At 41.6% G+C, this 144,179-nt stretch overlaps 3 protein-coding genes across 12 annotated transcripts in view; 2 read left to right on the top strand and 1 right to left on the bottom strand.

Moving 5' to 3' along the window:
- dip2ba (disco-interacting protein 2 homolog Ba) overlaps nt 1-31,204 on the top strand; it is a 45,955-nt gene extending 14,751 nt beyond the window's left edge. Inside the window, exons 2-39 of one of the 2 annotated variants that reach the window (XM_034209034.1) lie at nt 9,708-9,779; nt 11,058-11,213; nt 11,373-11,498; nt 11,956-12,312; nt 12,409-12,537; nt 12,969-12,980; nt 13,358-13,477; nt 14,039-14,236; nt 14,495-14,586; nt 14,664-14,774; nt 15,444-15,567; nt 15,852-15,961; nt 16,187-16,289; nt 16,407-16,471; nt 16,547-16,640; nt 17,046-17,165; nt 17,278-17,392; nt 18,490-18,629; nt 18,738-18,874; nt 19,661-19,741; nt 19,831-19,958; nt 20,137-20,251; nt 20,579-20,780; nt 20,888-21,000; nt 23,154-23,234; nt 23,366-23,489; nt 23,804-23,925; nt 24,098-24,209; nt 24,413-24,522; nt 24,930-25,060; nt 25,162-25,330; nt 25,774-25,944; nt 26,168-26,229; nt 26,343-26,400; nt 26,524-26,598; nt 27,101-27,275; nt 27,383-27,506; nt 28,119-31,204. In XM_034209034.1, coding sequence (XP_034064925.1) covers nt 9,708-9,779; nt 11,058-11,213; nt 11,373-11,498; nt 11,956-12,312; nt 12,409-12,537; nt 12,969-12,980; nt 13,358-13,477; nt 14,039-14,236; nt 14,495-14,586; nt 14,664-14,774; nt 15,444-15,567; nt 15,852-15,961; nt 16,187-16,289; nt 16,407-16,471; nt 16,547-16,640; nt 17,046-17,165; nt 17,278-17,392; nt 18,490-18,629; nt 18,738-18,874; nt 19,661-19,741; nt 19,831-19,958; nt 20,137-20,251; nt 20,579-20,780; nt 20,888-21,000; nt 23,154-23,234; nt 23,366-23,489; nt 23,804-23,925; nt 24,098-24,209; nt 24,413-24,522; nt 24,930-25,060; nt 25,162-25,330; nt 25,774-25,944; nt 26,168-26,229; nt 26,343-26,400; nt 26,524-26,598; nt 27,101-27,275; nt 27,383-27,506; nt 28,119-28,371 — 4,787 coding nt within the window. In that variant the 3' untranslated portion in view covers nt 28,372-31,204. The remainder of the gene's footprint in view (nt 1-9,707; nt 9,780-11,057; nt 11,214-11,372; nt 11,499-11,955; nt 12,313-12,408; nt 12,538-12,968; nt 12,981-13,357; nt 13,478-14,038; nt 14,237-14,494; nt 14,587-14,663; nt 14,775-15,443; nt 15,568-15,851; nt 15,962-16,186; nt 16,290-16,406; nt 16,472-16,546; nt 16,641-17,045; nt 17,166-17,277; nt 17,393-18,489; nt 18,630-18,737; nt 18,875-19,660; nt 19,742-19,830; nt 19,959-20,136; nt 20,252-20,578; nt 20,781-20,887; nt 21,001-23,153; nt 23,235-23,365; nt 23,490-23,803; nt 23,926-24,097; nt 24,210-24,412; nt 24,523-24,929; nt 25,061-25,161; nt 25,331-25,773; nt 25,945-26,167; nt 26,230-26,342; nt 26,401-26,523; nt 26,599-27,100; nt 27,276-27,382; nt 27,507-28,118) is intronic. The other variant, XM_034209035.1, reaches the window with a different exon arrangement.
- Nucleotides 31,205-35,490: 4,286 nt separating this feature from the next.
- On the bottom strand, nt 35,491-39,807 carry LOC117542059 (transmembrane protease serine 11D). The gene is made up of 5 exons (XM_034209532.1): nt 39,732-39,807; nt 38,086-38,269; nt 36,534-36,811; nt 35,867-36,009; nt 35,491-35,784 (listed from the first exon to the last, which is right to left on the bottom strand). Exons 1-5 carry the CDS (start codon nt 39,805-39,807, stop codon nt 35,548-35,550), a joined length of 918 nt encoding a protein of 305 aa, XP_034065423.1. The 3' UTR covers nt 35,491-35,547.
- A 1,056-nt stretch (nt 39,808-40,863) lies between these two features.
- scn8aa (sodium channel, voltage gated, type VIII, alpha subunit a) lies at nt 40,864-87,865 on the top strand. 9 transcript variants are annotated; one of them, XM_034209158.1, is made up of 27 exons: nt 40,864-41,031; nt 44,584-44,917; nt 50,466-50,584; nt 51,405-51,494; nt 51,894-52,022; nt 53,090-53,181; nt 56,202-56,399; nt 56,662-56,725; nt 57,769-57,910; nt 59,455-59,661; nt 59,750-60,031; nt 61,816-62,130; nt 63,683-63,818; nt 64,054-64,292; nt 65,662-65,835; nt 66,030-66,386; nt 66,941-67,414; nt 68,097-68,214; nt 68,825-68,979; nt 69,913-70,086; nt 76,296-76,418; nt 80,981-81,265; nt 81,601-81,654; nt 81,811-81,948; nt 82,046-82,150; nt 82,271-82,541; nt 82,639-83,798. In XM_034209158.1, exons 2-27 carry the CDS (start codon nt 44,639-44,641, stop codon nt 83,796-83,798), a joined length of 5,880 nt encoding a protein of 1,959 aa, XP_034065049.1. In that variant the 5' UTR covers nt 40,864-41,031; nt 44,584-44,638. The 9 variants fall into 9 exon arrangements, with proteins under 9 accessions (XP_034065049.1, XP_034065047.1, XP_034065048.1 ...); XM_034209156.1 differs by lacking the exon at nt 40,864-41,031 and adding an exon at nt 41,246-41,502; XM_034209157.1 differs by lacking the exon at nt 40,864-41,031 and adding an exon at nt 41,535-41,661.
- Nucleotides 87,866-144,179: the final 56,314 nt, after the last annotated feature.

The following is a 144,179-nucleotide window of genomic DNA, read 5'->3' as shown; positions in this document are numbered from 1 at the left end:
ATCTGAAGAAATGATTTAGGTCTTTGAGTCAGGGAGGAGGGAATATAAAACCGGTTGTTGTTTTTTTACAACTATGAAGGTCCTTGAATGTGAGGATAAAGCCCTTTTCCTCAGCTTACATGACCTAACATGACACGATGTGTATAATGTACACTGTGCGTTGCTTCGTTTGAAAATGTTTCGCTCTAGTTTCCTATAAACCCCACGTGCTGCGGTCGTACCGACGCCACATGGTTTCATTTTCAGTTTTTAATAATGGTCACACCTTTTCAACATCCTCTGTGCTGTTCACTCCCTAAAGTCATTACCTTCTGTTATTAGAAAACACAGGTGTTACACCTCTTTCATCGACTTAAGACAAAACTAGATTTGTACCGATCTCTGCTAACACGCATATCTCAGTGTGCTTATTCTTCTCTTTTGAATTATTGAGCTTTTCTACAAGAATGTGCCTCAAAAGGAGCTGCCACACCAACCTAGAGAAGAAACATAGACATGATTCAGAATGCCAAATAATTACTCATCGTTACTACTAATGATTAAATACCACAAACAACCTTCTGATATCAGCACATGTCATAGTTTCTGATACGAAAGAGAATAACTAGTTGTCTCTTTCCTGAAGTACTGTGAACTGTACTGAATGGTAATGTGGAATCAACCGGGACCGTCACTTTATCAGGTTTTCTTCAGGAAAATGACTTGTACTTCTTTTTGATAACCTCCTGATCCCTAATATTCATAGTGCCCCCTTTGAATCTATAATCTTTTAGCTTCAACATTTTAATTAAACATACTCCATACTAGCTTAATCAAGCACTTTAATTTTGTGACTGGAATAATTGAAAAACCTTATGTGTCTGGTTTTGCGTACATTTTTCCACCATTAAAGAACTATTTAAGTGATGAAGGATAACTAACCTTACTTTACCTTGTCATGATCTACAGTTCAGTTAACTGTCAACACCTGCTGGCTCCACACTTTAACAACCAAGCACAAAACGTATCTCGGTCTCAATGGAGATTCTGTCGGGAGAGATGACACCCACCCCTTTTTTCTCAGCTGGCCGGCAGATTTCCTCGTCCATCCAGTGATCACTTCATCCCCCCCGTCTGCCGGAAAGGCCCACGCGTCCCACAGGGATCGTAGGCCTGCTTCTTTTGGAGTGGAAAACATTGGTCCTGGAGTTAAGAGGCCTTTGTTAAAATGTTACAATGTTTTCCCAGACGTGAACCAAAAACCCAGCGAGAGAGCAGTACTGCTCATTTCAGCTAACTATGATTCAGATGCTGACACTGAGAAAAAAGTACCCGCAGAATGTCCCATAGTCCTAAGGGTGTGCATGCTTATTCAGTTTTCTGGGGATTGTTGTTCTACCTTAACCAACCTAAAACAGATAAGTCCTAATATGTTCCACAAGGAATTAATGACTTAATTAAGTTAAGTTAAGTCTATAGATTCTCTGTATTTTTTTTGATACTGTAAGGAGACAATTTACCTACATTTTCTTTTTTAATTAATTGGATTGTTATTATTATCTCTAATATTGAATAAAATAATCCATAATTGTTTGGTCTATAGCATGTAAAAAAATCAAATTGTAGTTTACTTTATCTCGATGCTTGCTTGAATAAGACTCAAAAACCTTTAAGATATGTATTTGCTTTCACATAGGACAGCGGTTCCCAACCTGTGGGTCGCGGCCCCTTAGTGGTCCGCAAAGGCATTGCAAGTGGGCCCCCAAATAATTTAAATGTTTAATCTTTTAGTTTAAAGCCACCCCTTGATTTGTTGTGGCAATAATTTTTTACAAAATAAATTGTATTTTTAGTCTACTCTTCAAACACCTTAAATTAAGATTACTCCTTGATTGACTTTTAAAAATATGTATTTTAGCCAGAAGAATATTTGTATTTATTAATAGTGTGCGGTCTTCATCTAAAAGCCCAAATAAAATATTAAAGGGTGTAAATGTAAATTCGATATTTGTCGCCAAATAATTTGCAAAACATTATGATGTGTGGAAACATTTTCATTATTAAGATTTTTTTTTATTTTAACCTCTTTTCCTTTCTCTTTCTTGATTCTCCTTAGCAACGGTCATTACAGTCCTTGACAGCGGTCTGTTCTACTGGATTTACAACGTGTCGCATGTTCTGAATGGACCAATCAGAACTTTATTTAGCCTCCGTATTGTTTATGATTGAATGTGGGCCGCAAAACCTTTTGTGATTCTTCAGTGGGCCATGAGTTGAAAAAGGTTGGGAACCGTTGACATAGGACATTGATAAGCAGCATATTTAAATAACCTAAATGATGATCAGAATCGTTGCCATTTCTTTTTCCGGGCTTGAATAATATTTAAATGACTAATTGTTTCAGCTTGAATATTAAAATGAAAGTACGAGTCATGTATGGGAATGAAAATCCAGACTGTCAATTTACTACATTTCTTCTTGCCTAACTGCTTTGGTTATAGAGCATGAGCTATGCAAATAAGCTTCTTACATCTCCTTTAACTAACGACCAGGTGCCAATAAATGGTCTTAGTGTCAGGCTCATCATTTGCATTTCCTGCCGAGTGCTATTTACCCATGTTCTCGACACAATCCACCTGTTGTTTTTGGGTTTTCCTCTATAAATAAGATCCTGTGGGTGACGTGAGGTCCTCTCTCAGCCCCTGTGTTTATGTCTGTATTTACATGTTAATGTGCAATACTGTGGCTGTTTGTGTGAGTATTTCTGTTTGTGGTTGTGCTCTGTGTGTCACCGTCCTCGCTGTCATCTGCTCACCAAGACCCTATGGGAGACTAGCTTTCTTTTGTTTTCTATTTCTCGTGAGCTTGAGTTATAACAGTGTTGCATGTTTGCCTCTCTTTTCAAACAAACCACTGATAAACAAAGAGGTCTCTCTGCAGATCAAACCAGTATTGCCGGCTTTGAGCCCAAAAATGACCTCACCTACGGATTTGGATTTTTCATCTATCCTTTTAACAGGTCCACACAAATGTCCAGACAGAGCTATGTAATCTGTTCGGTTAGATGTAATCTCAGATTACAGATTAGGGTAGAGCCAAAAATGTTGACGCTGGATAACTCTCACACTGTAAAAGGAAGGTTTTATTCACCACATTCGGTGTAATGTAGGTAGTTTACCTCCGTGTGTGTTTCTAAACAGTCATGTGTTTGTCAGTAACCTGTGTGTGCATGCAGAGAGGAACTGATACTGTGAGGCAAGAGGAAATTGTGGGTGAAAGAAACTTACATGTTGCTTCCTCCGAGCTGGATGTCACCAGGCTAATCTGCCCACAGTAATTACAGAGCTCTAACAGTGGGGGGGATAAATACGTGTGTGTGTGTGAGGGGGTGGCAGTGGCCTGTACAAAAAGTATTGATGTGTTTACAGCATCAACAGAAAAACGACACAAACCATATTTAATGAGGATATCACTGTTGTCACATCCTCCATAGAGAAGTGACTCAATGTCTTTTGTCCATACACGATCTTAGTGCTGCGTGTGGATGGGTTGGTTCGGAGGTTAATCAGCTGATTTCTAGCCATGACCTGCCAACCCCCATCACATGGACGTAACACAAGTGTCGTACCTCTGCATAGTACTGACTTTGATCTGATTGTTCCTGTGTATGTTGACCACAGCCCGATTCGTCTGGCTGCTCGCTTCCACTATTAGCTCATCATTCTGACTAAAGCGTGGTTAGTGCTCGCCGCAGTGTCCCCGGCGCGAGGGTGCGCAAGGAAAAAGTGACGTCATAACGTATTGTGTGTAAAGAGCAAGGCCCTGCAAGCTTTTGAGGCGCTTGGTGACGCACCGCTGAAAGTTAGGTTAAGGTTTACTCTGCTCGCTTTTCAGAAATGACTGCCACAATAACTTACTGCTGAAAGCCAAGTACTTGAATTTAGAAGTGAAATGAACTTTCACTATTTAATACGTCTCAGGAAAAAACTGCCAATTAGTTTTTAATGCTTCAGAAAGGGGCGATCTTAAAATCTACATTTAAGTAAAAATGTTGTCAGCCGAATCAAATTGTTAACGGGGTATTCAACCTTTCAACCCTAATTTCATTACAAAACATTTTTCTAAAATGTGCCTTATATATAATGTAAACATTGCGGTAGCACTAATTGACTTCTTGCTTCTTCACAAAATGTTTTCTTTGTACGCCACCTGCCTTTTCGGAGAGAACTGCAATGGACAACGCCTTGACCTTAAATTCCTTTTCTATACTCCTGGCTTGTAAACAAGGTTCGTTCATCAGAGGAAACATTAGCCCCGACTGTTTTCATCATCTGGGCCCTGGGTAGCTGGCAGAAACATGTTTTCATACTGCCATATTCATCTACTACCCAGGATGCTTTCTCTAAACTTCAAATACAACTGAAGGCACTTTCATTCTTTGTCAAACTGCCAGAGGGTTTTTCATTAAGGAGAAGTGATCTGACCACAAAACAGATGGAAAACGTTGGCACTAAAAGAGCTTCACTGGGCCTTTCAGGAAGAGGAGCATTTTGTAAATTGAAAATTGTTTCCACTAGCCAAGTAATATCAGTTAAGTAAAAGGTGCGTCGCTGTGTAAAAGTAGCAGCAGCAGGTTCTCTGAAGGAATTGCCGCAGAGCACACCGGCTTTGTTGTTGGAGTTTTATGTAGACGTCTAAGCAAAGGGCTGTTTGCCGATAGTGGCAGCTTGAATTCAACTCTTTCTAACTCTCATAACGTTACCCATTGAATGACCTGCAGTCTTGCATAATGCTTAAGGTGCTTCAGGTGAGGATTTGTCCCAGTTTATCTGAGTTCATTGTATTGTCCCCCCCCCACACAGCATGTGCTTATAATCACACCCTTAGCATTTCATTCCCAGTGCTCTCTGACTGTGCGGTGTTTATTACTCATCAGTTATTCACCATTGATGTGGTATTAGTGCTACTCTTAACGTTTGTTTGAGGAGGCCAATTATTAAGTCTATTGTTAATAATGACCCCGAAAAACATATTTCAAGTGATTCAGATGCAGTTAGTCAATCAGATGATTCAACATATCAGCAGCTTGGAAAGAGCCCATGGAAAGGACTATCACGATATTAAGTGCCCTTTAAGTACTCCTGCATCTGGTCTGCTCATATCTTTCTTGGATTCATTTCACATAAGCCACAATTGTGAGTGTAATTCACGACTAATACTACAGATCAATCACAATGGAGGGAAAACAGAATGAACTTAAAGCACCGGTTTACTCAATCCATCTTTCAAAGGCAAAGTTTGCTCTTTTTAGAACAAACATCAAGCTGCATATAAACTTAAATCACACCATGACGAGGATAGCTGTAATTAATCTTACATTCGAACCAGAGTTTGTCATTTGAAGAAACATTATGATATATATGTGATGGCTTTAACCATAATGCAGTGCACACTGTTGCACAAACTAGGGATGTCCCGATCACCTTTTTTTGCTTCCGATTCTGATCATTTGATTTTGACAATCTGCTGATACCGATTTTTCCCGATCCGACCTTTATGCAATGCATTAAGAGAAAACAAAGGTGTTCTTTCCACCACGCGGAACCTCCGCCTTGCAAACATTGCATCTGGCTGTTACACTGCCTTCGCTTTCAATTTTATAATACTTCCAAACTCCTGACATTTGCTCCGTCCCGACTCCCGAGTCACCAGCTGAACGTAGCCTCTCGCTAGCTTACTGCTACTATTAGACACTGCGCCCTCTCTGTTGCCAGATTTGAGAGAAAAAGCAACCAGGTCTGAAAACAAGCCCAAAAGAAGCAACACATACATGATGTTGTGTCATTTTAAACCAAAACGAAGGCCTCAGGATGACTTTAAGACGTGAACATGGTAATTTTTGTTTTGTAACATTAAATTAAAAAAATTAAAAAAAATTCCCGATCCCCAATCTTTTTCTCTCGATTCCGATCTTTTGAAAATCACGTGATCGGCTTCGATCCCCGATCACGTGATCGGATCGGGACATCTCTAGCACAAACGCAAAAGGCTCTTATGTGCCAGTGCAGATTACAAACTAAAGTGATTCACTAATGCACAACTTCTACAGTAAAATCCCGTCATGTCAGAACGTGGCTCGCTGTTATTATTGGTTTAACTTGGAATGCTGTTTATGTGTGTGTGTATCCCCTCTGTGACCCTGTGTGTCAGCTGTGAGAGGATCAGCCCTCCGTCTGACTCGACCTGAGGTCAGAGGTCAACAGCAGCAGTTTAAAGGAAAAGTCATCAGGTCACTGTCAACTTCACTTGAATGAGCTCTTCAGCATTGGCCTGTTTGCACACAGACAAACTGTAAAACCCCTAGATGACAGGAGGGAGGATTATGACAGTCGCTTAAAGATGACCTCAGTCACTGGATCATTCATACGTCTAAAGCCCTATTGGCACTAACCACGTCTCTGATCTTAATCCTATGCACATGGCCCAGTACCTCAATTACCTACCGTATTTCACTGACGCAGGAATTATTTGATTATTTTAGTCCCGTGTGAATCAGCATCTCAGGGATTTGTGGTTGAATGTGTAATATTTTTGCAAGGTGTTTTGTTTTCTCGCCTTTCCAAATTCTGGAGGCTCATCTCTCTACACAGCATGAAAACCTGTCTCTACTGTAACTATGATGAATATGTCAATGATATGCATGGCCAACAACACACATCCTGGTTTGACACACTGACACACATCTCACAGAGAAGGCCTGTGATACAGCTCTGCTCCTGTCAGCATTCGTTCCTCTGTGTACTGTAGCACCCCTTAACCTGCACCAGCTGTGCACACACACCAATACATTCGCTTCCTGCACCTCAGGGGAGCTTTTGGCCAATGGGCTCGCTCTCCTGGCCAGTTGGCTCTCGCCGTTAGCACCGTGTTCTCCAATCAGCACATTCCTCTTTCTCTAGACAGCACAGGGAGACGATTTTTTGGCAGCGCACACAGGGTGGGGTAACGCTCATATCCTGTCCCCTGACCTCAGATTACACGCACGCACACAGTCACTCACAGTCACTGTACTGTTTTGCTCATGCTCGCACTCAAAACACCACATTCTTGCTCTCAAAACACACAGCTTTCCCTCTGTCTTAAAGCAGCTGCTCTCTTTCAGTGCAGACCCTCGCTGTCTCTACCCACTGACAGCCACAGAGCCGCTGTGGTCGTGTCAGTCTTCGCCCGTTGTTATGCCTTCACCCTAATACAGACTCTGCTCTGTCTGTGTTAATGACCCTCCATCTTTCCATGCCTCCCTTCCTCCCTGCGGGCACCACTTGGACACCAGCACTGGGCTGGACAGAACCCAGTCTCCAACAACAATGACGTTCCAGTCCACGACAATCAATTTGCTGCCGATTGCTGCGCTTGCACGTCTGTCTGAGTGTTTATCTCCACATTAACAAGCCTGTAGCGTCCAGACGTGGAAGAAGCACTCGGATCTTTCGCTTAAGACGAAGTGACCATACAAAAAGTGTAGAAATACTCTGTTACAAGTAAAAGTCCGGCACTCAAAAATCTTGAATCAATCCCAATTAAAAATGCAACATTTTAAGCATGAAAATATATTTACATTTCCAAAAGTGTAGGCCACTTCATTATGTAAACGGCTCATTTCGAGATAATGATGAATTCATGTGTTTACCAATTTCATTTAGCAGCTGGTAAAAGTGGGGCTAATGACAATGACTTACATACTGCTGGGTTGCTTGACTTGTATCATTAAGTAACATCATAAATGATTCGTCTTCGATTTATATTTTGAATCTGCAAAGTAACTTATACCTTAAATTGGAAGATAAATGTGTTGAAGCAAAAAGGACACAATTGGCTTACAAAATCGAGTCGCGTAGAAGTATATTGATGCATAAAATACTCAAGTAAAGTAAATATACTTGGTTGTATTCATCACTGCCAAAACAAAAAGAGAAAACGACTAACACATTACTGCTCTGTCTTTCATCACAAGTCCATTTCAGGTCAGTGTGTGTGTACCCAGGCATGAAGTCACTGCTGTCCCCCCCCCCCATTCAAATCTTTCTTACGCCGCAGAGAAGGACAAAGCACTCCACACTCAATCACACACTCACTCCCTCTTAAACTCCGACTTTGTTCTGCTGTTCTCTGTCCCTGCACTCCCTCTACTCCCTCTTTCTCCCCCTGTTCCTTGTGATTTCTCAGTGTTGTGAAACCTCACTTCCCTGCATGGGAAAGGATCAGGAATACAAGTATACAAATCTACAAACTCAACCCTTTGGGGAGCTTTCTTCTTAATTCAGTGGTTTTTCTGTGTGAAAGCTTAAAGACACACAGAAACTGAGTCACACTCGGGACTCCCCACCCTGTGTCGGCTTATCCAGCCCACCTCCCTCCAATCTGCTGCTGAACTCTGTCTCTCCTGATCTCTCTCTCTCCTCATTTTCTCTCTACACACACACACACACACACACACACACACACACACACACACACACACACACACACACACACACACACACACACACACACACACACCGGCCTATGTTCCCACTCAAATCTGCCAGTGCCTCCTGCCAGGTGTTTATCACCTCACCCCATACAACCCTGCCTGTTATCTGTGATTTTCTCCATGTCCTCCCCCTGTCAGTCGGCTGGACGAGGGTTTCCGAGTTGTCACAGTGTGGAGGAGGGATTGAGGCTAAGCAGTCTGTTGGCACTATTGCACTTGACATAGCATTCGGTGTTATCACTGGACACGGCGGGAGGGGAATAACAGAGAGTTTGCAGTACTGGGATTGTTTGTGTGTACAAGGGAAGTGTGTATGTATGTAAGTGAACTGTAAAGGGTGTGCCCTGCATGCTTGTTTGCTGCACAAGCACACTGTGTGTTTTGGGGGTCCCAGTTAAATTGACTTTGCCTCTGTTGCTCTCCGACAAACTTTGTTAGCGGTGTGTGAGAGTCCGGCCAGTCCAAGGCCAAATGAGGAAGGGCTGGGTGTACAGTGGGGAAAAAGAGGGGGGACGGGGGTGGGGGAGATAAACTGTTGAGTCCCATGTGAAACCCACTGAAATGGCTTCCTTTTTTGCTCTGCTAACTATCCCTTCTTCCCGATAGCCTTCAGTGTTGCCATTGTTCCTGCCACGCTCGGTTATCTGCTAGTTGCTGTAATCATATTTGGGTTTCGTAGCCTGGAGGAGGCTTTTGTACACTCATCATGTTTATTCGCCGGGGCTAATGTAAGGCCAAACAATTGTGCTATCTCCTTGCCTCGTTGTAAATGGACTGAGCCGTCGACATCAGTAGATTTGTTTTAAAGAGGATTATTATTATGAGTGTGTGTGTGTGTGTGGCCTAGCATTACTATACTTGTGGGGACCTAAATCTGTTTACACAGTCACGTGTGGGGACTCGCCTCCCTTATGGGGACAAATTGGAGGTCCCCATGAGGGGAATCATTAATTTTAGGGTGAAGACTTGGTTAGGTTAAGGGTTAGGGTTAGGCATGTGTTGGTTATGGTTAAGGTTAGGATAAGTCTCCAGGAAATGCATGTAAGTCAATGTAATGTCCCCTGAAGTGATGTATACATGGTATGTGTGTGTGTGTGTGTCACAGGAGTGTTGTCTGTACTACATCTGGCTCATCTGTGTTTGTGTGGTAATTATGACTAACCTAACGGTGTGGTGTCGCTGTCCTCTCTCCTAGGCGACATCACACAGAAGGGATATGAGAAGAAGAAATCCAAGCTGATGGCCTCCTACATCCCACACATGCCAAGTAAGACAAACTCTTCTTCTGCTCTTTGCTTTTCCTTATTTCACTTCTTACCTTTCTCGATTTCTTTCTTTCTTTACTTGAGTTGTTACCTCCTCTTCCAGCATTGTTGGTGCTAGTCACTCTGGCATGGGGAAACTAAGTAATTTCTTCAAAAATATCTCTTCAAATCTTGACTTAAGTATGCATGATGTTTCATCTACGCAAAGATTCTTCTTCACCATCTGTACAGGGAAATAACAAGAAAAAAAAATATATATTTTCTTCAGCTCAATAAAAAGTAGCTTCACTGAGTATACAGTGTGATTGTAATTCTCTTTGTCCAAGTTGTCAAATAGAATTTCTGGCTTTCTGTGGCCCTCTAGTGGCCAACATGGGAATGACACAATGATAACAAAGCATACAGTAACAATTTCTCTTATATCTGCACAGCCGTAGAACATCTCCAGAATAAAGTCACAGAATGAGTTAAGCTTTCAACACACTTTGCTTCACACTTTACTATCAGAAGTAGGGGAGTACCAGAGTTTCACTGTACTACAGTCACCTCTGTTCTCGCTGGTAAGATGATCTGTTCACTTCTCTCGGTCAGCTGACTCACATGAGGGTGTGGTGTTTCCTCAGGAAGAATTGCACCACATTAGCATCGGCATGAAGAAATCCTTCTCGAGGAGTCACTGTAAACTCATTTTAAAAAGAGAGGAACATTTCACTTCCTTTCAACCTAGTTTAACCTTGGCCTGTTTGGGCTTGCGCTACCACATGACACATGTGACGTGATTACGCACACAGAGAATTGAAAAGCACTGCAGGAATCTAAATCTCATATGGATCATTTCTATATTTAGTACTTGAATTACATTCCCATGGTTGTTAGAGGGTCCTGCTTTGTAATGGGCAGCTTGCTCTGAATGTCAAAGCTGGTTTGAAACTCCAGAGGTCACCGCCTGCTCCGGCACTCGTCCCATTGGGCCTCCTTATCCCTCTGAACCATCATCTGCACCGGGACTCTGGGAGGAGTTTGCTAAAAATATATTTAGTTTGAATCTAGCCTAGTTTTATGTACTGCGTAACAGTACAAGTCACATCAGTCAAGTACATGTCCCTAATTCACTTCATGCTCAGAGGCTCTGTAGTCAGGCTACATTTAGAGAGCATAATATAATATTAATGCCTACATGTAAGTGTAATGGCATTATGTAAAGCAAGAAGTCTCATGTTTGTTTGTTGTTAATTAATGTTGCCCTACATGTGTTTGACTTACCCGCTTCTGTCCTGTAGATGTGGATCTGTCTCTGCCAGATGTACAGCTTACCCCAGGCCACAGTGCTGACCCCAGCCCCAGCCCCGAGGCCCCGGGCCCCTCCACATCTTCAGCCGCCAGACACCACCGTGCACACCGCAGTGGAGGGGCCAGGGACGACCGCTACAGATCAGGTACACAGCGTACACAGCATACACACAGAGATACTTTAAAGAGTCATTAAACACAAGAATTAAGCAGCCTTAACAAGCGTGGCAACCCTCTATGTTTTATTCCTCTAATTCTGAATATTTCACTTGTTTCTCTCTCTGTTATCTTGGCTGTTTATGTAGACATCCACACGGAGGCTGTGCAGGCAGCCCTGGCCAAACACAAGGAGGAGAAGATGGCGCTACCGATGCCTACAAAGAGACGCTCAGCCTTTGTCCAGTCTCCCATAGAGAACTGCACACCTCCAGGTAAAAACTAGATCCACACACTGAATAGTAGTCTCTGGATCAAGACACTGTGGCTACATCCACACTGATAGGATTTAAACAAATAAATAAACACAACATTTAAAACGTTTTTGCCTAGTGTTGACACTACTCTGGGGATTTTAAGCTGTTCAATTCATTGAATCAATCTACTCCTTCCTTCATGTGCAGGATGTCATATTTTATTTGAGCAATGTGTGTTTTGTTTTTATGCGTGTTAATATTAACAGAGATTATTTATGAAATGGTGCTTAGTGCTTGTTTGCACGGTGATCCTTTGTGTTTAGTGTGGCTTTAGCCTGTATCCCAGCCTGTGCTTCTCCGTAGCTGACTCCACCTTTTTGAAGAAAGATGTCAAGCCACATTATAGCTGTATCATTTGGGGTAAAATACTTTAAAGACAACCATCTAAATATTCAAGATTTTCTCTTTCCATCAGACACATCCTCTGCATCAGAGGATGATGGCTCACTGCGCAGAAAGGCAGCTCTCAGTGCAGTGCTCGCCCAGAGCCTGCAGAGCCCCGATTACTGGATCAACCGCTCCGTACAAAGCTCCTCCACGTCCTCGTCTGCGTCCTCCACCCTCTCCCATGGAGAGCCCAAGGCCCAGCCCCAACCCCAGCCCCAGCCCCAACCCCAACCCCAACCCCAGCCCCAGTCCCAGTCCCAGTCCCAGCCCCAGTCCCAGCCCCAACCCCAGCCCCAGTCCCAGTCCCAGCCCCAGTCCCAGTCCCAACCCCAAGCCCAACTTGTTGCTTCCGTGTTGGCCGATGTGCTGGCCCACACTCGCATAGGTACACATAATTAATAAACCTTTAATGTAACAAGATACATAGCAGTGACGGCTAGCTGTTGTTTCCATGTATGACCTCCTCCTTTTGTCTCTCTAGAAAACAGCGTCCCCCCAGATGTGACATCCTCGACTCCCCAGGAGAGAGGGTCCAGGGTGGACCTGCCTCCAGCCGTCAGAGGCATGAGTCGCGGACAGAGCCGCTCCAGCATGATGGATACTGCCGACGGTAGACTCACACAAGAAAAATATGTTTATAAATACCTATATGTGGTTTGAATGTTTTAACAAGGGTTAGCATTTCCTCTAATTTGCATAGAAAATATCACAGTAGTTTTCTATTCCCTGAAATGTGTTGAATTTGATATCTGTCATCTGATGATGGATCTTGAGATTGGGAGGTCAAACCATTTGCATGTGCTAATCATGGCAGCTGAGTGACGTTCTCTGTTTTGCATTGACCCTATGGTTCACAGCATTGCAGTGACGAAGCTGATTCGAGTGCCTTCAAATCAATAAACCATCAGGCCATGTTCACCCAGAATCATCTTCAACATATCCTCATTCCACTGTGTGGTGAACGCCGCTAATCCCAGATATCTGTGTTCTTTCTTTTGGGTCCATTAATCCTGTCCCTGTCTTGACTTTCATTTAAAAAAGAAAAAAGAAAAGGTAATATAAACGAAATCGGGGGAAAGGGTGGGATGCTGAAGAGCCCCAGCTTGCTTTCCAGCCTGGTGTCTTTCTCTCTGTCTCTATGTTTGTCTCGTGTCCTAGGCTTAGACATAGAGAACCTCCTTGTATATAGTTGATTTTCCTAAAGAGTGTCCAATCTGTGTCCTACCAATTTCCCTCGACTCCTTCCTGCTGCTGATTCTGATCCTGCCTGCGTGCTAGTGCCATTGGTTCTGCCTGTGTGAGAGTGTGCGATACATGACATTAGCATTTGTGTTACAATAGAATTGCATGTGTGGGTGTGTGCTTGTGTTATTTTGGTTGATTGTTTTCATGTGTTTGTGACAGTGGCTGTTGTCTTGGTGTTTGTGCAGGCGTGCCTGTCAACAGCAGAGTGTCCACTAAGATCCAGCAGCTGTTGAACACACTCAAACGGCCGAAGAGACCACCACTCAGCGAATTCTTCCTCGATGACTCTGAGGAAATTGTAGAAGGTGAGATAACAAGGGTGCATTCATTTTGTCAGCAACAAATGGGTTGAACTGAAATCACCCGAGGAACAAGCCCTCACTTTTCATACATATGTGCACATTAGTGTGCATTTCCCCCTTCTTCCCTTTCAAATTCAACATACCAACTGGATTTTGTGTGCTTAACTCTTATACAAAGAGGCATTCCCCCTAGCGTTACTTCCTCTAGCTTTTAAGTTGGACTTTGAATAGTTTGCAAGCCTAAGGTTTTAATCTTCATGTGACTTCATGTGACAGGTTTAAGTAAAGTTTATACATCGTATTTATTAACATATTTATTATTAACATATAGGCATCTGACTAAACCTTTCTAAGAAACCTGCTGACTTCAAGATGAGGAAGTGCTTTAGGACTGATTCCCGCAGCACTTCATTTATGCATTATTAATGGAAATGAGAAAGAATTGGCTAAAGCAATTATACAATTATTATAAATATAAAAACATTAATAAACTGTTAAGGAATAAATGTCACATGCTCTCGGCTTCTCCTAATCATCTCCTGCCTCTGCTCTCCTCTGGTCCAGTGCCCCAGCCGGACCCCAACACCCCGAAGCCAGAGGGACGCCAAATCATCCCGGTGAAAGGGGAGCCCCTCGGAGTCGTCAGTAACTGGCCCCCCGCCCTGCAGGCTGCCCTGGCTCGCTGGGGGGCCACGCAGGCCAAGAGCCCCGCTCTCACTGCTCTGGACGTCACCGGCAAACCGCTCTACACTGTCACATACGGTCAGCAGCACTCACAGAAACATCTGTATAGCCCAGAGTTAACATTTATGTCATTGTGTCTGCTAAATGTAAATGTGAGATTTATTTCTTGCATATGAGCAATCATTTCTGGCTTGAGCAGATAACACCTACATGTATGTGTCCTACTGGAGCTGCAGTGGGTTGTGGAGTTGAGCTATCCTTGATCTGTTATACAACACAGATAAGAAACAACAAACAGGACGAGTTAAAACCATCAATTGCTCTTTTCATCCACAGGAAAACTATGGAGTCGCAGTCTGAAGCTGGCCTATACACTGCTGAATAAACTGGGCACCAAGACAGAACCTGTCCTACAACCTGGAGATCGGGTAAGAGTCTGTCAGTCTCCTCTCAGTTTGTTAAACGATAAAGGAACACGGAGTAATAACCTTTTTCTGATCCTCAGGTAGCCCTGGTGTATCCCAACAGCGACCCTGGTATGTTCTGGGTGGCTTTCTATGGCTGCTTGTTAGCCGAGGTCATCCCTGTGCCCATTGAGGTCCCACTGTCACGACAGGTAACAACATCACTGTTGTCAAGTGAATTCCTCTGGTTATCACAGAGAAATACAAAATCTGATTTTATTATTGATTATCTTAAAGAGCAGAACCTACTGTATGCACACCTGTAGATCAACACAGAGGACGAAAAGGCAGAACGTTTGTAGTTGGCTGCATTTAAAATAAAATGTTGCTTCAAGTCATAATAAAGACAAGTTCTAATCAATCACGTATCTTATATAACACCATCATGACATCATAGGCCAAGCATTTAATCCCTAAGAAATGTATAACATCATATTTTTAAAAGGTGTGTTACATTGTAGTTGAAAGTGAACAATAATAAAGAAAAGCTTTTATACCAGGATAAATGTTTCAAAATATGGGATTTAAGTTTGAGTGTAGAATATGACGATGAAGATAATTAGTTGCCTTGATTGTTTGGCACTAAAACTAGGTCAATTGTAACTGAGTAGCTATTTTTTTACAAGACTACAATTCCTGATACATTTATTTGTTTCTTCTTGGTATATATAATGCCTCGTTGCTCATATCACCTTAAATACATATTTATTTATAGACCAATGTTTTGACAGCTACAGTACACCGCATGTGTGTTTTTCAACTGTCACAGTATTACACAGTATGTGTGTTGTGAGTCTCATGACCCTTCCCTCTGTCCACAGGACGCAGGCAGCCAGCAGATCGGCTTCCTGCTGGGCAGCTGTGGGGTCAGTCTGGCTCTGACCAGCGAGGTGTGCCTCAAAGGGCTGCCCAAGTCTCCAAACGGAGAGATCATCCAGTTCAAAGGTCAGTCTGCGCAAATACACTACTTTTAATGCTGCCTCAGTCTGTATCAGTCTTTTTGGGAGCCAGGAATATACAATGTGATATCAAATGTAGGGCCATATTGTGTAAACGGATATATCTGTAATCACTCTGCTTGTTAAGTCTGTTCACCTTTGGCCTTAAAACCAGCAGTTTGCAAAGTGAACACTGTTCATTTTGTCAGGCTTCAATTGTACAAACTTTGTTTTTCCTTTGTGTTAGCTAAAACAATTCTGTGTTTTATATATTTGTTTTGTGTTCACCAGGATGGCCAAGGATGAAATGGGTAGTGACGGACACAAAGTATCTGACCAAACCATCCAAAGACTGGCAGCCTCACATCCCCACTGCCAACACCGACACTGCCTACATAGAGGTAACCACAAAACAATTTGGTGATATAAAAAACAAAAATGGTTACATTGCTATCACCTCACAAATGCAACTCAAATATTACCTGCCAATTTTACGGCTCTTTCAGACATAAAAATCTATCTATATTTAAAAAAGAATAGAGACAAATAGACAACCTGACAATAAAGGGCAGGTTTTCTCATGTTCAAGTTCAAATGCTCTTTGTTTGTGTGTATGTCTCTTCCAGTACAAAGCAAGTAAGGAGGGGACAGTGATGGGAGTTGCTGTGTCTAAGATCTCCATGCTGACCCACTGTCAGGCTCTGACGCAGGCCTGTAACTACTGTGAAGGTCAGAGACTGTTACTTCTCTTACACTCACTAAACATAAACAAATGGTGAATCTTTTACCAAGTTAGCAAGTGATTTCCAAATCCTCACTTGTGTGTCTTTATGTTTTTTGTCTTAGGGGAGACACTGGTCAATGTGTTGGACTGTAAGAAGGATATGGGCATGTGGCATGGCGTCTTAACGGTAAGATTTAGTGAACATTTTGTTCTGTCTGTACTGTGCACAATGTTACAATGACACTATGTATTTGTTTTTCAGAGTGTCATGAACAGAATCCACACCATCACAGTGCCATATGCTGTCATGAAAGCATGTCCCATGTCCTGGGTGCAGAGGGTCCACCTTCACAAAGGTTCAGCCAATGTCTCTTTTATATTATTATACATTTGTAAAGTTTACATCTTATATTGCCGATGAAGGGTCTTTCTTCAAACTGGCACTGGCACAGACCTACAACAAGGTCAAAACCCCAATTGTGCAGGAAACTAAAGAATAATATGTGTGTCTGCTCTTTGCTTTGTTCCACTCCAAAATATGAAATCCAATAAACAAATAGACATAAACAAAAACGTGACCCCCTTGGCCGATGTTAAAGTAGAAACCTAATCATGGAGATGACCTACAAGACTACTAAATTGAATAGAATTGGAAAACTTGCAGCTAAAGCCATGGAAACAGTAATGCAAAATGTGCACATAATTAATAAAACAAATACAGCTTGTAAGTGCCCTATATATGACCTCTTCCTCTCTGATAGCACGTATTGCCTTGGTGAAATGCCGTGACCTCCACTGGGCCATGATGGCCCACAAGGACCAGAGGGACACCAACCTGTCCTCCATACGTATGCTTATTGTGGCTGATGGAGCGAACCCATGTGAGTCTCAACCATGGTGTCTTTGTAATGTAGAACTACTATGTTATGAACAACATGTATGACTATTTCTATCCTGTTTTGGTCATTTTATTATCCCATTATTTGTCACCAGGGTCCGTGTCGTCGTGTGACGCCTTCCTGAATGTGTTCCAGTCTCATGGTCTGAAGCCAGAGGCAATCTGTCCATGTGCCACGTCTCCTGAGGCCCTGACGGTGGCCATCCGCAGGTAACGCATCTGATACAGGGAGTTCAATGCGACTGCCTAACTAGTTTTGCCTTTAAAGAAATACAGTTACTTTTGTCCACGAACTTACATTTATTTTAAATAAGCACATTTAGTGATTTTCGAATGTGTTTGTTTTATATTGAAATTACGCACTTTTCTTAGTTAAAATATGTCTAGTTCAAGAATTGTAACATTATTTTTTTATAATAATAACAACTTTAATTGATATAGCGCCTTTCATCAACAATCCAAGGTCGCTTAACAAAGAAACATATAAGGACAAGACATGAAACAAGGGGCGGAAATGGAAGTGTTACATTGCAGGGGGGAAGAGTGAGTTAATGTTAGAAGGCTTTGTTGAACAGATGAGTTTTCAGGGTTGATGTTTAGATGTTCAGAGAAGGGGCGTTACGGATTTCAGCAGGGAGGGAGTTCCAGAGGGTGGGAGAAGCGACACTGAAGGCACGGTCCCCGAAGGTGCGGAGGCGTGAATGGGGAATGGAGAGCAGGCCGGAGTCTGAGGATCGAAGGGTGCGGGACGGGATGTATGGGTGGAGGAGATCTGTGAGGTACTGAGGGGAGAGGGTATGGAGGGACTTGTAGGTGACGAGGAGGAGTTTGTAGGTGATGCGGGACTTGACCGGGAGCCAGTGGAAGTTGAAGAGAGTGGGGGTGATGTGCTGCCAGGGCTTGGTGCGTGTGAGAACCCTGGCAGCTGAGTTCTGGATGTACTGGAGCCTGTCCAGGGTTTTGCTGGGAACCCCGGACAGGAGTCCGTTGCAATAGTCCAGGCGGGAGCTAATGAAACAGTGAATGAGCTTCTCTGCAACAGAGTCGGAGAGTGATGGCCGGAGTCTGGATATGTTTCTGAGGTGGAAGAAGGCCAAGGAGTACATTCACTTAAAGCTCAAACTAAACCCAAGCATGTGGTATTCCTCACTTCTGCATAGTTCAAGATAAACAATGAAACCACTTCACCTTGAGGCTGAGGCTTGTTTTGTGCTTGATCGGAACTCAACAATGTGTTTCTGCTGCCTCGCTGTCTGAGCTGTTATGATTACCTCACACCGTCCCCTCTCTTTGTGTCTCCCCTGCAGGCCCGGTGCGCGAGGCGCTCCGCTGCCAGCCAGGGCCATCCTGTCCATGGGCGGGCTGAGCCACGGGGTGATCAGAGTGAACACAGAGGACAAGAACTCGGCTCTCACTGTGCAGGATGTGGGACACATCATGCCTGGAGGTTAGCCACTAGAGTTGGTTTTAATTGGCTCTGCAGCTGCACCACTTACTTCTTCCTTTATCTTTCAGGTAAACATATGTAATCTTGTGACTTGTGTGTGTGTTTCAGCTCTGATGTGCATTGTGAAACCGGACGGACCTCCTCAGCTGTGCAAGACAGATGAAATAGGAGAAATCGTGATCAACTCTCGGGCCGGAGGCACCATGTACTACGGTCTGCCTGGGGTCACCAAGAACACATTCGAGGTCCGTCGAAGTTTACAATGAGTGTTTAAAACACTGCCTAAATGACTCATTCCACATCTGGTCTAGTGACGTGCTGTAAATAAACCTTTGGCCTGAGACAAGAAATAACCTCTTTAAAAAGTCATGTTAACACTTGAGAGTTAACTTCCTGGCTACTTGTACGGGGTGTCCCCTTCCTCTTGTTAAGTGTGTGATAGTAAGCATAAGTGAAATAAGCTGGTTTAGAAATGGATGGATGGGAAAGAATCACAGGTTAATATGATCCACTAGATGGAGCCACAGTCATCTTGAAACTTGCATTGCATTTATTCCCATATACTGTACTCCTGAAGTGTGTTCTTGTCCAGTTTTATATTTATTTAAATATTTAAAAGCAACAAACCACCTCTCAACTATACATTTACCTGCTTTCACAATGATGTTGGAATATATTTGTAATATAATGCCAGGGTGAGATGTAAACTGTTTTTCTCATATGATCTTTGCCACAATACCAGGATAATCACTTCTGCCCATTGTCCGCAGTATCCTTTCACACATGTAGCAAATAACAGGAGATCTGTCTGAGTAAGAAGAATTACTCCACAACAGAATCGTTTTCAAAACGCGGAAGAAAAGCAGCTTTATTCAAACACAGGATGTAAAGTTCAAATGGCGTTTACATTATTACACACATCTCCTCTGGGTAATGCTAGGCTATTTACAGGGTTGCAATGCATATGATGAAGAGGATTTAGTGTGTGTGTGCACTGAACTCCAACTTATTATTCCTCTGTAAATCTGCAGGTGATCCCCGTCAACCAAGCCGGAGCACCCATAGGAGAAATACCTTTCACTCGGACCGGTCTGCTTGGATTTGTTGGACCTGTAAGGCAGAAACATCCAACTTCACTATAATACTTTATAATAATTTCACTGAAAATGTTCTTTACTGAGTGAAACCGTTTGCTCCACAGGGCAGTCTGGTGTTTGTTGTGGGGAAGTTTGAGGGGCTGCTGATGGTGAGCGGGCGACGCCACAACGCCGACGACCTGGTGGCCACCGCGCTGGCAGTGGAGCCGGTCAAAACTGTTTACAGGGGGAGGTGAGACACTGACCGCTTCTGTGAGCCAGTGCGCTGTGTGTTTGTTATATTTCTACAGGGTGCATGGATTCTCATTTCTATATCTACCCTGTATAACCCCCCAAACGGGTTCATCTCTTTAATATTCTGCAGCCTCTCCATGTGTGCGAGTGCTCATTTCTTTTTCCCATTCATGCAGGATCGCTGTGTTCTCTGTGACCGTGTTCTATGATGAGAGGATAGTGATTGTGGCAGAGCAGAGGCCGGACGCTAGTGAGGAAGACAGCTTCCAGTGGATGAGTCGAGTCCTGCAGGTAAAATCACATCTGTCATGTCCCCTAGAGTATATTTTCAGATGATCTTTTATGATAGTATTTATGTGATTTAACTTTTTTCAGTGACAGATTCTTCTTTTTATACTTTTAGTTATGTGTATTTCAAAGTCATGATGGGTACATTTAGAGTACAGCTTTTTGAGGGAAGGAAAAGGGTTTGAACAAAGTCTTTAAAGTTTGGAAAACATTTGGTTTTCTCTTACACCAGGCATATAGCAAAGTAGAGCAAGCAATAACGAATATCAAAACATACAATCAAAGTCAATATGAACAGCTGATTAAATTGAACATGTCATTTTCTCCCAGGCCATCGACAGCATCCACCAGGTGGGCCTGTACTGCCTGGCGCTCGTCCCGGCCAACACCCTCCCAAAGACGCCCCTCGGAGGCATCCACATCTGTGAAACCAAGCAGAACTTCCTGGAGGGAAACCTGCACCCCTGCAACATCCTGCTGTGCCCTCACACCTGCGTGACCAACATGCCCAAGCCCCGGCAGAAACAGCCAGGTAGACCGCCGTAGACCACAGCCACTGATGCGTAATACAGAACGTAAGACAAACACTCATTTAGTGTTGGAAGCGTTACTTAACACACTCTGATTGACTCTGTTCAGTGGACGTCGGCCCGGCTTCCATGCTGGTCGGTAACTTGGTGGCAGGGAAGCGGATCGCCCAGGCAACCGGCAGAGAGCTGGGCGTGGTGGAGGACCAGGACCTGATCCGAAAGGTACTGTTCACCACACAGACCCAGAACCACACTTTAACCACACTGACACCTGAATATTTATCAGATGATTAATAATGGATTTGGTCAGGATAAATGTACAACTTAACAGTTTATATTTCCCGACATGTTTACATCAAGTTATATCAATCTACTGTATATCTAAGACTCCAACATTGACACCTGGATGATGAGACAGAAATGTATACTTAAAGACTTTATACTGTTGCTATGCTCAGTCAATGTTTATAACATAAGATTAGAGCTTAGTATGTGTTTGTATTAGTCTTAACATAATTGAATATCAACTAAGAAAAACATCAGCGTATGCATTTATAAATTTCAGCCTTAGACAATATATGAAACACACTTATTTTCTAATGGGACTGATGTATCAACTGTGAAGGCTCTGAATGTGTTAACCAAGTTAAACCCTGTCACATTTAGGGGAGGATTGATTCTCCTGTCTGATCCTAAATCTATCTTGTTCTGCCTTTAACTTTGCTTGGGTTGGGCTTTAGCTCTGTATGTGGCCCGTCATGATGGTAAGGCTCTGGCCTTCCCCCCCAACCGTCTTTGCTTCTGCTGCTTCTGTCGGTCAGATGTGCTTTGCAGCCTCGACGGCCTCTCAGCCTCCAGCAGCAGCTTTTGCCCGACGCAGAAATAAGACTGTCCAGGCTGGTTCCTTAGCCAGCAGCGGTCCACACACCTCATGTAAAATACAGAATAAAACAGACCCTCTGCAATCACCTTTTAAACTAGAGTTTCCAGCAGCCTACTAGTTCCCCCAAACCAAAAGCTCATCAATAAGTTGAGGTGTTATTAGACATCTTTAAAATGTTCTTCCCTATTATTTTCAATTGGTGTTTCCACTGTAATAGACGACAGCATCGCTTCCAGTTTTCCTCAGAACATACCACTAGCTACAAATGTAGCATCTTATTCCGAACATCATGGGGAATAGCAAGATATATTCAAACGTAATTCATTCCCAATAATGCTCAAAGTAATCGTGTCCAGAGTCTTTTCCTCTTGCACCATATGCAGTAGGTCTCTCCACTCTGCGACTAAACTTAGTGCAAACAAAAACGCAATGACTACTTTAATTGTTAAATAGGCAGCAGTAACACATCTAAAAGTACATTGTCTCATGTCTATGAAGAACTGGCAACCTGGCAATCAACATCTACTTCATAATGATAAAGTAAAATGGAGACTTTGAGGAGGTAACAATAAACAGTCTCTTAACATTTGTGACCTTTAAAGATGATGTAATTAAAATATCTTTTAATCACCCCCTAAAATAAAACTGTCAGTGTGCACCTCTGCTGGCAGTGTTCACTGTGATGCTCCCATGTGTAGCATAGCCTGATGGACAGGCAGCCGGTCTGCATGATGTGACTCCTGATCAGTGTTGACCTGTTGTCTGACTGAGAGAGAGAGAGAGAGAGAGTGGCACAAAGGATGACTTTGGCCAGAGATTTAAACATGACAACGCTGACGCTTATATCTGTTCGTCCAGTGAGTCAATGTGTGAACTTTATTTGTTACCTTACATGTTGCCTGATGGTCACTTGCCGTCTGCCTTAACGACCTTTCTTTGCTTTCACGTCGTGTCTTGTTTGATCCCGTGCTCTGGCCAGTTCCTCAGTTTATTGACACTATTTGGTCTTATAATATCAGTGTTTGTTTAAAAAAAAAAAGTGACTGGATTGTTACTTTGCTTGAGAAACAGTACACTTTAAAAAAAAAAAATGCTTTTTAAAGTTGGTGTAACCCTGTGTTTAAAAGGCCCATAGCTTGTTAGTGGCTGCAGGTGCAGATGGTCTCAGCATGACCCCGCACCGGGCAGAAAAAAGGAAATGCTCCTGTTGTGCGCTTGTTTTTCCCTCTGTGTGAGAGGTTCAAATCCTCACAGAATATGTTTTCTCCTCTCAAAGTCTGTTGAGCAAATGTATCTGTTGTCCCTGAGAGCCGTTCTATTTTTGGCTGTTGGTTGGATGATATATGTGGACAAGCTTTTGTTGGTATCTATCTGTTGAACCATGTTTTAAATGGGTTATTATTTGCCATGGATGCAGCTTTTAAGTGTGCAATTTTATGAATGAAGTCAATCCATCATTAATGTTTTTGTGATGACACTCTTTCTTTACCAGCACCAGTTCCTGTCTGATGCTCTGCAATGGAGGGCTCAAACCGACCCAGACCATGTCCTGTATGTGCTGCTCAATGCAAAGGTAGATAAAACACACACTCGAAGTCGATAGTAACACATACAGGGCATACTTTTCTTTATTTTGTACTGGTAGAATTGGATTTGCATGTTGTTGGGTGTAAGCTAGCTGTACTTCCTCTCTTTCCTCTGTAGGGGGTGGCGGTGTGCACAGCCACTTGTGCTCAGCTGCACAAGAGAGCAGAGAAAATAACAGCTACCCTAATGGAGAGAGGCGGCCTCAACACAGGAGACAATGTGGTGCTGCTTTATCCCCCAGGTACGCACGCACGCACGCACGCACACACACACACACACACACACACACACACACACACACACACACACACACACACACACACACACACACACACACACACACACACACACACACACACACCACTCAGCATTGTAGACAGCCAACCTCCTTGTATTTTTATTAAAAGGCCAAATATGTTACATCTCCACCTTAAAATGTCTTAAAACTAGATACCTTTGTTATATTACTTTTCTGAGTTATGTACTTGCATTATTCCAAATGTTTCCGCCCACTTTCAAACCTAAAGATGTCTTGTCTGTCTCTTCTTTCTGCAGGTATTGACCTGATAGCTGCCTTCTACGGCTGCCTCTATGCGGGGGTCATCCCTGTGACGGTGAGGCCGCCTCACCCACAGAACCTGGCTGCTACCCTCCCCACTGTGCGCATGATCATCGACGTGAGTGTACACCACTGATATTTCGAATTAAAAGCGTACATTTTAACACAATGTTTTTCAATCAAACATTACCAGAGCATTATAGAGTAATCTCCTTGAATGGAGGATTTATACCAGAGGTCCATGTTGCAGCAATGAAGAAACGTCTTTGTGTGTGTGTTTGGTGCAACAGGTGAGCAAAGCAGCCTGCATCCTCACCACTCAGCCTCTCATGAGGATCCTCAGGTCCAGGGAGGCTGCTGCCAGCGTCAACGTCAAGACGTGGCCCACTATCATCGATACAGGTGCTGGAGATCTATATGTTCAAATGATAACAGCTAAGAGGCATTAGGCATTGTGAACTTTACTACCCTAAGGATACAACTCTAGGAGTGCATGGAGAGAAAAGTGCTCTCCATTTGGCCACAAGGTTTCCTGTTTGCTCCACAATAGCAAACAATAACAGTTACAGTACAAATAACTACAATTATGTTCCTTCTTCTCTCAGATGATCTCCCCAGAAAGCGGCCTCCACACATTTATAAACCCCCCACAGCCGAGATGCTGGCCTACCTGGACTTCAGTGTGTCCACCACAGGCATGTTGACTGGAGTCAAGGTAAAATACTCACAGCGTTGATGTATAACAGTATATTTTGTATTTTATTTATTACATTTTCATTCTTTAATTTATTTTTTATATTTCCTTTTTTTAGTATCAGTATTGTTCTCTTTATGATTACTACTGTTTATCTAACACAATATTTTCTAATTAATATTTATTGTCATTATTTCTATCGCTCAATGGGTAGCGGGATCTACTTATTCATTAACAGTCATTTGCATTGATATAACATTTTTTGAATTGATTAGATTTGTATGCCCTCAAAAAAAATGATTTTATATATATATTCATATTTATATATGATGACATGAAGGGACAAATCAATTGATTTGCTCCTACTTTGTCGTTTTTGTTAACAGCATAGAGCATTTTTTTAATGGTTCATGTCTATTTCCTGTCAGATGTCTCACGCTGCAGTCAGCACTCTGTGTCGCTCCATCAAGCTGCAGTGTGAGCTCTACTCCTCACGCCAAATAGCCATCTGCCTCGACCCGTACTGTGGCCTGGGCTTCGTCCTGTGGTGCCTCTCCAGGTAACACACACACACACACACACACGCTGAATATCATATTCTATATAACATGCTGTTCCTGTAAAAGTTGTTGCTGTAGCGAGTGTGTGTTTTTTGCCCAGTGTTTACTCAGGTCACCAGTCCATCCTTATCCCCCCCCTGGAGCTGGAGAGCTCGCTGCCTCTGTGGCTGAGCACGCTGAGTCAGTACAAGATCAGAGACACGTTCTGCTCCTACTCCGTCATGGAGCTCTGCACCAAAGGCCTGGGCACGCAGACAGAGATGCTGAAGGTCAGAATCACACACATACACACCCAATGATGTGGTACCCCACCCTGTCTCTACTCTAACAATAACAACACTGTTACAAATTGGTTGCAGACGATCATATCTGCTCTCAAGGCAACCAATTAACACCTGTCTGATTTAATCAATAAAAAACAATATATAGGCCCTTTTTAAGCCTATTAGTTAGTATGAGTAAATTCTACTACATTGTCAAAACTTTCAGACCATTCAAACTAAACCATATATATTGCTTACCTATTAAATGATCTGTAAGTTAACATCTATTTTCCTTAGAGTCATAAATCTGGTTATTGTGGTTCAGTGTCGCTCAATATCTAAAAGCACTTTGGATTAAAACGTCCACTAATGCTGAGTTCATGTTGGTGCCAGGCTCAGTCTTCACTTTGCTGTTCAAAGTGTGATAACCTCTTCCTGTGTGTCTCCAGGCGCGGGGTCTGAATCTGTCGTGCGTGCGGAGCTGTGTGGTGATCGCAGAGGAGCGTCCTCGCCTTGCTCTCACGCAGTCCTTCTCCAAGCTCTTCAAAGATCTCGGCCTGTCGCCGCGCGCCGTCAGCACCGCCTTCGGCTCCAGGGTCAACCTCGCCATCTGCCTGCAGGTTGGAGTCACACGGACACACACTGAATTGTTGTTATACGTATACATTTTCCCTAGTTAAACTCATTTTTGTGTTGTAGTGTTTCATCTTGAACAATTTAAGTCATTCACTGTTTACCCTCCATTCAAATGTGTTACATTTTCACTTAAACGGGCCAAAAGGCTTCATGTTCAGATGGATTTCTTTGATGTTAGAGTATTTATTTTCCTCTCTGCATCCTCAGGGCACTGCTGGACCAGACCCCTCCACCGTGTATGTGGACATGAAGTCTCTGCGCCACGACAGGTAAGACTGGAAACCCCTAACTGTCCCATGATCCTCTGGTGAAAACAAACATTGCTTGTTGTTCAGATCAAACAGAATGATTGACAGGTCCATCTTTTGTTTGTGTCACTCAGGGTGAGGCTGGTGGAGCGAGGAGCGCCACAGAGTCTTCCTCTCATGGAGTCAGGCACTGTAAGTATTGATTGTTGTTAAAACCCTGATGAGTGTGAGGCTCTCACTGGCCACAGACCCACAGGAAGTAGAGGAGCTGGTTTTATCTGTGAAGCTAAAGTCCCACTTTGTGTTTCCTCTTAGATGCTTCCAGGAGTGAGGGTCATCATAGTGAACCCGGAGACCAGAGGCCCGCTGGGAGATTCACATCTCGGAGAGGTGAGTGAACAGAGAGGATCATGGGATGCTGATGTTTACGCCATTTCACCTTTGTTTTAATATTCCTCTTATGATTCTGCAACAAAGTGGTTCCACCCACACAGAGCTAAGTGAGCAAAGCTATTTCAACAGAATCATTCATTTGAATTGGAGCTGCAATGATAATCTGCATCTATTACGTTCATTGATTCATCGTTAACATAATTGATCATACTAAACAAAGGCACTATGCTGTTTTCTAGCCTCTCAAATATTGAGATTCTCTGTTTTATAACACATTCAAGTGAATATCTTTGTTTTGAGCGGACAAAACAAGACACTTACAGACTTCCCTTTGGACTTTACGGATCTCGGATCGACATTTTCACAATTTGATGACAGTTTATAAACCAAATGATTGATTTGTCTGAAACTTGATTGTAAGATTATTCATAATGAAATTAAGCCCTTTTTTATTTCTCATTATTGTTAAAAATGACGTCATTCACCTTTTGTGTGTCAGATCTGGGTGAGCAGCACTCACAGTGCCAGTGGCTACTACACCATCTACGGGGAGGAGAGCCTGCAGGCGGATCACTTCAACACCAAACTCACCTTCGGGGAGCCCCACACCCTGTGGGCCAGGACGGGGTACCTGGGCTTCATCAAGAGGACGGAGCTGCTGGACGCCAGCGGAGGTGAGAGGACATTTACAAACAGCTGACCTCATTCACTGCCTTTTTGCCTATCACGATATCAACATATCCTTTTGTTGCAAAGCTTCTGAAACTCTTCTCTGCTGCAGATCGTCATGATGCCTTGTTCGTGGTGGGCTCTCTTGATGAAACGCTGGAGTTGAGGGGGCTGCGCTATCACCCGATCGACATCGAGACGTCTGTCTCACGAGCCCACCGCTGCATCGCAGAAAGGTGAGGCTCTTTATTGGAGATATATTTAGAATGATATATTTGTTCTTTACATCTCACAAAGAAAGACAGCATAACAATGACACAATTGGGCCATTGTAGGTGTAAAAATAAAAGCACGAAGCCGGAGGATGATGTAATATTTAATAAAAACGTTGATATACTTTAAGATTAAAGTGGTAAATGAAGTATAAATTAGGATTTAGCAATAAGAAAATACTTGTGATCTTTGCCCCAAATCCCCATATTAACATCAGCACTCAAGGAGCTTTTCATACCTATTTAGAAAAAAAAACACATTTGAATTTCCAATGATGTGATAGCTTTTGTAAATTAGGACTCTCAAAAGAATCGACAGATGCAATACATGTTCTGTATTTCCTTATTTAAGAGATAATTCCCATTAACTCTTTCTATCTCAGAAAATATCAAAAGGTTTGTATCGTAAATGTATGACTTGAATCTTAGAAAATATATATTTTCTCTTCTGATAATACCCTCTTCTCACAACATTGTTTTTATTAGATTTTGTATCTATAATATTTCTTACACACCGCTGTGCGATAGCCTGTAGTTCACACACTAACAGAGATCACATGACCCCTCTCCCCTCAGCGCTGTGTTTACGTGGACCAACCTGCTGGTGGTGGTGGCGGAGCTGAGCGGCTCGGAGCAGGAGGCCTTGGACCTGGTGCCCCTGGTCACCAACGTGGTCCTGGAGGAGCACCACCTCATCGTGGGTGTGGTGGTCATCGTGGACCCCGGGGTGATCCCCATCAACTCCAGGGGGGAGAAGCAGAGGATGCACCTGCGAGACTCCTTCCTGGCCGACCAACTGGACCCTATCTACGTGGCCTACAACATGTGATTCACCAACCGATGGAAATGTAGAAAAACTGAGCCGGGCTCTGAGAACAGACGTGAGGGAGGAGGACTGGGGGGGTGCGTTCAGTAGCAGCCCCCATTTTAAAGCTCACACACACATTCAAAACACCAAACAATGTGGGAATGCAAATACAGCTCGAGTACTGTCAGCAGAACGTGCTTCCCTCTCAGAAACTGAAATTGATCTTCATCCCACTTCACGCAAAATCATGTTTTTTAAAGACATTTTAATTACACGCTTTCATCCAAGAGGCAAATCCTCCCCTCCTTCCATTCCTTGGTTTTTATCCTGATCCATTTATCATCGTGTGCTTCTCTTGTTTTTTTTAACCCCTCGATTCTTGAGGGCAGGAACTGCTGAGAGGAGCTGGAACTTTCCCCCTCTTGCACTTTAAGTCCTCGCGCCTCTGAGTCCACTTCCTGTCTCACCTGCCTCAAGAGACACCTCCCCCCCATGTTTTCTGCTTTCATGAGAGCAAATCCGCATCAGTATTAAAAAGTACCACCAGATGCCCCGTGGCTCTCACCGCCCATCACATACTGGGTTTTTTAGCAGACATGCTGCCGGCATTCACACGTTACAAAATGTCCTAAAAAAATACACTTGAATTGTTTGTTGGTGTGGGAAAAGAAAGACGTTCTTCTTAGACGTACAAACCTCGATATTAGGGGCAATCTTCGACGGGCAGAAAACAAAAGGATTCACTTTTGGTGCAAGTCGGTCCGTTCGATAGTTCTGATGATTGTGAAGTGCTTATGCATTTTTTTTTAAAGCAACACTTTTCTAAAGAAGAGCTTAAGTGTGCATGCTTATTTGAAATGCAATCAATGTTAACATGCAGGTTAACAAAACAACTGTTAGCTGTGGACTCTGTTGGTCAGTCCTCATTAGAGTGTAATATAATAGAAAGCTCCAGAACAAAGTGGACCTTAAGTAGAGATTTTCTTCCGGTCAACAGGATAACAGCAGTTTGCGGGCCATAATAGAGCCGCTAGCTTGCAGTCGGTGTGTAGTTTCCCATGATAGAGCAAGGAGCATCCTTCACCACATGTTAGCGTTACAGCCGGTTACACTCATGTAGATCTTCAGAAGGCAAGTCAGTGCCTTTTACTGCACCATGGTGATATTCACAGTATGATTACAAACAGTCTAAAAAAGAAAATATCAGAACTTTGCCTTACTAAACCTGTGGAACTTCAGTACTTTTTTATGTTGAATCCCTCATTTCTAGCAGTGCTATTAGTGTATTTAAAGGACTATTCCAACTTTTTCACATGTGGAATCTGATGGCAGTTTATAACTCATATCATTTTTCTTTTTAGAGGAAGGGGGAGGGGCGGTTTCTTGTTCTTTTTGCTAAGACGTTTGCGGTCATGCCTTTCTCATTTCATATCATGATCATTGAAACCAATTCTGAATGTCTGTAACACTGAACAAAACGAATTAGGAATGAACAACAATCAGTAAGCAAACCGTGATTTAAAAAAAGAAAAAAATGGCAGAACCCTCCTTTATAAAAAAAATTCCAAATGGAGGCAATAAATGAGGGTAAGGATGTTGTCTGTATACTGTATTTTAGAGGTCAAATATTACTGGTGTTAATGTGTACATGGATATGAACGTTGTCGAAAATACTTGACTGATCTTTCATACTTGACAGCATTTTTCTGCATTGTTAATTTAAAGGTTTCACATTGCAAGAGAAGAAAAGGTTTCAGATTACTTTGGCAGGAACAATGTGCACTTTCCCATTATCATTTGAATGTGTGTGTGCGTGCATGAGAGAATGTGTGTGTGTGTGTGTTTCCGGCTTACTCAGTGATATTTGGCTTATCTGGTGCAACAAGTTTTGTTTTTTGTAACAAGAATATTGAACATTTCCTTTTTCTTTTCTTTTACGTCGCCACCACTGTATTGTTTTTCTTTCCAATCAAGATTGGAATCGGATATAGTTTTTAGCAGTTTCTTCAATATTTTACTGATTTTTTATTTTTTACTCTCTCTAATACTTTAAAACGGCACATCTTCTGCAAACAGCTGGTTTGATTTTGAAGCAGCTTGGCATTCAGCACAAAACATGAACCACTTTTCATTCAGTGACGGACACTGAGGACTTGTATGTGTGGCACGTTAGAATAACTCATAAATAACAAAGTGAAGCTTCTGAGCTGCTGTGTGAAAATTGCTTTGTTGCTACTGTTTAACTCCGACAAGTTTTAATAAAGTTTTATAATGTCATGTTGGCCTTCAAGCCTTTTCAATAGACATTGGTGCTATTCAATAAGGGAAGGTTGACAGGCTTCTGTCCTCCAATGTCGTAACAAACAAGGTCTCTTCCTGGATGCCCTTTATGTGTGAAAATCAGTCATTCTTTTTCCATGCCAACATCTCACTCTATTGTTCATCATCACCAGTTTTCGTTGAGATCTGATGAAAATGTTCTCAACAGGCAACAACTCAACACGAACAATGCAACCTGACATATCCACCGTTTCCATTTTAATATTTATTTCAGTTTTCAAGGTGTCGTGTTGTGAAGAATAGCGTTTCATTTCAAACCTCCAAAGTTATTCTAAGCACAAATGTACATGTGAGGTAATGAAATTAGAATCTTTCACACAAAAGAAAACTCAAGGGCCCACAATGTATACCTCAGCGACTGTCTGTTCACTATGCATCGTCGAGCTGCAGCAGAGACATTCTCAACTAGTCAATGGTGCGATAACTTCTAACAACATGTCTTACTTGACAAAAAACACTGTCACACTGTCATTGGATGTGTTTCATGTCAAATAAAAAAAATCCTTTGTCAGAACTTTCTGGTGCTTTCTTCTTTTTCACATCTTCTGGAAGTTTCACGAAGCAGCTGCTGTATTAAAGTGAAATAGCATCTTCCTTCCACCAGGGGGCAGGCTAATTGCTCACTTTCTGATATGCCATGCAGGCTGCTGTTGTACAGTTGCAAGAAAAAGTGAACCCTTTGGAATGACCTGGATGTCTGCATAAGTTGGTCATAAAATGTGTTCTGATCTTCATCTAAGTCACAACAATAGACACACACAGTCTGCTTAAACTAATACCACACAAACAATATGTTTCCATGTTTTTATGAACACACCATGTGAACATTCACAGTGCAGGGTGAACCCCTAGGCTAAAGACTTCTTCAAGAGCTAATTGGAGTCAGGAGTCAGCCAACCTGGAGTCCAATCAATGAGACGAGATTGGAGGTGTTGGTTAAAGCTGCCCTGCCCTATAAAAAAACACACCAGTTTTGAATGTGCTATTCTTAAGAAGCATTGCCAGATGTGAACCATGCCTCGCACAAAAGAGCTCTCAGAAGACCTACGATTAAGAATTGTTGACTTGCATAAAGCTGGAAAGGGTTACAAAAGTATCTCTAAAAGCCTTGATGTTCATCAGTCCACGGTAAAAAATCGCGCTGAGCCGTGGATGCACTCCGGCATACTGACCGCCATGAAAACCAGAGACAAAAAGTGCTCTGAGTTTCATAAAAGTCAGTCAATGCTTTCCAAAAGCACGAGCAGTGAACTCCAGGCCCACGTGACTGAACTCAAAATTGAAAGAAACAGACTAAGAAATGACGTAAGCTCCATGATCAAAACTGCCAAAAAGAATTTCATCAATGTCAAAACTGAGGAAAACAAAAATAAACCCCGTGAACTTTGGAAATTACTCAATAACCAGCTTGGCTGCAGTAAAAACTCAAAACGAGATTTTCTAACTTAAACATAAAGACAGATAACAGGCTCATCACAGACAAACTGGATGTGGCCAAGTACTTGAACATTTTTTTCACAAACATAGCCACAACTCTTGTAAATAAATTACCCTCCCACTCAGGGCTTTTTGGAGTAGATCACATCATGACCTACTACAAAAACCTAGGGGTACGCAAAGATGATTTCAGTCTAGCAAGGGTAACAACAGCAGAGGTACTCATTAAACTGAGCGCCCTCCAACCTAACAAGGCCACTGGCCACGACAATATCCCCTCCAAATTCCTCAGAGACACAGCAACCGCCATCTCACCAGTCATAGCTCACATAATTAACCTCTCCATAAAACAGGGGAAAGTACCCAAAGACTTCAAAATTGCAAGAGTAACCCCCCTGCACAAAAAGGGCAGCAAATTGGACCCAGGCAACTACCGCCCTGTTTCTATACTTACCTCCATCTCGAAAGTCAGGGAAAAAATAGTATATGAACAGGTCGAAAAGTACCTCGCGGAAAAGAAACTAATCTATGAATTTCAATCTGGCTTTAGAACATCCCACTCCACTGACACATGCCTTCTTTATTTGAGCGACCACATCAAACAAGAGGTGGACGAGGGCAAGTACTGCGGCATGGTGATGCTGGACCTACAAAAGGCCTTCAACACTGTCAATCACCCCATTCTGATTGACAAGCTAAAAGCAATTGGTTTTGATAAACTATCGGTGAGCTGGATGCAATCCTACCTGGAGGGGAGAGAACAGATGGTGGAGGTAAACGGTACTCTGTCCCCCCCCCCCCCTCCCAGTGAGCTGTGGTGTTCCACAAGGAAGCATATTAGGTCCGTTACTGTTCCTAATTTATGTAAATGACATGTCATCAGCATGTGACTGCAACTTGTTCCTGTTCGCGGACGACTCAGCCCTGCTGGTCTCTGACAGGAGCAGATTGCAGGTTGAAAAAAACCCTCAGCTCCGAGCTCGGCAGAATCTGCACCTGGCTCGCCGATAATAAATTATCATTACACCTGGGTAAAACAGAGTCCATTCTCTTCGGTTCGAAACATAATCTCAGCAAATCCGACGACTTCTCAGTTGCAGTGGGCGACATTATTGTCACAAGTAAGAAGGAAATTACATACCTAGGATCTATTCTTGAGGCAAACCTCTCCTGTGACAAAATGGCATCCAATGTAATAAAAAAAGTCAATCAAAGAACTAGATTCCTATACCGGATCTCCTCTCTGGTAAACAAAAACACCCTGAAAACTCTGGCAGGAGCACTCATTCAAGGGTACTATGACTATGCTTGCACGTCATGGTACCATAGCACCTCCAAGGCGCTAAAAATAAAACTTCAAACATCGCAAAATAAACTGGTCAGACTACTGCTTGACCTTTCATCTAGAACCCACCTCACCTCTGCCCACTTTGACAACCTAGGATGGCTTAGAGTAGACGACAGAGTACAGCTACTTGCAATGGGCCTGGTCTACAAGATCCACTACACCTCTATGGTACCCATGTACATGTCAAAATTCTTCCCAAAGGTCAAGGAATACCATGATCATAACACCAGAGGGAGCTCCACAAATCATGTGAAACCCAGATTTGGCACAAAAAAGGGGGAATACACGTTTCGCAATTATGCCACATCAAGGTGGAACGCTCTTCCCACAACTGTAAAGGAAAGTAAAACTATACTTACCTTCAAAACCTCTCTTAAAGAGCACCTTCGGGGGAGATCATTGCAAAACTGGCCCCGGTAATGGTACAAATCTCAACCTGTCGTTCAATGGACAGCTTCCCCCCCCCCCCCATCTATGTATATACTCGCATTTTAGACTCTGTTACTAACTGTATATCTGTAGACTTGGTATGTCTTAAATGTCCGGTTAGGATGTATTAGAACGAAATCTAAAATGAAAATTGTAAACAAGCAATCTGTATGTAAAAAAACCACCTGTATGTAAATTGTAAATAAGCCATCTGTATGTCAAATATGTCATGTCTTAAATGACATGATGAATTGGAAATGGGGGACCCTGATGTAAACAAGACGAAAGTCTTTCTCTGGTCTGCATCCCCTTAACAATTGTATGTTTTGAGCTGTACTGTACTGTACCCAATATACAAGCTGTTAATAAACTTTTCAATCAATCAATCAATCAATCAAGACACATTGTCTATAAATGGAGAAAGTTCAGCACTGTTGCTACTCTCCCTAGGAGTGGCCGTGCTGTAAAGATGACTGCAAGAGCACAGCGCAGAATGCTCAATGAGGTGAAGAAGAATCCTAGAGTGTCAACTAGAGACTTAAAGAAATCTCTGGCACATGCTAACATCTCTGTTGACGAATCTACGATACGTAAAACACTGAACAAGAATGGAGTTCATGGGAGGACACCACGGAGGAAGCCACTGCTGTCCAGAAAAAACATTGCTGCACGTTTGAAGTTTGCAAAAGAGCACCTGGATGTTCCACAGCACTACTGGCAAAATATTCTGTGGACAGATGAAACCAAAGTTGAGTTGTTTGGAAGGAACACACAACGCTATGTGTGGAGAATCCAAAAGGTTCACATACTTTTTCTTGCAACTGTAAATGTAAATAGACGGTCCAGCTTAATAAGAAAGATAAACAGCAGCCAGAGAGATTTAACAGTACAGACTTGCATGTTAGAATAAGGTTGTTTTCATATGAATGGCTTATAGCTGACTTCTGCTTAAAGGCTTATGAACCCTCAAATCCTTTTTGAAGAAGGCCTTATTAGGAAGTGTAATGTATTAAACTACACATACATATATAAATTCATGTTAATTTGAAAGCTGAACTAACTGACTTTTTGAATCACATTACCACAAATATTGCCACTTAAACATTAAAGTGTTAATTTCAAACCTTAATTGACCCGATTTCTTAATTCTCGCATTCAACCTAATCAGTTATTGATATATATGGAAAGCCCTGTTCTCATTATGTTTTTCTTACTCATCCCCTATTTAACTTTTTATGCAATTTAATGTAATATTTTATTATATTTTATTTTTAAAATGTGTTTTACAAATTATTGGATAACTGTTGGTCCAGAGGGGCATTTGGTTTTCAAAACAGTAGTCAGCAAAGCCAATAAAAATCATCCAATAAATAAACAACGTAAATAAATACATAAAACACACAGTTACATCATAATCTCTCGTGAAACAAGAAAACATATTTGTCACAGAACACAGTTGCCACTTGAGTAAGAGGTTGATTAAGAAATGTTGTGTTCAAGGCAATTGAGAAAGCTTGTGCAGAATAAACAGGCTGGTCATGCTAACTCGTAATGATTGTAAAGTAAAAGATGTCACGAGTCAGAGAAACGTCTCATGTTCAAAATGTGAACAGTCTGATGTAAAGCAGTGATGTTTATTGCTGTCAGACAGTGTGGAGCAGCATCAGAGCGACACTGAGCAGCTCTGGGATCAGTCTCATGTTCAGTCTGTGTGCAGCTGATTCTGTCTGATCCTGAATCCAATCTGCAAACCTGCTGGTCCTGGCGTACACCCCCGGCTTGTGAGGACGTCCACACTCGTGACCGAAGCTCGTCACTCCGACCACATAGAACTTGTCCTCGTCCTCACTGTAGCACTGCAGCGGCCCCCCGCTGTCCCCCTGAGGCACACAGAGAGAGCAGTCATGTCTTACTGACATTAAACCTGAAGGAAGTTTTGGAAATGTTTCAAAGAATAATCACCTGGCAGGTATCAGCCGCCCCGCTCTCCAGTCCAGCGCAGATCATGTTTTCAGTGATGAAGCCGCTGTACCAGCTGATCCTGTTACATGTCCTCCTGTCAATGAGCTCCACCTCCACTTCCTGCAATCTGTTCATCAGCCTGCCTGCAGTCATTAACACCACAGACGGATGATGACACATTATTTGCCCCTGGGCACATGTAGAAGGCCCCCCACTCTGTCTGAGCAACATGTCATTAAGACATGCAATGGTTATGGTATACTTTTGAATGTTACATTCAATGTTACACAAGTTACTGATTCACAAAACATCCAAACAACTGGAAATACAGCCTTGAATAAAAAAATGACATATGCCTGCTGTCATCACAGGTTACTTTAATTAGATCTTGTAATTATGGTTACTTTTACACATTTGTACTCGTGCTAATCTTGAACCAGGTCTTTTGGGGAGTGCTACTGCATGTATGGTGTGGCTTCAGAGGAATTGGAATACAGTCTGATAAAGTGATGTTTAGTGTCAGCTAGGTCTACAAAATTAAAAAATATTATATCGGTTATGATCCGTCTGTTAAGACTGTAGAGGTGAGTAAAAAACAAATCCTTTTGCAATGATTCAGGATCATCATCATACCCTTTAAAATAAAAAATTGAGTTTTTAAACCAACCTTTGAAATAGGGGCTCCCCCATCCGCTGATGAAGCAGTGGCTGAAGTTGAGGAATGACTCCTGAGCGTCGTATAGAGGGGTGCAGACCGGCTGGACGTGGTCGGTGAAGTTGAAGGGAGCGCTGAGCAGCAGGAGAGTCACATCATTGTCAGCCGTGACGTTGTTGTAGTCCTTGTGTATTCTCACTTCCCTGATGGAGCGGATCTGGGTTCCATCTCCTGGAGCAGATAACACATTAAGTCCGGCCACCACACTGAAATAACTTCTGCGGACCCTTCTGGACACAGAACAGAGACAGCAATACATGTCATTTGAAACATTTTAATGTTCATGATGCTGATGATGCTTTTCCCTTTACAAACAGAGACAGCTGTTTACTCTCCCATTCTACATACATACTGTCTGTTTTTGTTGGTGTTGGATTTACAAGGCGATGAAATACAACTGATATTTGTAATCTATGTTTAAAAGATCTTATTGGACATTCCTATATGGATATACTTGCATACACACTTACACAAAAGTAAATAAATCACAACAACTCAGAGGTGGGTCAAACTAGGCCAAATCATAGCAGCATTTCTCAAACTCTAATCAAGGATGAATGTATGGGCCACTATTTCCAAGAGCCCCAAAACTGTAACTGTGCTGTTAGTTTTGTGTACTTTGGGATTTGGAAACCATCTTCTAACCGGCTAGCATAACATTGAACACAAACTTAGTATTGCTTCTTCACAACCTATAAAACCTGTATTGATGAAGCGCAAATAAAGAAAGCTAAATAGTGACATCTATAGACCCCTGCTCATACGGACCTTTGGTTGCATTCAGGACACCCTGATGGTAAATACTGAATCAGAATCAGAAACAGGTTTATTACCAGGTACTTTGACACGCACGAGGAACAAGGAACTTGATGTCATGGTGCATACATAAAAGTAAAACAAAAATTAAAAACACAGACAGAGAACAATTTTAAGAAAACTATAATAACATAATAAAATAATAAAAATAATAAAAAATATAGTAGTATTTATATAGAAATAGAATGGAATAAAAATATGTGCAGTAAAAAAAAACTGATATTGTGTACATTGTGTGCACTACACTCTATATGTATGATGTATGTTTGGTTTTAACTTCTGACCATTGCTATTTGTAGATGTGTTGGTGTTTGGCTTCTTATTTTTTCCACATATTAAATAGAATATATTCTCAAAAGCTGTGCACATACACCTTGGTCACAGATGATGTGGCCTCTTTAAAAAAAAATGTTGAGTCACATATAACATTGTTGGGTCCCGGACATCATTAAATTAAAAAAAATATATATAATCTTATTTTATTGAATAGACCTCCTTTTTGGTCAACGGTACCTGATCGAACTTTTTGAGTCAGACGCCCAAAAACTGTGAATTCCTCGTTATGAATTCACTTCAGACTCAAAGTGTCCAGTGTGTTTACATTATGTTGTGTAATCCATGGGCACACATGCAGAGTGAGTTATGTACATGTGAGTGCAGCTCAGTGAGGTGTGTCAGTTATACTCACAGGTACCTCTTGAAGCAGTGTGCTGCAGTGAGCACCAAGAGTCTGCTGATGATGGTCCCGCCGCAGTGATGCCTGGACCTGATCTGGATGCTGACCTGCCAGGGCCAAGCCCCTTCAAGAGCCTCCCAGCCCCCCACTATACGAGACTCACCAGGGGGGCTGACCAGGGGCCGCTGCCCACAGCCTGAAAAACACACAAAGTTTACATGTAATTTATGATATTACACACTTGCTAATGGTTCTGATACAATTAGCCAAAAAACTGAAAATCAGTCCACAACTAAAGTATATTGATAATAAGAACCCATTTAAATGATTTATCAAGCAAAATTAGATTTCTTGGGGTTTAGACTCTCAAATTATACTTTTTTTAAATATATAATATGACTTTATAAACTGTTGGTATGACACAAAAAACAATGTCAAGGCAACTCAGAGGGTGGGAAGTTGTATTGTTGTGATCCACTACTATAGGATCACCAGCAGGAAAACAACAAACCTCTCTTTCGTACAATGTTTACCTTTTGTGCTATAGTTTTTGGTTACTCATTTCATTTCAAACCTTTATTTAACCAGATTGGTCCCATTGAGATCATAGATCTCTTTTTCAAGGGACACCTGCAGCATATAGGTTCCACCTAGGTTACAGCTAGGGTGGAAGATGTGTTATATTTGTTGATATACTGTTTACATTGCAAGAACAGTCATTAAATGACTCTGACAATGACAAACATCTGTTACCTGTCACAGGACTATCTACATGTATAACTGCGCGCACTCTGCTCGTGCACTGGTTGCGCGTCACCGGAGTCTTGCACGCGCTGCTAGCTTGACAGCTGTGTAGCCCACTAAAATATCCATCTCGTTGTTTACATTTTCTACGATAATTTCACGTTCATAATTATACTTTTTGAAGTGTCCTTAGAGGGCTGTCAATGTTGCAAACGTACCGCCTTTCTCGTCGGATTTAGTAACTTTTGGAGTTAGTATTGCTAGATAACGTTACTTTTTTTGGAAGACAGTTGGCACCATTTAGCTGGAGTTTTCTGTTGCATCATTTAAAAAGTAGCTAACTATTGCTGTCCTACCCAAGCTGCAACGATATATGCTAAAATGAAGCGTGATGATAGTACAAATACAGTCATAAAGATAGCAAAATTACCCACTAATCTTAACCTACACAACAATGGGTTTTTCTACGTTACGTTTGTTAACAGCAAGCATGGCCGTAAAAGCAAAACTCCTGCCTCAAAAAAACTGAGCGTAAGTGAGTGTTATGAATCACAAATGTTTTTAGTAGCTTTCAATATTATGTTAACTATTTTACCAAAAGTAAGCTACATACTGTTGATGTAAATATTACCTTCTCAGGTAGAAGAAAATCAACTTTTCAAGTTTGTAAATGTTAGTTTATGGATCCTTTTATGGTCAACTTCACATTTTGACTTTATAGCCATTTGTCTAACAAGAGACATCTAATTGAGTATTATTGGAGTGTTTAGAATAGCTAACTGTTGGCTCTTCTAATGGTCGCCCTTTCAGAAGGAGCTGATTTGTTTTCATCAAAAAGTGACATGTTATTCTTTAAAATATATTTTTGTATAGTTACTTCCACATTTCCCTCTCCTGATCCTGGCTGTACTCACTGTCCTTTGGTAAAGTTGGATCATCTAAACACAGCGTCGTCCCAAACAGCAGCAGCAGCAGCAGTTTGAACTCCATTTAGCTTAGTTTAACTCCTGAACACTTTTTTTGACCACCTTCCAGTCAATGACGTCATGTGCAGGTGCGTAACGTTTTTAAATAACAACATTATTATATTAAACATTAAAATAAAATATTACATAATTATTATTATATTTTGTACAATGTAGCTGAAATTATGTAACACACTCACTCACACACACTCACACACACACACACACACACACACACACACACACACACACACACACACACACACACACACACACACACACACACACACACACACACACACACACGTTTTTGTTATCGGTCATTTGAATATACAAAGGCATCACACACATAATGTAGTCCCCAACCTATCGAGAAATAATAGAGGAAAAAGGTTTTAAACTTTTTTTACACACTGATTTCATGAAATATGTGCACTTATTTTCTTGCTTATTTACATTATTGCATGCCATAAAATCATCTATTTATTACCTACGTATCGAGCATGTTTCACATACACATGTTGCGTTTGTGCTAATATGTTTTAACCTAAAGGATTATAACTTATAGTAATGATAACCCAAAAGCAGCAGGTTTTCACTGGGCATATAGTTAAAATATAAAAGCTTTTACTGCTAAACAAAGCTCTTACACTGTCAAAAAAAACACTTTTATAGTTATGTTATTTGACCTTTTATAAAATATGTTTATTAAGGCTTTCAGACGGTCACAAGGACAAACGCCTGATAGTCATCACGGCGTTACATAATCCATTTATCACCAGGCAATGTCCAATTTGACAAATGTTCTGAGTCAGTATCAGTAAATCAATAAAGTACATGAGTATCAAAAGAGTTTGATTATTCCTAAATGCAATAAAGTCCCAGTTCCTCACACACACACACACACACACACACACACACACACACACACACACACACAACACACACACACACACACACACACACACACACACACACACACACACACACACACACACACACACACACACACACACACACACACACACACACACACACACACACACACACACACACACACAGGGGGCAGTTTTCCAGATGGGGGAGCTGGCAATTTGCATATTAATTTGTTTTATTTAACAGCAGAATGCAGGGGGAGGCAGCAGTCTGAGGCAGAGGTTATTAATAAAGATAGTTTTACAATAACTTAGATGAGAAGCGCCATCTTTTAAAAATATGTGCATGTGAGGATAAACCGGATCACTTTTAGGTAAGTGTCTTAATTCATGTATTTCCCAAAGCAAATGGTCATTTTATGTGAGGTAAACGTTGCATGATTTTGGCATTTTCACATGAATTTAAACATGTGTATCACAGATTGTAATGCCTGCCAGCAAATTACATTCCTGCACTAAAGTGAGCCGATCTGTTTTGTTAGAAAAACCTTGTGCGCATTTTCTTTCCACAATCTCACACAGGCTCATCTCCGAGCCCGGTGAGCTGTTTCTGGTGAACCACACAGTGAGGTTTAGAGGCTGCAGGCCTAAATGACCTTTAGGATTTCACCAAACGCACTTGCAGACACTCCCTTACATTCTGCTGAGAGTCATCAATTATGGACTGCTCGCGCTGAGGGGGGAAGATAGCGGCAACAATATGGCGACAACCGCAGTTTCTCCCCAATCTTTTCCACATCTGCACTCCTGCCACGGCTTCCCGGATTCATTGTAACGCTTACAAAGTTAGTATCCTTCATTTCTAACCGTTTGAGAAGACGGTGCATATGCTGTTTGGTGAGGGGAGGTTTTCTCGCTGTCGGTATCCTTGCGTAAATGTCGCAGAGCCGCACACTGCCCCGCATCTTTTTTTGGAGCTGGATGGGAGAGGGTGTCTGAGCTTGGTGAGCATCTATTGGCTGGACCAGGGCACACAAAACGACATTTGTCAATCAGTTTATGTCTTTCGCAAGGAATTAATCGGATTGTTTATTTCGTCGAGCATCCGAGGCGTTCATTAAACCTTTGTGAGAGAAAATGTCCCGCAGGTTAGGCATCAGGTAGAGCGCCGTCTGACTGATCCAGCCCCCAAAAAACGAAACAGGAGATGTATTTCAAATTGTGCTCACTATTTTTGCCATTTTATACCCTCCGGACTACAGGATGGGGCTCATGAATCACCATACTGCTTCGATGCTATGTGAGTAGCCTGATCGTTTCACCAGCAATAGCCAATACATTTACATTCCTCCAGGTGATTTTGGTGTGGCAGCCTCCACTGTTCTCTAATCGTCTTATTTGTTATGTTTAACGCAATATTCCAGACTGTAAGTGTGAGTGTCAAGCTGCTGTTTAGCTTCATGCTCTGGGCTATCTTGTGCACAGATAGAGCTCTTATTGATTTGGCACTCGACATGGCTTCACGGGTGTGGTGCAGATCCTTCAAGGCAACGCGCAAAAAAACCCCACCATATCCCCGAAAAGGAAAAAATGAATCGTGATTTGCTTGGTGTGGTTCATCAACATCAGGGACATATTGCCGTGATTTATTGTGATTCATCGACATTACACCTGTTCCTTTGACACATCCACGTTTGCGTGACATTTCAAACATACAAACCTCCCACTGCAGCAATATTGCTTTGGTTAATTTGTTTGAGAGCACCGTGTACCTTAATGCTTCTCACTTTACTATGCAATGCAATACATTTGAATGCACACAATGGCGTCCACAGCCCTCCTTCTTACTTAACAGGTTTAGGGAACAAGTGTTAATTTGGTCTCTAAAATTAGGAACTGAGACGATACCAAAATGTGTCTGTTTTTTCTGTGGAAATTAAAAACCTGGATGTAAGCAATGTGCAACTCTCGAGACTGAGACACAAGACGAGTGTTGTCTTCATGACCCGACTTAGCCTAACATTGGAGAGAATTGAAGGATCATCTGCAGGCCTTTACAAGCGTCGAGGGGATAGCACAGCTAGAAAACAGAAAAACGGGTTTTCCCTGTCAGATCGGCTATGATTTTGTTCTCTCGATCAACCCTGCATGTATGCATTCGTGCATGTGTGTTTGCGCGCACCCGTGTGGTGCTGAAGCGGACAGCGCCAGCAGAGCAGCAGAAGGCTCAGAGACAGTGAGGTTCCGGGGTCCATTTTAAAACAGACGTCTTGGCTCACAGGCTGCATGTTTTCATGTGTGGAGCCTTTGCTGTGTGATATCTGCTTTACACGTCGAGCATGTTTAATGATGCTGTGTTATGCAAGAGGGGAGCAGGGAAGTGACAGGCCACCAGATAGGGTGGATAGCGATCTCCATATTAAGGCTGCTTTGCTTCCACGATATGATAGTGTTCTCTATATTAAGGTTGCTTTGCCTCCACCATATAGACTGAAAAACAGCTTTGTGTGAAATGACAGTGGGATTGACGGTGACATGTAGACCCAATTATTCCAGCCATCTTCCAAATGTCTCTGTTCAGGTGTGTCTCTGCTTGTGAACTCCTTTCACTTATTGACCCTGACATGTCCTGCAGCTCAAAACATGTTACCAGCATAGCCTTTTACATTTAAGTGAGCTGCAAAAAGGCTTGAGTCAAGCAGCCATTAAGTGCTCTGGATTTCCTGTTAGCGTTTTCACAGCTATTCAAAAAATAATTGGGAGTAAAATCATTAAATGGGTCTTTGTTGGGAGAGGAAAGATACAGTATTTCAGATATTAAAACAATAAGACACTCTTATTGGTGCTTATTTGGTGAGATTTCTGACAGGGAATGCAGAACCTGCTCACCTTTAGTATACCTTTTTTGAAAGCTCCATTGTAGCCACTACTTTTGTGTAATCAGTTTTCATGTAAAATAATACTTTGTTTTAAGGTTCCAGTTTCCTCTGTTGACGTTAACTGATTGTTGAACACAACTCTGTTCATGTTTCCACCTCCCCTAACTGGGAAAAGGGAGGAAGATAATGAATGAGGAGGTAGCTTAATATCCTTAAAAGGATATAATTACTGTGGCTTTGGCAGCCATCTGCTTTGTTTTGACTGTTCAAAATGATACCTGTGAACATATAATAAAAGGTGTTATAAAACACCAAATATAAACAGATCTATTTATATCTATAGTTATTTAAAGAGAGACATAAATACTTGTCCATAGGCAGCGAGTGTTGAAGAGGGTTGAGGTAAACATCTCTTTAGCTGCTGAACAGTCTTGTTCTCCCTATGTGCATTGACAGCTGTGCAAACATTGTGTGTAATATATATAGTTGTATACAATATATATAAACCACTATCATGAAGCATCAAATGTCCTGTACAATCTTGTCTCCTTGTTGTAGTCTTCTGTTTTCGGGCAAATGCTTTTATTTATTGTTAAATTGTTAAAAAAAAAGAAAGGGAATATTACGAATAAATAATGTTGCAAAGGATTTATCATAAGGGCAGCCATTTTTGTAGTATCTTATCTAGTAGTAATTTCTTCCATTCTAAAACCAGTGTACATATAATAATCATTTATAGTGTTTGTTTTGCATTTCCTCTATTTGGATCTAGTTGTTTTTAATTAATATTACATGGAACTTCAAAACAAGTGTGTTTTCATAAACATGCATATAGGTGTTTGTGACCTTTAATCTATTTTGGTCCCTTTTGGTTCCAAATCTCTTCCTTTATTCACAAAGTGTTCAGGATTATTGCTGAAAAGTCAAATGAGCTACACTTGGATAAATAACTAATAGTATCCAGTTGGGCAACATCAACAAGGTCTTTAGAAGGAAAGTGTTTTGAATGTTTGTCTAACCTCTCCGCTCCGTCTGCTCCACCTGCAGAGCTGCTACTGTGGATGGGACACACCTAAAGACCAGGTAGCTGCAGGATGAAAACATGGCTGCACCCCTTATTGCACCGCCAGGACCTGATAGCTTCAAGAAGTTTACTTTGGAATCTTTGGCGATTATTGAGCTGCGCATCAATGAGGAGAAAAACAGGAAGCCTCCCAAGCAGGACAGCAGCTACCGCGACGATGATGACGAGAACAAGCCCAGACCCAACACTGACCTGGAGGCTGGGCGGAGCCTGCCCTACATCTACGGGGACATCCCTAAGGGAATGGTGGCGGTACCACTGGAGGACCTGGACCCATACTACCTGAATTCTCAGAAAGTGAGTATACCAACAGGGGCACACCAACACATGTTTAGTGATGCTGTCATTTGACATGAATGAGAGCTGATTTAGCCAAAGGATGTTTCTGAATATGGCTGGGTATCGAGCTTTATGGACCAGAAATGTAGCATCCAAAATGTGAAAACGGTTTTAAAAACTGGCATCTGATCAGAGGTCTTCTTTCCGTATTCCTTGATCAGTTTCATTCTCAAGTATTGGTTATAGGTCCTGAAACATTGGTTTCCCAAAATGAATATTTTAAGCAATACCAAGTCTAATTCACAAAATGGTAATCGTCCCACTACCTCAGGTGCCCAAACTCTCAAATTAAGCCTGTTTATTGGACCAAACATTGTAATATAACCTCTCTATTGCCTCTTTTTGCAAGCCAGAACATGTAGGATTACATTACATCACATCACTGCGCATCTCTCAGTATTTCAGTCTTTTGAGGTGTTGTTATTCAGATTTGGACATTTCTGTAGCATTATTCAAATGAAACTTATTTGCTTCAAACAATCAAAGTGTGAGGCATCTTGATAGATAAGCATTACTTTGAAACATTTTATGATTGAGATAATTGTTGTTTAAATGTGGCCAGAACTTGCATCACTATTTCAGTTTTTTTTATTTTCCCTAAATGATCAGCATACTCGCCGGTATTGTTGCTTACGTATACAGCATAGAAAGGACGTTGTTGTACATCAGCCGAATCCAATTATACATATTAACCTCTCAGATAATTGTTAGTATGAGTGGCTTCATGACGTCGAGGTGAGTCACATGATGGCTGGAAGTTACTCAGAGGAGGAGTGACGTGTGGTTTGCGACAGTTGGCTTCCTGGTGTGCTGTGTTTACAGTGATTTGAATGTTATGATAAGAGTGCAGAATATAATTATCTAATCCTCCTTGAAGACCTTTGGGGACTGTGAGAGTCCAGCTCTCGAGTCGTTGAGTGGTCCGTATCTCCGATTTGCTTGCAGGGCTTTGGGGAAAAGGTCAGAAGCAGCAATTGATGAAAGACGGTTGTTCCACATGACAGACTTTCCTAATTATTCAAAAATGAATTTGTGGCAGGAGCGAAAGGCGGCAGCAACAGTAGGGTGAGAGGAGCCTGGTTGTCTTAGAGGAGAGACGTGTCTCTCTGGGGTATCTGTCCTCCCTGACGCCGTGTGAGGACGGACGGGTGACCTTGAGAGTCCCTGAACATCCCATCATGTGTCCCTGTCAACCAGAACTGTTATAGCAGACTGCATTCATGTCAGATGGCTGTGTCTTGCTCTTGATGGACCAATTGGCCTCTAAATACAAATGTTTAAAGACATAACATCCATTACTCCAGGATGTTGATGAAGGGTGAAATGAAGGCAATGGAAAGTTCCAAACTTTCATAGCCTTCATTTCCGCCATTTTGTAAAATACCAGCCATGTATGCACTCAAGTGTTGCTGTATTCTGTGTTTTACAATGTGCTTATGTCTACTTTAAAAAAAGCAAGAATACCTAATCATAAAATGGCTGTCTTTAAATGATTGACCTAAGGTCAGTCTAAAGCTGGTGTGTTTATAAACACACTGAAGAGTTAGGCCAAAATCCTCTACCATGGTAACTTCATTTGTTGTCTATTTATAACAAAGAATTATGTAACAAAATTGGCATTTCTATTCAAAATGGTCTCCTCAAATCAGATATCTTTTAAATACTGTTTCACTTTTGTGATGTTGTATAACTCAGTGCCTGTCCACACAGTGTTCCTAAATATAACAAGTCCTGCCTGAAACCCCCCCCCCATAATATCCGTTTAGTCATCATCATTAGCTCAACAGATTTTGTTTTAGACATTGTGTGTTGTGTGTGTGTGTGTGTGTGTGTGTGTGTGTGTGTGTGTGTGTGTGTGTGTGTGTGTGTGTGTGTGTGTGTGTGTGTGTGTGTGTGTGGGTGTGTGTGTGTGTGTGTGTGTGTGTGTGTGTGTGTGTGTGTGTGTGTGTGTGTGTGTGTGTGTGTGTGTTGTGTGTGTGTGTGTGTGTGTGTGTGTGTGTGTGTGTGTTGTGTGTGTGTGTGTGTGTGTGTGTGTGTGTGTGTGTGTGTGTGTGCGCGTGCGTGCATTCAGGTGCACAGTATCTGAGTCTCCGTCTGTCTCTGTCTCATTCCTCCCTGTCTTTACACCGTGCACGCTCACTGTTATGTAACACGCCAGCCCAGTGCACAAGGATGAGACACGACTCAGATGGCACGTGGCAAACACATCGATCGATTCGAGGGACTGTTGATAAAAAAAAAGCATGACTGTCACAGATGCATTCGAGTCTTCAGGCTTGTTGTTGCTTGTTGTGTTTTGCTTGTTGTCCCTGAACCTGCCCTTACCAGCAGTCCTGTCAGTTCTCTTCTTGCTGTAAAATGTATTATCTCTTCGATTTACACACGGCATCTATTGCACGTCTGTCCGTCCTGGGAGAGGGATCCCTCCTCTGTTGCTCTCCCTGAGGTTTCTCCCATTTTCCCCCCTCAAACTGTGGGTTTTCTCTGGAAGTTTTTCCTTGTACGATGTGAGGGTCTAAGGACAGAGGGTGTCGTTTTTCTCATACTGATATTCTGAACAATCTGTGCTGTTGTATTTGCTGTAAAGGGTCTCTACTGTAGGCTATTTTTATTTTATGTACAGCACTTTGGCTCGACCAAAAATCGTTTATAAATGTGCTATATAAATAAAACTTGATTTGATTTGATTCTTCAGGCAAATCTAATTATGGCCCTCAATCTAGTCTCCCTCTTATACCAAAGGGGGCCGATGGTCCTTTGGTTCTGGCAGCTTCCAGCAGCTCTGACATCAGATCAGGAGGTGACCTTGACGGGAGAACACTGCTCCGTATGTCACTGTCACTGAGGGCGGCGGGCCGGTTTTTGAAAAATGTTTTGCAGGGAAGGGGTGAATTACTGTAAGGGAAAGCTGTTAATCTTCTCCATGTAAAATCTTAAGCTGAGGGTCCTCTTAGATGGTGTCATATTTGGGACAGAGGGCTGGCAGGCTGAGCTACGTCAAGCTGGGTGTCAGTGTACAAGGCCGGGGGAAACAGATCGTTTTCAAGGAGAGGGGAACGAGACATAGAGATAGGAGGGAAGGATAAAATGGGCGACATGTGTAGGGATGCATGAGCACACTTGCTCTCCTTCTTGCTGCAGCCGGGCTTTCTCAAATGTGTTTTTGCTGAGGGAAGACCTAAAGATGCAAAATCAGAAATACTACAGAGCTAATATTCTTTTTTCGAAGTCAAATCAGGCAAAAATAAAATGTTTTCCTGTACCACACCTGTGTATGTGTAATATATAAGCAACATCTGTTCATTTGTTTGTGTGGAGCAAAGATAAACAATAAACAGAGACAAACAAATACACAAAAACAGCCATATTAACTCGGTATAAAGTAAATGTATTCTTAAAGAGCACGGATTACTGTGTAAGGTACGGCTGTACCCAAATGCTTCCTTCATAACGTCGACATTCAAATTCTAAATGCTGCACTCTCTTTTCCTGCATGTGAATTTTGCATTTCTAATAACTCCTCAGAGAAAATACACGATTAGATTTCATTAAAAAAAGACTAACTTGGGCTGCCGGATGGCTCAGTGGTTAGAGTTGGAGGCCCAATGGCAGCGTCTGTTGCCTAGTAAAATGGTTTGAATCCAGACCCACCCGAAAACATTTCATTTTTTAAGGTCATTATCCCAAGACATAAGGTACATATACTCTCAAGATGAATTCCAAAACCTTATTACAAATGTGAAGAGGGCATTGGACATATGCACCGTCACAGAAAGTCATGTCCTCCCACAAAAATCAGAGCTTTTCCTTTAGAAGTGTAAACCTAATCTTTTGGATGTAAAATGGAACAAACTGAATATAAGCATGGTGAGGAATACATGAGCAGGTTAGAAGATAGCATGGAGGTTGAGCCCCACGCCAATGGTGTGTGCGTGCGTGTGTGTGTGTGTGTGTGTTTGTTTTTGTGTCTCCATTATCCATTTACTAGAAGGGTTGAAAGAAGGGGGCTCTTTGAATGGCTGCTGTGGCCCTCACGGATGCAGATGCAGCCGTGATGGCTGGAGCTTCTGTGTTGAAGTGACTCTCCCCCTCTCGCTCTGCCTACCGCCCATCACCCCTCCCACCCTGCTTCCTGCCCCTCTCCCTGGCTCTGCTGCCTCTGCCCTGCTTCTCCTCGGCCTGCTGCTGCCACAGTTGCTGCCTGCCTGCTTCATGCGCTCTCCATCTCCCTTCGCTTTCTGCCTTTCCTCTCCTCTGCTCTCCTCTTTGCTCAGCTCCAGATTATGAAATGTTCAGTAGCTTGCAGCAGTTTAGTCATGCGTAAAAAGACTTCCAGTCCCTACATATATAGCAGGCATGTGTGGATGTCAACCTTGCTTGCTCTTTTTTTTAGCTTTGTGCATTCTGCTCATGTATGTGCTTGTGCATTAGGGCTATGTGTATTTGTTATGCATATGCAAACAACATATGTGTGTAATGGCTGTCATGCTACCAATAACTGGGAGGATTCCATGTGTGTCATTCTGACTGACAATAGTGCTGACTGGGAATGTTTACAGAACATATAAGATATGAACATTAGGGTGAGGCTGCGGCTCTGACCTATAATAGTATCTGGGGAGTAAGAGTATCTAATCGTGTTTAACTGTGCTGGCTTGTTCCGAGTTGTCTTTAGATCTCAGTCAAATTAATATCAGTGAGGTCATGTGACAGAACTGTGTCTCGTCCTCTGGGAAGTAAGGCTCTATAATCAGTGCGATGTTCCTCTCTGAGATTTGTATGTTTTGTGTTAACATTTTACACAAGCACCTTCTCTCTGTTAGAAGTGTGTAATTTACCTGCAGCCATGTGATCACCGTGAGGCCTTTTACTGTACGTCTCCCTCCCCCCCTTTTCCTCCCCCTTCTGACTCCACTGTCTCCAGCCTTCAGCCCTGAGCCGCCAGCTCGGCAGCGCTCAATGTAGTGAAGGCTGCCTTGTTAAAAGCACAAGGGCCCATATCACTGTATGGAGTCTCATTAAAGTTTCAAGCAAAGCGCCATGTTTTATTTAAACAATTATGAGGTTATCCACAAAAAGAGGCTTGCCGGCCTTTCTGGTTTCGGCATTTCCTTCTCTTGAAACCACCAAAGCCGTTATGTACAGGATGGTGCTGAGTGACTGGGACAATATATGAACATTTGAAACATCCTGGCAGCTATTTCCACTCTGTTACTCTGTGTTTCAGATCATTTAATGTGACAGAAAGTGCACAACTCACACATGAACTAATGCACAAAATATCTTAACATACACAAGTTATGTATGCTGAACTATATGTATGCAGATAATATACTTGCAATACATAAAATATGATGACATTTGTTTTTGATAAGTATTTGTATGTAATTCAGTTCAGTTGGTAAATGTGTTAATCTTAAATACAATGTGTATTTGGTAACATTTCTATTTTTTATCTGATTAAGCCATTAATACTCTTTCTCCCTCTCTTTTCTTCTTTCCACAGACATTTATAGTACTAAATTCAGGGAAGACAATCTTCCGTTTTAGTGCCACATCTGCCTTGTACTTCATAAATCCTTTAAACCCGTTTAGGCGAGTAGCTATTAAAATTTTGATACATTCATATCCTTTGAAATGGTGTCTTAACAGCAGAGACAAAAGAGTTTCGTGTTCATTATTCCTGATATGTTCTGTCGTTCTGCTATTGGTGTTGTCTGTGACTGTAACTTCTGGAGGGGATAGATACAACTGCTGTATGGATGGAAACTAATAGCATGTCATTATAGACATTTTATCATTGGAAGGGAAGGCTAGCACAAATTATCCTTATCAGTAAACCAGGCGGGACCTCCTTAAGATCCTATTAGGATTTAGCACTGTGCCATCCATCACTGTACCCAGACCAGATATTTGGAGGTTGTACCTGTTCTTATAAAAAGAGAGAGCTGTCAAGTTACTCAAGAGGTGGAAGGAAGTCTGTTTTAGAAAACAAGCTGCTGCTGATTGAAGCAGAATTTCCATAAAGTGGTTCAAGTATGCCTATTGATTTACCTCATCGTCAAACCGTTACAACAGGCTGCTCGGACACAAGTATAAAAGAGCCCTCCCCCGACTAAGCCCTGCATTAATATGAGATACAAATGTCAGCCCCATGTAAAACAATTTAGGAAAATCTAAATCTATTATTAAGAGCGACTTTCGTTTCTCCATATTATTAAATGTTAAAAATTCTCTTTAGCTCTAATGTTTGATACATAAAAAGTTTTGTATTTCCACTATAAATGTACCATATCAATATTTCATGGGTAAAATAATGGTATATCACATTAGATACATACTTAAGCTACTGGCGATGTATTTCATTGTGTTTTACTTCTAAAACAAGGTTTATAATGTTTTTGTTTGCCTGTTTTATCCATATTTTCCTTAACTTGACCCTCACTCTTTTCAGCATGATCATTATGTTTACTATTTTGACCAACTGTATATTCATGACCTTTAGTGATCCTCCTGAGTGGTCAAAACAAGTAGAGTAAGTACCCATTTATTATATTTGCTCAATTGTATGAATGCATGATAACTGCTAGCCCCAGTTTGTTCCCCTGTGATACTCTTACATTGTAGCACAGCGCTGAACATCCGATTTTACATAAACAAATACTGAATGATCTTTGAAAAACCCAGAAGATACAAACTGGAGTTGCCAAATACTATCTCTAGAGAAACTGTTATAATTGTCTGTGATATACACATGTGTTAATTAAAAATGATATACTCGACAATTTACCTTACTTTAGCATCTCAAATGTAACCTGTGCCCTACGCTCCACCTTTTCATTACCTGCATGTGTCATCCGCTAATGGTGCAAAGAAGTGAGTGAGCTTTGATGCAGCCTGCTGAACTGATTCTGTCAACACGTTTTCCTTTCAGGTACACATTCACAGGAATTTATACATTTGAGTCTCTTGTAAAAATCTGCGCACGTGGATTCTGTATAGACGGGTTTACATTCCTCAGAGACCCATGGAACTGGTTGGATTTCATGGTCATTTCGATGGCGTAAGTATTTCTTTTATCATTATTATTATTAGTATTATGTTAAGGATAGAGGTTGTCGTTTTTTCTCATACTGAACAATCTGTGCTGTTGTATTTGCTGTAAAGTGTCTCTATTGTAGGCTATTTTTATTATATGTACAGCACTTTGGCTCGACCAAAAATCGTTTATAAATGTGCTATATAAATAAAACTTGATTTGATGTTATTCTGACTTTCACTTGATGATGAAATTAAGTTACAGTATGTGAACAAATATTTGCATTGTTTTGTTAAAGAGGGTGGGTTAAGAAAGTGAGTGTTCAGTGCTACAGATGATTGTTCATCCGTCTGTCTTTTCTTACTCTCTGTCTGATGATAACTCATCTTCTGTGTTTTCTCCATTGATCCAAGACCTCTCTGGTCTTTCTCTTTGGGAGTGTAAGGTTTCCATCCGACACTCTGCGGCCTCCCTGATAACACCACACCCCAGTCCCTTTCTTAGGATTTATCTTCCTCCTGTCATCTCACTCTCCCTCTCATTCACCTTTTCTCTTTCAGTCTGCAACATTCAATTTAAGGCCCCCGTCTACTGTTCGTCACCCCCTATTTCTACTACAGATTGACCTGCCTCTACATTACCTCATTCATGAATACCATTAATGATAAGCACCATGCAAAGTACATCTTCATTGTTTGTAGAGCGGTCACATAGGGCGTCTATGTGTCAACTTACCTTCCCACCTCATACTTTCATGTAAATAACGAGCTGTTGTTACTGTGGTTTGATCCTGCAGGTATATAACAGAGTTTGTAAACCTAGGCAATGTCTCAGCTCTGCGCACGTTCAGGGTGTTGAGGGCATTGAAAACTATTTCTGTTATTCCAGGTAAGACAGGATGGGGCGGGTGATGGTTGGGCGGGGTTGGTGTTAGGTGTGTGTGTCTTTCTTTCCTTTACCTTCCACCCTTCTCCTCAGTGGACAGGCTCTGTGAGTGCGTCGTTTCCTCCTGGTTCGGTGGTGTTGTGCTCTTGGCGTTTGTGGTTATTGTCATCGTGTTTGTTCTGTGTGTGATCCTTCCCCTGTTTCAGATATATAACAGAGTTTGTGGACCTGGGCAATGTATCTGCGCTGAGAACATTCAGAGTTCTCCGAGCATTGAAAACTATCTCTGTCATTCCAGGTGAGACTCAGTTTAAACACTAAGGCTGATCCTCTCACCCTTTCTTTTCTACTCACTATTATTATGATTACAATTATGATTTAAGCAACAACACAATAATTGGAGACAACCATTTTTTGATTTATTTCTCCTCCAAAATTATCAAAAATGGTACTAATACATTTTTGATAGGCTTTGCAGTCTCCTCTAGTGTCTGCACTCTCTTCTGCCCCAGTAGCACTCTCATTACGAGGCTTGTCTCCAAAGCAGCTGTATTTCCCTTCAGAAATAGTTTTAACCCACTCCTCTCTTACCAGCTTTAGAAAAAACCCTGTTCTGTTACAAAGTAAATTATTGATAGAGTATTCTCACTTGAGGTTGAAAACCAGGTCATTATACATGGTATATTAATCAGCTAAGAAAAGATCATGGCTTTTCAAATTTCCCAAAAATGTCTAGTTATTCTATTACAGAAGTGCAAGGAAAATTAAAACATCAATCATAGTTTACACATTTATAACTAGTGATTGAATTGGATATAAAGAATTCCATGTTTTTGGGATCAAAAACAAACCTTGTATGTTCATTTGAGAATTAGCTCTTAGGGAGATCCCACAGAATTCACCGATTATTTATGTCTGAAGACTGCCAAGCCTAGTTTGTGAACATATCTCTTATGCTGCATGATGCTTTTCAGTCACTTGCTTTTACAATACTAGCCTACTAAGAGCTTGGCTGACAAATGGCATTAAAAGTTTGATTTGCCTTCGTTCGTTTTTAGTTTGATTATTGATTTTCTTTCCTCTCTCTTTTTTACGACCTCCTTGAATGATATACCACACTGAAAAAAAAGATGGTGTGCTTACATTTTAGAGGTTGGGCACACAGATGGGATGGTCGAATGACCTCTTGACCTTTTTTGAGTGACACTGACCACACATCCATCTATCTTTTTGATAGAACATGTGGAACAGATGTCGTGTTTACTCAAAAGAACTGCTGTGAATGGCTTTTTTTAAACCGCATATTCATTTGGAAATATGAAAAAGGAAATCCTGCAAGTGCAAACAAAAAGGGATGATTTGGATTGAAATTGTATTTAAAGGAATAGTTCAACATGTGCAAAATGAAATATGCTTACTCATTTTCTGGAAGATAGATGAAAATATTGATACCTCTCTCATGTCTAATTGGTTAATATGAAGCTACAGCACATAGCTGTTTAGCTTAGCTTACCACAAAGTCTGAAACCAGAGGGAACAGTTAGCCTTCTTTTAACATTTAGTAATGAATACCTATTATGTTCAATTTTGCTAGACCAAAGCGCCAAATGTCAGTTTACAAGGGGTTACATGCTGGTCCATTTCTTGGCACTAAGCCATTGCCAGGCATTGGAGAAGACCAGAAATGTACTGGTCCACCTGTAAAACGTATAACTGTTGTTTTTACACTTTAAAAAAACGTATAACTGTTGTTTTTACACTTTAGTCATTGTAAGAGTTAAACAAACAAAATATAGCTTGTTAATAATTGAGCTTGAGATGCTGATGGGTGGATTTTCATACCTTTTGGCTTAGCCAAGCTTACTGTTACAGTCCAGTATCTGTGCTAAGCTAAGCTAACCAGCTACTGGCTGTATCTTTATATTTAAACAGACAGACATCAATATCAGTATCAATCCTCTCATCAAACTCTGTGCCAGAAATTGAATAAGCGTATTTCTAAAAATGTCGAACTTTCCCTTTAATAATAATGAATGAAGGCCTGTAGCACTGGAGTGGGGAAAATGTAGCTCTTATAGTGTTGGTTTAGTTTAGCTGAAAACAATCAATGTGCAGTTGAGGGCATGATTTCGGAAGATGTGGATATTTTTTACGATACCTACCTGAACTGAAATTGAAATAGTTTCTTAATGAGACTTGTCATTAATTAGAGATGAGAAAAGTAGTTTTTATATAATTGTTAGACACTGCAAAGTAATTGGAGTTTTTAGTAAGATGTGTTTACATCTTTACATTTAGAGCATATTTAACAAACAGTGTATACAGCTGGTAAAGCCCACTGTACCTCTAGAGAACAAACTAAAAAGATGGTGCTGGTCATCCTGCTTCCATGTCTGAGGTCCTTGTGGACTCATGTGAACGCTGCCAGAGGATGCCTGCTCAAGAAGGTAAACAGCTTTTATCTTTAGTGAAGGTGTGGATGAGACAGACTGCAGGGTCACGGTATGGGGATTCATGCTTTCCTGTTGACACCTTATACATACAGTTCAAGAAAGTGCCGACTCTGGCACTGGCATTGAATTACTCCTGTTCAGCCTTGGAGTTTAAATGACCTGCATGTGGTTTCCAGCCCCTTGCCTGTGCCTCTGTCCTTCTCATGGCCCCTCTTTGTGCTGCTGTGCTCTCCTTATGGATTTCCTCTCACTTTTCTACAGTCTTCTCCCTCTTATTCACTGTGTCCATCATTGGCAATGAAATACAAATTCCTCCCATTCAAAAACAGTCTCTCTGATATTTGATTTGACTTTTGAAAAAAATTGATGTCTGGATTAATCTGAAAAGAGTGGGAATGCTCCTAAATATTTCCTGTTTGTTTTGTTTCTAGAGATGTTATGTATGTCATCTGTCAAAGTGTATTACTAGCTAGATCTTAAAAACAAATCTTGTCTATTTATTTGAATAAATAAAACTCCTTTTTGTTGGATGTTTAGCACAGAAAATCAATGCAATATAATACATTAACTGTTAGATGTATTATAACATTTTTAATTGACTTATTTAGTAACAAGATATTCGTTAAATAGTTAAAAACAATTGAATATTAAAGTACAGTCTTGCCACTCCTGGCTTTCGACCTTAATCTAGTCAAAAGCGTGATATTTCACAATGAATAAAAAGGATCCCTAAAAAGGATTACTAGATTATCAGTATTAGTTTAAAAAACAGAACATTTGCAATAGAAGTAGATTCTCCAAATATTGATATCTGGGGCGCTTCTTCTCCTGCATCAGCTGTGTGTTTTGCTTACTTGTGTGTAAGGCCTGAAGACCATTGTGGGCGCCCTGATCCAGTCTGTGAAGAAGCTTTCGGATGTGATGATCCTGACCGTCTTCTGCCTGAGCGTCTTTGCCCTCATCGGTCTCCAGCTCTTCATGGGAAACCTGCGCCACAAGTGTGTGTTCTGGCCAATCAACATGACCAAGAGCTTCGTTTGGACGGATTACATCCTGAATGATAGTGAGTAGAGGCTAGGCTTCGCCAACGGTGAGCTGGCAGCAATCTAGGGGTATGTGTAAGCCCATATGCTACAACGACCAAACAATATGTCCTTTTGGCTGGTGATAGAAGAAACACAAATGATTGTAAATGAAACTGCACAGAATTGTACATATTGTATGAGCAGAAATTTGAATAGATATACAGACCATTTCAGAATAAACGACTGTAGCCGCAAAGGTATACTAGAAAAACGACTCATGCCTTTTTGTTTTTGCTTCAGCCAACTACTACTTCCTGCCTGGCCAGTTGGACGCTCTTCTCTGTGGGAACAGCTCCGACTCTGGGTGAGTTGCCTTCTCTGCCCTTCTCTGAATGTTGCTGGTCCTCACAGAGACCTGCTGTAGTTTCTTTATCTGCCTTAAAGGTCACCTATTATGCAAAATCCACATTTTCATGTCTTTTATACATAAACATGTGTCCTCTCTGCGTAAAGAGATTCGGAAAGTTTCAGGAAAAAAGATTCGCTCACTTTTTTTTTTTTCACTTTTTGTCCTGATCCATTTATATGAAAACCTGTCGATGAGCTGATCAGATTTTGGCCACTTTATGATGTCATAATGGTTTTTTGGCTTGTGTAACCATTAGCCAATCACCCCCCCCCCACCTTATCAACTGAATCTCCTCCTGGAGCACCAATGTGTTCTTTTTAACCAAATATCTCTCAGAGGGGCGTGGGGAGTGGCTCCTTATTTTCATCTACTGTAAAGGAAAAAAACAAAGAATCAGCACTTTTGAAACAGGGCTGAAACAGAGGGGATTATGGGATGTTCAATAGAGTGCCACAGTGAGGCATCCTAAAACCCGGAAGTAAACTCCTTCCGGTTCCTTCGACAAATACCAATGCAATTTCTCTATAGGATTTTGGAAAATAGCTCGAAATAAGGTCTGTGGTTGACACAAATTAAAGAGACAGATCACGTTTTGTTCGGCCGGATAATATCCACATATCTACCCTACTTTTATAATTTTCGAATAGATTTATGATCGATAGATTTATGTCAACCACAGACCTTATTTCGAGCTATTTTCCAAAATCGTAGGGAGATATTGCAATTGGTTGAACCGGAAGTGGTAAAATGCTAACTTACTTCCGGGTTTTAGGACGCGTCACTGTGGCACTCTATTGGTCTGTTTGGTATTTAGAGCCAAACACTTCAGAGCATGTTTTGTATATATCTGAGACCTATAATATATTGATGAAAAACAGTACAATAGGGGAAGTCAGATTACATTATTAAATATACAGTGCTGACAAATGTTTTGGGCCGGGTACCCCTCTCTCTCTTCCACTCTCATTCTCTCTCTTTTCTCTCCCTCCGCCTCTCAGCCGCTGCCCGGAGGGCTTCACATGCTTGAAAGCTGGGAGGAATCCAAACTACGGCTACACCAGCTTTGACAGCTTCGGCTGGGCCTTCCTGGCTCTCTTCCGCCTCATGACACAGGACTTCTGGGAAAACCTTTACATGCTGGTAAAGCTGATTTGTCAACGAGTTCAGCTTGTAACATAGGCTACAGCATATACAACACATACAAGTTATCAAATATTACTTTCTAGAAACAGTAAAATAACATAGTGCTGCCACAATAATTAGTCCCTTCATTAATTGGTTATCATTCTTGATAGATTTCTCAGTCATATAAATTATAAATATTGCGTCACTGCAGCCATGTTGGAAGCAGATATCCTGTGAGACTTGGGTGCCCCTGCAGCGAAGCCTGAAACAAGCTGAGCTTCTCCACTGTTTCCTTGTTCTAGTGTGTTGTAACTCCACCTTTCAGACAGAAAATGGCGGATCATCCTGCCTTGACTTGACTGTGACTAGACTCATCAGGCCACTTCTTTCCTGTCTGTCAGCCTGTCCCACACAGAGCCTGTGGAGACACTCCTGCCTCCACAGGCGGAGGCTGAGTGGAAGGAATGAGGCATGAAATATTAACGGCTCAGGATTACAGTATGGCCAATGAGGGAGATGAGATCTGATGGGAGCATTGCCGCTCATACTTCTATTTTTGCTCCCATCTTTGAAATGCAGCTTCTAGCTACAGGCTCACACTGCTATTGTGTCCTGTGTCCTGAGATTAATGATAATGCAGCTTTGTTTAGAAAGGATGTTGAATTTTTATCTGTCAGATGTTCAGAAATGAAATGAAATTGATGTGTCAGAGCCAAGATCTTACTGTTCATACTTTAACCTGCCCACATGAGATTAGGTGATGTGTGGGACTAAAAGACAATGATTTGGACGGCTAATCGGTCTGTGCTTCTCGTTAGAAATGTTATGTTGTATTCACTTTCCAGAACTACATGTCAACAACATTCATAATTAATTTGTAATGGTATTTCGCTTCTCTATCATAGGAGGCCCTGATGACAATAGTCTGCCTTTTTAAAAGGACCAAAAGAGGTTATTTAGTGAGAAAATAACATTCAAATTTGAGGTCCTTCTGCCTCTTGAATACCTATGGGGAATAAAACAAAATAAGAAACATGTTTATTCACATATAGATGTGGCAATACCCTTTAACATGAAGGATGACACGATGTTCTGACAAAACAAATTCAAGATAAACCCCAAATAGTCTCATTTGTTCTGCTGTGCCTTTGAAGCTCAGGCTCCTCACTTCCTGTCTCCACAGGGGATAGCATCCCCTCCCATTTGAATACATAGTTTGGCTGTGTGCTGGTTGATTGAGTGTGCAGAGAAAGTAGGTCAAAATGCATATCTCATGACTCTCCCAGATGAAACCTTGGGCTCATGCTGAGAACCAGGTATGAGATTATCCCTGTATATCTATTCATCAATGAATGAGATGATGGTAGAACTGATTTGAGCATGTTGGTACCTCTTCAGACATTTACATTTGTATTGCAATTCAGCCTTTCCCCCACAAACAGCTGACTGTTTATTTCTGATGAGTCACTGTCAGAGATGTGAGCCTGACTCTTGATGTTATGTATCAGATGTCATGATGTCTCTCCCCCCCTCACCTCTGCTATGCTGCCTCCCCACAGACGCTGAGGGCGGCAGGGAAGACCTACATGCTCTTCTTTGTGCTGGTGATCTTTGTGGGCTCGTTCTACTTGGTGAATCTGATCTTGGCTGTGGTGGCCATGGCTTACGAGGAGCAGAACCAGGCCACCATGGAAGAGGCTATTCGGAAGGAGGAGGAATTCAAGGCCATGCTGGATCAGCTCAAGAGACATCAGGAAGACGTCCAGGTCGGCCCTCCGCACGGACGGAGCACCACATTATTCCTTACTAATGTTGTATGATTGTTCTGACTTCCTTCGTGTGTTTTTTTTGCAGATGGCTGCGATGGCAACCTCTGCGGGGACAGTGTCAGAGGACGCGGTAGAGGACGATGGAGGAGGGCGTCTGTCATGCAGTTCCTCTGAGATGTCAAAGCTCAGCTCCAAGAGTGCAAAAGAGCGGCGCAATCGTAAGAAGAAGTGGCGGCAGAAAGAGCAGGACAAGGAGAAAGGCGACAGTGAGAAGTTTGTCAAGTCAGAGTCGGATGACGGCAGCAAGAGGAGCCGATTCCGGTTCCCTGATAATCGCCTCGGTCGAAAGTCTTCCATTATGAACCAGGTGAGGAAAAGAAGTATTAATGGCTGGATGCGTTTTGATAATCCTCCAATTTAGCATAATTTAAAGGGGTAGATTTACATTTCTGTGTCTGACTTTTTTGTCAATATGATAAGAGAAGTTCATGGATTCTCTTGAGTCACTGGGACATTTCTGTGGAGGGACAACTTTTTAGTTTTTTAAAGGTCCCATGTCATGGCCATTTCTACTGATCATAATTCCATTGTTGAGGTCTACTAGAATAGATTTATATTGTGCAATTTTCCAAAATCACATTGGTTTCTCATACAGCATCTCTGTATAGTATGTGTATTCACTCTCTGTCCTAAACGGCTTGTTGGAGCTCCTGCCCCGCCCCTCCCTATGAGCCCAGTGGCCGTCTGTGAGACACCGACTCACAGCCTCGCCGCATCCCGCCGTCTCAGGGAGGAGAAATCGGCGGAGCTGCAGCTGAGAAAAGATTGAGTGTGGAAGTCCGCAGACTTAACGTAACTGCTCCACGGACGTAATGCAACAGCTCCACGGATTTATCCATTTGGACCAATGGGTCCATTTGGGTATGGTCACGTCACCATACCCAGGAAGAAAAACAATGGAAAAAGAGAAATCTCCAACGAGGCGTTCTGGGGTAGCATAGACACGTCTTTTCTGTGTTAGAGTTTTACTCGCTACAGGGTGTACTTTGAGGGTTTGTGACTCTGCAGACCGTTTACATGCAGAAAAAGCTACATAACACACAAGGTGATGGGTAATAACCAGAAAACCATGACATGGGACCTTTAAGAGGACTATAATTGACTGATTTAAGCTTAGAAATTCTACTGTAGTATCTCCATCGTAATAGGTTGGTGGCAGACATCTCACAGACACAAATACAACATATAAAAGTGTAACTGTGCATTTCTTGATAACACGTGGGTAAACTGACCCTTTAAGCTTTTTGAGGCTCATTGATAATTACTAAATCAAACTTTAAAAACAAACATCTATAAAATCAGAGGCACATAATTAGAAGAGATGTGTTTTTTATACCCATTAATAAAATATAGATGCCAGTGAAGAAAATGATGCTTTATTAAATGTGGCTGTGTCGGTTTTGACTGTCAGGTGAGGAACTTTTCCAAGAGTGCCCCTCTATTGTACAGTACATCATGGTGTTGCATGAACTCACATAGAGGGGCATAAAGTGGCCAGAGATATAGAAACACGAGGTACTGAATTATTCACGGTAAACACACAAATGTTTCAAAGGGAGCAATCCTGCAGCTTTGCTTAGGCCTCACGAGGGCTCCACCCGCTCTTATGATGTGTTTTACAGTGCAGGATTACAAAATAAGATCAGGAGCACTGGCACAATGTAACAGAGGATTGTTCTAAAAAAAATGGGATTCCAGTTGAGATAGCATACCCTGTGTGCACTTTTAATAATATTTGGATCAATACTAGCAGCAGCCCAGATTGATGTTGTCATGACTCATGTTCCTCTCTATGTTATTTCAGCTGCCTACATCTCTGTCCTGTGTGTGTGACCTTGAATGTGTAGGGAATCACTGACCTAATTATGTAATTCCCTCCATTTATTAAGTCACATATATGTGCCTCCTTGGGGAAAAGCGTCCTGGTCGCATTACATTTCTCACACCCCACAGATGTTGCTTTCATCATGACCTCCGTAACTGATGACAAACAGCAGAAGAATGATGCTGCAATCAATTGTAATTCAGAAACGCCCTCTGCTACATTAATTACACAAATGTCTCCTCTCCTTGTCCTTCTGTTACCTCCAGTCCCTCCTCAGTATACCCGGCTCGCCTTTCCTGTCCCGCCACAACAGCAAGAGCAGCATCTTCAGCTTCAAGGGCCGTGGTAAGGACGTGGGCTCAGAGAACGAGTTTGCAGACGACGAGCACAGCACGGTGGAGGAGTGTGAGGAGCGCCGGGGCTCGCTGTTCAGCCCCTATCGACGGAACAGCTACAGCGGCTTCCACGGGAAGAGGAACAGCACAGTGGACTGCAACGGCGTTGTGTCGCTCATCGGCCGTGGGCCCGGTGGACGCCTTCTGCCTGAGGTGAAAATAGATAAGGCAGCTACTGACGACAGTGTAAGGAAGTCTATGAGTAGTCCTATCTAGGCATGGCCCCTCTCTCGTCCGTTTCTTTTCTTCTTGCTATCTATCTACTAGTCTGTCATCTTTGCAAGTTCGTATGTATCTCTTGGCTAAGCGCTCGCGCCTCCCCTCCCCCAGCCCCTGCAGTGTATGCTGCCCTCCGACAGTAGGCAAAGGATGGAGAAATAAATACATTTGAATAGTGAATATGCTATAGCCAACCCTGTATCTGATAGGTTAGTGAAACTGGGTCTATCAGTGAATTCCAGGCAATTTTGTTGTTTGATTTGATCGATGAATGTCAATGCTTTGAATGTTGATATCAAATTATTCATTTATATATACACCTTTCCCACACTATTTTACAGGCACTAGTCATACAGACACGATTCGATTATTATTCTGCTCCCCATTTGCCCGTAAGATTTTGGCACATATACAGAAGCCTGATTAATATTTAATGCACAAACTAAAGCTTTGTGGGATGTCATTAAGTTCCTGTTTAACACACTCTAGTGATAAGACTCAATATGTGATAACAAACAGCATATAACGATGCTCTAGTGTGTTGATGTGTTCCTCCTCCAGGCATCCTGGTCCTATGCTAGCCTGTGGGGGTAGATCTTCAGTAGGAGGCGGAGGGAACAGAGGGGACCAGCATTAAAGCAACAGACATTTTTTAACTGCTTCCCTAATACACTGTTAATATTTTAAAGCAGATACAGAAGTTACACTTACTATCCTATCAGGCCTTCCTTATTAATATGTAATTTAAGAAAGAAGGAGGGCTGCTGTCCTTGTGTGTCTTAACCTTTCTCTGTTTTCCAAAAACTCCCTGGTCAACATTAGTGAATTAGTTGTCTTATTTTAGTTAGCATGGTGAATCTAAACCCTAAATTAGAACAAGCATGATCAAGTAGAACAATGGCTATGGTGTCTGTAATTTCCTCTCCTTCTCTTTGACTTGGAGCATGCTCATGCATGACAACCGGATTGATCTGAACTCTTTAGAAACTATTAACAATGCTCCTGACTTGATTGTTGCAATATAAGTTGTATGGTTTCAAAGTAGGAAGATAAAGTAACATCAATTTGCAAGTCACTTAAAAAATTGCCAGATTTGGGAGACATCTTGTAAAATAACCTAATGATTATATTGCAATGGCAGCAAAGCCTCCATTATTGCATGACAGGACTGAAAATGCATTCATGCAGAAGCAATTCTCCTTGCACAATATCGCACAATCCATTTATTATTTAATCTGGATGAGCTAATTACATTCAAACACAATTAGGTCAAGTAGCCCTAGACCACTGCTCCCACTTTGGCTGAGACCTGCATGCCTTTACAGCATACACACATATTCCTTGAAACCAGCATTGATATAGAAAAGACTGAAACATAACCCCCACTTCAAAAATCTGATCATCGACTACTTTTTCCTGCCAATGCTGTTGCACTTCCCTCCGCCGACCACCGGTGGTGATGTGGGATGGTGTTCATGTCCTCTGCATGGGTGCTTGATTCTTCCTCTCCCCCTGACAGCCGACTACTGAGGTTGAGGTGAAGAAGAAAATGTCGGGCTCCCTGATGGTGTCTGTGGACCAGCTCAATACCTCCTTTGGGCGGAAAGAGCGGGCCAACAGTGTCATGAGCGTCATTACCAACACACTAGTGGAGGGTACTGCCACTTTAACCCAGCTATTTAACATGCTCTCTCATTATTCTTTAACTAGGGCTGCTTTCATTGGTTGATTAGTTTGACATGAATTTCCTGCTTATCTGCTTTGCATATCCAATAGTACCAGATACATACAATGCATACAATTTTATTATCATTTGATACCATTGCATGTGTTATGCTCATGCACGCAAGTATGTTTGGTTTTGATGTGTGATCCGCGCTATGTCTTTAGAACTGGAGGAGTCTCAGCGCAAGTGTCCGCCATGCTGGTATAAGTTTTCTAACACATTCCTGATCTGGGAGTGTTCCCCCAACTGGATTAAGACCAAGGAGATTATGAACCTGATTGTCATGGACCCCTTCGTGGATTTAGCCATCACCATCTGTATCGTCCTCAACACCCTCTTCATGGCCATGGAGCACTACCCCATGACCCCCGACTTTGAACACATGCTGTCTGTAGGCAATCTGGTGAGTGGTGTCTTTTTGTTCTTTTAAAAAGGATACTATTTTTTGCAGGTTAAGAATTGTCTCTGCTTCTTCTTTGCAGCTCATAGAGATGTTATTTTTGGAACTGTAATTGGCAGCTCTTTCATTGCAGATTCAGAGATGAAAGGATGGGGAAAAAAACATTCTCTACACCCTGCTGTGACCTTGTATCCATGAATTTCTCATTCTTCCCATGCACATGTTCCCTGTCTACTCCTGTTATCTCTCTTTCTCTCCTCTGCTTGTGTGGAGCTGCTGTTTGCTTCAGTGGGACCAGCCTGCCTCTGCAAGTTGGCTGACTGGTGGGAGGCCTGCATTCATATTTCATGCAGCCTGATCGATGAGCTCTGAAATAGTGCCTGAATAATGGCTTGGATAACTCGACCTGGCCATTTTAGCTATGAGCCTTTTCAAGGAACCTGATTAAACTTGAACTCTGGCACTGTGATTATTGTTTTACTTTTCAGTATCACTTTTGTTGTGTCAGCGTCTCTGTTAGAAAAATATCACTCGTCACCGGCTTGAGCTTCAATATCAGGATACATGTATTTATTATCCTTGCAAGAATGGAAGTAGTCATCACACACAGAGCTGCATGGGACAAAATAGTCCCCTGAATATTGTCCTTCACATGCCTTATATACAAGACAGGGTGTTACAGTGACAAGATGCAAGAATACCGGTTCAAAGCAGTATTCTGGCCTTAGTTCAGATTAGCTAAGGCCTGCGTAAGCAATAAACATGACAGTCATGTGCCTATCCCTCTAGGGGCTGAATCATCATGTTAATCGTTGTCACATAGCTACCATATGCCTAAAACAATGTGTCCTGACGCTCTTCTAGGTAATCATACATCCGGTTACGTACACAGAGCGTAGGGCCTTTGTTATCATGTGCTACTCTGATATTAGAACATTCAGTATTTTCCCAACAGTCTCAAACTGAGATGTATCACAAATGACAGTAATTACTAAACTGTAGATCCATGTACAATGTGAGTTATTACTCTGAACAGCATTGGGAATTAATTGCAGTACAATGTATTTCTTTTTTTTTCTTTTTTTTTTTCACTGATCTGTATTAGTCCATGCCACATGAGTCAAAGCATGCACAAAAGAGTTTATGCTTAACTTGTTATTTGTTGCACTATTTCCGTAATACCAGGGCGCAAACCATTACCAGTGGGCTCCATGTTGAGATCTGTGTGGAGTTAATCCCTCTGCTCTGTATTTAGAACCAAGAACCTTTTAACATCTAAAATGCACAACTCACATAGTAGATATGACTAAATATCACCCACCATGCTTCAAATCCATTTTTGTTCCAATCTGTTCCCTTTCCTTCTTGCCAGGTGTTCACAGGGATCTTTGCAGGAGAGATGCTTTTCAAGCTGATGGCTATGGATCCGTATTACTACTTCCAGGAGGCCTGGAACTGTTTTGACGGTTTCATTGTGACGCTGAGTTTAGTGGAGCTGGCTCTGGCCGACGTGGAAGGCTTGTCTGTGCTGCGGTCATTCCGATTGGTAAATACTCCTTGTAGTTCGTCGAGTCAGCATCTTGTAGATGTTGTTGTTCAAGTTAACTTGATTTACAGTGTGTTCTTGCAGGATTCAAAGCTGTATACTGTTTTTACTTCACAAAATTGAAGCAACAAGTAAGTTAAGCTTAAATGTTGTGACTAGATTTATTCTCCTCTTTCCATCAACCCCATTTCTAGCTGAGAGTGTTTAAGCTGGCCAAGTCATGGCCCACCCTCAACATGCTGATCAAGATCATTGGTAACTCGGTGGGAGCCTTGGGAAACTTGACTCTGGTGCTGGCCATCATCGTCTTCATCTTTGCCGTGGTGGGTATGCAGCTGTTTGGCAAGAGCTACAAAGACTGTGTGTGTAAGATCTCTATTGAATGCGAGTTGCCCCGCTGGCACATGAACGACTTCTTCCACTCCTTCCTGATCGTCTTCCGGGTGCTGTGCGGTGAATGGATTGAGACCATGTGGGACTGCATGGAGGTCGCGGGTCAGGGCATGTGTCTCCTCGTCTTCATGATGGTCATGGTCATCGGTAACCTGGTGGTAAGTGTCCATATTGGGAGTGCAGATGTTTCTTTTGTTTTCTTAAAGGTCACCTATACTAGTTTCAGGAAAAAAGATTCGCTCTCTTTTGGTCCTGATCCTTTTCTATAAAAACCTGTCTGAAAATGAGCTGATCAGATTTTGGCCACTTTATGATGTCATAACGATTTTTTGGCTTGTGTAACCATTAGCCAATCACCAACCAAGGTAACCCCCCCCCCCCACCTTATCACCTGAATCTCCTCCTAGAGCACCATTGTGTTCTTTTTAACCAAATATCTCTCAGAGGGGCGTGGGGAGTGGCTCCTTATTTTCATCTAAAGTAAAAGACAGAGAATCAGCACTTTTGGAACAGAGGGGATTATGGAATGCTACAGTGCACGATCTGTTTGGTTTTTCGAGCCAAACACTTCAGAGACATGTTTTGTATATACCTATAATATATTGATGAAAAACAGTATAATATGGCACCTTTAAACCCATTTTTCAGGGATATAATGTGGTCAGATATGTAAAACGTGGCACTCTACTGATTCTCATCTTCTCATTTAAAGGTGTTGAACCTGTTTCTTGCCTTGCTGCTGAGCTCTTTTAGCGCTGACAACTTGGCTGCAACAGATGACGACGGTGAGCCCAACAACCTGCAGATTTCCGTAAAGCGTATCAAGATAGGCATTGCATGGTTTAAAGCAAAGATGGGCATAGTGGTGGCCAGTCTGCTGAAGAAACCACGGATGGAGGACGAGCAGAAGCCTTTGGACGACATGTATGACAAGAAGCTGAACTGCATTGCTAACCACAGCGGGGTGGACATCAACCGTGACCTGGACTACGCCAAGAATGGTAACGGCACAACCAGCGGTATAGGCAGCAGCGTGGGGAAGTACATGATCGATGACGACCACATGTCATTCATCCACAACCCGAACCTGACCGTCTGCGTGCCCATCGCTGTGGGAGAGTCTGACTTTGAGAACCTGAACACAGAGGACTTCAGCAGCGAGTCGGAGAATGAGAACAGCAAAGAGGTCAGTTCCAAGAATACATATATATTATTTAATTCCAATAGTTTCCACTGTAATTGAGGCAAGGATAAGAATACAACTAGCATTTCTAAGAACTAATTAAATCCTTAACTTTTGCTTTTAAAATAACAAAATGTAAATACTGAATGTGCCACGTGTTGTTTTTTATTCCTCAGTTACTCTACACCGTGTAAGCTCTCAGGGCTATAAATCTATGAGTGTTGCTAAATTATCTGCAGTGTTCAGAAACTAACATAACTCCATTATTCAATAAATTCATCTAGAGTGGCTGGAGCAGGCAGGCAATGTGGATGAAATGGATATCTGCTGACTTTGTCTTTTGACAAAATTGCATTTAGAAGAGTTTCAGAGGCGATGATCTGCCATTTGATATTCCATTTCAGTGTTCATGTGGATGATAAATGATGTTCAGGATTGTTTTATTGTCCATCTCAATATGGGAAAAACCCTCTGAGATCAAAAAGTAATCAAAGATGTTTCCGCTTTTAAGAACTCAGCAAACAGAATTTGGAAATAACATATAATGGACATTTTCTGTTGTGTCCAGACCGGTTTAGCTTAGATTCCATAGCCGTGCAAGGAAACTGAAACATTGTTCAAGTGTTTCTGTATGTGTCTGGATCTGTGTGTGTAAATGTGTGCTCACATGTCTGTGTCTCTGCAGATGGATGACACCAGTTCTTCGGAGGGCAGCACCATCGACATCAAGCCAGATGTGGTGGAAGAGGTGGTGGTGGAAACTGTGGAGGAATACTTGGATCCAGATGCGTGTTGGACAGATGGTGAGACCAGTGCTCACATGACACACATTACCTCCACTCCACAGCACAGACACTCCCGTGGGCTCATTGAGAACGATAGGGGGGTGATAGGGGGGGAAGGACAGTTTCATTATGAAGAGTCACTCAGCCATGAAGACTCAATCTATTTATCAGTCTGTTCGTCTATTTATTTACGACACACTCTTATACTTATGTACATAGAACTTTACATATTGTATCTCTTTATTCATAGATAAAGCTTAGGTTTTTTTGTTTAGTTTACGAAAATCATGAATATTATTTATTTTTTATAGGGGCAAGAAAACATTTTTGGATAATAATTCAGTATTGAAGATGTATATGATGCATAATAGAAATCTTAGGATATGATACCAAAACATTTTAGCTAAGCTTGATTAACCAAGCCACTTTTTCAACCTTCAAAACTAAAATTAGACTTAACTGCTTGAAGAGGTATAGAAAATACTTCCACTCTGAGTAAGCAGAGAAAATGGTGTTCTCAAAAACCCAAATATCCATTTAAAGACTGGAATTTGAACAACATTCTAGACATAGGGCTGTAATTTATCTAACTGTATCAAATATTGTCTTTCCTTCTGTGTGCCCCCAGGTTGTTTGGCTAAGTTTAAGTGCTGTGAGGTTGACATTTCTACGGGCTGGTGGAAGAAGTGGTGGTACCTGAGAAAAACCTGCTATCTGATAGTGGAGCACAACTGGTTTGAGACCGTCATCATCTTCATGATCCTCCTCAGTAGCGGTGCCCTGGTAAGGAGGCCTACTACAGGCCTATATCTTAAAAAATTAAGCAACATAAACAGTTATAAAAATGTAAGAGCGTCAATGATAAGAAACGGGTACGAATATTATTTTAAAAAGCAATGCGTTCTACACAAAGAAGTGGCTAAAATAAGAGCCACGTTAGAAATACTTAATGATACGTATATTTTATGGAAATGTTTAATTTTCTTGCAAAGTCAAATGAGATTTTTTTCTCCATATTTGGACCAACTGAGTAAATTTATAATATAAATTCAGACTTAAAATTACTAGAATAAATGATTGAGAATATAATGGGATTTTCTGGATTTCTATCACATCTAACCGCTCACTGTTTATTTTAATTTTTTTGAGGGGGGTGTAATATCTACATTGAAAGCTTCCAATGTTCAATTATAAATTATTGAACTCTTACTGACACTACTGGCAGTAATACTGATAATTGTGACAGCACAAATTATATTAAAATTCAAACGAAAAACACATTTTACTGACAGGAGAAAACCAAAACTGTATTAAGACTGAATGAAGATGATTCATTTAAAATAGAGGTGTGTATCTTTAGTTTATCGATGGTGCGGTCAGTTTGGTTTCTCTGTCTCAGTGCTGCTGGGTTGGGGGAGGGGCCAGGAGCTCCTGTGATTAATGGGCTGTACCATTTATGAAACAGGGGTTTTATTTCTGGGGATGGAGTGGGTTCTCAAGCATGTCAAATGCTACAAAAAAAGAGCTGCAAATCTACACCAGCTGTGGAGTTAAATATATCATACAGAACAGATTTATTTTGTATCCAGTAAATCAATGTTAGTGATCAGCGATGAGTGGTGAATACAATTTCATTAGTGGAATTATAAATCATTAGGAGTGTTTTTTCCTTTGAATCGTTTGTCATGGCTGATGCATGGACCTGTTTCTTCACAGGCTTTTGAAGATGTGTACATCGAGCAGAGGAAGACCATTCGGATCATTTTGGAGTACGCTGACAGGGTTTTCACCTACATCTTCATCCTGGAGATGTTGTTGAAATGGGTCGCCTACGGTTTTGTCAAGTATTTCACCAATGCTTGGTGTTGGCTAGACTTCTTCATTGTGGATGTAAGTCCAGCTCTTGTTTCCTTTACCTTGTGATGTAGACTTAAGTAGAAACAATTATTCGGTCCTCAACCACGCCCTGGTCCAACAGCAACACAAGATAAACAAAGTCTATTAAGCAGCAGAGCTTAGGCTAATTTATGCTGTAACAATTGGATTATAACACATGTTTTTATAATTCAAAGTGTTGCCCTATTGTTGTCTGTTGGGTGTGGTTAGGTTTAATTGGTCAGTTTATTAAATGATTACTTGCTGAATGGCATGCATTAGGTGAGTGGGGCATGTTGTCTACAATACATTCTCTCTATATTTTTATTTATTCTTGCTATTAGGACAGTGTTTTGCAAGACTCTTCTGCGGTCTGTCCATTTACAGTGCACACAGGCCCAAATCACCTTTTACATTTCCATCAAGCAAACTCCCTGTTTTTCTTTCTTGGTTTATCACTCTGAGATGCTTGAGTATGTACAACAATGGTTTGCTTGTGAATTAAAGCACTTTCTCTGGTGCGCCACAAGCAACAATCTGTGTCGTCTATTTACCATGGGGGTGCAGACACCAGTTGTACTGTTTTTAGGCAGATTTAGAAGAAATTGGTAACATTTGAACAACAAGCTATTTAAGCATGAATGCTAACACCTACAGTATTAGAATCAGCAAACCAATAACTACGCTCATTGTTTATATTCAAGTCATGCTCAGAGCAATGGGACGTGCCAAAGATGTGTCTATGTAAATGTGTCTTCGCCTGTGTCTCTAAACCTGTACGATGTTTGATATTTGCCTTTGTCCTCTCTCTCTGTGTACTTCTCTGCTCCTTGTGTCAGTCAAGATTGAAAGACCGAAACAGGGGAATTTCTTTAATCTATTCTTAGTAGTAGTTATATATATATTACCAGTTTTAGTCTTGTTTACTATAAACACGACATGACCTTAAACTGTGAGCGATTTCAGTGAGGATTCAATGTGGGGAAGACATGAGGGAACCATTTTCATAGATAGAAGGGTTACACATTTGAATTTTTTTTTATAAAAGCTGAATAAAGGAGTAATCTGCATTGAGTGGCAGAATTTGGATAGATTAAGAATTCCCCTGATTTCTGACTTTCTCCTTGAACTAACCACCTTTCTGCAGTGTCCAGCCAATACCCGTGATTGGACTCCTATCAATGGCTAAAGGTTGCCATGTTTAATCATTAACAGCTCCTTTATCTCAGATCTCTTGCAACAAACATACATTAATGATATGCCATAAACAATATACAAATAATTTTCTACATTCACAGTTTGTACAGCTCAAAATTACACATAATTATATTAAGACACTTCCAAAAGATTCAGTGTACAGCTATTTTTAAACCATATTTTAAAGGTAACAGCACACATAGAGTTTATCATATCACATTGTACTGATTCTGGTTGTTGCCATTGTAGCCTCCCTCCCTGTAGGTGTGTTGTGAAGCCCAACACTTGGGACGGTGCGGGGCGCCACGTTCCCCAGGTTGTGAACATGTCACAGAGAGTGGCATCCCTCCTCCCCTCCTTCCCCTCCCCCTCTCGTTCCCTCTTGAAATGGTAACCTCAGGAATGTGGTGATATTGTGCTGAGATGTAATGATGGTGGGTGACAGGCGCCCAGCGGTAAGTTTGGTCTTCACTAGCGCTCCCCCTCCAAAAAAAAAAGAGAGACTTATTGAGTCTGGGTTGTGTTGTGGCCTGATTGTGCCTTGTGTGTTGTGGGGTGAAAGCATTGCCATGGACTCAGAAAGGGGGGGCACCATCATTAGACCGGCCTGTTTTTTTCTCTCAGTGTGTATGCGCCCCACTCTTTGTGTGAGTGTGTTTCTCCTCATTTCCCTTGTGTTACTGCATCTTTCTGTTGCCCATCTGATTAGTCTTCCTGATTTCTTTATAAGAATGTTTTGTATATTGTTATGTTTTTACAATGTAATGTTAAAGTTCATAATTTTTTCAAGATGAGTTTATTAAAAACAAACATAAGGCATAGCTATTTAAGCACAACATCTGCTATTTAAAAGGAAAATTATTATATATTTCATAATTACCTCACATTGTACAAACAAGTATTCATATTGTAGAGGGAATAACCCATAAGCATTTCATATTAGCTGTTTAAAGTAATGACGCAGCTAGGGTTAGTAAGTATTGTTTAATAGTGTTTATGGTGTTTTGTGTGGATGTGAGGATGATAGCTGTCATACTCCATTCATTTTTCTTTTTACTTATTATCATTGTTTTGTTGTGTTTTTCCCTTTTTTCTTTTTAGTTTGGTTTTATTTCTGTTTGGTTTGTGCTGTCGTCATCATGGGATCACAGCCCCAGATGTCATTGGCCTTGCCTTGCAGAGCTCTGTGAGAAGGACGTTGAGGTGCTGAGGTCGCTTCCCTACAGCTGGCCCAGCAGGGGGCCAGAGGCCAGGCGCCCCAAAAGGGGGCTCTCCAAAGGGTCAGGCTGAAGGTGACAATTACCCCAAACACTGTAGTGTAGATCAAGGCAAAATCTTTATTTTACTGTCTCCCCAACCAGAACAGCTGTTAATTTATATAAATGGTAATGATTTAAATATTTCCCTGGTGCCAGAGAGAATCTAAATAAAGGCCCTTTCTGATGTTTGTTCATGGCCCATAATGCACAGTGAGTCTGAATCCATGCTGCCACCCTTTCTGCTGTTCCCACCATCCACGATTAGTTGGTTAAAAGTTAGAGCCAGATCCATGTTGATAATGGCATCAGTCAAAATGAAGATTTTGCCCGTTACAAACCTCCCTCCGTGACTTTGGTAAGCTTTGGATGTTGTGTACTTCTTGCGGTGAGTTTGACCGGTTGATGCTGGTGGGAGGTGCTTTTCACATTTTGTTTACTGTTGATATTTTCCCTTATTTGTGAGGAACTGGTACTTCCCCTGTTTCCGTCCCTCCAGCATCCAGACCCGGATTGCATTTTTTTTTAAAGAGCCTTAAATCATGTTCTAATTCTTGAACTAAACCATTTGTCTGTATTTGGCCTAGTTCTGATATAGCTCCCTACTCTTGCGTTTTGCATCTAGAATCATCTGCATTCAGCCAAAGAATCCATCATTACAAAGCCACCCTGCACAGCCAGCAGCCTGGAACAGGGCCTTCTTAGCACACTTGAGGTGACTTCATCATTACTTTCCTGCACTTCTCATGTCCGTAAGAACCATTAGGAAAGATTATTGTCCGCAATCCCAATTGCTCATATTACCATTTGATAACAAAACATTACTGTATGTCTAATTAGCCTAGATGAGCTTGATGGCCCAGTCAGAGCTGAAAGGGATTCATAAATGTCCAACCATATTTTCTTATTTTACATGTGTTTAGTTCTGTACATCTACTATGTTCCTGTGAATTGTGTTATATGAAGCTTTAGTTAGTGCGTCTAACTAATACTAAAACTCTATGACTGGTTCTTTGGCTGCTGCCGGACGTGAGAGGGGCCGCACCAGTTTCTTTGAGGTTATGTGCTGTTATTGTTAACCGTTAACTGGGTGTAACTCGACTGTATTTTTGTCCTTTCAGTGCCATCCAGTGCTAATAACTATATCCAGCAGGGATGCAAACTTGTCACCTTTCGGCGAAATTCGCCGTTTTGAATCCAAAATAGGTCGTGTGTGTGACTCACGTAGATCTGCAATAAAAATGTTTTTGGGGTATGGGGTATGGGGGTGGGGGGGTCTGAGACCCAGAGTAATCTGCGGCCGTGATGATGGTCTAGCTTCAGCAGCTACATTACCTACGGGTGCGTTCGTTAATATTAACTGTGTGGTCGGGAGTCACTGTGGCACAGACTGCACCGCTGGTGAACAGCTGTTAGAACGGGCCGTGCAGGTGTTCAGAGCAGAGCGGCAGAGCGTGATGTGCACTGAAAGGTTTTTCTGTCGCAATATTATCGTTGAGCTAGCTAACTAGCATACATTGTCACTATCTGCTAATGTTAGCTTTAGCCTTCGTTTTCTAATAGTTTTTTTCATAGGCTATAAACAGGTGGTATAAGTATAGATCTTGTTCTTGAGTAAAAGTAGAAGTACTCAGATCTTGTACTTGATTAAAAGTAGAAGTACTCAGATCTTGTACTAGAGTAAAAGTAGAAGTACTCAGATATTGTACTTGATTAAAAGTAGAAGTACTCAGATCTTGTACTAGAGTAAAAGTAGAAGTACTCAGATCTTGTACTTTAGTAAAAGTAGAAGTACTCAAATGTTGTACTTGAGTAAAAGTACAAGTAGCCTACTCAGGGTTGAGTCAAAGTAGAAGTACCAGAGTGTAGGAACAATCCTGCAATCAAAATGTTCCTCAAATAAAAGTACAAAAGTATTATCATCAAAATATAGGCTAGGCAAGGCAAGGCAAGGCAAGTTTATTTATATAGCACTTTTCAACACAAGGCAATTCAAAGTGCTTTACAAAAAATGAAAGACATTAAGAAAATGGCATTTAAAATCAGTCATTAAAAAGAAAAGCTAATAAAATAAACATTTAAAGAAAGAATACATGGATAAAAGTTACAGGGATAAAAGTTACAGTGCAGTCGACTTAAAAGCAGCGACAAAAAGAAAAGTCTTCAGCCTTTAAATATAGTTAAAGTAGCGACAGTAAAAGTAGAAGTACTCAGGTCTTGTACTTGAGTAAAAGTACCAGAGTGTAGGAATACTCTGTTACAGTAAAAGTTCTGCATTCAAAATGTTCCTCAAGTAAAAGTAGAAAAGTATTCTTATCAAAATATAGTGAAAGTAGCGACAGTAAAAGTAGTCGTTGTGCCGATTGGTCCATTTCAGAATAATATATAAGATATGTTTTATAATGATTGATCATGAATGTATACTCAAAGCTGGTAAAGGTGCAGCTAGTTTGAATGACTTTGTATACTGCAGGGTAGCTTGTGAATTTACTCCAGGTGGAACTAAAGTCTGATTTAACACTTGATTATATTTCACATCATTCATCCAGATCTGTAAAGTAGCCAAAGGTATTACATAAATGTAGTGGAGTAAAAGTACACCATTTACCTCTGAACTGTAGTGGAGAAGAAGAACAAAGTAGCAAAACATTGAAATACTTAAATAAAGTACAAGTATCTCAAAATTGTACCCACGTATAGTACTTGTTGAGTTTATGAACTTAGTTACTTTACACCAGTGGCTATACAGATAGAAAGACTAAGCCTTGCACAGAGGCATGACAATACATTTTCAAAATGCTCAACAGTGCTGCCAAAATGATAAACTGACTGCTACACAATTAAAATAAATGCTTTTATATATTTCTATTAGATGTGACTCTTTGGCGTTTCTGTTATTATTAACTGCTGCTTTAGTTGTTCTGACTGCTAAAATCATCTGTTATTCCTCATTTTAAAGCCGATATTCCGTGGGGTCGGGGGACTCGGATCCTTGTCACCTTTTTCATACCTGTTGAGTTTGCATCCCTGATCCAGTCTGCCCTTAACCTCCATCCCTGTTTCTTGTGCGTGGTTCATGTGACTGTGGCTCTCCTATTTGACTCTAAATGCTCTGTGACAATTTGATTTAATGGCAAAATGACACACTTGTACATGTTTACTTGTATTCTTTCTCTTAGGTCCCATTAGTTTGTCTGTCTTAAATTATATGGGATTTTATGCCTCAGCCCAAGAGCGACATGGAGAGACAATGTTAGAGGGGCAAGGGTAAGGCTCTCAAGTCTGTTGGGTTTTTGTCAGCTTCTACGGGGTAACCTCTCTCCTTCCCTCCCTCCCCCACTCCTGTTCTTCTGCTCTCCCTTTCCCTTTGCTTGTATCTCTACTAAATCGTGTAGCACTCTGTTCTGCCTAATTTATCCTCTATTTGAGTCTTATGTCTCTATCTTCTCTCTTTCTCTCTCAACCTCACATTTCTTTGCAGGTACAAAGGACTTTTCACATCTCGTCTACTGCCCCAAAATAACAGACACACAATCCCTATGGTGCACTGCTACTAAAAATACTACGCACATAAGTCCTTTACTAAACCTTGACCTTCTCTCTCAGTGTATATACATGTATAAATGCAATATTATACATGTATATACATGGATAGATTTATGTGTGTATGTAAAGCAACTCTCCGCCTATGCCAGGGCCGTCTCTCTTGCCTAGTGAATATTCTCACTTCTAACAGTTTGGAACCTCTTTTGCTTCTCTGTTTTTGTGTAGGTGTCTATAGTCAGCCTTGTAGCTAATGCGCTGGGCTACTCCGATCTAGGGCCCATTAAATCACTCAGGACACTAAGGGCCTTGAGACCTCTCAGAGCCTTGTCACGTTTTGAAGGGATGAGGGTAAGATCCAAAGATAAGCAGCTGATCCTTTCGCATGCCCATTCAACAGTTTAAAGCATGCTAGAACTGAACTAAAAACTAAAAGCTATGAGGACAAAAAAACTCCAAAACATTTGGGGGATTTGTTTTCAAAACCAGGAAATGAAAGCTAAGAAGCCACCTTTTCATGCGCAATCCTATCCTGTTCCATGCCTTTGTTAGAGCGAAATAACAAGTCATGATGCAGCTGGGAGAGTAAAGTAACCGTAAAGTTGTATTGTCAGCAGAACAACATGCATTTCAATTGAATTTCTTAAAAAACGAAACAAATTACCCAAAGAGCAACATCAATATTTTTTTCACAAAGCTGCCTCATCACATAAGTGATAATCTAGATATTTTGATGACTTTGTTTCTTTTTGATTGGCCAAAGGGAATGCAAAATTGATCAAAGCAAACCTACATGCCATTTCATAGACCATCAAGTCAACATTTAGCTCTTCATCGGCCTGATTCTCAACTACTGCTTTCAATTTAGAACCCCCAACCTTCACCCATGCTCCTATAACCCCCTCCTTCCCTCCCACCCTCCCTACCTGCCCTCCCCAGCTCACACCATCCCACAATGCATCTGGCATCGAGAACAACCAGCAGGAACCAGGAAGTTGTAGGACCCCAAAACCTCTGCCCAGGCATGCATTACAGAGCATGCATTACAGAGCAGATTTACCTCTGGTTGTTTCAGCCTTCCCTTCCTAAAACATCTGATTGGGTGTCTATGACTGGTGGTAGCGATGGGTTGCACCTGGTTGTTGTCACCTGTAGTCCCCCCTCTATCTTTCTAACACTCCTGATCTTACTCTCTTACTACTCTTACTACTTAAGCGTCTTTGGGTTCAAGAAAAGCGCTATAGAAATAAAATATATTATTATTATTATTACTCACTACTAAAGGACTGGTTACTTTTTTCTTCTAGTTTGATCTTTTCCTCTTCACCGTAGCCTGACATGTTCAGCATCTACCCCACCCCACTCTCCCCCCCACCTCTTCCACACCCTCTAATCCCTCCACTACTCACTTCACCTCACCCCGGATCAGCTGGGCAGGACCGCTGGAGGGTCACCACACTCTCCTGCTTGTCCAGGATCCTTTTTGCATCAGGGACTGAGAGAGAAAGCACACATTCAGTGTTGTGGCTTTGGGAGGAAAATATTTGTTAAGCTTCTGCTAGCGTCAGCACTTTGGGTCGTACCATCTGACCGACGGGTCTGCTAACAGTCCATTCTGGTGGCAGAACAGTACATTTTTGTATACATTGTCTTTATTAAATAGTTAATTTATAATAACATATTGTGCCTTCCCTCTGGAACGCAGGCAGAAGCTTAGCAAAAATGCTAGGCTGCCATTTCACACAAGGCATTACTGCTGTCATGTCATGGCACCACATACCTGTTGCCTTCCTCCCCCACAGGAAGTGAAACTGGGAGGCAACAAGGGGCCCAGTATAACTCTGACTTTGAGTTCTGGGTTGATAGCTTGAGTAGCACTGCAGCGTTCGGACAACACTCTCAACCCTAGACAGACAATGTGTCGCCCCTTTTTATAACGTCCCAAAAATGACAGACTAGCAGGAGGGGAAGGCCTGCAGTATTATAGTGGGTGGATCTATCTTACATTTTTTATTAATTTCATTCATCCAGCGACTAAAATGTGTTGCCGTTGCACATGAGCAGACATCAATTCGTTTAGGCCCTGGATAGGCTTTATGGATGCTGTCATTAATATTTTCTTTTACATTTTATAGGTTTAATTATTAATTCTGGGATGGGAAATAGACTTCCTAATTATTTTTGTAATTTTTGGGGTGGAAATATTGCCAATGCCAGTGACCATATAAATGACCCAAGTCACTGTATGCATGTGGGCAGACAGGTGAGGGTGGCCCAGTCACACCAAGGGGAACAAACCAAGGACTTTGATCCTGCTGTATCAATTTTTCACAATGCTGTAGATGTTCATCAATTGAGTTACCATTTTGTTTGAAAAAGGAAAATTGAGGTCAAACCAATACTCAAATGAATAGGGAAGTACATGAATGGAGAGATGACACCGTAAGAAAGAGATTCTGGAGAGTTAGAACGATGATAACTTTTATATCCCGCTGGTTGAGTATTACGGCACGACGCATCACAGAGGCAACTCAACAGTGAGCGGTGCAGCTTCGACTGCACACATTGCACTGCTTAACATGCAATGATTATGGGCTGCTCTGACTATACTTTGCTCCCTCTTTCTCTTGATGCTGCTTTGTAATCTGTAAATGCATTGTACAGGAATGACAATATCTCTAGCCATCTTTACCCCACTGTCATTAAATCCTCCTTGTCCTGAAGACCCTCCTGACGTTAAACTTACACCAAACTACTTTTGAAAGGATTTTGATAGTTTTATCTTTGCCAGCAATTAAATGCACAAGTCGTCATGGGGCCTTTATATAAAACCTGTAAAGCCCAATATCTTTAATGACTTGTGGCCAACACATATTATATAGGAGGCGTGTGGCGCAGTGGATAGAGCGTTGGTGTTCGGATCTAGGGAGCACAGGTTCAAACCCCACTGCAGTCAGCATGTCGTTGTGTCGCTGGGCAAGACCCTTCACTCCAACTTGCTCCTGTGGGGATTGCCCACAGTATTGAGTAAGTAAGTCGCTTAAGATAAAAGCGTCTAATAAGTGACATGTAATGTAAACTCACAGCCATATTGTCCTTTGGATATTTGTCATTCGAACCATGTAAACATTAAAATGGCTCGTTAGAAGCAAAAGCAAGCAAAGCTTTAACATTAATATATGTAGCAGCTATCTCTCTATCCACACATTTCTCTATTTATTGATTTATTGATTTGAGCGGATTTTGAGATTGCACAATGCCATGTAACACGCATGTACTATAACTGCCGATGCACATTATGAATTTTTGAAAGCCATTTTCCCTCTTTCTGAGAATGCTTTCCACACAGCATGGCCTAATTCTTTTGTTTAAACACAACGTTTTTGAAAGCGGATCAATTTTTATCTCAGATCGAGCAAAGAGTCATTCTCTCAGCGAGTGCATTGCGAAGGAAGAAGTGATTTTTAGGCCTCTAATTGTATTTGGAACATGGTTCTAAAACCACTTTCTTTTAGCATTTTGCATCAGACACAATATTTTACAGTGTGCACGCTGTACAGCACAAATTTAAGAATCACTGTCATCACGAGTCAGCCTGTGAAGGTTGTGCACACACTGAGAGAATCGTGCTCTGCAGCTCCTCCCTGTCTGTCTGATGAGGAGGGAATATGGCTCCATAAAACGAGTCTGTCAAAGACATGCATGCTCAGCTGTCTGCCTGAGAGCTGCTGATCGGCCTGCCTAGCACTGGTAGTGAGCGGCTCAATGTGTGCTGAGCTGTTTAATAGCTATGATAAATCTACGGTAAATCATTGGATTGGATTGCTAGAAAAGTATAGCTCTTGGGATGGTGGTGGTAATTATTATACTTCAATTTATTTTATTTTACTGCTATAGTGTTAATATATTGTTTGATTTAGTTATTGTAAACAATCAGTACAAATTCAGTATTGAATGTCTAAGGTTGGGGTGGTAAAAATGGACACTACATAATGGTATGGCAAACCCTTTTGATTCATTTATTTATGACATTTAGGCTTTACAAAGTAAATGTGTAGACACATCCACACATATATGTCCTCCAAATATTATAAACTGTAGTTATCACTATCATCTGCTCTCATAATTATTTCATGTTATTCAGTCAAAGACAAATTATAAAGAAGCATTTAACTTGGGTATGTATATACCTGAGTGTAGGCTTTATGTATATGTGTATATGTATTCAAAAAAATACTAGGATAAAATATGTGAACTGTAAGTTGCTATTATAATTAGCATAACATTAACTCAATATACAGTATGTCTGTTTTTTATAAAGTATTTTAAGCAACTGTCATGCAAATGTGCTACAATACTCTTTAGTATAAAACACAGCACACTACATATCAATGACATGTATTGCAATATAATACTACTATTCTACCATCCAGAAACATAAGACAGTTTTCTGAGTTGCTCCCAAATTATTATGTTTTACATACAAAGTCTACAGGCTGTACATTTTACATCATAAACATTCTTAAAGTTTTTTTAAATCATAATTTTTCTTGGTGTAAGTGTGTGTATGTGTGTGCTTGAGTATCCCTTAAGCACTTCTAGCCGCATGCTTCGACAGATCAAAGAGCATCCCAGAGTCACATCAGTGCTGCTCTAATTAGAAAAGGACTGATACAGCTCCCTCCCTTTATTCCCCACGTCAGTATGTATATCACAGTGCTGTGCAGTACTACATTAAATCCTAATAGATTTTAAAATGCTACTCCTAACATCACCTTTAACAAAGGGTTGAACAGCTTTAAGTACTCAGTGTAACGCCATAACAGTATGTAGTGTCTTGTCGGAGGGGTTGAAAGAGATGCGTTTGATTCCTGGTTCTCATGTCATATCCTGTCTTCCCTGCTCTCGTCTAGGTGGTAGTCAACGCCTTGGTGGGTGCCATCCCTTCCATTATGAATGTGTTGCTGGTTTGCCTCATCTTTTGGCTGATTTTCAGTATCATGGGGGTCAACTTGTTTGCGGGCAAGTACTACTACTGTTGGAATCATACAGCTGAGGAGTACTTTCCTGTGGACGTGGTCAACAACAAGACCCAGTGTGAGGCCCTCATTAGTCAAAACTTTACCGAGGTCAGGTGGAGGAACGTCAAGATCAACTTTGACAATGTGGGCGCCGGATACCTCGCCCTGCTGCAAGTGGTGAGAGTGTCACTCCTGGCTTCTCTCTCTTACCCCATTTCTTATTTCATGCTAACACACTTTCTTTTTCAAATGTTCCTATGCACCTTCTTCGCCTGAGTCTGTTGTTACTTTAAGTTCAGTTTGCGTTAACAGTACTCTGAGGCGTTCTGTCGTTGTTCATTTTGTATAGTGTGTTTGTTATTTCTCCATGCCCGTTTTCTTCATCTACTTGTTTCTTCTCATGCACAAGCTGTTCCACAGGACAGGCATCAGTTTCGGTTTGAGTTTTTTTTATTACAAAATACAATATTGGGTTTCTACATATATATTTATTCCTGTATCTCTTTTGAAAGGCCACATTCAAAGGTTGGATGGACATTATGTACGCGGCTGTGGATTCGAGAAATGTATGTTCATTGCTTTTTCAATAAATATGAATGCATATTTCTCTCTCTGTATGCCATACTTTTAACGAACTTTAAGGAAGTGTTTGACATTTTTGCTGATCAAATCAGGCTTCTCATTGACTCAAGGAATTGAATAACATTGTGCCTCCCTCCAAGGTGGAAGACCAGCCCAGCTATGAAGTCAACATCTACATGTACATCTACTTTGTCGTTTTCATCATTTTTGGCTCCTTCTTCACCCTGAACCTCTTCATTGGTGTGATCATTGACAACTTCAACCAGCAGAAGAAAAAGATAAGACCCGTTCTGTTTTAACACCATTTTTGCTTTAGGAGTTCCCATTAAAGTGTCATGAATGTGATTATAACAAAACCTTTTTTTATCCCTTTACTTTGGTGGCCAGGATATATTCATGACAGAAGAACAGAAAAAATATTACAATGCCATGAAAAAACTTGGGTCCAAAAAGCCACAGAAACCTATTCCTCGACCACAGGTAAGTAAGGGTTTTCGTCTGGGTTATTCCTTTTGTGATCAGATTACTCAATGATGATGCTTTTGGTTGAATGTTCAGTTAATTTCACTTCATCCCTCTTTGTGTCCTATGTGCTTGTAGAACCCGGTCCAAGGCATGGTGTTTGACTTTGTGACACAGCAAGTCTTTGACATCTCCATCATGATCCTCATCTGCCTCAACATGGTCACCATGATGGTGGAAACTGACGATCAGTCAGATGAAACAGAGAATGTCCTCTACTGGGTCAACTTCATCTTTATTTTCGTCTTCACCACGGAGTTCCTGCTAAAGCTGTTTGCCCTTCGCCACTATTACTTCACCAATGGCTGGAATATCTTTGACGTGGTGGTTGTCATCCTGTCTATTGTTGGTGAGTAAGGAAGATGGAAGACGCAAAGCAATTCATAAGTAGATTGAGAGTCCGTTGCATTCTCATGGTCATCTATTTCCCTCTTCTTTTCTCCCAGGTATGTTCCTGGCTGATATCATTGAGAAGTATTTTGTGTCACCGACCCTGTTCAGGGTGATCAGGTTGGCCCGTATCGGCCGTATCCTCCGTCTGATCAAAAGTGCTAAGGGTATTCGGACTTTGCTGTTTGCTCTGATGATGTCACTGCCGGCCCTGTTCAACATTGGCCTACTGCTTTTTCTGGTCATGTTCATCTTCTCCATCTTCGGAATGTCCAACTTTGGCTACGTAAGACACGGAGCGGGAGTTGATGACTTGTACAACTTTGAGACTTTTGGCAACAGTATGATCATTCTGTTCATGATCACCACGTCAGCTGGATGGGACGGACTGCTGCTGCCGATCCTCAACTACCCACCAGACTGTGATCCACTTTTGGAGAACCCTGGTACATCCGTGAAGGGCGACTGTGGAAACCCCTCAGTAGGAATCTTCTTTTTTGTAATGTATATCATCATTTCTTTCCTGATTGTGGTCAACATGTACATTGCCATCATCCTGGAGAACTTCAGCGTAGCCACAGAGGAAAGTGCTGATCCGCTCAGTGAAGACGACTTTGAGACCTTCTACGAGATCTGGGAGAAGTTTGACCCCACTGCCTCGCAATTTATTACTTTTGCCAAGCTGGCTGACTTTGCCGACACACTTGAGCACCCACTTCGTGTGCCAAAGCCCAACGCTATAGAACTAATTGCCATGGACCTGCCCATGGTGAGTGGCGATCGCATTCACTGCCTGGACATCCTGTTTGCCTTCACAAAGCGAGTACTGGGTGACAGTGGTGAGTTGGACATGCTGAGGCAACAGATGGAGGAGCGTTTTGTGGCAGCCAACCCCTCGAAGGTGTCGTATGAACCCATCACCACCACGCTTCGCCGCAAACAGGAGGATGTCTCTGCCAGAATTATCCAGAATGCCTACCGCATCCACCTCATCCGGCGAGGTATCATCTTCAAGCGCCGTACTTTTTATAACAATAAGTATGAGAATGGAGGGACCAACCAAGAGAAGAAGGAGAGCACACCATCTACAGCCTCTCTGCCTTCCTACGACAGCGTGACCAAACCTGACAAGGAGAAGCAGGACGAAAACAAGGAGGAGTGGGCCAGAAAAGAGAAGGACAAAAACCAAAAAGATGAGTGGGAATCTAAGTGTTAGGGTTCAGTGACTCTCAAAGTCCATTAAACACACCAAGATGAGATTCTGAGCCCAGACTCAACAAATGTAGAAAAAGGGATCATTTGCTAGTAAGAAAAAAAAACATAAAAAAACGTTTACAGACTTAATACTGCCGAGGCAATGTGGTTTCTTATGTCGTCATAGACAGCTGAACCAAACACAATCAGTTTACCACGAAACTTTGCTGCATAGTGACCAAGTTCATAGAAATGAGCAACAAACACAAAATGACTTGCAGTGTGCTGGCCGATCACACTCACCTTTTGGGACCAACTGCCACGGCACAGATATCTCTGCTAGATTATCGAAGAATTGCAAATTCCCTGCCACCACCTGAGTGTGGACCCCCGTAGCAACGCTCCAATGCTACGGGACTGGATCATACAGATCCAACTAGAACTGTGTTAGCAGTCTAAAGGAGGCTCTGTAAACCACTGTTTCTCATCTTTACCAAGAAGAAAACAATAATCATCCTAGAAAATTCAGCTAGGAAGGAAACACTAGCGAGAGTGGGGGAAACCCAGAACCGTAGACAAATATTTTGTTTTTGTTTGTTTGTGCTGAGTGAACTTGCATCTTAACATTATTTGAGCAGCAAAAAAAAATAACATTAAGCCCATGTCACTCATCTTTTCATCTCCTGTTTGTTATACTGACATTGAAAAATAAATGTTCTACATGGGCTTTCACACTGACTGGGTAGGGGGTCATTAGTCATTGTTTTGACTTGAGCTGAAGGAGCCTTGCTCAGGCCGAGTTCCAGATGATGATTAATAATTATTGTGCTCGTTCAATGCATAGAAATGACTTGCATGAAGGCATGTTTTGATCAGGAATCATGCATGAGTAATCATAGTCCACAAGACACACATTCTCAGACCACTGCAGTGGCTAGACTTTAGTTTAAGGATGTCCACTGGGGAATTGATTATAACTTAAAAATTATGATTTGGGATATAAAATATTGGGGGAATGATAGTCATACATTCCTGCCCTTCATTATTTTTTCTTTAATACGTGATAGATATTTACTTCAGCCCTTCATTAACAGTGCAGGTGAATGAAGAATGTAAGCACTCGGAGGCAAAGTCTCAGTGAGATCAGCCAACAACACAAACTAGAAAATAGTTTTTTTTGCTGCTCTGAATTTTTGTAGTGTTGAAAATGTGAATATGAGGAAGCAGATAATCTTCCCGATGAGGATGCACAGATTTGGAGAGCCATGCCAGTTTCCCTGAATCAACTCTGGGGCTAACATCTCTTTGTTTACTTACATCCATCATACAGTCACTCTCCTACCTACCTGTGGTCCCTGTTACGGCAATGAGAGCAGGTGAATGTCACGCCAAGTAATCCATAGCTGGCACCAGAAAGGGTCTGGTGCTCAAGTGTCAAAAGGTATTCCCTCTACTGCTGTAGTTCCAGAAGTAGGGACAGAAATATGGTTTTTATTTTATTATTTCCCCTTTCGATACTGTTTTTATTGGGTTTTTTGGGCTAGTGAAAACTGAAAAACACATTTTGATAGATACATGTACATTGGACAGTAATCTTACTGTTTCCTTCATTTCAAGTTCCTATTTTGTACTCCCTCGGACCCACATCAGAATTTTTCAGTGTGGGATGTTTTAGGTAATGCTTTTCGGACAATTTGAGTTGCCAGCTTTAGATAAAAAAAAAAAAGCCTTGAAGTCCTTCTCTGATGTCCTTGTGATGCAATCATTCTCAGAAAAAGGATTTGATTAGTGCGAGTGACACTGACCATCTGAAACAGCAGAGTGAGCAGAGAATTGTCACAAGGACAAGCCTTGTCGTGCCTAGCATGAATGGAAGGTGGTTTGGACTGTAGAATTTAATGGAATTTGTCTGATATTTCAGGGAGGTGGATGAGTGATAAATAACACAAACTTGGACCAATACATAAGTAGAGCCCCTCCCTTCAGGGTTTTAGACTGACTGCCATGAGGACAAGAGAGAAATGGAAGAGCTGAAGAAGTGAATATTGTTTGGTCTGAGTCAGAGTGCTGAAAGTCCCATGTTTGTCAGTGTATCATTGTGCTTTTGTGGGACCTCTTAAACACTGTGTGGTGTTGGACCCAGGCTCGCACCATCTTTTCACATACCTGCAGGCTTTTAAAGTACTATCACCCGCTTCAAAAACAACTAGCCAGAGATGGAGGTAGTAAAGCGAACACTTGCCAAGATTTAACATCAGCAGGCCTCACATCAACGCAGCTATGTTGTATAATGAGCTTGTGGGTGTTTTTCATAAAAATAAAACCTGAGGCTTTGTCAAGTGGTAGACAAGACACAACTGCCTACTTAGGTGTTCCTGCCATTTATTTTCTACACAGGAGTGATGGTCCTATTTATAATTGGATGACTGGACATACATCTGGCATCCTTTGTCACACCACTAATGCCATTTGGTGTGTTTAACACTGCCTGTACCTGAACCCCCTGTCTGTAACAATAACTGAAGTCTGTTTACAATATGAGGTCTCCAAATCAGTTTGGCTGCTGCACACTGAAACCAAATACATTCCCAATGAGAACCATATGAGAAGTGAGTAATGTCATCCAATGTATCCACGTTCATCTTGGATGTATTGTTTTAGAATGATACATTCACACTTGAAAAAAACAACAAGAAAAAAAACAAGCATAAAAAGACAACAAATAAAACACAAAAACCTATATATGTACAGTGCAGGCTATGATGTAAATGCACAATCGCTGAAAAGAACAAACTTTTTGAGAGAAACTATAAATATTGTATTATATTCTTTTATTTTATCGGCATGCTTTGTTGTGTTTTTTGTAAATATGGAATAAAAAAAAATGTTACTACTAATCAAAAAATGAATAATAACAATAATATAGAATGGCTTCCAGCTATGCCCTTTGTCACATTTGTTACCTTTTTGGATTTTTTGAGACACTTCACTTTGTTGACGGAAATTGAATGAAATATAGATATTATATAATACAAAAGATATATACATGTATACATATATGTCTATATGTAGATACATAAAACAGAAGAACACTGTCACATTTGATTTATGTGCAACACGTTCAGTGGATGTCTAAAAACTGGTTGTTTCCAGCACCCTTCTGGGGGATAGCTCATGTGCGATGTTACTGGAGCTGCTTGCCATGGATTGTAGCCTGATCATGATGAAAGGATAATGTTCCCAGCACATTTCTCACTTACTGTCATATCTCTCCCTTTCACCGAGTATACAGGACACACCCACAGTCACGGACACTAAAACACACACAGGTGACTCCTTACTGCCAACCAATGTTACCAATGATGATCTCCCTGAGATGGTACCTACGCCCAGGGCCTTTTCCCATACCCACACATCAGTGCCATTACAGGTCAACATGCATACAACCATGTACTTGCTTCTCATCCTCACATTTATTTTTGTTGAATGGTTTGTTTCTAATGTTCCACTCAATGGCATGTGCCTTTTTCTGCTTTTTCTGCAAATTTGGATGTCAATTCCACACTGAAAAAAAAAGAAACGGTCCAAACTGTGGAGGGTGGAGGTTTGGGGGTGAGCACAACATTTATCAGGGATGTCGAGTCAGAACTACTGCCGGAGGATCATCCAGAGACAACCCACTTCATCTTAATATTCAACAGTGTGTGATGTTAACAGAAAACAGCTAAATGTCCTGTTCTTAGTGCTATGTGTGTCACCCACTTGGCTTGTGAAAAAGCAGCTTGCCTTCTATATTTCCGTTTTATTTCTTCAATGTTTCTGTTTCCATCTGAAATTTATTTTTGTATCAATATTTGACAATATTCTTTTTTAGCATGGTTTATTATGGGCGTTTTTTTTCTTTTTGCTGAAAAATTAAAAAGTGCTTTTCAAACTGTTGTTATCATTTGACACTGTGATAAAGGAGGATATACAGTACTGATCGTGTGTTGCACAACCACTTGGACTCATGGTAAGAATATATGAAAGATTGTCTTCATTTGAGCACGAACCTTTTTATTACCAATAAAGCAGCCTTCCAGTTACGAATCATGTGTTGGTTTTCCATTCTCCTTCAGGCTCTTTTCAGATTCAATGTGTCCACTTTAAGTAATGGTCACCATTTTGTGCAGATTATTTAACTTTTGTGGTGATGTATGAGGACCCAAGTGGATTACAAAACATCCTGTGAAAGGGAGCTGAGTGGTGCTGTGGTAACGGGGTCATGAAAGTCAGCCTTTTAAGTGTAATGGACTTATTACATTTGTTAAGAGCGCTGTGTGAACATCCCACTCACAGGCAGAAGATGGACTATACTGTAGCCCCATTTGTATGCAGTCCATCTGTACCGTGATGCTCTTGTTTGTGGTCCACCATAAAGTAAATAGCCTAGAGGTATGATATTACATTGATTGCCCTCGTAACCTCACTAGATCAGGGCTGAGATGTTGGGGAATATTGATCTGTTATTGCTTCTCAGGGAGGAGAAGGGTAAGAAACCCTTTTTGGAGAGTGGGTGGAATTGTAATGTAAATGATGCATCGAGTTTTCACCAAACACTGAATTGATGGCAAATTCTCCATGGACTACCCTTCCTTTCTCTCCTCCCTTTCCCTTTGGTCCCATTACAAAATGCTGTCTCCCTGGCTCCTTTCCTTCCCTCAAGTCACGTGGAGTCTTTTCGACTTCCCCTCCTCCCCCGCCTTTCCTCCGTCCCCCTGGATGTTTAGTATGATATTTTCAAATGTCCCTCTCTGTTATCTATCATCTACACATGTTGGCAATGGGAACATGCGCCTTATTGACAATCGACCCTCTCCAACTCGTGTCACTGCCTGTCATGCTCCAGGATGTGAGAGTGCAGTGAGGTGGAGAGGAGAGGAGAGAGATAATCGGGAAGGGAGGGGGGAGGTAAGGAAAAGAGAAGGCGAAGGGAGGTGGTGGTGCACTGCAGTGCAGATAAATTAATGCAGCAGTCGAGGCTGAGTCAGCAGCACCCTCCCAGTTGTTCTGCCTCCATCACTTTTAGCCTATATGCACGGCTCGCTAGGAGACTGCTCCTACGCGCATACAAAAAATCCCACCAAAAAAAGGCATTTCATCCCAAAATTAGGCTCGTTTACGACGAGGTAAAGAGCCGACGGGAGCATGTGCGCTGCAGAGAAGCTGTCCGCCTCGGTGCTGGAGGTGGAGCCGGGAACAGCGAACATCCTCTGCCCGGCTCTGAGGCTCCTCGTCTGGGGTCGGATGATAAAATGACAGCGCTGTTTGTCGTGAAGCTAAACACAGCCATAATATGTGTTTTTAGTGTGAGGAGCAGCTCGACCTAATTCTTAGACAGCCACACCTACACTCCCCCTCAGCTCGCCTTGCTCTCATCCCCCGCCCTTCCTCTGAAGCATGTTGCCACATAGCATGTGGTGGTTTCTCTGTGGGTAGATGTGAACGTGACTAAATATAACAATTAAACGTGTCACAGTATTTCCTTTGACAGGATTAGCCTTTTTTAAGGAGAGGCTTTGGCTTGTTATACGCGATATTAAACACTGAATATGATCATGTATTAGCCTACTAATGATAGTGATACATCATTGACACTGTCCATCCCATGCAATCAAATGCTGGGAAACCTTTTGCAGCAATCTTGCTGGTAAATGTCAGACAGGCGGTAAGTGCAAGTAGGCCTATAGCCAGCAGTAAAAGGGGGTTTTCCTACTAGGCCTATATGATCCCATTTCAACCCTTGACTGCGATCAGAGGGTTGTGTTCTGTGCTTCCAGTGTTCGAATTACCCATTTGCTTTCGGGGAGCCCTTCTTTTTTTTGGGCAATCATAGGCAGACCTGAAAGATAGGGCCTATCGCCTATGTTTCCTGCATTCAACATTGATTGCCAATAGGCCAACCTTGTTTGGTGTGCCTGGCTCATGGTGCTTATAAATATTTTCCCGCAGGTTATTCTGTTGATCACTGCTGACTTTTCCCTGAATCCATTCTTGTGAAAGGTGCACTCGGCGGATTTTTTTGCGAGCGGCAGGGAGATCAATATACTTTTTGCCGCTTTGCAAATCTCACATCCACATTTTTTAATTTTTTTTTAAAAGCCATGGATACCTTGCATTCCACTCACTCCATCTTTTCTGTGTCCAGTTAAAAGGCAGGTCATGGGCATCGTCAGGAAAGGTTCGCTAGCGCAGGTGGCGCCGGCGGCTGTGGCCGTTGCTGAAGCCTCTTCAGGCTCCGCATCGGCAGGCCTCTCCCTCGGTGTGGAGCTGTCAAACTCGACCCACGCCGCTTACAGACGGCCAACTAAAAGTTGTTCCGTTCACGTTGTCATTTGTAGACTCCTTCGCTTCTTTGCTTGTGAATCCAAAAGCTGCGAGGCTTGGCTGTTTTCGTTTCGCCATTTTTGTTATTACAAAGCCAGAGTTAAAAAAAATATCAGTATGAAAAATATCAAATAGCCTACCACGCCTGCCGTAACCATAGTAACGTAAGTAGCGTAAAGAATGCAGTGCCGCCACGTACAGATGACAACACCTAGAAATATTCACAAATATAAAACAAATATTCAGAAACTAATGAACAATGACTATTATTTATTTAAAGAACTGTGTGACACAAATATGCACGATTTTTTTGGGCTCCCCCTATTTATCTCAAAGTCGGCCTTCAGGGGAGCTCCCTCCCTTTTCGGGGGAGCCAAGCTCCCCCCCATTTCAAACAGTGCTTCCCTCCCTCCCTCCCTCCCTATCAGCCTGCATTGAGAGATGTTTGGCTGCTTGTTTTATTCTGATTTGCTGAACAACAGCACCCACTTCTGGTCATCCCTGTGCATGCATCAAATGTGCCATATTTTTTTGACCAATCACTAAATGCTGCCTTGTCTATTCATTCATTCGGTACTTGGCTATTTAAAAGACAGTACTTATAATCAATCTCAATGTCAATATAAAACACATTATGTAACCTTTTATTTATTATCATTGTGTGCATCACAACGGCAAAGGCATACAGGTAAAAGCCACAATGCATTCAGAAAAAAAGTTTGGAAAAAGTTCAAAAATCAAAAGTGGCAAAAACAGAGAATCAGTGGTCAGTATTTCAACATGATTACAATTGAAAAAACATTAAGTCGGTCGATGTGTATTTCAAAACAAAAAGTATTCATATAAAAAAAAACATTTTTGTCTTCACCTTTTGGAAACAGCAATGTGCGAAATGTACCTTTAATTAAAAACATATATAGCATAAATAAACTGACAACAATATTCTATGTTGGTGCAGATGATTCATCTTCTTTCATGCAGCTGGATGATGTAAAGCAGTATCAAACATACTGCAAATGTAATCTGAGCTGTATTAGACTTCTGCTGCAAGGCCGAGCAGTTCATTATGGCAGCTGTAAGTAAAATATAAGGAGTCGAGGTTACATCCAAAAAAAAAAAATTACACAACCTGTGAACCGTTTTTGGATCCAAAATTATAATAATATCTTTAATCAGTCCATACAACTGGTAAAAGAGGGATTATTTTACTCTTATCACGTCTCAATGATTTAAAACAGTTTTACAGTATATTTTGGTTTAAACGTTTCTTTCAGCTCACCATTGTTGTTTGATGCTGCTCAGCCATTGTACGAAATTTTTCGCTTTCATTTTATCAAGGTATTGGGTCAAGTCGCTGCCGAATGTCCCATCTGAATGCCTTTTGAAGTTCCGGATGATGAGATTTTCTCCTTTTTCCATCCGATATGAATGCCATCTAAGAAAAGTGGTGTTGATTAAGGGATGTATTTTTCACAGTACTTACAGTCAATTTCAATGCTAAACATCATGTTACATTTTTCAAATACACTGTATAGCTTTCACAACAGACACAAAATGTATTTAGACTGTGCTGCAACTAACGATTATGTTTTATTTTATATATATAAATATATATATATATATTATCTGCTGATGTTTTCTTTATCAATCTCTATAAATGACAACAATTTAATTACATTGTTTTACATTTTTCTGTAAAATGTACAACAAAAATGTATACATTTATAAAAGTCTGAAAATGCCACACAGAAAGAGACTGAATACACACCTTGACATTCTTCTTTTGTCGACAACCATCTCATCAGTGCTCGGACAGAGAAACAGGACCAGCACACACAACACTTGAAGGCTCATCCTCAGGTCGCCTGGTAAACACATGACTAAGAGCATAAACACACAGTTTATCCTGCTAAATAAGTTCATTTATAAAACCCAAGAAAATCAAAAACTCACCTTCGAGGGACTTTGATAATGTGTTCAACAAAGTACTGTCCTTGCTTGTCTCTAGAACATGCAGTGAAATAGTGATAAAGCCACAGAGAAGCCCCCCCTTGCCTTTAAACAACACATTGAAGACACACACTTGAAGAGAGGACCAACGTTCAAGTTCTGATACCTGTCATTTTATAAAGACAGCAGGTGTTCCAGGGACACATGTGATGACTGTTTTCCTCATTAAGGTGGTCTGGATCAAAGCATATCTGAACTATGATGACATGTGGAATGTCCCCTCAAGAAAGTTCAAAGGTCAGAGCCCACTCACACCTCCAGAGAGTAGCAGGTGTGAAGAAATGTTGTTCCGGTGTATGACATCAATGATATGACTCCTAAACTGCATTATTCACTCCTCTAATATTTGAAAACCATTAAGTACATTTAGCTGTAGTCCCTTATGGACACACCATGCTAATATTTGGAGGAACATTTAAGAAGCAGCAACGATACTCTCCAAAAGTTATACAGCCATTGTTGGATGCGCAAATGAAGGAGACAAAAGAGAAGAAAAAAACCTTAAACCTTTTACTCCAGCCTCTTCTCCTCCACACATGTAGCTACCTTTATCCATTCAATAGTCAAGGTTTTCCTTTGTACAGAATGATACATTTAGCAAAAACTGCTTTTTTCTGCATTCGTAAAGTCCTCTGAGACAGAAATGACTGAAGTTGTTTTGCAACATGTAACAACATCAAATGTAAACGAAACATTATATGCCCGGTCACCAGAGTAAGTTATTGCTTTGTTGATAATTGAGTCCTTCCAATATTGTCCACCATGATAAAGGCCCATTATTAGCTCTTGAGCTTTGTTTGTTATCCCACAGACACTGTTGTGAACTAATCTATTTTGCAACACACCACAAGGACACATTTAACATTAAGTATTTAAACTAATGCTGTCAAAATTATCGCGTTAACGGCGGTAATTAATTTTTTGAATTAATTGCGTTAAAATATTTAACGCATTTAACGCATGTGCAGAATGGCCCGCCCCATACATCCCACCAATGGCAGCGCCGGGGTATGGCTGGGGTAGGCTACACCCAGGGGCGTCGCCTGGACCTGGAAACATTCGGGGCTTAGCCCACAGTGGCGGCGCTACAGTCAAATTTTCTACTGCAAGACTCCCCACACGCACATACACAATTGCGCCATCTGGTGTCACAAACGTGTGCCTGCATTAGCTTTGTTACGGCAATGGATTGTGGGAGATTCTCATAACACGTGAGGATCTCTTGAGGGTAAGGTGCCTGTATTATCTCGGTGGACAAAATGTATGTTTTTATTTTATAAGGACAATAACGTACTGTTGTGTTTGTTTAGTTTAATGTTAATTGTTTAATGCTCACAGTCACAGCAACATGTTTTTAGTGTGATTGGCTATTTGTTTTATATGATTTATCAACGTGATCATCAATAGCTAATCTGAGCACCAGAACCCAGCTCACGAGTCCTTTTATGCTGTCCATTGAAATGCAGGTATGAGAGTTTTGTACACCAGTTTATTTATGTTTAATGTTGCTCCACATGATGCCTTGACTACAAAGTCTTCCATGTTTCTACGCTTCTTCCTGTCACAGTTTCGGGAATATCAAGATCATTGCACAGGGCCTTGGTCTTGTCATAGACCTCATGTGCTTTCTCGTTACTTCGGTAACTTTTCAGTGTGTTCTCAACTGCTGTTTTGTAATCTACTGCCTGCACCAAGTCAAGTGTTTCTTTCTGCAGGTATTTGTGCAGGCCCTGAGTGGTTGAGAGCAGTGTCTGGAACATGACAGCATGTAGATGGTACTGAATTTTCAAAGCTTGCTTTCCAGTCCCTTTACTAGAGGGGCTGAAAGGCTCCCTAAAGTCTTGATCAAAGCAGGGAGGTTTTTGACATGCCCAGCGAACAAGTTGTTTGTCCCCTACCTCTAGCTGTTTCTGAAATGTTTGCAATCTCTGATGGTGGACAAGAGATGTGGAGAAGAAAGAGTAGAGACACTCCAGGAGATCAACGCAGGTATGTGAGTTTTGTACACCAGTTTGTATAAGTTTAATGTTTCACATTGCTTGTGAAAAATATACTACCACTATACGATCACTGATGTTTTGTTGTTGACTGGACACTTATTTTGTAAAAGAGATAGCATGAGAGGATCTCTTAAGCAATGCAGCTCACGTGTCCTTTTTATATGCTGTCCATTGAAATGCAGGAAAGTAATCACCAGCTCTGAGTGATCTGTTGACGAGGGGACACTACACTGGAGTTACATAAGCAGAGATAAAGTGCTATTTTGGGGGGAACTCACCTCCTCTGGGGTCCCCCAGGAAGACTTTTTTTAAATACTGAAGTTAAAAGCATCAATCTTGTGCACTTTGAGAGCAACATTAAGAGATATGGATACATCTCTCAACACCCATATGTCAAAAAAGAAATCAAAGAATCAGAATCAGAAACGGGTTTATTATTTAAAAACACTTCATTTTCCAATTAAATCATAAACTATGTCAAATTATTAGAAGTTGTTAGTAATCAGATTAAAGAGAAAAAAGGGATGGAAGGAGGAAATAATAATCCCTCATCACTTGCTGTTTGCGGTTGAAATGATCTCTTTTGCTGGCCAAACATGCTGGATGGAAAGCAGTGATGTCTCACTTGCCTTGGCCCTGTATCTGCAGTCCCTAAATCAGTCATGTTACTCATTGACTCTTGTCTGTTCTGGTGTTCCTGTTCATTGTTGTCTCCATTGTTGTTCTTGTCTGTTGTATCTCCTTCTTGTGTGTCCCTTTCTCCTGTTCTCCTTGCTTCATCCTCTACTCTGTTTGGCTCATCTGTGATGACTGTGTAGGTAAACACAAACAAGTATGTATCAGTTTCCAGCTCTGTCAAATAAATGAATTTCAAGATACAAACATTTGTCTTCATTAAAATGAGTGTCACCACACTGTCACAAAATGTAATACTAACCAATTGAAAATAGTTACATTTACATCTCTTGTAGATATCACTGTTAGAGTAGTTATCTGCCAATAGGACAGAATCATTCCTATACAAATGCAGTTTGAGTAATTCACTTAATATATTTACTTAAAACTTTAATAGTCATTTTCACTTAATACTCTAATATAGTCATCTTTCTGCATTCAACACTAAGGAAAGCTGTACAATTTGACATGATAATGAGGAAAAAAGGCCTTCGACAATGCAGATCATTTTTTGATCATATCAACTTTAAGATGCGGGTCAAGGCTTACTATTTGGGAGCATAGTGTCCCTTGCTCCCTTTCAGGAGCCCCACTGGATTGGCTTTGATCTGAAATATTTGTATAAAAAGCTTGTTAGCTGGCTGTCCATCTCATAATGTTCACATAGAAACTAGCTGTCAATAGGAAATAAAAATCAGAAGAAATATATTTTCATGCAAAATCTGTCACAAAAAGAGGTTGCACATTTAAATGCAGGTGTTGTTATGGCAACGTCAGTGGCCAGACAGCCACATTTACTGCTGCAAATACGTTCAAACATGCTGCTGTCGACACGTAAAGCAGTGGCAACTATGCCACCATTTCAGCTGACTTTTTCTCAGAAATACTGTCACATAACATCCATATATATATTTCAGTGCTAGGTTGATGCTTAGCTAAGCTAACTATGAAACACTTTAACTGACAGGACTCAGGAATCAGGATCAACTGTGGATCAAGGTAGCTTCTAGCTTCATGTCGAACACAGACACACAGACAAGTCAACATTTCCCAGAGAGCTTTCTTTGAAATCACCAGGTAATGCTAAAAAACACAACATTGAGATTGTATGACAAAGTGCTTATTTAATATATCTGGCTAGCTATAGCTACTTGCTAACGGTTTAGCTTACCCGCGCGATTCAAAGTAACGTCAACGTAAATATAATTTATGCTTTGCTTACATGTTCGCATAACTTGTAAGTTTACTGACATTTACATACCTTGTTCATCTGGCTCAAGTGGTGGCTCTGGGGTTGTTGTGTGAGCCACCACTTGAGAATTGCCGTCTTTTTTATTAAAGAAATGTCTAATGTCCATCTTCAGAATCTCCGCGTCCGGGGCTGACAGTTTAAAGTTTAAACATTGTCACAGAGGAGAGGTACGTACCTGTCAGCCAATAAAACACGTGTATTTCCATGCAACTCTCTGATTGGTCTGGTGGCGTCATCTTGCCTCTGTGTTGCATTCACTGAACATGGGAAATTACAGTTCTGCCGTCCGTCCTATAGGTAAAGTAGGTTAATGTATTATATTATTGAGGGAGAATTTGTCCGGGGCTAAAGAAAAAACATCCGGGGCTAAAGCCCCGGATGCCTACCCCAGGCGACGCCCCTGGGTAACACAACTTCCAAAGTTACAGTAAAATAAAAAGGACCCTGACTCGGACAATACACAATCCAACATGTTCAACAGAAGAGAATCAGTTATATTGTTTGTACACATGGTACTTTACATATATATATATATATATATATATATCTGTTTGTTTAAGGTGTCCAGGTGATGCAGACAGGCTGGACCAGAGAGTGAGAGACAGAACTGTACTCCTCACAGCAGTGAACTTCAGCTCAGGTACAAAGACTCTTTTTTCATACTGTACAAAGAATCAAGAAAGATATTGGTTTAAATAAATGAAGTATTGACTTGAATACACTTATATACATTCTATTAAACAATACTAAATACTAGATCACCTACACATCAGTTAAGTTGAGGGGTTTTTCCATGCAAAAAGTTACATTTAGATATTTAGCAATATGACTTTGTCAGCTTTCTAATTTAATGTATTAAAGGCAAAGATATTTAACACATAGTGAGAACTGCTACTATTTATCTCTCAATATTGTCTGTAAAAAACGTGGTAAAAGTTATTATTTCAGTGAGACAACAGAGCAAGCTTCTTCAGTTGCACTACGTTTTGATAACAGTTAAATATTATTTTGATAATAACATATATTTCAATGTTGATGAACTTCATACTGTTCATTCATAATCTAATTGTCTTTGTAGCTCACTGTTGAAATAAAATAAAAACATTACAATTACAAAATAATTATATCTACAGCCCCTAAACACACAAACACACCGCTTTCATAAATAACACACTTGTTCTGCAATAATATGTTTTATGTTTCCTGTTATTTTTGGTAGGAAAGGACATGACTGAAAGACACGACATTTTCTCCTGCTCTGAGGGTCAAGAAGAACATCCAAGAGGAACATTAAAAGCTGATGTTATGAGATTTTAAGACCAGTACAGGACATTCACTAAGAAACTACTTTTATTGTAAAAACACAGTCAGCTGATCGAATGCAGCTATTTCCACATCTACACTCCATCCGCTGATTATTTCTATTTGCCTCACTTTATGAGCTTCAAAACATGTACCTTGTTTTGCAACGTCACAAATAAATGGGGCCAATCTTCAGTCAGATGTGAATGTGTAATCTATCATTTTCAGTAAGAATAATGGACAAAAGGAGTGCAAATACAAATACAATTTATTGAAATGTGAACCAAAAGTTAATCAAATGTTTTAAATAAAAAGCACATATGGACAAAACGTGTAAACCTATTAAATGTATAAGTAAACACATTTAGTCAAATAAAGTGACCGACTAGGCCTGTGCGGTTGGTATCAGCTTTGCCCAGCATGGGCTCCTCCATCAGGCCTGGTCTTCCTCGCAGAGGAAAGACCCTCAGTCCTCTCCAAACCAACAGACAGGACGTCCATCACACGGAGGTTTCTCCCTGAAGTCTCTGCTGCTCTCTGGACACCATGCTGTCTCAATCCGTCCACACTGAATATGAGATTGGGAAAATGAAAATAATAAATGCTTTAGACAATAAGAAACATAAAGTTGACTGTTGAGTTGCTCAGTTTTTTTAGATTGTCAATACTATTACTGTATAACTAATATCTCAGGTTAAGAGGCACATTCAAATAAAGATTGGCCTTTAAATACATTTTGTCTTTTGAATTGTTTGTCTAAAGTCAAGGATCTATAACTGGTACTTAGTTTTAATGATACAGTCTGGTTATTATGCTGTTTGGAGGAGGCCTCACAGGTAAGAGCGCTAACTAGCTTCCATCACATGTACCTTAGCTTGACTTAAATGTATTAAACGTATAGTTAAGTGATATCAAAATATAAATAACTAATGTCATGCAAACATATTAATATTTGCTTGATTCCAGTGTTGAATTTAGCACAATTGCATACAAACGTTAAGGGGTTTTAAGATTCTGAAGTATTATGTTAAAACTCGATAACTTAGATTATTATTTATAGTTTTGCTGAATAGTTTCATGTCCGCTTACCTTAGAAACGTAAAATGCGACGGCAGCGTGCAGATGCGGAGCATGTTAGCTTAGCTTGGTAGCTTCAGCTAGCTCTGGCACTTCCAGCTCGGTGGCAGCAGGTCCCGCCTCGGCTCCGCCTCTTTGCCCTTATTTGGAGCAGGCTGGAGAAGGCGGGAGTTGAACTCTGACCTCACTGTCGAGCCGTTAGTGGCCGACTCCACCTACTAAGGGCTTCACGGCAACTCTGCAGAATCCTATGGGTGACGTCACGGACCCTACGTCCATTTATATATACAGTCTATGCCTGCGTTGCTATCCGTCGCCTGTTAGCGGGTGCAATGGCAAGATCCAACAGAAGGCGCAGAAGGTTGAGGCGCATTTTAGCGATGTGCCAGTGGCAGGTAAACATTTCAATATTGCTAATACAACAATTATCTTCACTTTATTTCTTATATAGTAGCCTATGAACTTTGTATGTGTAATACAAATAGATATTTAGATATATTGTGATATACATTCATTTATTCTTTCCTTATAAGCTATACGTGTATATCTGTATAGTGTCTGTAGAATTCCAACACAGAGAAATGTTGTCAGTAGTTTATAGAATAAAAAAGGAAAGGTTAATTTGACTTGGTCTCAGAATTGTTTACAGAGCTGTGTGTGTGTGTGTGTGTTGGAGTATAGTTATTGAACAATACTGTGTCCTGTGTTTGTCTTTTACAGGGGGGCAACGGTCTTTACATGCAGCTCAATGCCACTGCCCCAATTCTCGCCGTGTATGCCAACCCTGAAGCCTGTCTAAAGAAGGACTTTAGAGTTAAGCGATCTAGTGTGGTGTATTTAGTGCAGATGCTTTCCTCCCCAAAGGACCACGGATGGGGACAAGACATCGAGGTGCTTGTTCTCCTCTACAGCTTGGCCCATGGACTATCACTCTCTGTGGTGGGTTCAGCATTCGGGATTCCCAAATCGACGGTCCACAGGATCATCAAACACGTCACCGGGAAGATAAAGGCCAACCTGAAGACCCTCATTTCCCTGCCAACCCCAGATGAGCTGCCAGAGATTGCAGATGGCTTCTGTCAGCTTGCAAAGAGTCCTGCATTTCACCGTGCTGCTGGTGCGATTGATGGATGCCATATTCGCATCAAACCTCCAGGAAACGAGTACCACAAGGAGTACATCAATTACAAGCTGTTTCCTTCCATCCAGATGCAGGCCATCTGTGACTCAACTGGGAGATTCCTGGATGTCTTCATCGGCTATCCAGGCTCCGTTCATGATGCCAGAGTACTGCGAAACAGCCCCATCTTCTGCCAGGCACTGTTTCCCCCAGCTGGTTGGTTCCTCCTTGGGGATGGTGGTTATCCCTGCCTGGAAAAACCAGTGGGATTACTCACACCCTACAACAGGGGTAGGCAAGTAAGTTTGGCCTTGGGCCAATTTTTTGCTGAGCCGCGAGATGGCGGGCCAGAACATAATCAAAGCCTAATTCAAGGAATTGATTTTGGTAAGAGGGCGCAGCGCCCCTGTTCCCCGGTTCAGGAAAAACTCTGATATCGCTGATAAGCCTCCCCATCAACACTCTGATGCGCAGTCAGATCCGCTGATTGGTTCACTGATGATATAGGCGCCCAATCCAGAGCCTCTGGCTAGACCCGCCCAAAGGGAGGCTCGTCCTCTCTAGCCCCATTTCAGTCCCAAAGCCAGGGCTATTATCTGTATTTTAACAGACTTATCTTTTAAATTGAGGTGTAGCCTATTTATTGTTCTCTTCAAAGTTTATTTTTCTCTGAAATTTTAGGGAGGATGGTCCTCCCTTTCCTCAATGGACGAGCCTCCACTGAGTAAAGTAGAGTTATTAACTAGCAGTGTTATTTAACATACTTTTATTCTGATAAGTAGGCCTATTGTCAAGTTCTCTGGGTTTTGGCATTTATTTGAGTGTTTGCCTACATTTGAGAGGCTTGAGGGGCAACAGAGGACGCATGGACAACTGGAATCCTTGTTCCTTTTCTTTATTTCAACTTTTCAAGGACACATTAGGATTCTTTCAGGTTGAAAACCTTTAAAAAATACCAAAGGACAAAATAAATCAATTACAGCAGTTTTGCTTTGCAATTTAATATATTATAACCTAAATTAATCAGTAACCAAGTATTTTACTCAAACTCAATGTATTTAATAGTTAAATAAGTACTTTAATTGACCTGGTTCCCCACAACCACACATTTGCCATATGTGACCCGCTCTATCGAAATCAGTCGAATGTCGCAACGGCTCATTTCAAAATAAATGTGGATTTGCGTAAAAAACTAGTTTTTCGGGTTCGGGTGTTTTGTTTGATTTTAAATACACAAAGTCTTGGCTTTCAGAATATGACATTTTTATTTCCAAAATCACCCGATAAATACATGTTTGAAGCTTTTAAAAGGAAGATGACAGCTCTCCCTCGCCACTCTGCTCTTCCACAGCGCCGCTTCCCCTCCCTCCGCTGACATTATGAATGTAAGCGGATATGTCGGGACATAATTTATTTTACCGGACAAATTTGAAACTCACCGGTCATGTTTCAATAATAATAATAAGAATTGTGTAGCAGAGTTCCGTTAGCAGGTAATCACCGGACTATGACCGGATATGCTGATGTTTAACACTAGAACCGCCAACGGGTAAATTTTACCCGCAGCTGTTCTTTGATTGTATGTAACTTTTTTTCAATAACATATTAAAGTCTCCCAGTCCGTGACTTTTCCTGAAAGTGTGTTATGTAGCACCCTCTGTTGTTAACAATTGTCAATATGAAGTCAGATTGCAAAACTCGCCAAAAAAATGCCATTGATACCTATATCCGCCAGCGGGTAATATTTACCTCATAGAAATGCAGCGTAAACATGACGTGTTGCTATAGCAACGCATTTTGTCTACTGCGGTTCCTTATAGATTGAGAGAGAGATAGATAGATAGATAGATAGAGAGATAGAGAGATAGACAGACAGATAGTTATAGATAGTGTAACATCTTGGAGAATACAAGATCTTGGATGACTGAGCTCACGTTGAGGACGTAATGCATGTGTATAGGCTACGTGCCAGTTGAATACAAATGGACACTCTGAATGAGAAATAGTCCGCGTCGTCTGTTTGTGTAGACAATTATATGTCCATAGAACAGAACATTACAGATAGTTATAGATGGATAGAGAGAGAGATTTGTAGGCCTACCTAAACAAAACACAAGTCTAACACCAAGCGTTTAAATCAGCATTCTTAGCGATATTTTATACGTCATGCTATCTGCACAAACTATATCATATGAAAAGCTGAGAGTCCACAGATTCTATTGGTATAAGTTTCATCCCTGTGCGATCAAAACTCACTGTTCTGTATGATAAATAAAATAACATTGTACCTTGCAAATCAATAGCGGGTACATTTTACCCGTTGGCGGTTTTAGGTATACAGCGACCTCTGGCGGTTCTAGTGTTAAAACTCAGTTAATGGGGCTCATTTTTATATTGCTTCAGTTTATAATCGTTACAGATCGAAAAGTTCAGATTCATTTTTCAATAAATGATTCCACAAACAACAAAAAACATCATTATTACATCCAAACAAACTACTTGTAGTAGATGAAGTACATTATTCAAAAGTTTACATTAACTTTGAATAATAACACGGGAGAAACGGATGCTCTCTTTTCCCCTCTCCCTCCCTCTCTCTCCTGACGGCCCGTCAGTTTATCCTGCAGCTCCTGCAGCTCGCTAAACAGTGGGCGGGGCTTCAGGTGATTATGCAGAGCTGCGTGTCTCTGTCAGACTCAGCAGCTGATCTGATCTCTCTCTCGGGTCCGGTTATACTTCACTTGCGTTTATGTCCATATCGATCAGATCCAGCTCTCCTGATCGGCCTTTATAGAGAGCACCGATCAAACTATTAAGAGTGAATATCGACCGATAATGACCGGCGGCCGATCGATCGGCAGCTAACGGAAATCCTGATGTGCGACTGTAGGTCCTATGTTGTAAACATTTTTTTTTTTTAAATCTCAAAATAATATTTTATTTTTGATTCTCAAAATTACGGTCCAAATATTATTGCTGGCGGGCCAACAATGGCTCGCGGGCCGCCTGTTGCCGACCCATGCCCTACAAGGTCCCTCGCGGCCAGGTGCAGGCCAGATTCAACAGGCATCATGCCAGGGCTCGGTCTGTGGTGGAAAGAGCATTTGGAAGGATGAAGGCTCGCTGGAGGGCCACCCTTCTCAAAGCGCTGGAGGTCAGTCCAAGCTTTGCCCCTGACATCATTGTATGTTGTGCATTTCTGCACAATCTGTGCATAGACATCAACGATGTCCTTGAGGATGCTGAAGCCTTCCCCCCTGAATATGGGGACCAGAGTCCTCCCCCTGCCGAAGCATGTGGACAGGAGAGTCCTGGACACCACCTAAGGAACAGGATTGCTGCACAACTCTCTGCATCTGTCCAAATGGCACCACACCTGAGAGAGCACGATTACATCTAATGAACTTTGTTTTTTTTGGGAAAAACGTGGTTGTCTGTTAACTTGTGTTTTTGAAATGATGTGCACACATACCTGATTTAATTTTGTTTGTTTTAGTGAGCTCCACTTTTCACTTTAGAGAAAAGAGGTGAAATAAAATAAACCTGTGCACCGTTGATTTCAAACTTGGTTTTCCTGAATTGTCTTTCTGCATAATCCCAAATTGGAGACAAATGTCCTTACCTCTTGGATCATTCAATCACGAGCACAGGTTCAGAAAATGAACACAGGTCTTCTAATACAATCACTTATGTCATGTATATTTTAATGCCTTATACCTATGAAGCGCACAGACATATCTTTATTTAAAATGCTGATATTCAGGGTTAATCTTCAGACTTTGGAAAAAAACACTTTAGTTCCGTGCACAACATTACTTTGTGCAAAACTTTTCCTTCTACATTATGAAACCCACACAGAACAATGTAGCCATCTAACAATCAAGCAAACGCAATGTCACCTTCATCACCCGTCTACCTGTATTTACTATATCCCATACAATATTGAAGACATGAAGGACAGTACGTTAAATTAGGTTTATTGTCTTCCAAATAAATAATACAAGCGAACAAAAACAAGTCTTTTAAGTAACATCAATAATCAAACATAGAAATGGCCAATGGTGGGGGGGAAAAAATAAATCACATTTTGTCGACCATTTTTTCGAACAGGGTTAGAAATGTATCTGAGTGCTGCATTATTTCTCTGTGGCGTTCGTCCTCTTTTTCTGCCTCACGTTCTAGGCACTCCAGCACTCCCATAGCACCTTTTCTTTTTTTTGGGGGGGGCTGCTGGGTGGTTCCAGCCTCAGACAGTGATGAGGGTGGTGAGGGGTCTGGATCATCAGCCACATTTGGGGGGGGGGAAGGAAGAGGAGCAGGAAGCAGCCTCCGGATCAAAGAGGATTGTGGGGTTTGCCAAGGCTGAGGCAACAAGGACAGGAGGACTAATTGAAGGCCTTGCACCTATGGCCTCATCCATGGCCATGAAGAAGGGCCATGTTGCAGGGGTTTCTTCCCCCTGATCAGTCCCTGTTCCAGTCCTTGGCCTTTTAAGTTCCTATTGCAAACAAATGCATGTTAGAAATCTTTGTTCAGCTTTTTCAAAAACAAACATGTTTTACAATAACAATACACCATTTACCTTGCATTTCTTTTTTAGGTTCTCCCATTTCTTGGAGGCCTGTTTGTGAGACACATGTTGCCCAAGGTCCACTTCCTTAAAGGAATGCTCCACTCATTAGATAATTAATCAAAACTTCAGTATTTAGTGAAACATTATGTTTAAACCATACCCTGAAGAAATCAGCGATATTCCCCGGTAAATAATGATTTTATAGCTCTTTTTTATCAAAACCTGTATATTCCGTCAGGCCGCTGCCATTTTGCCCATTTTCAGTACGGGATGGTCGTGACGTCATCCATGCGTTCACTTTGTAAACACACGAAAACATGGCGAAGTTTTGAGCAATATGAAGAGATTGGAAGGGGGAATTCAGCCATACAGGTTCGAGCCTACTTAGTACTACTTAGTAGATACAATGATTTTGATTACTAGATATGTATGCATGTAGTACCACCCTTGCTAGCGATTCCCTCTCTAGTTTAGCATACTCAGCCTCGTTGTCCCTGGCCCTAGAACCACGATTTTATGGGGCCGGAAAAACTGGGGGGAAATACCCACTAGCCGGTACTACGCTATATGGAAAGGCCACCAAAAACTGGCCTGGCCTGGACGATAAAGGACGTTTAAACGGGGCTACCCGCTGCAATGGAAATGCGCCATAACATACCTTATTCTTACTCCGAGCACTACTTCTGGTCCTCCGTCGCTTCACACTTGCAGAGGGCGATTTCTCAACTGGCCGAACTGGTGTCCTGGTCGGTGATGACACCAGAAAGACCGATGGTACTGCATCTCCATTAAGTAATGGTTGTTCAATAAATCCCATGTTATGTTTTATCATACTCTCAGAGTAGTCGTCCGGAAACTTGAAATGTTCGCTGCATACATGCCTGTGGATCTTTCGGTTCGGGCCGGCCACATTTCGCTAGCCACTGCCTCCGAACGTACTTCCTACTCTTACCTTTGGGCAACAGATGGAACCGAGCATTCCGTGGATTGTTCCTATCAGAATTGTGGCAATGTTTCGCGATACAATGAGGCATATTTGAAGAGAGTAACTACAGTAAATAACATGAACATCAACGTGTCCTCGAAACCAAACGCATGGTTTACGTCACGTCTGGTAAAATGGCGCCGCCCACAGTGTTGATGTTATTTCGGTAATTAATCAGTTTAAAATCACTGATAATGTCATCGGATTAAAAAAAAAAAAAGAGAGACTGGCAGAGACTGGTCTGTTTTATCGGATGATAAAAAAAATTAAATGAGTGTCATGAGCATACCATTCCTTTAATGATTGACCTGTTATCATAGAATATTTAAACAATATATATTGGTGTTAAGGCAATGACCCACAGTGCACATTCATTACTTTCATTGCACAAAATATGAATTGAGTGCATAACTCACTCCCATGCTTCTTTGGCAGCATTGCGTTTTTTGCAGAACAGGTCATCCTTTTCCATTCTTAAAGCAATAAGTGCCTTGGTTTTTACCACAGTCCCTGAAATTAGAAATCACACTTAAGTTTAAACCGATTTCGTAAGTGAATGGATACATGAATTGACACATGTGTTGTTAGTTTGATTCCGATTTAGATTTGTACATCTTCAAAATAAAAATCTAATGTAATCTTGGCAAATCAAATTAACACGTGTAGATTTATAAATACATGTTCACAAAGGCATGTTTTAGTTAAGGCAACGTATTATTTATCATTTAAAAAAATAACCACATGGAACTCACATTTGTATGACGTTGTTTCCTCCATGCCCGAAAAACGGTTGCACACCTGTGGAGTGAGATTATCAAGCCTGCATCCATGCAAACTCGCTGTCGGAGGCTTTTATATCCACTACGCCTCCGCCCTGATTGCTTTGGACCAGCCCTCAATATGGCGGACCCTTCGCGTGAACGCGTGAACGGAGGGGTAGGGTGTAGGGGGCGGTTTGGGAAGTACCCCTCACTGCAGTGCGCAGTACCTCAAGATGGGCGGGAGCTCAACATGGGTGGAGCCTCAACGCCCCTCCTTCTCAACCTTTGAGGCACGTGATGGGACGGCCCCTCCTTCTCAACCTTTGAGGCACGTGAGGAGCTTCACAGATGACGCGTTGCATCCTGTTTCCGGGGTAGCAGTTCTGTTCTGTTAATCATGTCGTCAGAGTATTAACTATTTTAACATATATCTTATATTATTAATATATATATAATGATACCGGTAATATAATGATACCTTGAGGTCTGTGATGATGGCGAGTGATCTGTTGCCATGGCAACGGCATTTAAAAATGTAAAACTCAAATTAAACACATTAACAGCCTTCAAATCATATTTTAATGTCTATTTGCATGTTAATTGCATCAATTATTTCAGTTATGACTTCAAGAAAGGGCCTTCATTTGTTTTTTAATGTACACCTTTTTAATTTTAATTTCAGAGGCAATATTGTATATTTACTCACTTTTTACTGAAAAACATGTGATTATAAATGAAATCATATAGTACTGTATTTCCTACCAGTATTAAAAAATATATATTAAAAAAGTGCCATCGTATTGACAAATTGATAGAATTGACAGGATAATATCAATGGTAATATAATACTGTGAACAGAGCCATTCCGCATGTACTTCTACTTTTGATACTTCGAGTACATTTAGCTGATAATACTTATACTCTTTTACTTAAGAAACACTTTGAATTCAGGACTTTCAATTTTATTGAACACAGAAAGCAACAGACAAGACAGGACAAAAATAATACACACACAGATCGTGACAACTAATACATTTTGAGGCATTAGTGAACCTAATACAGCTGATTGTAACAGCTCCCCCCCAGCAGCGGTCACTCATGACCCCATCTCAAATGATGGCCTGCTTCTTTTGTGGAACCTCATAACCTCTTCATCCTGAAATATATTTGACAAAGAGAGGTTAAATGTTTAACACTCACACTGGTTCAAGACTTTATCATTTGTGATTCAACAACTTCTTCCTGTGTAATTCCCTCGAAGCACAGGCAGACACAAGTGGCTTTCTCATAACGGGTTTATTCCTCCGAATCCACCGTGAAAACTCGTTGGGCTGCATGCTCTGTAAACAGAGGGAAGTATTCTTCAGTTCTCTTCACAACTTATATGAAGAAGAATAAAAAACTAACGGAGCTTTAAGTATCCGTGCATTTTACTCTGAGGGTGCTTCTCATGTTCTCGCTCTCTAACTCACGCGAGAACAGCATAACGAGACGTGAGCTTGGACTTCAAAATAAAAGACTAAATATTGCACGCATGAAACATTACAACAATAATAATTAGTACACATAGAAAATACACATTACAGTTAAATTATGAACATGTAAAGGCTGCACTTACACTCCCACCAAATCATACATTACTCGTGAGATTTCACACAAAAGATTGTTTGTACAAAGTAAACGCTTTACCCTTTGAAATAGACATTACCTGTAGATAACAACTTAACATGGAATCTCAGGCAACACATTAAACACCTTATTCTGCCTCAAGCAGAGTAACAACCTTGTGTACAGGTCTTTCAAGGAACACAGTCCTAATTGTGGGTTTACCCTTTTTGTCAAATGTGTTTTGGCTAACCAGTAATTTAAGTTTTCTGACCCTACTATCTAGGGCTGTGCGATTATGGCAAAAATCATAATCACGATTATTTGGGTCAATAATTGATATCACGATTATTTTTGACGATTATTCATTGACCATTTATTGAACTTTAAAACAAATAATATTTTACCAATAAACAAGAACAAATATGTTGGAGCGCACTTCCAAAACCATACTAAACATATATTATTAATATGATAAATAAAAATAAATTGGACCAAAATAAATTAAATCAAATATGATGCAGTGCACTGTCACAACCTACTGAAAACTCCTTAACATATAGCCAACATTTTGGTAAAACATATTCAACATATTCCACTCAGGCTGGCCAACCGTCATGGTCCAGAAGTAACAGGAAATAAATGTTGAACTACAATTTAAGACCAAATAAAAAAATGTAGGCCACCATGGCAAATGCTGGTAGGGCTGCTCATCTCATCTCTTAAAGATTTTTTGCAAGAAACAACAGCCTTTTACATGGTCTGGTTTCAGAGATGAGCGCAGGCAGGTGACAATATTGCCACCTGTACTGAAGACCCTCAGCCACGCTCCGACACATGTGACGCCGGCCAATCACAAAGATTTGATGCGTTCAAGTGCATTATTTTGGCACAGGAAGATTATGTTACAGGACATTAACGATAAAACAGAATATTGTTGTTCTATTTGTAGACACATCTCGCGATCGACTGGTTGGGCACCCCTGGGCTAGACCATAGGTCTGTTGTGGTAGCAAAGTAGTCAGCTGAAGCCACATCTCTCTCAACTTCCCCACGGCATTTGTCATATAGTGCAGGCAGCGCAGACCAGAGTCCTGCATCGGGTCGGGTACCCGTGGGTACCCGTGGGTACCCGTTTTTTGCGGGTCACCCGTCGGGTACCCGTGGGTACCCGACGGGTGACCCGCAAAAAAGGTGATTCGCGGGTGGTATTTTTTCAAACGCTTTTTTCCGGGTTCGGTTCTGGGTAAAACAAAGATGATGCGGGTAGGGGTGCACCGAATGGGAAATTCTTGGCCGAAACCGATACCGAAAATAGGAAACAGTTGGCCGAAAACCGAATGCCGAAAAATGATTAATAGAAATATATATATATAATGTATACATTTTTTACCAATGTTGTTCAGCTACCTGATTATGGAAATAGACATGATTATGGCAAAACTTAACTTAAATAATAATCACTATTATGGGTCCATAAAACATTTATTCAGCACTTTTGAATGCATACAGTACATTTATATATGTCATGTATTATTGCTAAAAAACATTATATCGCAGTCTTAGTGTCGCCAACTAGTTTCTAATATGCAAAGACAACAAATGCGTCTATGATGTATTTTCGATCAGACGAGATCTCTCTCCCCCGTCTGTGTGCGAGGGGGCGGGGCAGTTTACACACACGCAGCTGCTACATGCAGCGGAGCACACTGCGGAGATGGCGGAGAGAACGCGCTCTGAGGTGTGGTTAAACTTTACCCGTCTCGATGTGGAGAATACTAGTTACCATAAGTGCAATAAGAGTTTAGCATGTAAGCACGAGCAATTTGTCTAAACATTTTGCAAAAGTGCACCGCATGCAGACGGAGGAATGTACCGGGTTCGACCGTCTTTCTAGCAGCTTTGTAGCCCCATCCACGAGTAACGTTTCCACGTCAGGTGTTATGTATGCTAGCAGCAACACACGGAGTTAACTACATGATACAAACATGTGTTAATGATTAGAGGAAACTGAGTTATTTAGTTTGTTAAAATTTCAGCTATTCTGTTTACAGTCTGTCATCAGATTATTTAATACGATTTGTTAAAGGCTCAGGGCAATCTCGATGACAAAGGTCAATGTCCCCCCCCCCCCTGTGAGCCAGCCGCGAGCATGGTCGCCGCATCTTTATTACGTCATCACAACAACACGTTAGGTTACCAACGTAAGCCTGTTCTGACATTCGGTGATATTTTTTCGGTGCTAAAACCCTTTCGGCCGAAAGGGCCTTTTAAACCATTTTCGGCCGATAATTTTCGGTGGCCGAATATTCGGTGCATCCCTAGATGCGGGTCGGGTCGCGGGTATTGCATAATAAATATATTAAAATAATAATAAATTAGTTTAATGTTTAAAATCCTCAGACCTCTCCCCCGCGGGACCGCGCATAATCATAACCTCTGCAGCGCATCAATCTGCTGCTGTGCGCGCCACATTCGAAATGGCTGAGGTGAAGCTCTCTAGCGGAGAATACAGCATTTTCAATAACACTTCCTCAAGAGCGAAATCCAACGTCTGGGAGGCTTTTTGTGTCATCCTAGATGGAGAAAATAACCAACATCCCACGCTTTTTGAGACAAATATGCAACTGCGTGTGTTAATAATTGCACGTTTTCACTGCTCATAGGCTATGCGGGTTGGGTTGCGGATCTTGTGCCGACGGGTCGGGTCGGGTTGCGGAACTAATTGGCAATATGTGCGGGTAGCGGGGCGGGTTCGGTATTGCACGTCGCGGGAGCGGGTCTTGAAAATCAGACCCGTGCAGGACTCTGGCGCAGACCTGCTGAAATAATACCGAGACGGCATCGCGTAACGCTTGTCCAACGTGTTGACAAGTTGCTTAAAGCCCTGGTTGCTAACAGTGCACATATCTTTAGCGATGTGAAATGTAATGGCAAAGTACTTGCAAATAGTGGAAATAGTTTTACCCTTCTTTTTAACGAGTTGCTGCTCTTGTTCTGACATCTTCGCTCTCGCTGAACACTCACAACACATGTCACTCCCACGTGGCCGAGTGGGCTTTTAGGGAGGGGCGAAAGCGCACCCAGCTAAATAATCGTATTTTGTCAATTATGCTGTTTTCATAATCGTCGCAAGCCATAATCGTAATCGCGATTAAAATACGATTAATTGCACAGCCCTACTACTATCTGACCCTGGAAAGACTTCTTTAGTCTTCTTTCAAGACAATTTAGGCGGTGTACTGCACACGTCTTGTTGTCAGGTAACTTTGGTCTTTCGCCTTTGAATGGTTGTACATTCATTGGTTCTTTGTTTCACACCTTGGTGTTCTTTGGCATGTCGTTTCTGTCTTGCAACTGCTCTTGACCAATCAGAGCGATCCAATAATGACCCGTCTTCCTTGCGAAGTTCAGGATCATCCTCATTGATTTCTCCCACCTTGCATTCTCTTACAGGTAGGTCCTTTTGCCAAAGAAACTTTGGTCCTGTGAACCAGTTTGAAGTCTTCAGTTGCTCTGCAGTTAAACCTTGAGAGGCATGATCTGCTGGATTGTCTTTAACTTTGGTTCGGCTCACATAGTGTACTTCAGTTTTGAGACTGAGAGAAGGTTCTACACCTGGTGTCACTTGTCTTACTACTATGCGATGGCGTCTCCATAATCTAGACAGGGATTCATGTTTCCAACAATACTCCATCCAAGGTCTGTACGTTGTGCGTAAGGTTGATTTTCTTTGCCAGACACAACTTCTCTTGGAAGTAAAGCTTGTGAGCAGTTGTACCCTATGAGCAGACCCACTTCACAGTCTTGCAGAGGTGCAATCTCTCCTTGGAGGTGCTCTAGATGAGACCAAGCTTTTGCAGTTTAATCTGTTGGTATGTGAGTTCTATTGGCTGGAATGAAGTCACGTGTATAGACTGGTGGTAAGGGAATCTTTTTACCGGAGTAAAAGCCTCTGACTTGTAGGTTGTTCACTCTTTGAGCGCTTACAACTGTGGTTCTTGAGGTCATAGTAGATAGCTTGAGCTTGACTTGTTTACTTGCTTCCAAAGCCTTAGCTACTTCACTTAGCACAAATGTTGTGTCACTTTGAGAATCCAACAGAGCGTATACAAGGATTTCTTCTGCTGGTTGACATGTGGATGAAAGCCAGACTGGAATTATAGCAGCTGTTTGCGTGTTACCTTCACCAAGTATTACTCTGTTGGAAGTAGCCGCTGTGGTTCTTTCTTCTTGTTGTGTTGGTTGAGGTCTTTCTTTGTATCTTTCTTGATTTGTACGCTCTTCATGCAGACAGGTAGGATGTTGCTTCTTGCATACTTCACATACACTCCTACTGTGGCAGCTCCTTGACTGATGGCCAGTCTCGAGACATCCAAAGCATAGCTTCTGAGCTTGAATGTACTTGATTCTGTCTGGGACAGCTTGCTCCATGAACTTCCTGCAATTTTGCAAGGAATGCCAATTCTTCTTACAGAGAATACATGTTAAGACGGTGTTTTCGTCTGAACTTGTGGTCAGTGTCTTTGCTGCAAAGCTTTGTTGTCTTTGAGATTTGGTGTTTTCAGCTTCACCTTGCTTCAGTGATTGCAATGATGTGACAGGGTTACAGGCAATCTTTGCTTCTCTTGTCAAAAACTTTACAAATTGGCTGAAGGAGGGAAATTGTTTACTGTCTTCTTGGACTTCAGTAACCTTCCGATTCCAGCTTGCAGTTAGCCAATCTGGTAATTTTGAAAGTATTTGCCTGTTTTCATTACAGTCATTCAAGATCTCTAATGCCTTGATATGGACCATGGCAGCCTCGCAACTACGGAGAAAGTCTGCAAAATCTCTGAGCTCAAAGCTGTCCTTAGATCCTATCTTGGGCCACGATTGAAGCTTGTCTCTATAGGCTTTTGCAATTGTAAATGGATTCCCATATCTCTCCTCCAAAATCTCCCATGCTGCAACATAGGCAGATTTGGTTCCGAGCAGGAAATAACCATCAAGTGCTTTCTTAGCTTGTCCACCAACATATCTCCTTAAGTAGTATATATTTTCTTTGTCTTGGATGTTCTTCTGGTCAATCAGTATTTCAAATGAAAGTTTCCAGTCATTGTATTTCAATGCATCCCCACTGAATACTGAGGGTTCAGGAACTGGAATTCTGTTGGCAGTTAAGGCACCAGCTAGCACCTTAACAAGCTCTGCTGTACTTTCACTTGAGGAAGTAGTGACAACCTGTCGTTGAGGACTTGTGGGAGCAGGCACTGGGTTACTTACCAGATCCCTCTCTATCACGTCTTTCCATTCTTCTTTAATGGACTCTTCTTGGTCATACACTTGCATTCTTGCTTGTGCTGCATTTAAATCTTTTACTGCTTCCAAATGCTGTATTTTTCTCCGTTTGTCATCCAGAGTCTGTTGTAGAGCTACATGCTCTTCTTCTAAACGAGCTTTAATTTTAGCTTCCTCTTCCTCGCTTTCTGAACGATGTCTTAACTCTTCTGATTCTCTTTCTGAACGATGTCTTAACTCTTCTGATTCTCTTTTTGAACGATGTCTTAACTCTTCTGATTCTCTTTCTAAACGACGTCTTAACTCTTCTGCTTCTCTTTCTAAACAACGCCTCATGGCTGCAGTCTCTTGATCAGCTATCTTTCTTTTAGCTTCTGCTTCCAGGCGCTGAATCTCCAAATGTTCTCTTTCTTATTCTTGTAACACTTTCAGAACAGCTTGGCTTGCAGCAGCCTCAGCAGCAGCTTCTTGTTGCTTCACAGAAGACTGGTTCGATTGCTTGGAGTTGCTTTTCGAAGAAGTGTAGGTGCTTGAGTTAAAGAGAGAACCTGCTTCAGGCCAATCTTTCTTTTCTCCTTCTGGAACCTTTCCATCCAGGAGACTTGAGGCTCTGATGATGACAAACTTAGAAATCTCTGCACACAGATCCACTCTTCGACGCGTGTCCTGGTCTGGAGTTGAGATTGTACGCAGATCCTCATAAACATGTTGGACATCTTCTGACATCATGAATTATGTCATTAAGCAAATCTTCAGACAGACTCTGTTGTTTGAGATAATGGCCGCTTAGCTGTTTTCACTTGTGTTCTCCATTTCTCATAATTGTAGTTGAACTTTTGTAGGAGCGTTTTCATTTGTTCTTCTTGCATTTCTCTACCCTTTTCTGTAGGAGTTTTAGTTCTTTGACCTCTTCTTAGCTGCTGTGCTTCAGTGTTATCCACAGCTTCGTATTGGGGCTCTGCACTTTCCCTAATCTGAATTGTAGGCTCACTAGACTTAGACATTAGTAATCACTACTTTAAAGTGACTCACTTTTATAAAACAGCAAAATGCAGTTAAACCTTTTAATGAACTTTCAACACTTACTCAAATGTAAGTGTGACTTAAATGTACCCTATAAGACTTCAATAGAGGTAGAAATGCACTTAAAATAGAAAATGTGCAAAAAACAGCTTAATTGAACTTTACACCTTTCAAAAATATACTCAAAAATAAGACTTCAGAACTTCAATGAAATAAATTTCACTTATTATTCCCAAAAACACACTTTGAATTAGAAATAAAAACACGTATGTTCCCTTTAACTTTACGCCTTAATTAACAAGCCTTAATAAAATGACATGAGCAAATAAGTCAAAACGCTAACCACACACGCAACTATAGTTGGCACCAGGGGCGTTGCCTGGACCTGGAAAAATTCGGGGCTTAGCCCACAGTGGCGGCACTACAGTCAAATTTTCTACTGCAAGACTCCCCACACGCACATACACAATTGCGCCATCTAGTGTCACAAACGTATGCCTGCATTAGCTTTGTTATGGCAATAGATTGTGGGAGATTCTCATAGCACGTGAGGATCTCTTGAGGGTAAGGTGCCTGTATTATATCGGTGGACAAAATGTATGTTTTTATTTTATAAGGACAATAACGTACTGTTGTGTTTGTTTAGTTTAATTTTAATTGTTTAATGCTCACAGTCACAGCAACATGTTTTTTGTGTGATTGGCTATTTGCAGTGGCGAGCCGTGCACTTATACCTAGGCCCTCTGACCCCCACCCCCTTCCCTCGAGTTATTATGTCATAAAGTCCGCGATAATAACACCCACCCATTTAGAAGGAAGATATGATTGGTCAATTGTACTGTCATTTGACATTACTCTCTCGTTTTAGTTACAATAGCTGGCCCTCTGTGAATTCTAGCTGGACGTCCAACAGCTCCTGTCTTCACACTCACAGAGAGGAGCTTCTTTCATTTAACCCTTCACATTCCAACAGAAACTGAACAGGCAGATTCGAAGGATTTATTTCTTTGGAAATGTTATTTTAAATACAATTAAATCAAGTTGGTAAAAGTAATGAAAAATATAACTAAAATGTTTTAAAATATTATTTTGTAGAATATCTTAGGCCCTCACAGAGTTTTTTTAAGTTTAATGTTTCACATCGCTTATGAAAAATATACTATCACTATACGATCACTGATATTTTGTTGTTGACTGGACACTTCTTTTTTAAAAGAGATAGCATGTGAGGATCTCTTAAGCAATGAAGCTCACATGTCCTTTTTATATGCTGTCAATTGAAATGCTGGAAAGTAATCACCAACTGTGAGTGATCTGTTGCCGAGGGGACAATACACCGGAGTTACATAAGCAGAGGTAAAGTACTATTTTGGGGGAAACTCCCCCAGGAAGATTTTTTTTAAATATTGAAGTTAAAAGCATCAATCTGATGCACTTTGAGAGCAACATTAAGAGATCTATGGATACATTTCTCAACACCCATATGTAAAAAAAAATCAAAGAATCAGAATCAGAAAGGGGTTTAATATTTAAAAACACTTGATTTTCAAGTCACTTTCTGCTTCCTTCCTCACTTGCCGTTTCCCCTCATCACTTGCTTCCGTCATCACTTGCTTCCTTCATCACTTTCTGCTTCCTTCCTCACTTGCCGTTTCCCCTCATCACTTGCTTCTGTCATCACTTGCTTCCTTCATCACTTTCTGCTTCCTTTCTCACTTGCCGTTTCCCCTCATCACTTGCTTCCGTCATCACTTGCTTCCTTCATCACTTTCTGCTTCCTTCCTCACTTGCCGTTTCCCCTCATCACTTGCTTCTGTCATCACTTGCTTCCTTCATCACTTTCTGCTTCCTTCCTCACTTGCCGTTTCCCCTCATCACTTGCTTCCTTCATCACTTTCTGCTTCCTTCCTCACTTGCCGTTTCCCCTCATCACTTGCTTCCGTCATCACTTTCTGCTTCCTTCCTCACTTGCCGTTTCCCCTCATCACTTGCTTCCTTCATCACATTACCTTTCATTTGCTTCGTTTTTCTCCCCATCATCACTTGCTGTCTTCAGACTCTTTATTGTTTTGTAGGTGGAAGTGTTAGGCTGAATCGCCTTGGTTTGACATTCGCAAATTGGTCGATGACCTCTCCATGGGCCACATTAGCCAAGACCTCCTTCTCAATGGAAATGATGGCCAAATGACTAAGCCTCACCTGGCCCATTGTACTTCTCAGCCAAGTGTGTAGCCTTCACAGGGCACTGAAGGACCTTTCACAACTGCAGCTGGTGACTGGGATTGTCAAAGCAGCTTGGAAGATGGCCTTAAGAGAGGGGAACATATCCTCATCCAAAAGGGAAAATACACTTTGGATACTTGGCATGTCTTTCTCTATCCTGGCAAGGTATTGTCTTGCAACAACAACCTCTTCAGTTTGTAAGTGGATGCTGTAATGTTGTGCAAGATTTTTGAGTGCCTCTTCATTCAGGAAATTCTCAGAAGCAGGGTGACATGCCTGTATGCCGATTAATATTTTTTCCCCAACTCCAGAAAACCTGTTTTGAAGCTCCTCCAGCATTCTGTCGAGAACTGGAAAGAAGATTCTCCCTCTCAAGTCATCTCCTGTTGTCAGGTCTGACCTTGCTCCACATGATGCCTCAACTACAAAGTCTTCCATGTTTCTTCGCTTCTTCCTCTGTGTCACAGTTTCGGGAATATCCAGATCATTGCACAGGGCCTTGGTCTTGTCATAGACCTCATGTGCTTTCTCGTCACTTCGGTAACTTTTCAGTGTGTTCTCAACTGCTGTTTTGTAATTTACTGCCTGCACCAAGTCAAGTGTTTCTTTCTGCAGGTATTTGTGCAGGCTGAGTGGTTGAGAGCAGTGTCTGGAACAGGACAAGCATGTATATGGTACTGAATTTGCAAAGCTTGCTTTCCAGTCCCTTTGCCAGAGGGGCTGGAAGGCTCCCTAAAGTCTGGATCAAAGCAGGGAGGTTTTTTAGGATTGCATTCACCGACTCAATTTGACATGCCCAGCGAGTGTGTGACAGCTGAACAAGTTGTTTGTTCCCTACCTCTAGCTGTTTCTGAAATGTTTCCAATCTCTGATGGTGGACAAGAGATGTGGAGAAGAAAGAGTAGAGACACTCCAGGAGATCAAAGAAGTCACATGCCTCTGGGATGGCTTTGCAAGTGGCGCAAAGGACAAGATTGAGTTCATGGGCTAAGCAGTGAACATAAAGTGCTTCTGGATGCTTCTCTCTAAACCGAGCTTGTACACCTCTCACTTTTCCACTCATAACAGCAGCACCATCATAACTCTGGGCAACACATTTAAGATGTCCTATTCCATGTTTGTCAAGTAGCTGCTCTATTGTGTCAGTGATGGTTTTAGCATCAAATGCTGCAAGCTGAGAAAGTCCAAGGAACCTTTCTTTCACTGAGCCTTGTGGACTTACATATCGCACACACAATGCAAGCTGCTCTGTGTGATTATCTCTTGCTTCATCCACCATTACCGAGTACATTTTTGCCTCTTTGATCTCAGATATTATCCTTGCCATTATAACGTTGGCGGTGCTTTCAATCATCTCATTCTGTGATGAGGGTGAGAGGTAGGTCACACATGAAGGTGGCTTATAGGTTTGCAGAAAAGGATCAAAGTTTTCAAGAAGCTTCATGCATTCCATAAAATTACCCATATTATCACTCTCTGCTGCTTCGTTGTGCCCTCTGAAAGCAATCCCTTGCTTCCCAAGAAAGGCTGTCACTGCTGCTATGCGTTTCAGATACTCCCTACGTTCCTGAATCTCACTGACATTTGCAGCATGTAGCTGCTGTGTGATGTCCCCGTGGACCTGGGTGGCTTTAAAGCTCTTCCAGAGAATAATTAAGGCCTTGTGTACGTTTGACTTTTCATGTTCTCGAAAATAATCCAATGAACGCTTCCAGTTTGTGTATCCTGAGGTGGTGAGGGTGTCCCTTTGATCCCTTGACTGCTTTGGTTTGCCATATATTCTACAACGAAAGCAGAATGCTGCATTGGCAGTTGTAGAATATTCAAGCCATTTAAAAGTATCAAACCAACTTGGTTGAAATGATCTTTTTTGCTGGCCAAACATGCCGGATGGAAAGCAGTGATGTCTCACTTGCCTTGGCCCTGTATCTGCAGTCCCTAAATCAGTTCCCCAGTTACCCATTGACTCTTGTCTGTTCTGATGTTCCTGTTCATTGTTGTTCTTATCTGTTGTATCTCCTTCTTGTGTGTCCCTTTCTCCTGTTCTCATTTCTTCATCCTCTACTCTGTTTGGCTCATCTGTGATGACTGTGTAGGTAAAGACAAACAAGTATTTTAAGTCAATCAGTTTCCAGCTCTGTCAAATAAATGAATTTCAAGATACACAAATGTGTCTTCATTAAAATGAGTGTCACCACACTGTCACAAAATGTAATACTAACCAATTGAAAATAGTTAAATTTACATTGGAAACCTCTTGTAGATATCACTAAGAGTAGTTATCTGCCAATAGGACAGAATCATTCCTATACAAATGTAGTTTGAGTAATTCACATCCATATATTTCAGTGCTACATTGATGCTTAGCTAAGCTAACTATGAAACACTTTAACTGACAGGACTCAGGAATCAGGATCAACTGTACTACTGTAAAGTAGCTTATAGCTTCATGTCGAACACTGACAGTAAGTCAACATTTCCCAGAGAGCTTTCTTTGAAATCACCAGGTAACGCTAAAAAACACAACATTTAGATTGTATGACAAAGTGTTTATTTAATCTGGCTAGCTATAGCTACTTGCTAACGGTTTAGTTTACCCGCGCGATTCAAAGTAACGTCAACGTAGCTGTATTTTATGCTTTGCTTACATGTTCGCATAACTTGTAAGTTTACTGACAGGTACATACCTTGTTCACCTGGCTCAGGTGGTGGCTCTGGGGTTGTTGTGTGAGCCACCACTTGAGAATTGCCGTCTTTTTTATTAAAACAACTTCTAATGTCCATCTTCAGAATCTCCGCGTCCGGGGCTGACAGTTTAAAGTGTAAACATTGTCACAGAGGAGAGGTACGTACCTGTCAGCCAATAAAACACGTTTATTTCCATGCAACTCTCTGATTGGTCTGGTGGCGTCGTCTTGCCTCTGTGTTGCATTCACTGAACATGGGAAATTACAATTCTACCGTCCGTCCTATAGGTAAAGTAGGTTAATGTATTATATTATTGAGGGAGAATTTGTCCGGGGCTAAAGAAAAAACATCCGGGGCTAAAGCCCCGGATGCCTACCCCAGGCGACGCCCATGGACTGTATATATAAAGCGTTGTCTCTTTACCCTCAGTGACGTGACAGTGAACACTGAATGTGACCGCGTGTGAAGGGGGAGGGGCGCGGGGGATTTAGGTCTGGGCTGCGCTAAATTCAGCCTCTCTTTCCAACATCTCCTGTGGCGGAAATCCACATTTCTTTGTCTTTCCAGCAAGATATTATAAAATGCCTTCTTGTGTTGCCTACAACTGTGTGAACCGAAGTGAAGGGAGTGGTTCTAACATTTCTATGCACCGGTATGTGAAAAAAACATAATCAATTACAGTCTATAAATATATAACATATTCTTTTAAGTAAGCTAATGCTAGCAAGCTGAATAATATGCTAGACTTAAATAAATAGCTTTAACAATTGCTAATGTGTGATTACCACTCTCTTCATACATCTATGATCAGGGTTAGATTAGAAAAATAATTATGAAAGAACAACATATGATAAGTAGTTGTTTTGTGTCGAATAGTGAATTGTAATACCTATTAAGCCTCCTGTTAAATGTATTAAATATTCCTTGGTCAATGTGACACAGTGCATGTTTACCTCCCAACAGACCGTGTGTGTGTCTGTGTGTGTGTACTTTAAAGTATTTTTCCTAGATTTTAAAAAGGGGTACATTTAACCCTGAATGTAATAGGAGGGATAATAAATACAATTAAGATGTGCATACCACTCAAGCTATGATATAAATATGGTTACAGTTTTCCACGCCATGACAAAGCAAGGATGTGTCAGTGGGTCAAGAAGATCAATCGCAAGAATTGGAAGCCAAACTCCAACTCCCGCATATGTGCTCTACATTTGACAGAGGAGTGTTTTCACACCGTCAGAGAACTGAAATCATCTGCTGTCCCGACTGTTTTTGCCTTCCCCTGCGTCCACACAACATCCAGGACACAGGTCGTGAGTATGGCCCCGAAGGTAAGTGACACTATTTGCGTATCAGAGGTTAATGACAACATTGTGATGGAGGAAGTGCACGAGGAAACACATTTTGTGTCAGATGTAATCTTTCATCACAATGATGATGAACATTGTGTTGAGGACACAAAGATACAACATTTTGAAGTGAGTGACAGCATTTCAGCCTCTGCTGACCACACTTACCATAAATTACAGCACCGCACCACCAATGAGACTACAATACAGGAAGGTGCAAGTGTCAGAGAGTTATCGGACGATAATGACAACATTGTGATGGAGGAGGTGCACGAGGAAACACATTTTGTGTCAGATGTAATCCTTCATCACAATGATGAGACACTGGAACCGTGTGTAGAGGATTCACATGCACAAAACACTGCAAATCACAACATAATTTCAACCACTGCTGACCACAGTTATTTTGCATCTCCCAATAAGCTGAAGCGCAAATTCGAAGTTAAAATAAACAAAATGGGTAAAAGATTGGTAAATTGTCGCAAAAAACTAAGAGCGGAAAAACAAAAGACCACACGTTTAAAAAGAAAAATTAACTGTTTAACTGAGGTTATCAGTGAGCTGAAGCAGAAAATGCTCATCTCAACAGGTTGTGCTGAGATGCTGGAAGCTCTTTTAGTGGAGTGCCAAAATAAATACTCATGAGAGTTAAACAGAGGAAAAAGCAAAAAGTGTCAGAGGAATTGCGTTCATTCGCAATGACTCTGCATTTTTATTCCGCTAAAGCTTATGCTTATGTGCGTGAATGCTTTGACCTTGTTTTGCCACATCCCGAAACCATCCGGTCGTGGTACGGCAAAATCTCTGCAGATCCTGGATTCACACAACCAGCATTTTCTGCCATCAAGTCTTGTGTCGAAGAAAGGAAACGTGAGGGAAAGGAAACCTTGTGTGCTCTCATGATGGATGAAGTGTCAATACGTAAGCATGTGGAATATGCTGCTGGGCAATTCCATGGATACGTGGACCTAGGCTGTGGCGTCGTCGATGACAGTTTACCACCAGCCAAAGATGCCTTGGTCCTTATGGTTGTTGCTATTGACGATTCATGGAAGATACCAGTAGCGTACTTCTTAATTGATGGATTGATAGGAGAAGAGCGCGCTAATATCATCAAGGAGTGCCTTCTTCGACTCCATGCCATCGGAGCTCGTGTATTGTCATTGACATGTGATGGTCCATCATGCCACTTTGCAATGTTGAGAGCCCTTGGAGCAAACATGGATGTACTTAACATGAAGCCATCATTTCCACATCCAGCTGATCCCTCAGACACAATTCATGCAGTACTTGATGCAGTACTCATGCTCAAGTTAATCCGAAACACATTGGCTGATCGAGGTACGTTGCAAACTCCAACAGGAAAAATCAGTTGGAAATTTCTACAAGAGCTGAACAAACTTCAGGAGGCACAGGGACTGCGACTTGGAAACAAGGCTGGGAAAAACAGAAAATGAAGGTTAAGCTTGCAACCCAGGTTTTCAGCAGCAGTGTGGCAGATGCTTTGGAGTTTTGCAACACACAGCTCCATCTACCACAGTTCAGAGGATGTGAAGAGACGGTTGAGTTCCTGAGAACTATTGATGCTGCCTTCGATGTCCTGAACAGCAGGAATCCCTAGGGAAAGGGTACAAAGCACCTATGAGGACATCCAACAAAGAGCGTGCAGAAAAAATCTTGCTGAAGGCACAAAAGTCTCTCCTCGAACTGAAAGATGAGAAAGGCATACCAGTGCATGCTGGAAAACGGAAAACCTGTGTGGTTGGTTTCATTGCCAGCTGCATAAGTGACAGTAACCACCAACTGGCGGCCCGCGGGCCACATCCGGCCCGCCAGACATTCTCATCCGGCCCGCACGACGGGGGTGACTGTGGCGTTGATTACTGCGTTCGCCTCCCACTCATTTTTTTTTTTACAACGTCGTGAGTGAGGTGCAGTACCGGAGTCCAACAGAGAGGCAGCAGCTGCGGGACAGTAGAATGCGTACTGCGAAACCTTCCCTGCCTTGAAGAAGAAGTGATCCTTCGTTGTGAAGAGTCTGCTTTGTGCGCTTCGCACCACAGCAGTAGCCCCGCTGTGACGGAGTCCAACAGAGAGGCAGGAGCTGCGGGACAGTAGCCTAGAAGCAGGGTTGGGTTAACCAGACTGGTTGTAACGGAATATATGTAACGGCGTTACGCAGAATATAAAAATCAAGTAGGCTAACTGTATTCAGCTGGCGTTACATTTGAAAAACGAGTAATCTGATTAAAGTTACTTTCGTAAACCTGAAGTGAATACATTTTGGAATACTTATTGGAATTATTGGTGGAAAAGTTTCCTCACAAAATGTAATATTCATTACCGGCAGAACTGTGTGCACACTGCACAGCGCTGCAGCATGTCTGTGAGCGAGAGAGAGATGCAGCGTGTCTGTGAGGCCCCGCCCCCGCACGCAGATGAGAGAGATCTCTTTTATAATATATTGAAAGTTAGAAACGGAGATGGTTGGATAAAATGTGCAAGATAACGTTTATGTAGCATTTCTTTATTGTCGAAATTATGACATTTCATAAAGATCAAATCAAAGTGAATGGCCTGCTGCTGCTGAATGCATGGGTCAAGTGACTGGAACAAGTTTTAAAAGTTATTACATTGTTTCAGATAATAAATTAAAGGTCCGCAGTAGCTGAGCGTGCTCCACTAGCATTGTGGACTATATGAAAATCGCTGGCCCGCGATAGTGTCTATTGGATACATTTTGGCCCTTGGACAAATGTAGTTGGTGATCCCTGTGTGGTTCCTCGGTTATAGCTCCTCCATTATCGCTCCTTGCTCCTCTAGCAAAAATAAGGCCATTGGGACGCTACTCAAGATGGCGCAGACAAATCAACTTCCGGTGAGACCGTGACCGAGGAGCGAGGAAATGAAAAATAAGAGAAGTGAGAAGGCCCTGGGTTGCCTGTAACGGATGAACAAGCCAACACATGGTACCAGGGCCGGCTCTAGACTTTTGGGGGCCCTAAGCGAGCTTTGGCTTGGGGGCCCCCCTCACTCTAGCGCATTCTCACTACACACAACACGGAACCAACTTTTGTCTTATGATGTTAGCATAAGCACATATATTGTATAAATAAGCATGTAAGCACCGTGGACCTAACCTCCTCTAGGGGGGTCCTCACCTCCTCTAAGGGGGTCTTCACCTCCTCTAGGGGGGTATGGGGGCATGGTCCCCCGGGAAGATTTTTTTTTAAATATTGAAGTTAAAAGCATCAATCTGGTGCACTTTGAGAGCAAAATTAAGAGATCTATGGATACACCTCTCAACACCCATATGAAACAGAAATGTAAGCAGATTTTTCTTTATGGATATTTTACAAATCACTTAAACTGTATTCTTGTTTTGTCATATAGTATTTCATAACTGTTTTTCATTTATTCTCTCTGGCTGTCCATCCCATAATGTTCACATAGAAACTAGCTGTCAATAGGAATATCATTCAGAAGAATTATAATTTCATGCAAAAATCTGTCACAAAAAGAGGTTGCACATTTAAATTCAGGTGTTGTTAACAGCCACATTTACTGCTGCAAATACGTTACATAGCTGTAATTTATGCTTCTCTTACATGTTCGCATAACTTGGAAGTTTACTGACATTTACATACCTTGTTTACCTGTGGCTCTGGGGTTGTTGTGTGAGCTACCACTTAAGAATTGTCGTCTTTTTTAAGAAATGTTTTTCTTATGTCCATCTTCAAAAACTCTGAGTCCGATTGACAGTTTATTTTAAACATTGTCACACAGGATAGGTACCTGTCAGCTAATAAGACATGTTTATTTCCATTCAACTCTCAGGTTGGTCTGGTGTCTTGCCTCTGTTGCATTCACCGAACACGGGAAATTACAATCCTGCCGTCCCCTCTAGTGTCATGATGAGGTTCAGGTAAAGCACAGTTAATGTATTATATTATTGACTCAATAATATAATATATGACTTTGAGAGTAGGCAATCTAGGCATATTAACAAAATTAATTAAACATACTTATCACGGCGACGGTGTACTGAGATTTTTTTTCTTTTTTTTTCTAGGGGGCCCCTTAGTGGCTGCGGGGCCCTAAGCGGCCGCTTATGTCGCTTAATGGGTCGGGCCGGCTCTGCATGGTACATACAGCAGATAAAAGAAAGGGGGATCGTTCATTATAAACGTATCTGGCATCTGAAGACCGCATTGTGGGATCTGGGAAACTGTGATTTTTCATTTAGCTTTTCTGAACTTAAAGGTAAAGCATTTAATCAGGAATACAATAGGTTAGAGCTTTATTGAAAATAATCATTATTTGCGGCCCTATTGTGGTCCTAGCAGGTGCCTGCTAACACATGAACCAACCTGACGTGATGGATATGCAAATTGAAGTTGTTTTTAGTATTTAAATATCGTGTTGAACAAGTGTGTGACTGTGCTTGTGTTGTTATATATTGCCCTTACCACACAAATCCAAAAGGAAATCATTTTTTATTATTGTGTCCTGCATCATCTGTAGACATGGGCCTACAATACATCATACATTCATATATAAACATTTCCAGACTGACAGAACAGACAGAGAAACTCTGAAAATATAGAAGCAACTAAAGCATCTTTCACATTTAAATCCTCAGTCCATTATTGTCGACTACAAAATGTATAAATATTCAGTATATTTGCTCCTTTGTACGCATGAAGATCTTTATACTGTTGCTGTTGTATTCTTGTTATGGAAGTTAGGCTAATTGTTTTAACTTTAAAAAATGTTTGATGGTTACAAAATGTTTTAGGCAATGAACATACTCCCCTCAAATTCTGCAGACTTTGCCTTTGTTTCTTCAGGACAGGATGTGCTGCAGAGTACAGATATAGAATGAGTCCCTTGTCCAGCCTCCAAAAGCTTCACTCAACCCATCCGAGACCTGTACACACAATAACCTTAGCCAATTTGCTAGGGACACTATTGTTTTCATCTTGTGAGTCTGTGTGTGTCATCATTCCATAATGTGGTCCTGGTATTTTTCTCTGGACCGATTTGGTCATCGCAATAACATCACACATGTTCAAGATGCCGTCACAGCACTTTACACATCTGTAGTACTACAGTACCACTGTAGTGGTTTGAGATGGCCGTTGTTTGAGTGATGGTGATGGTGCTGAAAGTAGTCAATGGGCCATGACCAACCCTCCCATTTTAAACCTTCACTTTACAAACCTGGCCCAATTTGGCATTACAAAGCTTTACAGGCATGTCAAGTAGTTGACATTTAGTGTTTCTAGGTTTTACTTCTTACCCTTCTCATTATTATATTTAAAGAACAAATACAAAATTAGGTGCTTAATTTCAGTTGCGCTCTCATAAATAACAAGCTCTACCTCTGGCTTCATTATGGGTAATTTGACCGTTAACGTAGTTCACAGAGTTTGACTTCTATTTATATTATCATGATTTCATGATTTGTGAGGACTCTTTGATTTGTGGTTTCTTGTGCGTAACTGCATGCGTTTTTTAAGTTCACAACAGCTTTATACTAGACAAGACGGGACCTTGTTAAAATGAAATGGTTAACAGTTTTTAAGATCCTGTAAAGGCATTTTTTATCATTACTGTCTGGTGAACGACACTAACCCCCAAAACACACCAGGAGCGTTTGCGCCGCGTTACGTTTCGGCTGCGCCACGCTGCGACCTCCTCCTGCGACAACACACACCAGACGCGTTTCAAAACGTTGCGGAAGCGGAGCGTCGTGTGTGCAGCCTCGCAGTTGTTGTTGATTTTGGAATATTTCCTGGACATTTGTACTTCTACAAGTAAGTAGGCTATACGTAGTTAAATGGTTTATGTTTGTGTCTGTTTAAATCGTGTTTATTGTTGTTATTTCCTATTTTGTTGTGTTGTAGACTACAGACACAGTTAATAATAATTGTAATATTCCAGTTATAAACGACATGAATCAAAGATGTGTTGCTGTATTTTAGTGGTAAAAAAATATGCATTCATCATCATAATTATTCTATATATATATCATTTACAGTGCCTGTAAACCGGAGGAGAACGCTGGCATGTATTCTCCTACTTGTGGGGTCTGCTAAATTAGTATATGTGGGGGATGTAGAGATGGGCGAGTCATGATTCATCCGGATCATTAACCCGGATCCTAGTAATGAGCCGGTCGTGACGAGTCTCCCTCTCGATTAACCCGAGTCCTTTGAGTCCTACACCTGATGTGACGTAACAATTAAAACTATAAATTGCGTCACTCTTTACTCTCTTTATAACGTGTACAATCACATTACAACGTTGTTGTATCCAGAGATCCAGCAGACTCGTCGCCATGCACGAATCAACAGCAAATTCAGCCCCTCCTCCGGCTCCCGCGAGAGTCCCGTGAGCCGTGAGTGAGCCGTGAGTCGTTGGACTCGCGGGAGCCGTGAGTGAGCCGTGAGTCCGCAAATCTCTGAGTCTGCTGCGACTCGTCGAGGGAGCCGTGGGACTCGCGGGAGCCGTGGGACTCGCGGGAGCCGTGCGAGCCGGAGGAGGGGCTGAGTCTGCTGTAGATTCGTGCATGGGGACGAGTCTGCTGGATCTCTGGATCTGCTGCCTGCTATATGTTACGGCTCTGAGTCCTCGTAGGCTACTGGTCTCTCTCGATCATTGACCTGGATTCACGGATCCCGCGATTTTTCCGGCTCTAAATTAAGTTTCAGTGTAGACTTCTAACAAAATGGTCATGTTGTGCAACAGTCTCCTCAGGAAATGCAGCTATTATTACAGGAGACTCTCCTGTAATAATAGCTGCATTTCCAATAAGGAATCGGATCTTACTTGGAAACTCGTTTATTTTGAACATGGCACACAAAAAGAAACAAATTATAGAACATTTCAAAACAGTTAGAATATATAAAATGTAATTATACAATTATTATTATTAAATGAAAACACAATTGTGCAAAATTCTCATATGACTCAAATGACTCAAATGACTCGTATGATCCGGATCTCTTCAATGATTGACTCAGAAGACTCCGAGTCCATAAAATGATCCGGATTTGCCATCTCTAGGGGGATGGGCCTGGCCCGGATGCTCACCTTTCCACTTCCTGCAAGGGGGGGGGCTGCCTGCCCGACTTTACCTTACGGCTGCGCCGCGGCAAAAATAGGATTCATCCTAATTTTAGAGAAGCGCTGCGCCGAGCCGCTTCTGGGACGCGTCTGAGCCGTAACACGGCGCGTGTGGTGTAATAGCACCCATTGACTAGAGTGGCCGCGATCCTTACGACCGCCGCGGCGCGGCCGTAACGCGACGCAGACGCTCCTGGTGTGGGGGTAAGAGATGATAAATGAGGCTGCCAGGCATATATTATTTTCTTGCTAAAGACAAAAAATCACCTCTTTGTTTTGGACGTGACTGTATGTATATTTGTATTTCAAGCTTTTGAAGTTTAACCCCACTCCCATGTATGAACCTATCTCTACCAGCTGCATATTTAGATAAGATAAACCCTACCCGATTGACTTTGTGTCAGCAACTGCCTTGCTGATTTAAAACTTCAAACCCATGCAATTCAGATCCTTTTGTATTTAGTAAGAAATGTCAATGTTAACACTAGCCTTCTTGCTGCTCATCCCAGTACAGTCATTTAATTTGAATGTAAACTCATAAAACAAGTATAAGTGTGCAGTACCTCTTTAGTTTCATTCCCATTTCTGTATGTAGCGTATTTCTAGGCATTGACCACTAGGTGTCAGTCTTGTCTATAGCACTGGAACGAGGTCTCCTGTTGACAAGCCTCCCATTGTTTCCTCCAGTGAGCTGCTCAACCTTTTCCAGATTAAGACCTTCTTTTTTAGAGTTCAAATTTGTATAATGTCCGCTATCTTTACAATTTGTTAAGTCTTTGTCAATGATCTCAGACATATTGGTTTCAATATTTGTTTGGGAAATTAAGTGCAATTAAGTGTACAAATACAATTTTAACATTTAATTTACTTTTATTAAAAAGAAAACAGTCAAAAATACATACAGACACAAGACATTCTGTCAATCTTGCTAGCTTTTCTATCAAATTAATGTTGGTCTCAAAGCTGAAGCATAAAAATATCTAATTTTGTGTCCTAAAAACCGAAAAAGTCAAAGGATCCTCCTACTACTGATGTCTATTTGGACTATTAGATGCCTGTCATAGAAAGATAAAGTCGCTGAAAAGGCAAATATTTGATCGGTAAAGTCTGTTAAAGAAGCTCTGGAAGCGTGTTGGGATTGCAGTCATAAAGTATTAAGAGAAAATGTTGAATCCTAGGAGAAACAACCACATACTAACCTCACAAGTCATTCTCACTATTCTCCCCCGGCATTACCCCTGGGGAGGAGGGCTATAAATGTTTGAGTCTATATTCGATATATGTTATCACTAGCAGATAGGGAGTTCTGTGCCAGGATCATATAGCCGAGGGTCATGCTTACAGGGCTGCACTGCTGTTATCTCCTGCAGCTGGATAACTTGGAGCTGATTGATACATTAATATTGCATTGATCCGTGACTTCTCTTTCACATGGGGGCACTACTTTACATTGCATTACTTTATACACTATGATATATACACAAGTATTGGGGTTGGCCTAGGCCCCTTAGTTCCAGGGAAGGGGATTCTTAATGCTTCATCTTACAAAGTCATTTTGGACAATTCTATGCTTCCAACTTTGTGGAAACAGTTTGGGGAAGGACCTTTTCTGTTCCAGCATGACTGTGCCCCAAAGCAAGGTCCATAAGGCATGGTTGGATGAGTTTGGTGTGGTAGAACTTGACTGGCCCGCACAGAGCCCTGACCTCAACCCCATTGAACATCTTTTGGGATGAACTAGAACAGAGATTGCGAGCCAGGCCCTCTCGTCCAACATCAGTGTCAGACCTTACAAATGCTTTTCTGGATGAATGGACAAAAATTCCCACAGACGAGAAGAGTGGAAGCTGTTATAGCTGCCAAGGGGGGACCAACTTCATATTAATGAATTTGAAATGGGATGCCATAAAAGCTCCCGTAGGTGTAATGTGTGTAGGTGACCCAATACTTTTTCCATATAGTGTGTATATAGACAAAAGTATTGGGACACTACTCATAATCATTGAATTCTGGTGTTTGTAATGCGTTTCTTCTCTCCTATTTGGACACTCGTCTTAATCATTGAGGTCAGGGCTCTTGCTTTGTGCACTGGGGCACAGTCATGGAACAGAAAAGGGCCAACCTCCCCCCCCCCCCTGTTGACGTTCGCGATACAGAGGGCTTCATCAAATTCTGGAGCCAGAAGTTGGAGTACCAAACACTGACTCCAGGTACTCATCTGAGTACTTCACTGAGAAAGTTATGTGCACCCCTGCCCATATCATTATCCCTCCTCCACCAAACTTTACAGTTGGCACAATGCAGTCAGGCAGGTAACGTTCGCCTGGCATTCACCGAACCCAGACTCATCCATCAGACCGCCAGATAGAGAAGCGTGATTCGTCACTCCACAGAACACGTTTCCACTGCGCCAGAGTCCAGTGGTGCTTTACACCACTCCATCCGACGCTTGGCATTGTGCTTGGTGATGTAATTAAGGCTTGCATGCAGCTGCTCGGCCATGAAAACCCAAGCCATGAAGCTGTTTTGGTGCTGATATTAATTCCAGAGCTGGTTTGGAACTCTGTAGTTATTGAGTCAGCAGAGCTTTGGCGACTCTTACGCACTATACGCCTCAGCACTCGGCAAATGTTTGTAAAGGCAGACCGCATGGCTCGATTTGATACACCTGTGGTAATGGGAATGAATGAAATACCTGAATTCAATGACTAAGAGGAGTGTCCCAATACTTTTGTCTATATAGTGTAGGTGAGGTGGAAATCTGTAATGAGTGTATGTGAGTTTGAGGGCTATTATGGACACGAGGAAACCAATTATTTGTAGCAATTACTATTATTATAACATTTTTGCTTGGGATTTTCAAAAACTGATGAAAATTGGCACAAACATAAAAACTGCTAGAAATACAGTAATATGGATCGGGCATGCCAAAAGAGCTCCAAAGCGACACCCAAACACACACCAGGTTTAGGATAAAGTTCCTTTCGATCTTTGCTAATTTTGTAAAAGGTCACCTATTATGCAAAAATATTTTATACATAAACATGTGTCCCCTCTGTGTAAAGAGATTCTGAAAGTTTCAGGAAAAATTATTTGCTCACTTTTTGTCCTGATCAATTTATATAAAAACCTGTCTGAAAATGAGCTGATCAGATTTTGGCCACTTTATGATGTCATAACGATTTTTTGGCTTGTGTAACCATTAGCCAATCACCAACCAAGGTAACACCCGCCCACCTTATCACCTGAATCTCCTCCTGGAGCACCAATGTGTTATTTTTAACCAATATCTCGCAGAGGGGCCTTGCGTTGGGAGTGGCCGTGGTCGGTGATATCCAAAGACCCTTATTACTGAATCAAGAAGCTTTAGGAGGTTTCATGGAATGCCCTCGATGTGGAAGAAAAGTTGATTTTGTTTTATGTATTCCAAATTTCCCTTACTGGAAAAGGGTCCAAGCTTGAATACATCTATATGCCAAAATTGGGTCGAGGTCTTTTTCAACAGTGCTTGCTGCTTTAATTTTGTGTTTGTTCCTTGATCGTACAGAGCAGCGTATTTCCTTAGACTCCTTTACTCATCCTCCGTTACCCCCATTAAAAAAATATTTTTTTATTGTTTACCATCAAGGTAAAATGTTGGTATTATTCAAACTCAAAATGAACCTTGAACATTGATTTAAATTAATTTCCTGGAAAAATACAGTTTGACGTGGTAGCCAAAGTCAACGCTAACTAAAAATCTAAAATGTATTTTTTCATTATTCTCAGCTTCGTCTGAATGAAAAGACAAAGAATGTACTCAGTGTAATGTAAGTAATGAGGGTGGATGTTACATAAGATGTAAGATTAGTTTACATTGAAGAGAAGCTTGCACACAGAGCTCCTCCATGGATCGTGCTTCAGCCTGAGTTTGAGGGCTACGTCTGTGAATCACAGTGGACGCTGCACATTAGACAACTTATCTGCAACAACAAACACCTTCTCTGGTGAGGCATAAGGGGTCTTTGAAAAGCCACAGGAGACAAAACAAAAAGACTATCACCTATAAACATCACGACTGAGGGCAGTAGTCTAGCCTGAGATTTCTCCTTCCATTTATTTGGGCTGTTAATGATAGGCTATCAGATTCCTATCTCCCTTTCCTGCTCTCTCCCCTCCTCTGCTCCCTGCTATAGCCTGGAGGAGTGTTTTGGCAAGCATCTGGAGGCAGTCTGTTGAATAGGCTTCTTTCTTGTAGGGTCCTGTGCTCCAGGGAGCGCACTCAGGGCATGCACGCTCGGCCATGGTTGACAGAGAGCCGTTAGCGGGGGTGGGGAGGAGAGAGAGAGAGAGAGAGAGAGGAAAGGATATCTGCAAGAACGCAGCAGCTTACGATAGTTGTGAATATTTCTCTCAGTGCTTTATTTGCATCCACAAAATGTTGCCTCCAATTCTGCTTTTCCTTTCCTCCATCTCTTGCGCTCTCTTACATGTCCAAATGAGAATTAAGTTTGGGAGACATGCCTGGTCGTCTTGTCATAGTGATCAGAAGAGGAGTGGTTTCTTGTTTTTTTTTATTGAACACTGAGTAATGCTCTGCAGCATGGAGTCAGGCCTTTCCTTTATAGGGGGAATAGGTGGACATGCAACAAAAAAAAAAGTGAATTTTTTTTGAAATTTGTTTGGGGCCCCAATGGCATTGACCGGTTCACGCAGTCTTCAAAGTCCAAGCAACCTAAATTAATTTGTAATTTGTCTGTCCAATGACCTTGCTCCCTTTCATGTCAGCTTGGGTGAATATGGTTGTGGAGCAGCTGAAGAAGTCTATTTACAGACGATTTGGAGGATATTCGTGGACAACTGTGGTCTCAAACCTCAGCCACCAAGTCTTTAGCCTTGTGCCATTTATTTGCAGTGGAGGATGTTTCAAGTTTCATTTTGTATAATGTTGTCACTGAATTTCACAGATGATTTATTATATTGAATCAATCTGTATCATTTCAGGATTTGCAAAAATCTGTTTGTCATGACAGGAGTGGCCAGAGATTTAGTTCATTCTGTGTCATTAATTCACGACACCAATTATGGCAGAAATATTTCTGTCCGTCAATCATATGTTAGATGTTCTTGTGACACTTAATTTGACTAATGTAACTTGTCCCCTCGTCATTTGTTTAGTGCACTTCCTTCACTATTGATTGTGTTGCTGTGAATCTGGGATTTCTTATGTCTGCCCTTGCTGTTTGCTGGTTCAGTTGTTGGATCAATGTGTTTGTGTCTGTGTGAGAGGCTCTGGCTCGGGCTGGAGCTGAGCTGTAGAAGGTAATGGGATTGTAAGTGTCTGGCAGAGAGGAGGAGTGGTAATGAAATGAGGGGCCAGGGCTGTCAGAGCGAGACATTTTAACTGACAGCCGCCCACACCAGAGGATCCACATCATCTAGCATGCTGTTTGTGTATATTTTTTCACACGTGTGGGAACGTGTGCATATGATTACACATGTTTATGCCCATTCAGACACAGTGCTTTCACAGAGTCACTGCTCATGCTGACGGTCAGACAGGATCACAGGAGTTGATGTTTGCTAACTGTCCTTAACGCTGTGGGTCTGTCGCTCTGCTGCAGAGATAGATTGAAACCTCAGCATGACAACATAACTGCAGCGTGTTACAACAGGGAAGGCGTGACCAGCTCCTGCATTTCCTACTCTGCTGATAGCTCTTATCTCAGAGGGCAGTGAAATATAGTAATGCTGTCCCTGCAGCTGTCATAACAGTTATTCTCTGACTGTATGTTAACTTCATGCATGTTCCTGGCAGATATAGCCTAGCTAAGCTTTTAGAAAGGGGTTATTGATTGTCATAGTTCAATATTTGCTGGACTTTCATAGGAGGCTGCGCTGGTGACCATTTGAGTTATCTCAACTAAACTATCTGATTTTGATGTTACATTACATTCCTGCCAAATCCTTGCAAATACTCTGTAGCCTGGCCTTTCTGTGAGTCACCCTCCTTCAAGTTCTGTCCATGTTTTTGAAATCATCATATCAGTGCAAAGCCCTACATGTATCCTATTGTGATTTGATTCAGACAACAGAAATGGCAGATTAGTCTTAAATCCGCCCAAGTAGATTATCCACTCATCTCTAAAGCTCATGCATTGAGGGTTCCTCATAATTGCCGATGCGTTTGAGGGGGCAGGAGTGCCCAGCTTACCCTCAACCAGGAGAACAGAACCGATCTGCTTCCACAATGCCATCCGCATCCGCTTATTAAAAGTGCGCTTGACCCCGGGTTTTTCCCCCGTGTGCCTCTTCCCATTGTGTTTTGTCTGATTGATGTTGACTGGGGTCACCTAAGCCCATGCAGGGGATCACGGCACAGTGCGCAGGGGGCTAAATGTTTACATGCATTCATTTGACTTTACCCAGGGGTCTTATGGCCCAATCCAGGGTTGTCCTGTGCATGGGCAGACTAGGCCATATGCCATGCTTTTCTTTACCACTGGTTTGAAAGTCAGACCCACCAGGTTATGGAGGCTAGTTAGGGAGAATAAACACTCTTTGTGGGCAGAACCCTCCCTTGTGTTTTGAATCTGAGCTTTCAGCTGTGACACCAGACATGACTTTTAACATGAGTGGGTTGAGAAACATGCATGACACTAATGTTGCTTCTCCGTTGACATTAACCTGACAATCATGACAGAAAAAATAGGCCCAGTATGCTATGTGCAGTGTTTTAGTCATGCACTTATCTGGAGCGATGTGTGACAGTGAATAACAGATTGACAACTGATAAATAGTTAAGCTTGAAATAGAAAATAAAAAGAGCCTGAGGGATAAATAGTTAGACTATGAAACAACAGGACTGACAAAAACAGATGTTTTTTCAGGAGGTGAGGGCAGAGGTGAACAGACAGTAGACGGTCTTGCTGAAATCACTGTCATATTTAACCTGTAAATAATTGAGTCGAAAAACAACAATTGGAAGAAAATTAGTTGTGTTTTTATGAAAATGCAAGCATACGAATTCATTGCATATTTTACAATTATTTGTTGTATTTGCATGTTATTTCTTAGGTTGCATTGTATTTAGTTTATTGTCTGAAACTTCAACCCATTCCATTCAGGGATACTTTCCACATCTGATAATATTTACACTAAACAAATTCAACATTTTCTATGTGCCGTTAATTCTTGCTTTTCTAGAAGCACATCAATAAGATTGATTTAAAATACTGCAGTTAAATGTAGATTGTAGGGCATCTTGATGAACTTCTGCTTTTAATGTTCGATGTAGGAAAACATTTATAGTTTTAAATGAGTTTTCAATATATTTAAATGTTCTATCTCTTGTTAGATAATTCGACACATTAAATAACATCAAAGCAATCATTCTGATATATTTAACTATATATTGCATTGATAGCAGTGTCTCCTTTTTGAGGGTAACAATTTGGCCAGGGACCTTTGCTGCATGTCAACTCTACTCTTCCCTCATTTCCTGTCAGTTCTCTAATATTGCTATCACAAAAGACAAAATTCCCCTAAATATTAAAAACTCTTTTGTTGGTACAAAGATAAAATCATGTTTGGGAAAAGAAGAGGATAAAAATCGTGCAACAGTACCACAGATATTGTCTTGAATATTCTGACTATTGTTCTACATTGTAACAATTTGGCATCCATGATACCTTTATTAAAAGCTGTGTTGGATATGTGTGTGTGTTCTTCGAGTAGTAGCTAATGTAGCCTCTGGCCTTAAACAGAGATGAGGATTACAAGGGTCTGGTAAATTTACTTATTTCTTACCCAAATCCCGCAGAGTTTTTCATCTTCAATCTTCACGGTCTTCAACCCAAACCGACATTAGGGTTTGTGACAAAACTCGAGGCAATTGATCAGATTTCATGCAGCTTCCTGTGGAGCCACAAAATACTTCATTTTGTTCACATATGCATAACTCCCCATGACCTCTAAAGACACGTTGAGGTGTAGACTTTTCTGCTCATCTGTGGAAGTTGAGTGTGTATTCCTTACTGTATACCTGTAAGTGTCTCCCACTTGGGGCAAAGTTAGCGGTTTTGTGCTGACGCAGTGTTCAGTTGGGGGTCAGTGCAGCAAGGCTTCGGACATTAAGGCAAACAGTTCCGCGGTGTTGCAGCTGCAGCTCCTCCTTTAGCACTGTTATAATTCCCCAAATGATTTAACAGGTAGCCATTGATCCACCTGGTAAACATTCATTGCTTTCAAACAGATTTTCCACTCCATTTGGAGATCTCTCTTTCTCTCTGACACTCTCTCATGCTTATGCATTGGAATGCGCCCGTGTGTGTGGTGTGTGTTTTTGAAATGAATGTTAACAGGCGGGTGGGGGTGGGGTAGCTGATTGGAGACTGAGTGAGCGAGTTTTTGGTAGAATTTGGTTACTACTAAGAGAAGAATAGGGACAGAACAGACAGTGTGGTAGTAAGGTATAGAAACCAAGGATTGTCTGTTATTTCTCTCACCCATTAACCAGACACGGCCATTGTTGCGTTCACTTCCCACTGGCACACTGTTGCTGTGAGTGACAGCCCGACACGCCGCCTCTGTAGGTCTGCCACATGGTGAGCCGCTGAATGGGGAATGCAAAACGTCACTTCTTTGTAAAAACTGCTTACCTCAACTCTTTATGTAGCTCAAAGCTTTCACCTGAGCTTCGCTTAACATTTCAGTAACTGCTTTTGCTTCACATCCCTGAGGCTGAAATTAAAATGTCAGTATTGTTTTTTGATACTACACATGGGCGAAGCCTGCTGCGAGCTAGTTCAGGCAGTCAACTCGAGCACCAATGATACATTAACACGTGACGCACCTCGTCCCTCTTACAACCAACCAAACACATTCTCCTAAACATGCCGCTCTATTTAAGCTGCCAGGTCTTCCTGCCTCTCAGAGGCGTAACTATCGACGGTGCAGCCGGTGCAACGCACTGGGGCCCAGAGCCGGCAAGGGGCCCATGAAAAAAATAAAAGAAAAATATATATTGTTTTTATTTGTTTGGGGCCCCAATGGCATTGGCAGTCTTCAAAGTCCAAGCAACCTAAATTAATTTGTAATTTGTCTGTCCAATGACCTTGCTCCCTTTCATGTCATGTGATACCTTGTGTGACACGTGAACCGTTTAATCAACCTGTACTGTACTGTATAGCAGCAGCAAGTTCGGTAGCATTATAAAAAATGTAATAGCTTGCATTTATAATGTACAGCAAACCAAAGCACAAGAGCAGTGCTCAAAAGAGAAAGGACAAGAGAGAACAAGGAGATGTAACAGCTAAACTGACCAAATTAGAAAAAATTTTTTGTCAAACATCGTCCTCGAAATCGAGCGCTAACGTTAGCAATGTTGACGTGCAGCCACAGCCGGAGGCTAACGATAGCTCACCTGCCTCACCACCATCATTGCCATCTAGCTCCACAAGTGAAGCTGTATCCGTGGCCGTTGCTGTGCAACCTTCTTCTCTAGCCAGCTAGGAGGAGAGGCTGGATTTGGCTGTGCCTAGCGGTGGTCCAACAGTTCCCCCAAGGGCCCCAACCGATAGGGGACTTTATGGCGCTATTGAGACCCCCAACGCCAAGATCAAAAGCTATATTATAGCAACCGGTCTATGTAGGCCTACCGGGCCATTCCCCAGAGACAAATATCATGGAAACAGGTATAATCCACTTCTTAGTTTGCTGTGCCGTTGTCAGGCTGTGATGGTCTGAGGCCAGGGCAGGCTGTTGTTGATAGTCTATACATGTGGTGCTTCTGAGTGGTTGTGTATGTCCGTGCGTGTGTGAGCGAATCAGCGTGCGCTTATGTTTGGGGCGATGGGGGGGGGGGGCCCAAAACAATATTTGCACCGTGGCCAATCACAACCTTGTTACACCACTGCCTCTGCCTCGCTATGCTGCTGCTGCCACTGCTGTGTTCACTTGCTATTGCTACGTTCATGATCCTGCTTTGTTTCATGTTGCTGCTACTTGCCTGCCCCACCACCACCCCAGCTTCCACCTGTAGGCTCAGGGGATAGTTATCTAATCATCACTCAATGTTCTTTGTAAATCTGTGGAGTGATGAGGCCCGAGCCTAGCTCAAACGATATATGCTGCTTATAATAAACATATTAAGAACACGTGAGTTGTCTATGAAATGTGATAATCAATTAAATGAAACTTTATTGATTTCTACACCGGTGAATGTCAGATCTCATGTCTTATTAACTTATGTAGGCTTTGCTTACATCTACATTAACCAGCCGGCCAACTCAATATTCGAATAACCCGATTGTTGTTTCCACCCTAAGAATTTGGTCCCAATTCAGAAAGGCTCATGGACTCTGTGGATCCTCTATACATAGTCCCATTCGCAACAACCATCTCTTTCTCCCCCCTTACACTGATGGGGCCTTCTCTATGTGGCAGAGATGAGGTCTTATCAGAGTAAGGGACCTTTACATTAACAATGTTTTCGGTAGCTTTAGCCAACTCTCTGACAAATTTTGCCTTCCAATCACTCATCTATTTGGCTACTTCCAGGTCCGAAACTGGGTTAAACTAAACAACCCTTCCTTCCCCAATATCCCTCCGGATTCAATAATTGACTCAATTCTGGACACTCTAACAATCGGAAAAGGTCTGATTTCAAGAATTTACAATTCCGTCTCCCGTCTCACAGAAACATCGCTTGGTAAAATCAAACCAGATTGGGAAGAGGAACTAGTCCAAGCTATAGATGATGAGGTCTGGGATGGCGCATTAACGAGAGTGAACAATAGTACGTCCTGTGCCAGGCTCAATCTTATACAACTAAAAGTTGTCCACCGTATCTATTACACCAACTCTAAACTCTCCAAAATATATCCAAATGTTACGGACACCTGTAACAGATGCCACATGTCACCAGCAAACATGACTCATATGTTTTGGTCTTGTCCTCGCCTACAAGGATACTGGACAAGCATTTTCAAACACCTTACTGAGGCCTTGGACGTGGTATTGACACCATGTGCAGAAACTGCCATTTTTGGAGTACTACCTGGCCACCGAATGTTGAAGAGGAAAACTAAAGACAGTATAGCTTTTGCATCTATCTTAGCACGTAGAAGAATACTCCTAGAATGGAAATCTTCTATACCACCTAAAGCATCTCTATGGCTTAAAGATTTATTGTTGTACCTGAACTTGGAGAAGATTAAATATAACCTGAGGGGCTCCTCAAAACTATTTGAATCTGTCTGGGGCTCTACGATAGCCTACATAGCTGAACTTAAGACACTACATTAAGGAGAAAGAGGGGGAACTACGAATGTATGTGTATGTTTTTTTTTCCTTGTGTCTCTTTTAATCTGTTTTATTTTTTTATATACATTTTTATTTATTTATTTTTATTTATTTGTTCTGTCTTTGTATACATGTATGTATGTATGTATGTATGTATGTATGTATGTAGGTACGTGTATGTATGTGCATGTGTACATGTGGGTATACATATGTGAGTATATGGGTACAAGTATTACTGTTACTATTCTTTATTCCCTTATCTATACATTTTCTTTTAATATTATCTTCTATATTACTTTACTTTAACCTATACAGGTATCTATTTTATTTAGTTAGTTATTTATTTTTCTAGCTAGGACCGGGAGGGGGGGAAAGGGGAAAAATACAAATAAATATTGACTGTATAAATGTAAACTCATTGTGCCTGACTCAATAAAAAAAAGATTTAAAAAAAACAAAACGTATGTAGTACAAGTGAATAGCTTTTTCTGTGCATAGCTGCTTCGTTTCTAGTAATAGGATGGCCTGTATGTTTGTCAACTCACACGCACGCGTCTTGGTAAGTGCAGTAGCATGAATGACGGGCTGATGGGAAAAGCAGCGTCTAGTGAGGATAACCTCTGGTATCACACTGTGAACCCCTCCTGAGATGTGTAGCCCCATCCCCACCTTGAGAGTCTCCGGGAACGTGAAGCGAGAGACGAGGTGCGTTGAGCGACTCTCACAGGCGGAGGCCATCTCATGGAATTCCAGAGTCTGAGCAGGAGGCAGAGAGGAGGCTGCTCGGGAAACAATGAGCAGGGACATCTGTCATGCGTGGCTGCACTACCCTTTGCTTACAATGGGTCTGGGGGAACAGCCAGTGGTGGCTTTCTTTTCACTCCCCTCCTTTCCAGGGACACTTCTGGCCCTTACAATGGTCCTTTTGTCCCCTCCCCGCTTTTTGCCAACGTTTAACCCTTCGAGTCTGCTCCTTTTTCTGCCTCTTCTTTCTGTGTCCACTACAAAACAAAACACGGTTGAAAATGCGACTATTCATTGGCCTCCCTCTGCTTCTGTTTTTTCATTATGACTTTTGGCTCTGTCTCTAGCTGTGCGCTGCATGAATGTGTTGAGACCCTCTTTATGCGTGAATGTTTGTTACAGAAATCAGAGACACAGGATGGAAATTATGCATGCTCTTCTTATACCCTTCTTCATGCAGGAATAAAATAAAAGCTGCATAGTCCAGCGCTCTGATTTTGCTACATATGAGTCAATTTGCTCCGACAACATGGCAGTAGCCTCTGACACTTGAGACTCCATCCCGGCTCAATGTCCTCCTTAACCTCAGTGGTGTCCTCTTCCCACCAGCCCCATTGTGTTTCAGCCAGGTAGCCACATTACCAGGAAGCCAGGCCACTAACAGGTTGTCATCACACACTTACTGCCCGTTGATGCAACACAAATGATTTCCTCTGGGTGATATCTGGCAGTGTGGGGAGCCGTCTGTGCACATGAATGGCGGGAGTTTACTGTGAGTTTATTCTCGGCACCCAAGTGATGTTTTGTTTTGCTCTGGCTAGGATGTAATTATACTTGGATCCTTGAAGCTTTCTCAGTGTTTTCATCACTCATCAGCCTGATGTAAATTGCAAATAGATTTTCCCCCCAGCCTCTCATTCTTAGGGACTTAAGGGGTTCAAGCTGGTCTACCATTGATTGGTCAGATCACAATTTATAATTGCTGTCAGCAACAAGACTTTTCAAGGGGAAACTTGGCAGTCCACTGAGTAAACTGAACTCATCACCTCTGCTGTGCCAACTTGACAAAGCAAAAAAATATACTGTATAAAGACTTAAATATCAACTAGTATACAAAATTCCTTGGAGCATGCTCCGGGTTTGAGTAAACATGTAAGTGATGCTTTGGGAATGACCCGTCTTCAAAAGTCTCCAAGTTAGCTGTGTATGATTAGGGAGTAGCATCTATCACCTAATTTACAGCTGCTGGTGCTTGTGATTCTACTCCCATACTTCACCCTGCTTCACCATAATGGACTGACTGGCAAGCTGGACTGCTGTGTCCCGTCCTGGCAGCTAATTGCTGCCAGCTGCCAGGGGTCGGGGAACAAAGGGCCGTTTGAAAAGGTGATCTGTTGATTGGAGAAGCTGTCCACCCTCCTTTTAATGGGATGTGCAGCACATGAGATGTGGCATCTGTGTACAGTGCAGACTCATTCTCGTGCACATGTCCCTGGGGCCAAACGCGCTGTAACACCGGCCCATCTGTGTTGTGTAAGTGGAGAGCCAAATGAACCCAGAGAGCGAACAACCGGACAGAGTGTGCCTGAATAAAGAGAAGGTGGTGCAGGTCATTTCAAGTGGCTGGAGAGATGAGCTCCAAGGTGTGATTTACATTTTTATTAGTGTAATTATTCCTGCCTTGACATTTTTGCAATCGTTTCATCACATAACTAGATAATTTGTAATATTCAATGCACCCGATGAAAGCAGCTTACATGATTACGGGCCATCTTATCTGGCTTCTCAATCTTTACACCAGTGCACATACCTTTTCTTAACAAGCTCTAAGTGAAGGTGCAGGGGTCGTTGGAAGCAACTGTTTCATGTGAGTGGCTGATACCGAGCATGTGTTGATATGGAAGCACGTCTTGTTGGAGATAACATTCTTGTCTTTACCCTGTCAGCATAAATATTTAAGTAGACCTGTCAGTGGTGCTCCCTCCCTCCCAGTGCTCCCTTTGAGGAAAATTAAATGAGAGAAATAGGGGAAAAGGCCGAGAAAGATAAAGGCCCCTGAGTGATGTCTGTCTGTCAGCAAGGCTGTACTGTGGGGCTATAACAGGACCTATCACAAGCAGGCAGGTCCTGTGTGTGTGTCTAACACCTCTCCGAGCTGTCTGTCCGATCGAACGGCCCTCCAGGCGTCCTGTTATGACAGCTTTCTCTCCGCCTTGAGAGACCTCATCTGGGGCGTGTTCTGACAGGGCGACCGCTTGGAATAGCTCTGATGAGAGGCAAGCGCAGAGCTTCATCATTCTGCGGCTACTCCCTGTCACTCTTACTTTTTGTCTTTGTTTTTGTGTGTTCATGCTTGTCTGCTGCGTGTGATAGCATCTGGAAAATATGCTGTGATATAGCTGTTACAATAAACCCACTTTTACATAGGCTAGTTAAAATGTTTAAATGCACAAATATATATAGAATTAGATTTTCACTGCAGTTAATAATATGTTGTTTTAAAAAACGAGGCAAATTATAGCTGAACTGTGCTGATCTGATGCCGATATTGGATATCCGGCGACTGACTCAAATGACGCAATCAGGTATTGGAGAAAATAGAGACCCTTTTAAAAATGTAAAACCACGTTTACATCTAATTACACGCTCTACTGGTATTTTCATGTCTACAATTAAAATATTATGGATTTTTGTATACAAGTGGAAAAGCATATTCAAGCCTGATTTACATTACACATAAAATAAGGATCCTAGGAAATTCCCCACAGTGAGGTCAGGGTTTTGCGACTGAAAGGGTTGAAATGGTATCTCTTACTTTGTGTGTAACTCTATATTAAAAACATAATAATATAAAATCCACCTTACCATGATTAAACAAGATTATGTGGCTGTTTAAGATGTTGGTTTCCATTTGATTTGAAATGTTTGCTATTTCACAAGACATATTAATTTGGTGTCACTGCTCTGCAAAATATTACTACACTATACTACACTACACTACACTACACATAAAGTCATACCTTTGCAGGACTGGTTCAGATTGACATTGTGTTGCTGAGATAAGGAGATCAGAGCAGTAAAAATGTCCTTGACAGAGCTCTAGCCTGGTCATAGTTAACAGATCAACCAGCACCATCTGTGACAACCCCAGAAGCAATTATCCCCTATCACATCCTGGCTGACCATCTATATTAAAACCTCCTCACAACACCTGAGATTAAACCACACCCACACCTATCCTGCCATAATCTTGCCTGTCCTCCAGCCCTCGTTTCTCTCTCACACGGCCGAGCCAATAGTGTGGGGGCTGGTTCAGGGTCAGCCTGCACCTTGTTCCACGTGTTCAGCCATTCTGCTGCTGGTGCCACTAGCCCTGTCTACAATCATAGCTAAGGCTGTCATAAAATGTCCTAGCTGAAAATTACTACAAGCCATGCTATTACAGGCAGAGGTAGAGGAGGGAAGGGGGGGTTGGCTGTAAAAGTAGCATCATAGACTTGTCCCTCAAATGGCACATGAAGGTCAGTGGCCATCCATGTCGATTCGGCTGTGCTCCAACCCTCTCTCAGACAACTGTCTATGCATTCCCCTTTATGATAGATGAATCCCCTTGTCCCTTTACATGTTATGCAATGTCAAACACTTGTATGAATCTTAAATTCACCACTTAATTCAACCAAATTTCCTCTGACGTCCATCTATTGTGGACTACCAGGGGGCTATTTGAGCGATTTAAATATATTTAACATTAGTCATAGCGGTTGGACTTACCTTGACCATAATAATGCCAGTTATGATGTTGTGAACAGTTGTACAAAACGGTTATGGGTTAATATGTGGTTAAGGAGTAGAGGTCGGTGACATCAGGTCGGCTCTTTTTATATGAGATGTTTAGCCATAGTCTACTGCTCACCCTTAAGAAATGATAGCCACACATCCAAAATACAGTTGGATGGGTTGACGAACAAAGGTAAGAAGCATTATCAGAGTTGTAACATGCAGGGTCGTACATATATAATACAGCATCACTATATTTTGCGGATCTTTTCATACATATTTTCACATTTTTCATCATACAATGATACAATATTCTATTCATTTTTAAGCACAGCAAAACACTTATTGTCAGGAGGCAAAGATCATTGTGTGCTGGGCCTTCAGCCTAGAAAATGAACAGACCTTCAAAGTGCAGAGGGCCACAAATATGACGTGCATGACGTCTTGTGATGATGTCAAAGGGACAGAAGTGAAACGTCTCTGACAAAGAGCAGAGCTGCCATGGCTCAATGAGAATTGGAGGTTAGTAGGGAGATGGAATTGAGTTCAGGCTCATGCACATGGCTTGATTGTGTGAGATGTTTTTTGGTCCGCTGCTGGACAATGCTCAGGGCTGCCCTCTCATTGTGAGCTGTCCTTGTGTTCATAACTGCAGCCTGTGAAAGGTACAGCCAGGCCAGCCTGTTGAATAATACAGACTCGGATGGAAAAGGAGTCAACACTCTCCTTCAACAAATGGAAAGCGCTATTGCACATTGCTTCTCAGTGTCAAGCATGCCCACACAACATAATTAAGTCTTTGACTTTATTGTGGTGGATACGACTTAGAAGCTCCCTGTCTCTCAGTGCATGTTCTCCTCTTTGCAGGGGCCATTAAGCTATCAAAGCTGTGGCCTGTGAAGAAATGAAACATTGTCCAGAGCTGGAGAATTCCTCTGAGCTGGGGGAGGTTAGGGAGAGAGAGAGAGTGGTAGGTGTGTGTGTGTGTGTGTGTGTGTGTGTGTGTGTGTGTGTGTGTGTGTGTGTGTGTGTGTGGTGTGTGTGTGTGTGTGTGTGTGTGTGTGTGTGTGTGTGTGTGGGTGTGGGGTGTGTGTGTGTGGGGGGTGGGGGATGTGTGGGTGTGTGTGTGTGTGGGGGGGGGGGGATTAGAGGAGGTTTGGAGGTGGAGGAGAGGGGGGA

This window comes from Gymnodraco acuticeps, unplaced genomic scaffold (assembly GCF_902827175.1).
Source record: "Gymnodraco acuticeps unplaced genomic scaffold, fGymAcu1.1, whole genome shotgun sequence".
Taxonomy (NCBI): Eukaryota; Metazoa; Chordata; class Actinopteri; order Perciformes; family Bathydraconidae; genus Gymnodraco; species Gymnodraco acuticeps.
Note: the sequence above shows the minus strand (reverse complement) of the source record. Positions and strands in the feature narration are given on the sequence as shown.

Bases quoted from the DNA above. Each gene is read 5' to 3' on its own strand.
- LOC117542059 (XM_034209532.1), bottom strand. From the start codon at position 39,807: ATGGAGTTCAAACTGCTGCTGCTGCTGCTGTTTGGGACGACGCTGTGT. The intron at 36,010-36,533 runs GTTGGTTTAAAA...TAATGACTGCAG, and splicing joins GGGGAGCCCCTATTTCAAAG to GCAGGCTGATGAACAGATTG. The intron at 35,785-35,866 runs GTGATTATTCTT...TGTGTGCCTCAG, and splicing joins GGGCGGCTGATACCTGCCAG to GGGGACAGCGGGGGGCCGCT.
- scn8aa (XM_034209159.1), top strand. From the start codon at position 44,639: ATGGCTGCACCCCTTATTGCACCGCCAGGACCTGATAGCTTCAAGAAG. The intron at 63,819-64,053 runs GTACTGCCACTT...CTATGTCTTTAG, and splicing joins TACCAACACACTAGTGGAGG to AACTGGAGGAGTCTCAGCGC. The intron at 66,387-66,940 runs GTAAGTGTCCAT...TCTCATTTAAAG, and splicing joins TGGTCATCGGTAACCTGGTG to GTGTTGAACCTGTTTCTTGC.